The sequence below is a fragment of the Callorhinchus milii genome, unplaced genomic scaffold, assembly GCF_018977255.1.
Source record: "Callorhinchus milii isolate IMCB2004 unplaced genomic scaffold, IMCB_Cmil_1.0 Scaffold1, whole genome shotgun sequence".
NCBI lineage: Eukaryota > Metazoa > Chordata > Chondrichthyes > Chimaeriformes > Callorhinchidae > Callorhinchus > Callorhinchus milii.
In genome coordinates, this window is record NW_024704742.1 from 80,495,545 (window position 1) to 80,639,723 (window position 144,179).

Sequence of the window (144,179 nt, forward strand, 5' to 3'; positions counted from 1 at the left end):
AGGATGTCGTTTGTGACCTTGACCAGAGCAGTTTCTGTACTGTGGGCAGCACGGAAACCCGATTGCAGGGGCTCATGGAGGGAGTGAGAGGAAAGAGTGAAGCTGCGAGGCAACAGCTCTCTCAAGGACGTTGGATAGGAAGATGAGATTTGAGATGGGCCTGTAGCTGGATAGCTGTGACGGATCGAGGGAAGGTTTCTTCAGGGTGGGGGTGATACTGGCTGTTTTGAGTGGGGAAGGAACAGTACCGGATGACAGGGAGAGGTTAATGATTTTGGTGAGTAGTGGGGCAAGGAGATAGAGCAGGGATTTAAGAAGAGGGGTGGGGATGTGGTCGAGGGAGCAGGTGGTGGACTTCATGGAGGTTACCGTGATGAAGACAGAGGAGGGGGTGACAGGTTCAAAGGTGTGGAAGGAGGGATGGGTAAATGTCGGACGGGTAATTATGCGGGGTAGGGATAGGGAGGAGTTGGAGGTTGGGAGGGCAGTGGCTGCTGTGCGGATTCCCTCGATTTTGTACTCGAGTAAGTCCAGCATTTTCTCGCAGTGAGAGGCAGAGGAAAGTATCTGCGAGGCGTGTTGGGAAGAGGAGCCTGTTAGTGGTGGACAACAGGAGGCTGGGATTGCCCTTCGCCTCCAGGATTAATCTGGAATAGAAGGATAATTTGGCTGAGGCGAGAGCAGAGCTGTAGTTCTTGATGAGTCCAACCAGGTTTAGCAGTGGACCATTAGGCCGGATTTGAGCCAAGTGCAGTCGGCAGACCGCACCTGGCCCTTGAGCAAGTGGTGATGGCTGGTGAACCAGGGTGAGGTTCGGGAGTAGGAGGCAGTTCGGGAGGTGAGGGGGGCAAGGATGTCAAGTGTGGTGGAGAGGGTCCTGTGGAGAAGAGTGAGTGCAGCGAATGGGTTGTTGCGAGAGGTGGGTAGAGGAGGAGGAGATCAGAGGACTCCAGGGCAGCGGAGAGAGATTGCGGGGAGATTTTCTTCCACGGGTGGTAGAAGATGGTGGTAGGTTTGGAGACAGTGGGGAGAGGGATATGGGAGTTGAGGGAGATTAAATGGTGGTCAGAGATGGTCTTGTCGGTGATGGTAACAAACACAGACACACAATTGGTTCAAGAAGCGCAGATTTATAAGAATAGTACAAATAATCCTTGCATTTAGTGTAGCTTATTTCACATCAGGAGAATGCTCGTCCCAGGATATAATGTAAAGTGACTGACTGTGCAAACACGGCAGCACATTTGCACACAGCAACGATCCACAAACAGCCATGAAGTGAATGACCAATTTCATTTTGGGGATTCTTGGCCAGGACATCATAAGAAACTTTCCTCTTTTTTCCAATCGTGCCAGGGGATCTTTAATGTCCACCTGAACAGGCTGTCGAGACTTTGGTTTAACATCTCATCTGAAGCACGTCACCTCCAGCAAAGCAGCGCACTTACAGCATTGTGTTAGCCGAGACGATGCAAAATCAAAAACTTGATGTGGGACTTGAACTCACAACCTTTTATCTTAGATGTGAGAGCATCCACAGCCTTCTGGGGTAGAGAATTCCATATATTCACTGAGTAAAGAAGTGTTTCCTCAACTCTGTTCGAAAAGGCTGACCCTTAATCTTAAGACTGAGACCCCTAGTTCCAGATTCTCCTTCCAGAGGAAATAGTCTCACACTGTCTACTCTGTCAAGCCCCATAAGAATCTTATATGTTTCCATAAGATCACCCCTATTTCTTCTATATTCTAGAGAATATAGGCCTAGTTTACTCAACCTGTCCTCATAGGTCAACCCCCTCATCCCAGGAACTAACCTAGTGAATCTACGCTGCACCCCCTCTAAGGCAAATATGTCCTTTCTTAAATAAGGAGACCAAAACTGCACACAATACACTAGTTGCGGTCTCACCAAAGCCCTATAATAATAATAATCCTTGCATTTGATATAGCGCTTTTCACGTCGGGAGGACGTCCCAAAGCGCTTCACAGAACACACTGTAAAGTGAATTGACTGTATATTTGTGGGCGAACGCGGCAGCCAATTGCGCACAGCAATGTCCCACAAGGTTGCAGCAAGACTTCCCTCTCTTGTATTCTAACTTTTTTACAATAAACGCCAACATGCCATTAGCCTTCCTAGTTGCTTGCTGTATCTGCATACTAACTTTTTGTGACTGGTGTACAAGGAAACCCAAATCCCTCTGAACACTAACACTATCTAGTCTCTCCCCTTTTAGAAAATAATCTGCTTTTCTGTTTTTACTACCTAGGTGAATAACTTCACACTTCCCCACATTATATTCCATCTGCCACCTTCTTGCCCACTCACCTAGCCTATCTATATCCTTTTGCAATCTTTTAGTGTCATCCTCAGAGCTTACTCTCCCACCTAGCTTAGTATCATGCGCAAATTTAGATATTTTAAGTTCTATTTCTTCGTCTAGATTATTGATATAGATTGTAAATAGTTGAAGCCCAAGTACTGATCCTTGAGTCACTAGTCACTAGTCACATCCCGCCAATCTGAGAAGAACCCGTTTATTTTTACTCTTTGTTTTCTTCCCGTTAGCCACTCTTCGATCCAGGTTAATATATTGTCTTTAATTCCATGGGCCCTAATCTTGTGTAGCAGCCTTTTACATAGCACCTTGTTGAATGTGTTCTGAAAATCTAAATATACTTCAACTACTGGTTTCCCCCTATCTAACCTGCTAGTTACATCCTCAAAAAACTTGATCCAGAGAATCCAGAGAATTTTGGAAGATAAAAAACAAGCCATCCACTATCTCAGCAGTCACCTCTTTTAAACCCCAGGATGAAGGCCATCAGGTCCAGGGGATTTGTCATTTTTCAATACCAATAGTTTCCCGAGTACTAATTCTTTACTGATGTTAATTTCCCTAGGTTGCTCACTAACATTAGCTTCTTGGTTCCCCTCTATTTTTGGTAAGTTTTCAGTGTCCTCTAATGTGAAGACAGAAGCAAAGTATTTGTTTAATGACTCTGCCATATCTTTATCCCCCATTATAATTCCTCCTGTCTCTGACTGTAAAATCCACATTCACTTTTGCCAGTCTTTTCCTCTTTATGTATTTGTAAAAACTCTTGCAGTCTGTCTTTATGTTCCTAGCTAGTTTGCCCTCATAATCCATTTTCTCCCTCTTAATCAGTTTCTTAGTCTTTCTTTGTTGGTCTCTGAAGCCATCCCAATCCTTGAGTTTACTGCTCTCTTTGGCAGCATTATAGGTCTCTTTTTTATTTTTATACTTTCCGTAACTGCTCTAGTTAGCCACGGTTGAATTATGTACTATATCTTTAAAGGTTTGCCATTGCTGGTCAACTGTAATATCTTTTAATCTAATTCCCCAGTCTATTTTAGCTAAATCCTCTCTCATACCTGCAAAGTTGGCTCTATTTAAATTTAAGACCCTTGCTTCGGACTTAACTACATCACTCTCTAACTTAATGCTAAATTCCATCATGTTAAGGTCACTCTGCCCTAGAGGAGCCTTAACTTCCAGATTGCTGATTAGCCCTATTTCATTACATAAAACAAGATCTAGGATCGCCTGTTCCCTGGTCGATTCCTCAGCGTACTGATCTAGAAAACTATCTCTAATGAATTCTATAAACTCCTCCTCTAACTTACTTTTGCCAATTTGGTTTTCCCAATCTATACGAAGATTAAAATCACCCACTATTAGTGTATTTCCTTTGCTATATGCTTCTCTAATTTCCTGGTTAATACTCTGCGCAATACTGTGACTGTTGTTCGGGATCTCGAAACTACTCCCACTAGTGTTTTCTGCCCCTTGTTATTTCGTAATTTCACACATACTGACTCTACATCCTGAGCCACTCTCAACTGTTTTGATTACACACACAGTCCAAGCTACAGGCCTTTTCGCTCTCTAACTCTCCTGGGTCAGTCTCCTTTCTGGAGCCCCAGAGTGAGTCTTGGGGGCTCGGTCACCTCCTTAACTTGGCACAGGCGTCACCCATCCCTCAAAGCCCCATCGTAGCTGCTCACACTGCCTGCTCTTCAAGTCTGTTACAGTAGACTGGGGGGTAACATTTACAGTGTTTCATAACCCATTATTTGTATTAATTAGCATAAGGATTAGGTGTTCAAAAAACACCTGAATATTGATTCCTGAGCGTAGGTCCATAAGGCATACCCTTTGAAAACAACGTAGCACTCCAACCTTCTGCTCCTATGCCCCCTGATCAGCTACAAGCTTTCTAGTGGAAAAATAAATGACTCTGAGTCAGTCTCCTCATGTAGTACTGTGGGAAAGCCAACCAGCAAAAACTCTAAATAACAAGTATTATCTCAGGATTCCCCACCTGTTATGTGTGCACTGTCCTGGTCTACCTGCACTAGCACAGACAAGATAAATGGAGAATCCTTATATTTCATATAGCACCTTTCACATCAGGAGGAAGCTTTTAAGTGCATCATAGAATATATTGTAAAATGCATTGACTACATTATTTGGGGCAAATATGGCAGCTAATTGTGTTCACAGCAATGTCCCACAAACAGCCATGAAATGAATGAATAATTTTGCTTAGGGGATTGTTAGCATGGACACGTATTAATACGTATTGAACCTTCTGACTTTTCTATTTAGAGCTTTCACAAGACTAATTGGGATGGAATAGTTTATGAACAAACATTAAAAAGTCTTCATCGAAAGTACTCTCACATTGGCTGAAACTCTGCCTTTATGTTTTAACAACACTGCATTTTTCACAGCCGTAGTTCATAACACTCCATTAACTTTGGAGTGCAAACGACTATGAAATAGGCTTTACGAGCTTTCAGAATCTGAACAATTACAGGCCTTTCAAAAGCTTTGGAGTGAGAAACAGTTCACCAAGTTGTACTGCCATCAACTATACTAATCTATTTCATCTCCTGAGTGATCATTGCACAACAAGTTTCATGGGGTAAATGCAAATCTACATATGCACTTATCCAAGTAACCCTGAATCTCTCTCTTGACCAAATTATAAGCAATGTTTACATAAGGACATAGAAATGAATACAATAAGTGGCTCTTCAGGTAATCATAACCATTCCATCAACTGGGTGATATTGTATGGCCTGGTTTGACTTTTTAAGATAATTTCCTGTTTCCCAAGCTCACACCTATCTGATCATCTCTGGGTCAGAAGGTTGTGGATTCAAACCCTTCTTTGGGACTTGAGCTCAGTCTCAGCTGTCACTCCAATTTGGTAATGGGGGAGCATTGCATTGTTGGATAAGATGTTAGATTTAATCACAACTGTTTGTGGGACACTGCTGTGCACAATTGGCTGCCTCGTTTTGCCCACAAATATACGGTCAATTCACTTTACAGTATATTCTGCGAAGCGCTTTGACATGTCTCGAAGGCATGATAAGGTGCTATATCAAATGCAAGAATTATTATTATTCATTTCAATGCTGTTCAAAATTGGCTGAACATTTGCCTGCAGATATATTCAACAGACCTTGCAAAAATTGCCCATGAAGCACTGAGACTTTTTGAAATATTTCAAGAATTATTATTACCTCTGCTAATAGGAATACATATCCTGTCAGGGTTAGTTGCCCATCTTTCTTTCTGTTTCAAACTGCTGTAGGACAAATGAAACACTCACGATAAATAAATTGTGAGCTCCTCCTGGGATCTGTCTATTTACATTTTATAAATTTTCAGCAGCAGTCACAAACTATTTGCACACTGATGAAACCCCTTGTCAATGACATATGACATTACATCTGTGTGGGAGATGGATGCAAAAGTCTTGTGAAATCTGTTCTCTGTGATAAATGGTCCATCTTTCAGACAACTGCAGTCTGATCCTGCACATATGTATGTAGCACAGCACCTTTCCAAAGAGCGTCTCTGTCACCTCCTTTGTAGAATAGCCAACTAGCTGATCTGCGATATCTTCAGTGAATGCCCAATGGAAACAAAGCCGAGGGCAATGAACATCTTCAGTGACACGAGCACGGATAGCAGAGTGTCAATGTACAGCTTTGTGCAGCAGTTGACAAAGCTTCCAACACAGCCTACGCAATGAGTCTGAGCCTCCTCAGGAACTGCACAACTACAATGATCAGGAGGGTAACACAGTTGTTCACTTTCTAGCTAATCCCTAATGCTAACTACCTGAGATACCCACGGACCTCTGTATTCCTAGCCCACTCTGTCTTCCTCAACTGGCACATCAGCAACACTGATTACAATATCCATGATTTTCTTCACAAAGGTATTACTATTAGTCATAATCATTAAATTTGATATCACGCCTTACCGTGTTCTCGAGATGTCTCAAAGTACTTCACAGGATATGCAGGCATGACAGTCAAGGAGAAAAGGAGTGTCACCTGTTCTGACATGCTGATGGCATGGAAATTATATTAGTAAAATGCTGAAAGAACAACAACAACTTGCATTTATATACGTGGGGTTGCACCTCCCTCAATTCCCTCAATTTAGAAAGCACAGACCATTGAATCTTTTGTGAACTAAAGATGGACTACACAGGTACCTTGTTTTTTAGAGTAGGTATTGAGAGTAGCATTTTGATCTTCCTCCATCAGAAATTGTCAATTTGTGAATATTCTGACCTTGATCTGAAATGCCTGCTACCTGCCACCCTCACTGATTCTCTTTCGCCAAAGTTAATTCAGTAATTAACACAGTAACTAACAACAACAGATGGCATTTATATAGCTCCTTTCATGTCTGGAGGATGTCCCAAGGTGTCCAGCAATAAATAATCAAAAATATATATCATAAATATTTAAGAATATATATTAACATAAGAATATATGAAATGCTAGACGAAAAACGACCAAGGTCCATCTAGTTCGCCTTACACCTTCCTGGCGGTCGCATTCACATATGTACTCAACTACGTATGTACTATATCCCATAATGTTATTTCCTAAAGAAAACGATCTCATTTGTGGTTGAAAGAATCAACACTTCCTGCTTCAACTGTCTCGCTAGGGATCCTGTTCCACAGGTTCACAATTCTCTTTCTGAAATAGTGAAATAATATATTAAGCCATATATTTCACTTTGTGGTTTTCACACCAGCAGGACATCTCATAGCACTTTACAGGATTTTTCTTACTATAGAGTGTAATATTTCTGAAATTTATGTGAGCGAGTGCAGCAGCCAATATGCACATAGACATGTCCCACAAACACTCACTGAATGAATGATCAATTTTAGTTGGGGAAGTTATTAGACAGGACACTGGGAGAAACTCTCTTTGTTTTTCTTATAGTGCCAAAGGATCTTTAACATCCACCTGAATGGACAGATGGGCCCTCATCTTAACAATCCAAAGTATGGGACTTCAATAATGCAGCACATCCTCAGCGCTGATTTGGAGTCAGTCCAAACTGTGAGATGAAAATCCTGATGTGGGAATTTGTTACGTCATCTCTCCTCGCAAAGCTCAGTTCATATTCCAATCAATTAATCTTCATTTTCCCCACTCAGCATTTTTTTGACTCCATATTCTGAGAGAATGTAATATTAGTATGAGTTTACCAACTCTTAACTTACTCAAAGTGGAGTCCTGTAGCTCAGTGGTTAGAGCACTCGCTTTGCAAGCGAGAGACCTGAGTTCAATTGCAGGCAGAGGGCGAACCTTGGGCAAGTTTCCTTACTCCACACGCCTAATAATAATCCCTCCAAAAAACAAAAACAATAATAAATTGGTCCTTTTCAATCTACGACTGTTTGTGGGACATTGCTGTGCGCAATTGGCTGCCGCGTTCGCCCACAAATATACAGTCAACTCACTTTACAGTATATTCTCTGAAGCGCTTTGGGACGTCCTCCCGACGTGAAAAGCGCTATATCAAATGCAAGGATTATTATTATTATTATTATTATTAAACTTTTGAAATTCCATCTCTCTTTATTGTTCCATCGTTTTATGCAAGCAAATATTTTCACAAATCAAGTAACATTTTGGGCCCAATTTTTTCAGAGATATGTTATCCTGGCCAAACCGCCTTTCTCTCTCTCCCTCCCACCCGCAGAAATAATCTCACAATAGAAGACTTCTGGTGCAAATTTTAAAAAAATTGCTTTTATAAAGCACCCTTCACCCGGAGCATCTCGGAGCACTTACATGGCTGATGCTTTAGCTAACTATAGTTTTTTTAAAGTACTGAAGACAATCAGTGTCTTCAGAAGATTAAGTGACCAAAAAGCTGGTTCTGCCTTACAACTGACACTTGGCAGTGGGACAAGCAACAAGATTTACAGCACCGATCATTACCTGCAGAAAAGTGCTGAAAGCGAATATTTCTTTTCACTGAATTCTGAAGTTTAGATTTATTCTGCTGAACACAAGTGATAGTCAAAGTGTGTATTTGATAGTTAGAAAACAATACTGTATCAGCACTCTTTCTGGCACACTCACATTATATTTAAAATGTCATACACATTTCATGTTTACTGTGTGGATAATAATGACACATTAATGACTCATTGCTCTCTGGTGAATGCTGCAATCCCCAATTACAGGAAGATTTTAATCTTTCTGGTACATTCCATTTAACAAGGCTTTCTGAAGCTGCAACAAACTTTGTCAGACCAGGAACATCTGCACAACTTTGAGCCAACCAACCACTTCAAACAGGTAAATGATGAAAGTTTGGTGGCTGGGGATGATAGCTAACATGGCATTATGTGTTGGGCAAGAGGGAAACCTAATGAAACCAGGCAGAACAAAATTCAGTTTAAAAATACTATTTTTCAATTCATGTGTGAAAATAGGTCATTCTGGGCATTTTAATAGAAGGTCACAGTGCAAGAAAAAAAATGTAAATGTTGCAAGGTTGGGTTCTGGCCATGGACTTAAATGTTGCTGAATCTTATTCTATTTATTACCAGTTGGAACATTCTTGTTTAAGCGTGGAATCCGTGTTCTCTGTTCTTCACAAAAATATACAGTGGAAAAGGTTTTGCATTGAAATTCTGGCCAGCTCGGCAAATGCTGATAATCTTAGGATGCTTAATTTATAATCATTCATTTTAATATGCATTGTATGTATCGAGTGTCAAAGAAAACTATCTGTAAAAATAAACCATAATTCTCCTTAAAATTACACTTATCCACACAAATGGAACTGAGCTGCTTAAGAAATCAACATGTTGTCAGTGTGCTAAAGCTGGCAAGCTTATTCAAAACTGCACTCGTGGGTATCTGTGGCAGCTGTTGCTATTGAGACTGGAAACAGCATTTAGCTGGTGAAATGAGTTAAAATCACTCGGAGCCGTGCTTAGCTGTGCATTCTGGCATGACAGTCAAGGAGAAATGGAGTGTCATCTGTTCTGACATGCTGATGGTGTGGAAATTACATCAGTAAAACGCTGAAAGAACAATTTGTTCCTGGTGGAAAATATAGATTTGGATATTTGTTCAACTATTCCATGTTACATGGCCATGTTGGAACGAATTCCCTCAATTTAGAAAGCACAGACCTTTGAATCTCTTGTGTCCTAAAGCAGTAACTGAGCAGGTACATTTTATTTTTAGAGTAGGCATTGAGACTAGAATTTTTAGCTTCCTCCAGCAGAGGTTGTCAATTTGTAAATATTCTGACCTTGACTTGAAACGCCTGTCAATTGAAACCCTCACTAATTCTCTTTTGCAAAACGCTCATTCGATAATTTAAAAAATGTAACTGCTGATAAATAATCAAAAATAGCACGTCTTTGAGATGTCTCACAGCACTTCACAGAATATATTGTAAAGTAGATTGACTGTATATTTGTAGGCGAAATATGATACATTTATATATATATCATAAATATGTATTAATATCCCTATATTTGATATAGCACCTTTCACATCAGGAGGATGTCTCATAGCACATATAATTTTTTACTGTCAAGTGTAGTATCTATGTTTTTTTTGTAAGTCAACATGGCAGCCATGTCTCACAAACAGCCATGGAGGGAATGACCAATTTTGTTTGAGAGATTGCTTGCATATCTAAATAAATATATAGTCTATCTGATACATAATAAGGATTATTATTGTTAATAATAATGGAAAAACAAGATAGCTTATACACCAGGCTACATTCTGCACTAGTGATTCCCTCTTGCAGTTTATAATATTAACAGATTTTTGATTCAGTTTGCCTCAATTTAAAAAGCAGACCTTTGAATCTCTTGTGTACTAAAGAGGTACTGAACAGGTACCTTGTCATTCATGCTAGCCATCACGCTCTGCTTTTAAATATGTGAGTACCTATTGTGCTTTACCACACATATTGCATATTAAAATAACAACAACAAGATTACATTTGTATAGCGCCGTTCACATCGGGAGGATGTCCCAAGGCGCTGGACAGAGTACAGCATTTCAGACCCAAGCTGGGTTGTGGGGGTAAGGGAGGGGAAGGGGGTGGCTGATGGCATGTTCGAAGAGGAGGGTCTTGAGGCGGCACTTGAAGGAGGCTAAGGAGGGGGCGAGGCAGAGTGACTGAGGGTTGGAATTCCAGAGGTTGGGGGCAGAGTAGCTGAAGGCTCTCCTGCAAATGGTGGGGCGGGTGGGTCGTGGGACATGGAGCAGACCAGAGGCGGCTGAACGGAGGGAACAGGCGGTTTGGTAGGGGATTAGGTGGTCGCAGAGGTAGTGCTGTGTCAATGAAGCACTGTGTTGTTGGAGGTGTCTACCTTTGGATGAGACATTATGAAACACTGTCAGCTTATTCGGATATTTGTTAAAGATCCCCTGCATTCAAGATTGAAGAGAAGGTGGTTTTCCCAATGTCCCGGCCAACAACCCCTTAGTTAAAATTGGTCACTCACTTCATGGCAGTGCGTAAATTGTTTGCTGTGTAATCCTACAAATATACATTTTAAAGTACCATTTTCTGAAGCGCTTTAAGACATCTCGCTGATGTGATAAGACAGAAGGCTTGAAGCAGAGAGTTCCAGAGTTTCAGAAGTGGTGGAGTCGAAGAGAAAAGAGTTGCGTAAAAGGCTGGAACCATCTGAGCAAAGGAGGGGGATAGTTCTGTTGTCAATCGGTGTGTTCGGAGTTCAGAGAAGTAAGGAGGTGCTAGGTGCTAAGAGAAGGCCTAAGACAGTGCCCATTTCTACGACTTCTTTGATGATAAAGCCAACCCGTTTTAACCCATAGTAATTTGACTTTGTGCTTCTACCTCTTTGCTGTTGTCCTGTCATCATATTTTAACACCAACTTCAACGTAGTGGAACTGCAGCAATTCTAAAGCCATGTAAGCTAACTTAGTTATCAATAAGTGCATAGGTTCTTCTTCCTCCCATTGATTTTTATTAAACGTGATATTTTTAAAATGGGTAAATCATTTAGAAGCCCTGTGTGTTTCCTTCTGTCACTGGTGCAAGCATTTCTCCAACAATTATGGACACTGTGGGACACTGTTGCCTACAACTGACTGCCACGTTTCACCCACAAATATACAGTCAATTCACTTTAGAGTATATTCTGTGAAGCGCTTTGAGACATCTAGCAGACGTGATAAGGATTATTATAATTAGAACCTAATTGCAGCACATCACTGCAGTGTTTGCAGATGCATGAATCATGCAAAGGAGATCCAGCTGGGAAACAAACTCCAAAAAATAATTGCTGCTTTTTTAACCACCCATCGTGTATACATGGCAGCAATGCTGCCCCAATAATGAATCTGATCTTCCAATGACTTTAGTTATAAACTGCAGCAGCTACCTCATGTTAAAAACACCTCAACTCATTTCTGGCTTTCTCCATGATTCAAAAAAAATACTAATCTTTTCATTTAGTGTAAGGCCTTCATGTCAGGAGGATATCTCAAAATGCTTCACAGGATACACTGTGAAGTGTGGCAACTCTATATGTGTGGGAAAATGTTGCAGCCAATTTGCATACAGCAATGTCCCACAAACAGCCATAAAGTGAACAACTAATTTTTATTTGGGGATTATTGGCCAGGATACCGAGAGAAGCTCCCCTTTCTTTTTGATTAGGGCTATGGGATGTTTAATGTCCACCTGATCAGGCAGACAGAACCTTGGTTTAACATCACATCAGAAGATGCTAATTCTATTGATAGAAAAAAGAATATAAATTTTAACTCTAAATCGTATACATTGGGAGAATGGTAAAACTGAGCTTGTTTGAAGCTTGACAGAATATTGACATTTAATAGGAAATCGGAGCTAATATGGTGTAGACATGAAGCTGAATTTATATGAAGTTTTATTGATGGTACGGAAAGGCTGAAAGAAACTGTGAAATACTGTGAGTGAGTTTCAATCACTCCAATACAAAGAAGTTCTCCAGCTTTTTGTAAATCAGTTTGCAGTTCGAAATGTAAACTCTTTTCAGAAAACTTGATCTGTGTGACAGGTAATTTTTATCTGTTTGAAAAGCGCCTTAAAATGTGAGCTGCTGGATTATCTCCTTGAAAGATACCATTCATTCGGCAAGACCAATAAATGCAAACACAAAGCAGCAATTTCTTTTTTAAAAAAAATTTAATTATGTCGAGGAGTTAATTAACTCTTCGTCCATCTGCTGTGGTGTTGATGGAAACGGTGGCATGTTGACATATGACAAATATTGCTGAGGGAAAATTCGGAGGGGAGCACTCAAAATGAATGGGCACAACATTACGATATTCCCATATATTTTACAGTCATATCATGGCAAGCAGAGTTTTAAGATTAACAGTTTAAATCCAGTAAACTGGCCTTTTTACATCCCCATCAGCATTTGCTTTGTCTGATAAGCAGTGTTTTTTTAACACTCAGCATTTTCTTGTTTTTATGACATGAGGACATACGAGGCTTGTTTATATGTAAATTTAAATTCATATTCTGAGCAAATTGACACCACCTGCCAGTGCAAGAATTTGAATTCACGCAGTGCTATTTATTGAAACTGACTCAAAGGCTTATCAATGGGAGACATGGTCACTGAACAACACTTGATTTGAATTTCCAGGTTACTAGAGACACGGTTTTAGAAGGTATTTGAAAGAGGTAATTAAGCAAGCCGATTTAGAAAGAGAGCTTCAATGCGGACAAGAACAGCTTCTGAATATGAAGTAGCGGGGCCTCACATAGCTTGGGTGCTATCTTATGGGCTTCGGGGTCGGGTTCCCAGTCAGTTGTGTGATGCGAATGGCAAATTGTTATGGTTTACACCAGCACTAAACCTTTTTTTCCACTTCAAGGCCAGTTATGGGGAATAATAATAATAATCATCCTTGCATTTGATCTAGCACCTTATCGAGAACAACAACAACTTGCACTTATATAGTACCCTCCATGCAGGGTAGCATCTCAGAGCACTTAACAGAGTGGAGCCTGACTCTGAGCGGGGCGGCAGTGACTGTAAGCACGGTCGAAAAAGAAAGTTTTCAGGTGGGACTTGGAAAAGGGGAGAGATGGGGCAAGGAGGGATTGAAGGAATGTGTTCCAGAGTTTCGGGGCATAGTGGCTAAATGCGCAACCTCCAATGGTGGAGGGGAGGGTGCAAGGGACGAGCAGGAGACCGGTGCCAATAGAGCAGAGGCGCCGAGTGGTGGATTGGGGAGTCAGGAGGTTGGAGAGGTAGGGAGGTGCCAGGGAGCGAAGGGATTTGAACATGAGTGCGGGGAACTTGAAGTTGATCCGATCGGTGATGGGGAGCCAGTGGAGCCTGGCCAGAACTGGTGAGATGGGGGTATGGAGTTGTCTGGGTAAGTATGCTGGCAGCAGAGTTCTGAATGAGTGGGATTTTTTGAATAGTGGAGCTGGGGAGACCAGCGAGGAGTACGTTTGAGTAATCCAGATGGGAGCTGACAAATGCACAAGAGTTTCGGCTGCATTTGGGGTAAGGTATGGTCGAAGGCGGGTAATGTGGTGGAGGTGGAGGAAGGCAGTCCTGGTCAGGGACTGCATGTGGAGAAGGAAAGACAGCTGGGGGTCCAACCAGACACCGAGATTGCGCATTAGTTCAGTGAGTCTGAGGGAGAAGCTGGGGAAGTTTAGGAGTTCAGATCTATAGAAGTGAAGACGTTGACAGGAGCCAAGGAATATGGCTTCTGCCTTGTCCACATTCAGAGAGTGAGAAATAGACTGAGTGAGAAAGACTGAGAGAGAGACAGAGAGAGAAAGAGACTGGGGGAGAGAGAGAGAGAAACTGAGAGAGAAACTGTGATAGTGAGAGACTGAGAGAGAGAGAGGCTGTGTGTGTGAGAGAGAGAGAGAGAGAGAGAGAAGGAGAGAGACTGAGAGAGGGAGACTAAGAGAAAGAGAGACTAAGAGAGACTGAGAGAGAGAGAGACTGAGAGATAGAGACAGAGAGAGGGAAACAGAGAGACTGAGAAAGAGAGAGAGAGAGATGGACAGACTGAGAGTGACTGTGAGAGAAAATATATTAAAGGAATTCTCCCATAGAAGCCTTCCCAAAAGGAGTCCTCCCACAGAAATCCTCCCAGCTGAGTATAGATAAATATGAAATGTTGGTCTGTGTGTCTGTCTGTGTGTCAATCTACATTCCATATTAGATCTTTTGGTTGCAAGCGAAGCTGCAACGGGTACAGCGAGTTTTCAATAAAATGCTTATTTGTGGAATCTCCACCCAATTCCTACAAGGTTTTTTTTCCATCACGTGACCTAGCCATTCAAAGAAGTAAAGTGACATCTGATAAAAATACCAAGAAATAACATGGTTCAGTTATAAGATCAAAGGCCAGCATATCAAACACTTGAAAGTCAAAGGTTCAGCCTGATTTTACTCTTCCTTAATACAACCCTTGAACATTACAGTAATTTCTCATGGTAAAGAAAGACAAATTCACTGAAGACTACTCCATACCGTATCATTTTGAATCAGGATTTTTGGCAAAAATGAATGTGTTGACTTATTTTATAATTTGATAGCAATGCAGTATAGTATTTTCTTTTCTCCCATACTGTCAAAAGAAATTAGACTGAGGATTAATTGAGTCACACAGGGGTGTCTCACAGACCACTGGCTAGAGTCCAATGTTTTTTCCACTCTTTGTTTTGTCAGTGTTATATTCTAACGAATGCAGTGGGTAGACCACATCTAGTATAGCATACTAGTATAGTAAGTGAGTACCAGTGAACACGTACTAGTGTAGCAAGTAAGTACTAGTAAACACATAATAGTGCAGCAAGCAAGGAACGTGCCCGAGACTCAAATGCAGAATCTGATAGAGTATTTAATAAAAGTGTGGCTATTTCCTGTTCCGTGTATCTTATGTTGAATTGTAATACGCTGGACATTGGTGACCTCAAAATGCACGTTAGTAGGAAGAGTTCCAGACCACTGGACGGCACAGGTCACTTTCATGTGACCAAATGTTCATTCTGCAAGGAGAAGGTGATTGATCTTTTATTGAAGAAAGAAGGTAAATTCTGATCATCGCCAGGCAGCCATGTCCATAAAGTTTCCAACAAGAGCCACCAGATAGAAAGGAGGAGGGGTTGCCAGGTTGTGTTTCCTATCCTATGAATACTGCCGCCAATTGTAGCTATTCTACTGTGCCCAGTTAACATTAACTAAAGTATTGTAGAACACGTCAAAAGAAGGAACTTGGCACCTTTCTGATCTGTGAAGCTCATCCACCACGATATGAGATATCAGGGAACCTCAACTCTTCCCTATCTAAAATATGTTTTAGAATTACTAGCAAATCTTTTTTACAATTAACCATTGCAAACACAAATAAACACAAGTAGAAAAACAGAAGTTGCTGGGAACACGGAGCCTGAGACAATTGCTGAGAAAAGAGATGTGGCTGTGAAACTGAAAGGTTATGATGCACCCTCAAAGCCCTGCATGGTCTTGCTTCCCCCTACCTCTATGACTTCCTAACCCCATATCAGCCTGTCTGCTCCTTCCAGACACTGAACTGCTCCAGATCTCCCGCACTTCCTGCTCCACCATTGGCGGTCGGGCATTTAGCATCTCTGCCCCCACACTCTGAAATTCTATCCCACAATGCCTCTGCCTCATTCCCTCTCTTGCCTCCTTCAAGTCCCGTTTAAAGACCTTCCTCTTTGACCATACTTTCGGCCAACCTCCGACCCCCACCACCCTACCCTCCACCCTTCCTGACCCCATCTCCCATCTTAGGTCCAAAATTCCTGATTGTGCAGCGCCCTGAGACATCTTTCTGATGTGAAGTGCACTATGCAAGTGTCATTTATTGTATTTGTTGTATGTTTGGCTGATTTTGTGTTGATTCAAATAAGTGTTTGTTCAAATGACTCAAACATTTGAAAAAAAGTATTCTTTTAAAGTTTCTGACTGTATGTCAGGATTCAATAATCATTTTCATTGAAACTCTGTGAATCTATTTGTTCAACAAATTACTAGCAAATTACAGAGTGCATGAGCAAATTTACAGTCAAATTGGTTTAATCTGAACCACCTTCAATCCCCAGGCAAGCGGTAATTGCAATCATTGAGTTCCCTCACCATTTATTTTGTCTGAGAAAATAAATTGATTCAAACTAATAACATTTTTGTTCAATATTCCAGTCATTTGATCTGATATATTTTTTGTATTGGATTGGGTGGATTTTATCCCCACATTTTTGAGCATTTATAATGAATATTCGTAATGTTATATTTAACCATGATGTGATCCCAGATGTTTGTACTTTATTGTCATAAATTTGCAAAGCCCTGCTCAATTAAATTTGATGGATGCTTACTCGGAATGCAATGCAAAGTTTCATAAATATTTAATAGTTTACAGCAACTTTTGGCCAAAAAGTTTGATCATAACAGTCCCTTAATGTGCAATAGTCCTCAGGTTCCCTTAAGAAACACTGAAAGTAGAAGGACTTGTTATGGCAGAGTGACATTTATTGGGTAATTTAGGTTGATGCATCCCTTGTTAAAAGCTGGCATAAGGCCTGCTGTGCTCACATTGGCCTGATGGCATATTCACGATGTTGATGTATTCCCATGACACAATTGGCCAAAGCATATTACAGCAGGTGGTTTCTCTTTACCTTAAAGAAATTAACATTCTCCAATTGTTCCAGTAGATGCTTTCTGAGTACAGTTGAAGACCACTCAGGGTACACCAGCTCTGGGCTACCATTGCTTTCCACTGTACAATACAATACAAAATTACAAGGATGAGAACCTGAGCGGGGGGGTGGGTTGGTATCAGGGAGGGTGGAAGGCAGAGAGGATAGGAGGGTGGCCAAAGACACGGTCAAATTTGAGGATCTTGAGGCATGCCTTGAAGGAGGCAAGGGAGGGAGCGAGGCAAAGGGAATGTAGGATGGAGTTACAGAGGATGGAGCAGCGAGGCTGAAGGCCCGACCGCGATGGCAATGTGGTAGTAATAATAATCCTTGCATTTGATATAGTCTTTATCACGTCGTTAAAACGTCTAAAGCGCTTCACAGAATATACTGTAAAGTGAATTGACTATACTTTATGGGTGAAAAACGGCTGCCAAATGTTCACAGCAGTGTCCCACAAACAGTCATGGATTGAATCAGCACATTTTTAAAAAATTAATGGATTATTACACCTGGAAAAGTGACCCGTCATCAATTAACAACCGGGTTCCTACTTACTTCTAGGTAAACAGGCATGTGGAGTAAGGAAACTAGCCCAAGATTTCACCCTGCTCGAGAATCAAAACCAGGTCCTCTCGCTTGCGAGGCAAGTACTCTAACAAAATAGCTACAGGACTCCACAGTACTGCACATTACAGAACCATCAGCTTTGTGGTACCATCATACTCTGCTGTAAGAATTGCAGAACACAGACACATCTTCGCTGTGTTATCATCATGCTTGACTGCAAGGATTGCAGAACACAGAACCACCAGCTCTGGATAAAGACACAGAACAACTCTCATGAGTCTCACTATAGTGCTGTCCACTCAGTGACAGTAGAGGTTCCTTTGTGTCATTCCCCTGTCCTTCATCGATCTATTAAACCCCTAACCCACACTGTGACCAAAAGAAAAGAGGGAGCAATTCAGCTGAGAGAACACAACAAAACCCCAAAAGAAACACTTGCAAAAATAAGATCTCTGACTAATAGTGTTCTCACACCTTTAATAAATCAGCAAAGTGTCAATCTGGGAAGGGATAGAGTTTATAGAGCTATGTAAGATGCTAAATAGGGTAGCGGTCGTAAACACATAACAATACTTTGAAATACATAAAGGCAACAGGACAAGAAGGTATAGTTTCAGGGTTCTGAATGTCAATTTCAGTATAGGAATTATCAGGAAGTATTTCTTTAAATAATAATAATAATCCTTGCATTTGATATAGTGGCTTAGCATACCTTGTAGATGTCTCAAAGCACTTCACAGAATATACTGTAAAGTGAATTGGCTGTATGTTTTGTGGGCAAAACGCGGCAGCCAAATGGCACAACAGTGTCCCACAAACAGTCTTGGATTAAGAGTAATTAATATTTAATTAATATATAGAGAGTAATTAACAGCCAGAATACGTTATCAGTGGTTGAAGCTGGTCCTAATTTAAGAAACAACTTTGTTGCTGTAAATTATAAAATAATCATAATAATCAATCAAAGAACTTGTATTTGATACAGAATCTTTCACATGGGGAATATTTCAAAACATTTCACATGATTCACTGTAAAGTGCATTGACTGTATTATGTAGGGGAACACAGCATTTGATTTGCACACAACAATGTCTCCTAAACAGCCATGAGGTGTATGGTGATAGGGTGATATAAGACAATCTACCACCAAACTGTGAAGCATATTGTGTGTCCATATTTGATAAGGGTGGGGAGAGAAAGAGGTTTGTTGTTCTTGAAGGATTCTTATTCCTTGACGGCAGGTGGCACATCACAGGTGGTACAACATAGGGTGAGTGGCAGATGGCTCACACAGCAATGTTTGATGTGATGTTTTCAATAAAAATACTCACAAATTAATCTCTGTCAAATACCTCTTACTTCCCACTGCCTGTCTAGTTCCATAGGCTCCAGTCTTTCCTCCCACTGCTCCGCATGACCACACAATTGTAACTTCATCAATATTGAAATGAACCTTTCTCTCACTCTCAGTGTTTCACAGCATGCAGCACAGAGTGATGATGCTTCCATTAGAAGCTCACACTGTGCAGAATTTCAAAATCTACCAACAATTCAGGATTCACAACTATTCAGCCACTGTGTGCCAAGCTGAGTACAGAAATGTAAGAATTTGCTGTGAAACATTATCTGAAAATAGAATATTGTGCAGCATTTTAGAAAATGTTTTAATTGCACGGTTTGCTACAAGACTATGCAAAATTTCAGTCCTTTGGAATTTAGAGTGGTCACTTGTGAGCAGGGAGTCAGACACATCCATCTGGGGTAGTTACCAGCCAAGACATAGGCAGGGTAGGGAATGCGGCAGGCCAGACAGAGAAGCCTCTTGTCTAGAAAATCTGTGGCTCAGCAGATTGAAACTCTAGTTGGACTGTAATTACTTTTACCCCAGTTTGGCTACTCAAAACCGACTAGTGTTAGGAAGAAGAACAACAAAAAATTACATTTATAGAGCGCCTTTCATGTTGGGAGGATGTCCCAAAGCTCTGTACAGTCAGATGTCAGGGCCCGAGCATGGGCAGGGGTTGTGTAGGGGTGAGGGAAGGCAGAGAGGTGGGAGAGAGACCAAAGGCATGGTCGAAGAGAAGAGTCTTGAGACCGGCCTTGAAGGAGGCAAGGGAGGAAGCGAGGCGAGAGGACCGTGGGATGGAGTTCTAGAGTATGGGGGCAGTGAGGCTGAAAGTCCGGCCACTGATGGTAGGGTGGGTCGGGCGGGAGACATGGAGCAGGCCGGAGCCTGATGAACGGAGGGAGCGGGCAGGTTGGTAGGGAGTCAGCATGTCAGAGAGGTAGGAGGGGGCAAGGCCATGGATGGCCTTAAAGGTGAGGACGAAGATCTTGAACTTGATCCTCTGGGGGATGGGGAACCAGTAGAGTCGGGTGAGGGTGGGAGTGATGGGGTCACGGAGCCTGGGGCATGAGAGTACACGAGCTGCAGAGTTTTGGATGATCTGCAGCTTGTGAAGGGAAGAGTTGGGAAGGCCGATGAGGAGGGAGTTCCTGTAGTCAAGCCTTGAATAGCCTACTTCCCAGTGAAGATGTAGACTATTTTCTGGGGAATACAACTATGTGTGTCAGTGTAAATTGGCAATATTCTTGCCTTTGGATCAGAAGGTTGTGGGTTAAAACACCATGTCAATACTTTCAGTTGACAGTCCAGGATAAGGTTCCGGTAGAGTGTACAGGAAAATGAAATTGTTAGGGGTTTCATTCTTTATCTAGGATATTAAACTAAGATCCTGCCTCCAGTTTCAGATGGATGCTAAAGATCCCATGGCACTACTGGAAAAGTGAAGGAAGGTGGCTGGATCAATAAGATCCAGATAATTTGATCATTCGCTTCATACCTATTAGTGGAATTACGCTTGCAATGTACAATGTACAAATTGACTACATGTTTGCCTTCAAATATGCAATCACTGATAACATTTCCAAGTGAAGTGTTTTGAGATGCATTGATGTTGCAGATGCTATATCAAATTCAAGTACAGTATTATTATTAAGAGTATTTGAGTGCTGGTTTGCATGATAGTGTGCATTGCATTTGCAGTCACCATTGACAGTGTTGACAACCAAACAGCATTCAAATATTTGTACTGCTTCCTTCTGCGATACAATCTTAGCTCAGCAAACACTGCCAATCAACAGAGTGTGTGATAGTATTAGATCCTTTGACATTGTGAGAAGGGCATGAGCAGATTGTAGAGAAGAAAGCAATAAGCTGGACACAAGAATGGCTCATATATTCTGAATCCAGAATCTTTCTAGCCACAAAAATTCTGCAGCATTCTCTGCAATTTTGCTTAAAGAATAACAAAGAGTTGTGGAATGCTCCAACCACTCTTATTGTTATTCACCTTGAGCATGAAGCCAAACTCAAGCTTCCCGTCAAGTCTTAAAATGGAACAGATTTGTGCTACTAATTATTAGATCAAACACTTATTTGTCAGATCTCTTGCTGGTTTACCAGGCATTTTCAGTGAGCGTGGGATGGTAAGTGGGGTCTCTTTGGAGCTGAGCTATCTCCAAGATGATATGCTTGCCAACTGAATCAAGTCATTCCTCAGCAGTGGATTCAGTAATCAGGCTCCTCAACCAGATGGATCTGCAATGCTCAAGGACTCTGCTATTAACAGATCAGCCAGCTTGGCTCATCGGCAGGACTTTCATGGTCAGACTGGTCATTAGGAGCAAGAAATTTTTCTCATTTAGCTCCTGTTAACCCTGCAAGTCAAAGCCCTAATGAATAGGCCAATCCTATCTGGTGAAGCAGCTGGAAGCTTGTCAGCCAGTACTTTCAATGTCAAACTATGCAGATTTAGCTGGTAAAACTGCAGCACTATCCCATAGCACTCTCCGGGGTCCCCAAGCTTTACCTTACCAATTCAGGCCTAATATTTTTCAAAATTAGTTAAGTAGAGTATGTCACTCTGTGGATAGATTGCATATTCCATTCTGGATACAAGAAAATTTCTATGCGTGTGTGGCATTGATATGTGGAACTCTCGATCTGGTTCATATACCCTCATGCATGGTGATGGGTGTGCATGTGTCAGAAACTTGGCTGACGAAAACAATTATTTTGTTGCTAGAGAATTGCACAGAATTTAGACTGAGAGGTGTGTTTACATTGAAAGTAAGTGGTATTTGTCTTCTTGATGGAGCTACATATTTGTGAAGGTATGTGTTCACCTGCAATCTACAGTCACAACACTGTACAATAACAACAACAAGATTATATGTATATAGCGCCTTTCATGTCAGGAGGACGTCCCTAGGCACTGGACAGTGTACAGCATTTCAGACCCGAGCTGGGGTCGGGGGGGGGGGAGAAGGGAGGGGAGGGGAAGGAGGGTGACTAATGGCTAGTCAAAGAGGAGGGTTTTGAGGCAGGACTTGAAGGAGGCTAAGGAGGGGGAGAGGCGAAGTGATTGGGGGATGAAATTCCAGAGGTTGGGGGCAGAGTGGCTGAAGGCTTCCTGCTAATGGTGGGGTGGGTGGGTCGGGGGACATGGAACAGGCCGGAGCTGGCTGAGCGGAGCTAGCAGATGGGTTGGTAGCTGGTTAGGAGATTACAGAGGTAGGGTGGGGCAAGGCCATGGAGGGCTTTGTAGGTGAGGACCAGGATCTTGAACTGGAACCTCTGAAGGATAGGGAGCCAATGGAGTCAGGCAAGAATGGGGGAAATGGGGTCACGGAGTTTGGTGTGGAAGAGGACACGGGCTGCAGAGTTCTGGATTATCTGCAGTTTATGGAGGGAGGAGTTGGGAAGGCCGACAAGCAGGGCATTTGCATAGTCGAGCCTGGAGGTGATGAAGGCATGAACAAGAGTTTCAGCGGCCTGAAGGGTGAGGTAGTGGCAGAGTCGGGCGATGTTACGGAGGTCAGGGTGGGTCATGGCTTGGATGTGGGGAAGAAAAGACAGTTGAGAGACACCAAGACACCTAAGTTCCTGACTGGCTTGATGAGTTCTAGTGTGCAACCATCGAGTTTGATGCTGCCAGAGCCTGAGGTGCAGAGGCGCTGGCGCGAGCAATAAATCATGTGAAGAGCTTTGAGAAATACTCCTGATGTGAAACTCATCACATTAAATAGAAGGCTCAGTCAGTCAGTTATTTCAATCATTTAATGTCTCTCTGTTACCTATGCCAATGCTAGTCAGATACTTGTGAAATTCAGAGGAAAAGGCAACTGAATTCGCCAATTGATAGATGACCGAGAATTGGCAAGGTAAATAACATGGCCAGATGTGGCTCTCAATCTTTAGGACAGTTTGAATCATGTACGTATCTAACACTTTATTTGAGTTGAGTATTTTGTCATCCAGAGTTACAAGCAGATAGTTATTTTATGGCTTTAGCACGTGTAAGTGAGCTACCGCACAGCAAAGGTAACATCCAAGCCAGAGTAAAGAGGCTTTCCATCAATTAACTTGGCAATTTCATCAAATTTCTTAAGCAATATTGGGTTGGTGATTCACCACGATTGATGATTTTATAGCATGGCTCAATTGCTGAGGAACTTGAACTGCAATGCAGAATGTTTTACTAAATGTGTTCACTAACATAATATCACTTTTGAGTGCAGCACTGTAGATTTCCCTTCAGAGTTCACTGCTAATAAAACAAGACGTTGCGTATGATTAGGCTCTGTGCAGTTTTTTTTATTGATGTTGCCTGGTCTAGACAAGCTTTACGTTTATTTTAATAAATAATAATGATAACAGTTAGACATTGGGCAATTAGTAAAAACTGGCATCCTTTTGGGTTTCAAACCATTTTGGAGTGAAATAAAAGATGCCTTAAGTGCTCCCGGTTTTCATATTAATTTGATTATCTTTAAGACTGGCCTCAATGGATACATTCATATTATGTTTAGACTTTGCTGATTGATTTGTTCAATAAACTGATTCAAATTATAAGTGATGGAAACACTTACAGACAACTTGGTTTGTATCTGTTAAATTCACAACTCCCAGGCTTGACTTAATTTCAACCTTACGTTGTCTGTATGAACTAAATCAACAGACTACACAATGATGTTTGTTGTTAATAGAATTTACTTCTAGAAATACCAAGACAGTAGGACAATAAGCCTTGGTCTGGGTTGTGAAGGACAATTTTAGGATTGCCATATGTCTGATACACATTGCCATCCATCATCACACTAAAGAGTTCAAAGTCAGACAGAGAGTTCCACACATATATGCCACATGTATACACCATTTGTCTAAAACATGCACACATTACAGTTAGTTCTGTGAAGCCCTTTGAGACTGCCTCCTGAAGTGAAAGGAGCTATAGCAAATGTAAGCATAATTATTGCTATTTACCTAAGCATGCAAATTTCCCTGTGTCTGCAATGGTGTGAATGCATTTCCTGGAGGGGCATATCCTGCTGACCTAATTCTGGAGAATATTAGGAGCTGGCTAGCAAGGCTTGGTCACCCCAGAGTGTTTGTTGGAAATGTCTATTTCTTGTGCTAATTAACACAAGAAATATTGCAAATAAAACAGGTCACACAAATGTTATGTCATACCATCTTCTGGTTGCTTTATCCATTTCTATAATTGTTGTCTTTTGTGTTAACTTTGTTAACAATATTGAAACAATATAAATAAATATAGCAAATTTCATGTCAGATGAACATTTCAAAGCATTTCACATGATTTACAATAATGTGCAGTGACTGTATAAGCAAAATGCAGCAGTTAATGCGCACACAGTAATGTCTCACAAACAGCCATGAAGTGTATGATCAATTCTATAATAGTGATTGTTGGCCAGGACCCTTGGAGAAAAATAATTTTGAAATAATGCAATGGAATACTTAATGTCCGCCAGATTGGACCTCTGTTTAAAATCTCATTTTAGTAATGGCACTTTGGACAATGCATGACATCCCTAGCACTGCAGTGTCGATCTACACTATGAACTCAAAATCACTGATGTGGGTCTTCAACCCACAACCTTCTTACTCAGGCAAACGTATTACCAACTGAGCCTGGCTGACATCTAAAAAAATATACAAAAAGTACTCAGTGCACCTGAACATTCCATTAGTGCCCAATGCAGGTTTGTTGTGGAAAAATTATCAGAGCCAAATCCTTTTTACTATCTGAGTGTAGAAATCCAATTGTAAACAATTCGACAGCCCTGCAATATCTGACATCTCTGATGAGTCATCTTTATTCTAAATTAGCTTTGGATTCACCCATTGATTTCATGTGATTCCAAATGTTAAGAATTTATTTTGCAGACTAAGATTTGCAATTCAGGTCATTAACTGTCCTCTCTCGTGCTTCAGCTGTAAGAGATTCCTCATTCTGTCACCTTCAATAAAACAAGAGCTGGAGTGATTGACTCTGGAAAAGAGTCGATAGATTTGGGCCAAAGGTGTTAGAGACACGTTTACAAAGACAAATGCTAAATAATGGACATCGGAATAGAAGACACAAAGCCTGCATCAATAATGGATGAGTGAACATTGGTAAAAGTGATAGATGAAAATGTTTCAAATGTAGTTATTGACCATTCACATTAAACAAAGTGTTAAGTCAAGGTAAGACTCTTAAGTATGAAAATGCCTCAAAGCCATTTGCCTGTTATTTGAAGTAGGTTATCTTAAATCAATATAATTCATTATTATGTTCACAATATTTTGTGGAAAAAAGTTGTGCATTTTACTTCCAAAATACCATTGGGATGAAAAACTGTGACTTTATAATAATAAATAATCCTTGCATTTGATATAGGCCTTATCACGTTATTGAGACATCTCGAAGCACTTCAAAGAATATATTGTAAAGTGGATTGACTACTGTATGGACGAAACATTGGCAGTCAATTGTGCACAGCATTTTCCCAAAAACTTATGTAGTGCCCTCCATGCAGGATAACGTCTCAAAGCGTTTAACAGTGGCGCAAACCAGGCATGGAATGAATAATAATAATAATATAATAATAATATGACTATTAGAATGAATGACTATTTTAGGAGATTATTGCCCCCGCTAAAGCGATCTACCACTCGACTAACAACTGGGTTATTATTTACTGCTAGGTAAACAGAGTTTGTGGAGAAAGGAAACTTGCCTACGGTTTCGCCCTGGCTGGGAATAGAACCTGGGTCCTCTTGCTTATGGAGTCCTGTAGCTCAGTGGTTAGAGCACTCGCTTTGCAAGTGAGAGACCTGAGTTCAATTCCAGGCAGAGGGCGAAACCTTGGGCAAGTTTCCTTACTTCACACGCCTAATAATAATCCCTCCAAAACCAAAAACAATAATAAATTGGTCATTTTCAATCTACGACTGTTTGTGGGACATTGCTGTGTGCAATTAGCTGCCGCGTTCTCCCACAAATATACAGTCAATTCACTTTACAGTGTGTTCTGTGAAGCGCTTTGGGACGTCCTCCTGACGTGAAATGCGCTATATTAAATGCAAGGATTAAGTGCACTAACCACTATGCTATGGGACTTTCAATATTATAATTGTTAATAGCAGCATTGAATGTTGCAGTATTCACCCTTATTGATCCATTAAAGAGAAGTCTCATAGGAAAGCAATAACGGCTTTGTTGTCCATTTTCAAAGATTGTGTTTTTTGTGAAGGTCATCATTCAGCTGAAGCTGAAAGAAAACAGTTAGAGCCTAAAGTACAGATAATGTAAATTTATCTTAAATTATTAACATACAATTAAAGAATCTAATGAGAAATTATGTCCACAATATTTTGTGTAAAAATGGTGTGCATTCTACTTCTGCACTTTAAGATTCAAACACTGAACCTTTTTTNCCTAAAGAGGATATGTGCGGAGTAAACTCCAACCAAATCAGAGTGACTATTTCCCTTTAAAAGAGCTGCAAAATATCTGTTGAAGGATGGTACTGAAGGATATATAGATAAGTATTTGGCTTAGATGATTAAACACCATGCAGAATTATTTGCTTCTTGTGCTGCTGGAAATATGGAAATGTCAACTGTCCAAATATGAAAAATGTAGACTGTAATGTTTGATTCATATTCCATAATTTGTTGCCAGATTCCCTTAGGGTCAGTGCAAAAGTTCACAGAGTTTTATCTTTTTGTATGTTTCGCCTGCAGTGATTTATTTTCCGCAAGAGATTAAATAAGTTGGGCTGAGTCCATAAAGGTATACATTGTGCATAGTCTGCTGAAAGGAGCAAGGTTGTTTCTATGTGTTCTTAGGAAAGAAGCCCAAATATCTGTCAAACTGTATATGATGTATTAAGGATTTATCCACCATAACTCACAGTTTCCGGAATCCAATAATACCATGATTCGCCAAAGATACATGAATATATGCAAGCAGCCTGAAAACGTCTTCAGTAAAAAATTAATACTCGACACATATTTTATAAGAAATGTCAGGTTATAATGTCAAGTTAAGTACCTGACAAACAAAGAGATGGACTTCAGGTCTCATGTTGATCTGATATCACTGATGTCTAAAGTTTCTTCACAGACCAAATCCTAGCAAGCTTAATGATGACAATCTCCAAGAATAACAGCATATTCTCAGTTGTTAAAATCATTAGATTTTCGATAAGAACATAATTTTACCTTTCACATGAAAGGTCCCCATATCAACTTCTACAGCAAAATCCACTCTTTCCACAAAATCCACTCTTTCCATATAAAGAACATTTGTTCCGCTGATGTTCATGAGATGCAAATTGATCTGCCAGATGTCAGATCTGTTATTAACGTATGGTAAACAATAAGCTTTATTAAATGCAGCATCTCTTAACCTTCATTCAGGAAATTATTCCACAAATAACAATTTTTGTGACAGAAAATTTGCAGTGACCAAGAAACATGCTGCTGAGAGAACATTCGATAAGAGTTTAGCCAGACAATTGTAAATTTGTGACAGATAATTTTTTTTGCTCAATTCAAATTGGAATAGATATCATTTGGTCCCACTCTCTAATAATTATAATAATTCTTGCATTTGATAAAGCTCTTCATCATGTCATTGAGACATCTCAAAGTGCATCACACGATATAATCTAAAGTGGATTGACTGTGTATTTTGTGGCTGTAATACGGCGATACAGTTGCGCACAGCAATGTCCCACAAACAGCCATCGAGTGAGTGACCAATTTTATTTTGGGGGATTGTTGGCCAGGACACCAGGAGAAACTTCCTTCTCTTTTTGAATAGTACCATGGGATCTTTAACACCCACCTCTGACAATGCAACACAATCCCATTCTCCTTCAACGGCACCTCTGACAATGCAACACATGTCCCGATATGGAGGTTGAACCCACAACTTTCTGACTCAGAGATAAGAAAGCTACCACTACACCAGGGTGACACAAAAAAACTTCTGAGTCAAAAGATTATGGGTTCCAGCCCCACCTCCAGATTTTGAACTTAAAGTCTAGGTTGGCATTTCAGTGCAAAGCCGGGGGAGCGCTGCACTGTTGGAGGTGCAGTCCTTCAGTTCAGACATTAAAATGAGGCGTTGTTGGCTTGTTTAGATGGCTATTAAAGATCCCATGGCATTATTCGAAAAAGAAAGGACATTTTTCCAATGCCTTGGCCAACAATTCCCCCAAATAAAATTCACTAAATGGCTGTTTATGAACATTGCCATGCACAATTTGACTGCCATGATTATCTCCAAAATACATTCACTATACTTTTCATTAAAACACGTTTGAAGCACTTTGAAATGTTTCAATATCATGGTAAAAGTGCCACTTCAAATGTAAGGATTATAACTGGCCATCTTGTATTATATCCTTTTTCAGTCTATTTGGGTAAATGAACAATATCAATTATAATTAATGTATCTGCAGCAAATATATCTGGAGATTAATATATCTGCCAACAAACAATTCACTTAAAACTTATTCTATTTTCCAGAAAAATCTCATGGACAAATTGATTCATTTTATTTCCAGGAATATGGGGCACTGTATTCCCAAATGTGAAAACTTTCCAATTGGTTTGTCATTCAGTACAACAGTTTCTCATCAATCTCTTGATTCTGGGCAACTCTCTTCTTCTCCCCAAGGAAATGTAATTCCTCTCCCTTCTGTCATTTTATTTTGTATTGTGTTTTTTTTCCCTTTTGCATGGAACTGAGTGCAGCTTTATTTTTATTATCAGCCTGATGTTTTTCAATGGTTTTCAGCTGCCGCTGCTTCCACCTCCCACCACACACTGGACTGAAACAAATGAGATTGAAAGATGATAGAAGTGGAAACAATCCTTATTCAGATACGGTATAACATTCTAGTTTGTAAAAGGATATTGCATTTTCTTTATATTGATACGCTCATGTGGCATCTGTGTACAATTAACATTTTTACAATCAATCCCATTTTTCAATCTCATTTAAAAATGTATAGAACTTTATGAAGTACCCTCTGACTCAACTTCTCTCTAGATTGAAGAGCCCCAGCTCTTTAATCGTTACTCAAAGCTCATTCCTTTAACACTTGGGATTATCATCGTTGCTCTCTTCTGCATTGCCTCTCGGGCTATGACAACCCCCATAACTCCATGTAGTATTCGAAGTACGGTCTCGCTGGAACTCTGTGCTGCCTGAGAGTGATGTCTGGGGATCTAAACTCAACCGATTTAAAAGTATAGGCCAACATCCTATTTGCCTTGTTTATTGCTGCCTCATATTGTGTTGACATAGTGAGTAACAAGTGATTTAACATCTCTACATCTCTTTCAGCTTCCCGCTTGACAAGTTCATTCCTACCCATTGTTTCCGATTCTTAAATTGAATATGTAGTACCTTGATTATTATTAGTATTAAGCTACATTTACCAGTTATGAGCCCTTGTGCATATCTAATCAAGCTATCTTCTTTCGACTCCGGGACCACCTGTCCTGACATAATGCCTGTCATGCATCAAATTCTATCTGAGACCCAATTTCCCCCAGTTGAATGTTGATAAGACTAAGGCCCTTCTGATTGTCTTCCATCAGCGCCTCCTGCTCTTGTGCGCTAACAGCATCAGGATTCATGGATGCAGTCTCCACCTCACTGAGACAGTCCAGAACCTTGATGTCTTGTTCGACCCTCAACTGCCTTTTTACCTCCACGTCCATGCCGTGATCCCTTCTGCCTTCTGCCTCCCCCAACCTCAGCAACATTGCCCACCTCCGCCACTACCTCTCCCCGAAGGTGGACATGACCCTCATCCATGTCCTTTCCTAACATTGAGGCTTCCCAATTCTTCCTACTACAAGATAAAGGGCTGTTCAGAACTCTGCATCTTGTATTCAGTATTCATCCATGTTAAATGATTTCTCTGTATTTGGTCATCTTGTATCCTGATACCATTTGGATTCCTGGCTGGAATCCAAGCGGTGCAATCCAACAAGGAAACAAATTGGAGCAGTTCACAAATATTCCTTGTGGATTTGATTCTCATCTGCAGAGAACTGACATTCGAATGAGTTCTCCCAAAGCACATTTGAATGACACTCAGCAATGGTTACTGAGGTGGAAATTGGTCCAGGTAGAGACAATCCACAGAAAAATGGAGGGTACGAATGGACATCGAGTATTCTAAGAAAAAAAAATCCATATTGTATATACCGTATAGAGTGAAAGCAAAAGACAAGATAAATCTCATTACTCGACATCATATTTTATTGTGAAATTATATTGCTTTCTTGAATTTGATATAAACTGTATTGAATTTCTGCCAAAGCATTAAACATCATGCCAGAAGATCTGCTTAACGGTACTGTATGACTAGAAAAGATTTATTAGGAGCTTTACCTTTCAGACTGTTATCTTGCTTCCTTCAGGGCTCAGAGCTTTGCAGATTTTCAACATGAGAAAGACAATGTGATTGAGTTCAATTATATTATTTGTCACTTTAGTTTAAATGGAGCAATAACTTTGGTAACAAAACACAAGCATCTATAGTTTCTTTTTTCCTATGCAAAGTGACAAGACTATATTCACAATAGTTTCAAGCAACTTTTTTTCTTCTATCTGTTTGTCTGTCTATCTGTGTGAGAGGCAGGGAAAGGATGAATATGAAAAATTATTATTGGTTACGAGGAAGCAATTGGAATGTTGCTTGAGCAGCTTCTATTACTCTATCTGAACACTCTTGCGCCCTCCGCACCCCGCCCCCCACCCCACCCGCTTCCCCTGCACATCTTAACATCCTGTGGTGAAAGATGTAACACTTTATTGGCAATGATCATCACGAAAAGTGTCTGTAGCTATCATCAGTTTGGTAGTACACTTACTCCCTCCCCCCACTTCAGCACAGTGGTGTAGTCAGAAGCGGGTTGCATCTCCGAATGGCGCCATCATTGTTCTTCCTATTTCTGATTGAGGCCTTTCATTCATGCTGTACGGATTTCCAGCCCGGCTCATAATCACACAGTCCGTAACAAGAAACATGGCACTCAGGGAACCAAACCAGCAGTGAAACAAACTGGGGGTGGGGGGGTGTGTAATTCTCCAACTTCTCAAAATTTAGACAAGTTTAGGCCAGACTTAAATAATAATCCTTATATTTAATATATCACCTTTCACGTAGGGAGGATGGCTCAAAGTGTTTTATGCTTTGTGGGCGGACTTATCGGTGCTAAGATAATCATCACTAATGTTAGTTATGACATTGAATGTTGCATTTTCTAACACCCTGTCTTTCTTGCTGTGTAAAAAATAAGGATCCTTGCATTAGTTACAGATGGGGTTAAAACTGGATTCACATAAGATCACAAATATTAACCAACAGTTTGACCCCAAAAAGGGCAGACCCACAAAATACTTGTAAATTCATTGTGAATCAAGTTGTGACTTTTTGTATTATATTTACAAACAATGCAAAATACCAAGTGCACTGAGTAAAGTGCCCTGCATAAATGCAAATTGTTATTGATTTTAATGAAGTGTATATGATGGGATACCTTGGTTTGCAAGAACAAATTGGCAAATACCATTAGACACATCTGAAGATTTGAGTTGGCTATACAATCCTATTGTTAGACTAGTATAACTATTGAGGCCCTTTCTGTGGCTTGTTTATACCACACTTTATGTGGTATTGAGATATGATTGAAGTAACCAATTTATATTTTTGACAACAGTTGTTTGTGCAATGCTGTTTGGCTGTGCTTGAGGGAAGTGCATGTGCTAGGGAAGTTGAGACGAAAGATGAAAGAAGGTCACATGTGAAAGCAGGAATCGGAGACCATGAAAATAAATGATTGTGGCGAGCAAGAGGCAGGGATTGCAAAAAGGAATAACAGACAGCAGCTAGAAAAACAAGAGACATGTAATGAGAATGAAAGGTACTGGAAAACAGAGAAGAGACAGTTTATGAAAAGGAACCAAGATTTTACAAAATGACAGAACATACAATATTACTTTGCAGCAAGTAATTCCGGATGTATTTGTTTCAATTTTATTGTATTAGTGGGAGAAATTGTGACAATGTATAGTCATTCTTCCCCTCTCTTCTTAAGTCTGTGATGCATTGATCAAAGCTTCAGCAGAGGCCAGTTAGAAGTTGCCTGTTGTAACTGGTAGACAATGAACCCCTCAATGTGGTGCCAGGTTCAAGAATAATTCCCTGCAAACACATTATAGAACCTGAGCTCACACTTGCAACAACAAAAAATGATCATACCTCCCAGGTAACAAACAGCATGTTTTCAGTTTTAAATCAGCACAAATAAGACATTTCAAACTTATTCCAACCAAATCAACATTTTGGATGATTTGTCCCTGAATATATGTGCCCTTTGGAAAATGGGACAGTTTAACTTTTGGATGCATATTGATTGGTAGCTTATCTCACTTCAGATGCAAAGATTTGTTTTAACCATGTTCTTTAACAGGAAACCCTGTGAATTTCTACAGATCTGTCGAACCAGCGATCTGGTAGTATGGTTGTGTCAGAGCAAAATATTGTCTTTATGTATTGCCAGTTATCAGAGGGAACCGCCATTTGCTTGACTCTGATTACTTAATTTTATTATTAATAATAAGTATTCATTATTATAAATGATTACAAATAATAATTCATTTTTATTTAATGAGGAACTACATTCAGAATTTCAACTTAACTTGTAAAATATATGGGTTTACATACACTTCTTGTTCATAAAATCCAATAAGATATTTGATCCATGTTTGACTGTGACCTAATATTAGCACATTCTTCTTGACATCTTCTTGACATGTTTCATATTTTTATGTGCTTTCAAGTTAGTTTGACTACTCAACAGCATAACATGCTATCTGAATTACTCTTTTGACTTTCCATTTATTTAATTCATATGTATTCATTACACCTACTACATAAATCGGTTTTGTAGTTTTACATCTAAAATGGAGTACAAAGTCTTCTCCAATGCCATCTGTTATTCTTCTGAAATATAGCTTTGTAAAAATATGCCTCACAATGACTCAGACAACCACATTTGTTGTGATATATTGATCAAAGTCTGCTCTTTGTTTCCTGCAATGCTAACACTTTCATTTGATATAATGTCTTACCATGTTAAATGCACTTCATAGCATACAATACAGATTTACATTTACAGAGCCTTTCACGTTGGGAGTTACTTTGAAATGTAGTTATTGCTGTTATGTAGGCAACCATGGTGGCTAATCTAAACCAGTATAAGTGCAATTTCCACATAATCCTCTATGAATGAATTGATTTTAAAGTAATAGCATTTGAAGAAAATAGAGATATTTCATTAAATACATATCTAATTCTGTAGACCCTTGTCTGTCGCAAATATTTCCACATTATTACAGTAAAATTGTTAACTGTTCTTCATTAACACGAAGAGTTTAGAGCAGTGATATTTTCTTATTTAAATTAGAAATTTTCTTATTTAAAAATGTAGCCTTTTCCTACATTTTTAGCACCAGCACAGCATTCAACGAGGTGATGCTGGTAATGCTGGTATTAATAAGCTATGGGCAACTGTTCAAGGAAACATCATAGTAGTTTGGGAAGCAGATAGGATTGAGAACCCGTTAATTGAAGTAATACTTTTATTTCAGGTATTACTCTTTCAATCATAAATATCTGTCTCTTGCAATATATGTGTAGATAGAAGCAATTCTTCTTATCAGAAACTGATAAGCCCACTGTCACAGCCTTGAGAAGCTTTTGCAATACGGGCAGAAAAACTTTGGAACCAAGAAGAGTAATAATGGTGTTGCTTTGCATAGGTTTAATATGTTTGGTAATATACAGTCAAGTAGTTCATAACTTGTTGGATATTCTGAGGGGTGAACAAAGGTTCAAACTATGAACTTCCATAAGTAGACATTTTTTCAGATCTGTTGGAGCTTTGAGAAAACATTTTCACAATAATATAATAATAATCATAATAATAATCCTTGCATTTGATATAGCACTTTTCATGTCTTCTAGATATCTCAAAGCACTTCTTAGAATATACTGTAAAGTGAATTAACTGTATATTTGTTGGCGGAACGCAGGAGACATTTGCACACAGCAGTGTCCCACAAACAGTTGTGGATTGAGTGACCAAATTATTATTGCGTTTTTTTGAGAGATTATTATCCCCGGAAAAGCGATCCGCCAATCAACTAAGAACCGGGTTCCTCCTAAACAGAGACGTTTGAATTAAGGAAACTTGCCCAACATTTCGCCCTGTCGGGAATAAAACCAGGTCTCTCGCTTGCGAGGCAAGTGCTCTAATCACTGAGCTACAGGAGTCACAGGACAATTCCACCCAGAAAGGACCAGAGTGAATACTGTTCTTCAAAATATCAACAACTTGCACTTATGTAGCATTTTTCACACAGGGCAGTGTCTAAGAGCACACAAAACACCTGTTCAAAATATTTGTATATACTAATGGAAATGGGCCTTTTGTTGGAGGCAATAGAAATAACATTTGTCACTTTGGATAAGATTGAGATTTGTTGTCAAAATGCTTGGAGTCACTTGGGTGCCAACAGCATTATCCCACTAACAGCCATGGAGTGAATGATTAATTTTATTGGTATTGAGGTGAAACTAAAATGTAACAATATTTTTTTGAATAATGAAGAATGTTAGCCAGGATACTGGGAAGCACCTTCCTATGTTTACTTTAACATCCACTTTAATTACTGGAAGAAGGATGTGACCTTGCTTTCATGTCTCATCATTTGAATTTTGTTTTCATAAATACATCCATGCAGAAGAATGATTGTTCCATCTAAACTGTATCATTTGTGTATAATTTGTTTCCTTGGAGATGCAGCATGATACAAATGAACCACTGAAATCAGATGTATTGCAAAATGTCATTACTGTTTTCTTTCTATTCATAGTACTTTGCTAAGGTTAAAACATGTACATTGTAGATAGAAGACACTTTTTTTAAAAAAATACAACTTCATATTTCAATCAGCTGCAAAAGAATACGGGTGAAAATTATAACTGACGATAGTCAGCGTGGCCTCAAACTTTGGTCAAAATAGTAAACGTGTTACAAAGATTTGCCCTTTAGTTGCTATTATTGTCAGTAGTTAGTATCAAATTAAATATGGCATGATGTTTACAATGTTTCTGTCAATATATTTACAATATCCAGACTCCAAACATATAATTCTTGACCCAGCTCATGTATCAGTTGAGTCAAACCTAAAATATTTATCTCGGTTGGCAAGTTTAGCAATTTTCTGTCCAAGGTTCTGAAAAGAACTGTGTGGTGCAATGGGAATTCCATCCAGAGAAAATTAGTACTCTGTGATTCATATTGCTTCACAGTGACACTAACAGTGTTCACTTTTCTGACTCCAGGTATTCATTTATGTATTCAAATATATCAACAGGGTTCATTCGGAATACCATTCTTTCAGGATTAAGTTGATCATTGAACAGCTATCTATTTTTGAGCAAGACATTCCATCACTTCAGGGTTTAATGCAGCGGAATGATCAATTTGGTTTGATGCAAAGCCATTTTTCCTTCATCCCATAATATTTCATGGGCTTGTGCAGTACCAGGTATGGGCGCAGTGTAATACAATGTACTATTCCAAATGTTGAAGAAAGATAGGAACACATTTTCTTCTGAAGATTCAGAATATATTTATTTACCAAGCACCATATGTCAAACCAGAGCTAATCTGATATTAAACTTTTCTAAATCTTGAAAGCCCTTTCCACTGGGTACCATTTAAAAGACTTCTATCATATATTCTGTAATTAAGTTTTTTTTAACTAGCAGGATGTTTTACTTATTTATGGACTGCAGTTCACAGACACATGAGTATTCAAAGATTGTTAAGCAGTCTTAAATAGATAACATTCAAAACATTTAAGAGCATTTACTACCTTGGTTACTATGGAGAGGGATAACTTCATATCCACTCATCAGTTTTACTGTAATAATGGCATGCACAAGGCACGCAATAATATTTAGACTTAGCCGAATGGCCTGTTTCCGTGCTCTATGGTTTATCATGTAGAGATACAGGAACCCTCAATGTCTGCATTGATACATTAGTGCTTCATTTTTGTGCTGGATGTGGTTCAGTTCATTGAACTGGTTCTTGTTAAGTCTGTATTCTTCTAGTTCATCCTTGGAAAGGAAAGAAATACAAACAAGTATCGTACTATTTTCATTGGCAACATCAGAAGTAATATGTATGTCTAGGTATTGCCTATCAGTTAGCATACAGTTTAATATACTATTTTGCCCATAACATACAGTCAATCCAATTCACAATGTATTCTGTGAAGCACTTTGAGACTTCTCAATAACATGATAAGGGGCTATATCAAATGCAAGGATTACCATTATTATTATTGTTATAATGAATTGCATTAATACAACACTTTCTTGCATTTATATAACATCTTTCATGTGGATAATGCCTAAAGATAAACTATTTCCTCTGGTAGGAGAATCCAGAACAATGGGGCATAGTCTTAAAATTAGAGCTAGGCCATTCAGGAGTGAAATTACAAGGCAGTGTTTCACCCAAATGGAAGTGGAAATCTGTAACTCTCTCCCTCAAAAGGCTTTGGATGCTGGATCCATTCATATTTTCAAGATGGAGGTAGACAGATATTTGTTAGGTCAGGGTTTTAAGTGGCAAGGGTGGGTAACTGGACTTGAAGTACAGGTTAGCCATGATCTTATAGAATGGCGGAACAGGCTCGAGGGGCTGAATAGGAGGTGGTGGTAGAGGGAAGGAAGTGACCAATTTGCAGTCAAAGAGGTAGGTTTTAATGTGGGATTTAAAAATAGATAAAGAAAGAGCCAGAGAGCTAGAGGCAGGGAGTTCCAGAGGTAGATGATGTGACAACTGAAGGCTTGGCCACCAATGCTGGCACAAAGAGGGCGGGTAAAGTTCTTTATTAATAAATAGCAATATTGTGATTATTTAAAATATTATGAAGATATGGTTGATTCTCACTTGCATTGAGGTTTAATTTTGTTTTGCACCAAATCTTCCAGCCTATAGAGTTGTAGAGTTTACAGCTTAGCTTGTACTATCTTCTTCCTTGCATCTGAGAGAATCTTCAACTATTTTAGATCCTGTCTTACTTTCTTCATGACCTGACAAGTATACAAGTCTTCTCTTTCGTCCCTTTCTCCATATCATTCAACTTTCTCTGCATCTCCTATCAGATTTTGTTTATGCAGATTGCCTTCATTTACTAAAATCTCCTATACGGTTTCACTCCTGACATATACATTTCAGAAATAATACCATTTCAGAATTTTACCAATATCCTGGCTCAAGTGTCCAATGCAATCAAGGTCACATCCTTTAATAAATCATTTTTGTACAACTTTGTTGATATTTTTGCACCAACTCTGTGGATATATTTCTCACAAGATCACTTATAGGGGCCAAGTGCACAATTTTCTGTGTATTTGGGTGTTTTAACAATAATTCAGGGATTCAATTTCAAATTCAATTATTTGGGTGCTTTTATTTCCATTCAATTGCTTCAGGCCACTACTAAAATTTTGTATCATAATAATCTAAAAATCAAAAGTGTATTTTGATATACACTCTTATCACATTTCCCTACCAGAGGAAATAGTTTCTCTTAAACGTCTTAAAGTGCTTCACAGGATGTACTGTAAAGTGATGTAACTGATTTTTGTGATGAACATGGCAGCCAATTTGCACACAGCAATATCCCACAAACAGCTATGGAGTGAATGACTTACTTTATTTGGGGGATTGTTAGCAATACCATCAGGAGAAACACCCTGTCTTTTTAAATGGTGTCATGGGATCTTTAACGTCAACCTGAATGGCACCTCAGCATGGCAGCAAGACATTTTTTTGTTGATGGGTTTTAAGAGCACAACTTGGCATTAAATTACTGTATTAATATTTTATGCAAAATTCTAAAATGGGTCACTAACATAACAGTTCAGATCCTTTGCATATTTAGCACAGCTATTTCCTATAATGTGAATAAATCATAGCATGAATATTGTATGCAATATGTTAAAAGATACTAGTTTAAGTAACTACTTAAATTATTTAACTGATTTGTTCATTTGGACTTTGCATCAATTCACTTTGCTAATCAGGATTCAAATTTTAGCATCTTTGAAGTTTATTTCTTCATAGCAAACCCTTACCATGTTTGTGTGATTGCCTCCTTGTAGGTTTTTTTAACTGATAAACTAGTGGACTTTATTTGTGGGCTTGATGGTGGAAAGTCCTGAGCATATAAGGTAAACAGAACAGGAAAAGCAGCATAGAAACGTAAAGTGGCAGGCTAGGGTTGTATTTTCCTCTCGAATGCTGTGTATCAGCGGCTAGAAACCACTCTTCCCGCCATGCCTCGCAGATTCTTTATTTTGACTATCACTGTGAGAAAATGCTGGACTTCATTGAGTCCAAAATCAAGGGAATCCGCACAGCTGCCACTGTCCTCCCAACTTCCACCCCCTCCCTACCCCCACCCCACACTCCGACAATTACCCATCCCTCCTTCCACACTTTGAACCTGTCAACCCCTCCTCTGACTTCACCACCATATCCTCCATGAAGCCCACCACCTGCTCGCTGGACCCCACCCCTCTCCTTAAATCTCAGCTCCACCTCCTTGCCCCACTACTCGCCGACATCATTAACCTCTCCCTGTCATATGGCACTGTTCCTTCCCCCCTCAAAACAGCCATTATCATCCCCACCTTGAAGAAACCTTACCTTGACCCATCTCAGCTATCCAGCTACCGGTCCATCTCTAACCTCCTTTTCCTTACCAAGGTCATTGACAGAGCCGTTCTCTCCCAGCTTCGCTCTTTCCTCTCCTCCCGCTCCCGCCATGAGGCCTTCCAATCGGGTTTCCGTGCTGCCCACAGCACGGAAACTGCTCTGGTCAAGGTCACAAACGACATCCTGACTATGTGTGAGCAGGGATCCCTCTGCCTCCTCGCCCTCCTCGACTTCTCCGCTGCCTTTAACACGGTGGACCAGTCAATCCTTCTCCACCACCTCTCCTCCCACCTCAACCTTCAAGGTTCTGTCCTTGACTGGTTCAGGTCCTACCTTTCACACCGCCTCCGCTTTGTCACGGCAAACGGCTTCTCCTCCAGCCCCCGCACTGTCTCGTGCGGTGTTCCTCAGGGCTCTGTCCTCAGTTCCCTCCTCTTCACCCTCATGCTCCCCCCTTGGTGACATCATCCGCAGACATTGGATAAATTTCCACGTCTACAGATGATTTCCAACTCTATCTCTCTGCCTCCACCCTGAACTCCAGGACTACTGGCATCCTGACCGACTGTCTGTCCGACATCAAGTCCTGGATGAGGGACAACTTTCTCCAATTCAACGTCAGCAAGACCGAGGCCCTCCTGATTGGCTCACGCCAGCGCCTCCGCACCTCAGGCGCTGGCAGCATCAGCCTCCATAGCTGCACATTGAACCACACTGAGCCAGTCAGGAACCTGGGTATCTTGTTTGACCCTGAACTGTCCTTTCTCCCCTACATCTGCGCCATGACCGGCACTGCCTACCACCACCTCCGCAATATTGCCAGACTCCGCCACTGCCTCACCGCTCAGGAGATCAAAACCCTCACCCATGCATTCATCAACTCAAGGCTTGATTATGGGAACTCCCTCATCGGCCTTCCCAACCCTTCTCTTCACAAGCTGCAGATCATCCAAATCTCTGCAGCTCGTATACTCTCGCGCACCAGGCACCTCAACCCCATCACTCCCACTCTCTCCCGACTCCACTGGCTCCCCATCCCCCAGAGGATCGAGTTCAGGATTCTCATCCTCACTTTCAAAGCCATCCATGGCCATGCTCCCTGCTACCTCTCTGACCTGCTGACTCCCTACCAACCTGCCCGCTCCCTCCATTCAACGGGCTCCGGCCTGCTCCATGTTTCCCACCTTACCCGCCCTACTATCGGTGGCCGGGCATTCAGTCTCTCTTCCCACTCTTCAGGGGGACAGGGTGGGGCTGGGGAGGTGGGACACTGTGAGGCAAGCCTCTGTTAACTGAACATGGGTGTGGAGAGGAGAGAGGTATGAGGAAATCCGAGCGATAGGGAAATGCAAGTGCATGAATGAATTTGTACAAGAGGTTGAGGACTTTGATGTTAATCTGTTTGGAGATAGGGAGCCAGAGGAGCCTGGCAGCAGTCACTGCTGTTTAACATGTATAATTTCCATACCCTTGATTCTCCTGATATTGATCGTGTAATTAATATACTTAATTTCCCAATAGCAAAAAAACATTTACATTGATATGGCATAATCATAATGAACAGCACAGCCATTGCTCCCGAATTTAAATACTTCTGTAAATTATTACTTATTCATGTGCGGATGATATATGTCAGAATTGTCACTGAACATTCATCTCAAAAGATGAGAGGATTTAAGTCCAGTTCTACTTGTTCCTTCATAGTAGTTCAGGTGTTTATCATTCAGAAAAAGTGCTACAAAGTTGTCAAATGATAGGTTTCTCACCTCTGAGTCAGAAGGTTATGGGTTCAAGCTCTAAACTGGGAACTCACAGTCCAGGCTGGTGATCCAAATAATGCTCCATTGTGCTTCAGAAGAATCCTTCAAACAAGGTCTCATCTACCTGATCAGGCAGACATCAAAGATCTGATTTTCTTTGGTCAGCCGGGTGTCTGACACATACGGAAATACATCACCACACTTAAGGGTATCCAAACCAAACTGAGAATTCCATGCATCCCACCTACACATTGGATTCCAGAGGTGTTTATTGGAATGCGCACTCTCTCCCTGGAGGCAAGAATCCTCCTGCCCTATTTCCAGAGAGTATTAGGCATTGGTTGGCAAGAGCAAAACCTGGCGCTACTGCTGGACTCAAACCAGCTAAAACATCATAGCTTGCCATTGAGAGCATTGCCTGGCAAGCTTTCTCACTGCTTGTCCAGGTAGGATGACCCTACTCATTTGGGCTTTAGCTTTGTGATTTAATGAGAGCTGAGTAGGTCTGCTCTTTCAAGTCCTGTCAATAAGCAAGCCTGGCTGTGCTATCATCAGATCCCATAACACTATTTAAAGAGAAGGGACTTTGTCCAGATGTCCTGGCCAACCATCCCCAAAATAAAATTGACCTTTCACTTCATGGTTGTTTGTGGGATATTCCTGTGTGAAACTTGGCAGCCGTGTTTGCTTACAAATTATACAGTCACTGCACTTAAAAATAAATCATATGAAGCTCTTTGAGATGTTAATGACATTTGGGGCTGTATAAAATACAAGGATTATTATTTATTATTACTCCAGAGTAGCAATAATGCTCCCAAGTGGATTTTACTCCCAAACAGTTTACACCTGAACATTACTAACAAAAAAAACATGATCTGAGTCCTGAATCCTGAGGAGTCCTGTAGCTCAGTGGTTAGAGCACTCGCTTTGCAAGTGAGAGACCTGAGTTCAATTCCAGGCACAGGGCGAAACCTTGGGCAAGTTTCCTTACTCCACACGCCTAATAATAATCCCTCCAAAAAAACAATAATAAATTGGTCATTTTCAATCCACGACTGTTTGTGGGACATTGCTGTGCGCAATTGGCTGCCGCGTTCGCCCACAAATATACAGTCAATTCACTTTACAGTATATTCTGTGAAGCGCTTTGGGACGTCTAGAAGATGTGAAAAGCGCTATATCAAATGCAAGGATTATTATTATTATCTCATATGGGACAGATTCACCCTGCTTTGTTAATGTCCCATTTGTCTTTTTGGATTCTTTCTTTTTATGATTTACATTGTATACTTATCCACCTTTTCTTACACCTCTTTTACAGTGCTATTAGTCATTTTACAGTTAAAGTATACAATCAATTCACTTTACAGTATATTCTGTGAAGCACTTTGGGACATCTTGAAGAAGTGATAAGGCACTATATTACATACAATGATTATTATTACTATCTTTCCCCTTCATACCCTTGTCAGCTCCCCACTTTCAGCTCATGTGCCCAGCCAACAGTGTGAAGCACTTTCACACATATTTAATATTTTTCTTCTGCTTTTCCTCCTTCTGCTTCTCATTCTCCTTCTCTCAGATTACCTCTGTTACTATACTTTCATTTGGTGCCCCATTCATTTGCATATATTGTACCTCTGGCTGTCTTCTGTGATTGGAATCTGAAGTGCTTACATTATGAACAGCACCAATTTGACCAGGATGTCAGTATTATGTTCTGCAGATCCTGAAGCTAGCCTTCAACTGCATTCGTCCTTCATTGATTGACTGCCTGATTTATCACCGGATATACAGACTTTACGTCAGTGCACTTTGTGGTGCTTAGTTAACAAACGTCCATTCACAAAATAAGGCCATTTCTATGTTGCTTAGGTTGAACATAATGATTACTCCACTGAGATCCATAAAAATTGATTATAGAAAACTTTGTATCAAATATAAGGTTGGATCAAGTGTATGAGACCGTGCCCCCACATGTGTGCCAAAGAACATGTTGTAACAACACATCTTATATTTCCTTCACAATAATAATAATAATAATCTTTGCATTTGATATAGCGCTTTTCACGTCAGGAGGACGTCCCAAAGCGCTTCACAGAAAACACTGTAAAGTGAATTGACTATATTTGTGGGCGAACGCGGCAGCCAATTGCGCACAGCAATGTCCCACAAACAGTCGTAGATTGAAATTGACCAATTTATTATTGTTTTTGGTTTTTGGAGGGATTATTATCAGGCTCTGTGTGGAGTAAGGAAAGTTGCCCAAGGTTTCGCCCTCGGCCTGGAATTGAACTCAGTTCTCTCGCTTCCAAAGCGAGTGCTCTAACCACTGAGCTACAGGACTCCACAATATGAAGAGACTTTCAGTGTTTAAAAAGAGCCAAACACATCAAGGGCACCAATAAACGCAAATCTTTAGAAATTTGAGTGATTTATTTGACTAATGTTTTGAGGTCCAAGGAACAGACAGGACATTCACTGCTACATTTTATAGGAATATAAGGAAACAGGAGTAGGCCATTCAGCCCCTTAAGCTTGTTCCATCATTCTATTAGATTACAGCTGATCTATACCTCAACTCCAATTAACTGGCCTTTGCCCCGTATCCCTTGATACCCTTACCTAACAAGAATCTATCCACCTCAGCCTTGAAAATTTGAATGGATTCAGCATCTACAGACTTTTGGGGAGGAGAGTTCCAGGTTTACATTAAGCTTTGTGTGAAAAAATGCTTGCTGGTTTCCCTCCTAAATGGCCTAGCTCTAATTTTAAGATTATGCCCCTATCTTAATAATAATAATCCTTGCATTTGATATAGCGCTTTTCACGTCTTCTAGACGTCCCAAAGCGCTTCACAGAATATACTGTAAAGTGAATTTACTGTATATTTGTGGGCGAATATATACATCTTCTGGATTACCCACCAGAGAAAATAGTTTCTCTATATCTACCCTATTGAATCCCTTTGTTATTTTAAACACCTTCATCAGATCACTCCTCAACCTTCTAAATTCAAGGGAATACAGACCAAGTTTATGCAACCTGTCCTAGCTTAACCCTTTAAGCCCTGATATCATTCTGGTGAATCTGAACTGAACCCCCGCCAGAGCCAATATATCCTTCCTGAAGTCCGGTTCCCAAAACTGAACGCAGTACTCCAGGTGGGGTCTGACCAGGGTTCTATAGCAAGGCTTTGACCAAGGCATTCATCAAATCTAGACTCCAACTCCCTGCTTGTCAGCCTTCCCAACTCTTGGCTACAAAAGTTGCAGATCATCCAGAACTCTGCAACTCGTGTCCTCCCTCGCACCAGGCTCTGTGACCCTATCATTCCACCCTCACCTGGTTCTATTGGCTCCCCGTCCCTCAGAGAACAGAGTTCAAAATCGTGGTCCTCATCTTCAAGGCCCTCTATGGCCTTACCCCTTCCTACCTCTGTGACCTGCTAACCTCATTTCAACCTGTCCATTCCCTCCGCTCAGCAGGAAATGAACCTGCTACACGTCCCCCACCCAGCCCGCCCCACCATCGGTGGTCAGGCCTTCAGCCTCTCTGCCCCACCCTTTGGAACTTCATTCAACATTTGCCTCACTCACTCCTTCCTTTACCTCTTTCAAAGCACATCTCAAGACCCTCCTCTTTCACCGAGCCTTCAGCAACCCTCCTACTCTTCATCCTCCCTTATCACCAACAACTAAGAACATGAACTCCAATCTTCAAGTGAATAAGATGCAATAGTGTAATTAGAAGCTTCTGTCCTCAATAAATACTATTCTCATGGATTTCAGAATGACTTTCAAGAATCCATCTGATTTGAAATTGAAAACTTTGAATTTCACAACTTCAAAACTAATGTAATAATGATTGTATTTGATCTCGTACCTTATCACATCAAAACTTCTTAAAGTACTTCACAGGATTTACTCTCATGTATAATGACTCCATTTACATTGCTGTGTGCAAACTAGCTGCTGTGTTTCACCCACAAAATACACAAAATTTTTAGTATATCCTGTGAAGTGTTTGGAAATACCTCAACGATATGATAAGGCACAATATCAAATGGAAGAATTATTCTTTTTAGGCAAATATGATGACCAATTTGCACACAGTCATGTTTCACAAACAACCAGGAGATGAATGACAATTTTATAGAGTACCGGGAAAGCTTTTTCTTTATGAGTAATGCTGCGCGACTGACAAATGAACATGGTTTAACATCTCATCTGTAGGATGGTGCCTCCAATACAGCACTCCACTGAAGTGTTCACGTGTAAGATCAAAGACCCAACATGGGCTTGAAACCACAACATTCTGACTCAGAGGTATCAATTAATCCAGGTTGCCATTTGAATTTAGTCTTTATAAACCTGATCAGAAGGTGGTTTAGCTGATTATCGACACAATAGTCTAACAAGATTGAATAATGCACTTAATTTTTGGTGCATTGAGCTTCTAAGCAAGAAATAAACAAAATGTCAATTTACCAATGAACGAACACTAACTGGAATTGTTAAACCACCGAAAATAGAAGTCTGGACGTGAGATTCAAGTTGATATTTGAATTATAGCATTCTTATGAAACTGACTTAATTATTTCCCTAAATCAGTTAGTCAGGTTATTTTGTTGATTATTTTGCAGCTTTCACCATTTAGAGATTGTTTCAACAACTTTTGAAAGATGAGAGCCACTGTGAGAAAGCTGAGAGCTGATCCGAACAGTGAACCTAAAAGGATAATGAAGCGAAAGACAATATGAAAGATAAAAGCATATAGCAGTATTAAGCAATATAGCAGTCAGTATGAAATTAATATTATAATATAGCCTCACTAATGTTTGAAATGCTCTCTGGTCCAGTCCCTAGATTTCCATTCCAAACACTATTTTGCACATGAATTACACCGAATTATGATTTGAACCATTGGTCACCATGAGTTTGCAGTGATATAAAGGTCACTCATACTAGGCAATGTTCATTGGAGAGAAAGGTAACTGATTCTAACCAACAATTAATACATTTAATGCCTCATTTCTTGAGGGATAATAAGCCCTCAAGAAAAAGAAAACAATAATAAATTGTCACTTCAATCCACGATTATATGTGGGACACTGTTGTGCGCAATTGGCTTCCGCGTTCGCCCACAAATATACAGTCAATTCACTTTGCAGTATATTCTGTGAAGTGCTTTAGGACGTCTAGAAGATGTGAAAAGCGCTATATCAAATGCAAGGATTATTATTATTATTACTGCCTGTGCGCAATTGACTGTTATGTTTCGTCCACAAATATACAGTCAATTCACTTTACAGTATATTCTGTGAAGCGCTTTGAGACGTCTAGAAGATGTGAAAAGCACTATATCAAATGCAGTGATTATTATTATTATTTTCAATTATTATGTTGAGAAATTGTATTTCCTCATTTGATTTACCTTTTACTACCAGCTCACAACACCTTGATATATACACCTTTGTTAACTGAAGTCATGATTACCAGGAGTCTATGGAACAGATCAAGCAATTCACACTAAAGCTGTTACTGCATTTCATGAAGATAGAGAGAGCCTTGAGTGTGTTCGACATGGGAAGTCTTTCAGGAACTGCCAAATCAAATAATGCTGAGTTAGAGAAATACCATGCATTTGCAAAGTATGGCAGGCTCATCACAGAAGAACACAGCATCTTCAGAGAAATCTAATGCAACTGCTCATGCTTTTCAATCTCCTGGACTTGTTGAAGCAAGTTTCATAGATCGTAACATGAAGGTCAAAATTAGATTCTGAGATTTCACTGATTTGCTTGCCCTTTTGTATGATCCTGAAGACTGGTCACTGAGTCAATGTGAATGGATTTCCTTCACATGCAAGCATGAATCATCTGTGATGCAGGCATGAGAGGCAATGCTCCTGTGCACCATGATACTTATTATATAGTTTTACACTTATGTGTAATCAATCATCCATCATTAACACTATCACCAGCCTGCCAATATCAATCGTTTGGATTGACCTGTTATGTGCTGATTGGAAGTTGAGCTTTCATTTGAGACATTAGCGAGAGACCTCACACTGGTAATAAAGTGAAGAGGCAAATTGAAGACAATGCAGACTTTATCAACCAAAGACAGCTAATCTATTCATGAATCAATAGCAAATTCTGAGGTGTAGTAATGATAAGCCTTGTGTTTGCTATGATGACTAGACCCTCTAAATGTCTCAAAGCGCTTCATGGAGAATTGCTGTCAAATGTAAAGATTTATCTTTACAGATTTGTATTTGTCACCAAATCATCCAAATTCCACACAGCAGTGTCAAACAATCAGACATGTGGAGAATTGTCAATTTACTTGTTTGCTAGGTATCAATGTAAAACACCAGTGTAAAACAATAATGGAACAAAATTATATAGCATTACTTTAAGCATCAAATTTGATTAAAACAGTGCGATAAAAGTTGGTTACTGACAATAAAATTGTGTGAACAAATGAAAATTGACTTGTTCAGCAGAATCTTCAGGAAAATGTGGATGGAAATTAGTTGAAAGTCTGGTTCATGGTTTTAGTGGTTTTATAAAAACTGCAGATTTATCAGAACATTGGTAGATACTAAATGTTATCAAATTAATCCATATCTGAAGAAGGCAATGTTGTCATACAATATGAAGTCGAAATTCTGGTAGCCAAATGTTCAAAGAGTTAATGTTAGCTTGCAGGGGAGTTTATTAGCATGGTGCAGTAACACTTAAATATTTCTGGGAAGAATACATCTAAACTGGAGACTTGTAGTGAGGCGTAGAACAGTCAATCACAACCCAAGCATAAGGTAGTCCCTCGGCAACCTATTTGGAGAGTAATACATGGTCCCGTCACCCAGTTATCACACTATATGAGGCTGGACACAGAGTGATTGCTATCACCCAGGAACAAATGCTGAAATATAATTTAGACAAACACTTTTACCTTCAGAAGCAATCCTAGCAGGTTACATCTCCTTTTTCCTGTGTATTGCATTACTGAAACATTGCCAGCCTTGTCAATCTTCTGTACGGTTTCTCTGAATGGTACATGATAGTTTGGAAAACTTATGCAAAATACATGGAGTCAATTTAACTTTATCATTAGTTCCACAGTAACAAACTTTTAAAGGGACAATTTTGGCAGCTGTCATTGATTTCTAGAAAGACAACTCTTAGCAGATAGATGGAACTTACATAATGCATGTAAAAAAATCATGTAAGATATATATGAAAAATGTTTTACCTCTTAAAAAGGAAGTTCAATCTGCAAGACTGTTTCAAAGCTACAAAACCAATGACTAATAATAATATAATAAGAAGAACTTGAATTTAAATAGCACCCATCACACAAGGTAAGAGTGCTTAAAGAAACTTGCTGCAAGGTGATAATAAATTGTTGGTCAATTTAAAAAGAATAAACAATTCCATTACTAACACTGCTCACGTCACTTACACAGCTTAGCTAAATGCATGGATGATACCACAAATCCACTGGCGAGTGAATCGGTAACCCAAGGACACTGATTTCAAATAATTGTTAAAAGAAACAAGAGTGGAGGTGAGGAGAACATTTTTCATACAGCGAGTTGTTCAGATTTGGAATGCATTGCCTGAAAGGGTGGTGGAAGCTGATTCAATAACCACTTTTAAGAGAGAAGTAGATAATTGTTTGAGGGGACAAGTTTGCAGGGCTGTGGGGAAAAAGCGGGGAGTGGGATTGATTTGGATAGCACTTTTCAAAGAGCCGGCACAGACACGATGGGTCGAATGGCCTCCTTTGTGCTGTATAATTCTATGATTCTAAATGCATAGAAACCTGCCTCAAAAAAGTCACAAATATTTCAAGAATGAAGGTAAAGGTAGCCTTTTGACAATCAGTACCAAACAAGTTCTTTAAAGGCAGAGTTTTATTTTTGCGTGAACACTGAGGGAAAATCATTTAAATGCCACAACTCTTACACCAAAATCATAAAGTGGAGTCCTGTAGCTCAGTGGTTAGAGCACTCGCTTTGCAAGCGAGAGACCTGGGTTCAATTCCAGGCAGAGGGCGAAACCTTGGGCAAGTTTCCTTACTCCACACAGAGCCTAATAATAATCCCTCCAAAACCAAAAACAATAATACATTGGTCATTTTCAATCCACGACTGTTTGTGGGACATTGCTGTGCGCAATTGGCTGCCGCGTTCGCCCACAAATATACAGTCAATTCACTGTACAGTGTGTTCTGTGAAGCGCTTTGGGACGTCCTCCCGACGTGAAAAGCGCTATATCAAATGCAAGGATTATTATTATTATTATTATAAAGCAATGTCCATGTATTTCTGAAGTTGTTGATCTGTGAAGCCGATAGTAACTAAATTACACATGCCATGATCAGTGAATCACTCAAGTTAATTTACATTCTTAACCAGCTTAAATTGTAGCTGCATTTAAAATGATGGGGGATGATTGTTGCTGTGTACCACTGGCAAGAAGGCAGCGATATACGTCAGCCTCCTCCATACTGCCTGGAGAACCTACCTGCTGCTCCCCTGCACCTTTGACAGAAGCCTGCCCATTCGAGTGTTATCGATGAAGGTAGTCATATGGTCATCTGCTCCTGGTTCCTGGGGGCGTGCTTTCATTTGAGCATTAGGCAATGCCGCAGGAGTAGTTGAGAGGAACGGAACAGTTCCAATCACCATAAGCCTGGTAGATGGACTGAGAGCTGGGGTGGGTGGGTTGGAGGGGGGAGTATAGAATCAGTAGAAGTGAAGTTTTTTGGGGGCACGGAGAAAGTAGACAGATGCAGAATCTACACACTTACAAATACACAGTCACTGCACCTTACAGTAAACCCTGTGAAGTGCTTTGAGATATTTAATGATAAGGTGCTATATCAAATGTAAGTATAATTTTTATGTTATTATTATTATCTTTTGAAGCACTAATAGAGGATCAATGCCTTCCTTATACATCACAATAATAGAGCATTTGGTTTCTTATTGCTTCTAATCAATGCAACAATGCTCAGTCCAATTTATTTACGGTCTGAATCAATATACGGTGGACGTGGTCAAAATCGATATTCTGCTTGCTGACAAAACCACCCTCTGCAAAGTGATCATCTCACCAATCTGAAAGACAAGTGCAATTGAATTACCGATATACACAGATAGCGGGCAGACAAATGCTGTTATTTTGAGTGCTGAGAAGATCGACCCATAAATTCTATTGATATAAATTGGCCATTATCATTACCCCTCCCATACACACACACGCAAACTCTCTTCCTTTTCAAAGATTCAACTCCTTAGTTTGTAATTACATTTTCCGTGCCAAACAAGTGGAGCAGGTGACTGAGAAATTTGATTTAATTTAATTTAGAGTCTGTTCCTTGCAGACAGGCACTGTCACAGTCAGTACCTTCTCTGTCATTGATGCACAATGGCATCTGCGGTGCAGACTTAATGATTGTGAAGTAGGCACTCTGAACTTTTGATTGATAGTCAATAGCTGACTCCCAGGAAATAATTCAGTCAGTGTATATGCACGTTTCAGAAAAGCAAAAGTATATCTGTCCCATTATGATGGTTGCAAATTCTGTGGAAGGATTAAACTTACTGCATCTAGCAAATGCAAATAAGGCAATTAATGGTGAAGGCAAATGAAAGTAAGTATAATGAATTTTGGACAAGTTGAATTTCAAAGACAAAAGGAGCTTGAATGCGAGAATAGATATAATGATTGAATATGCAGAGATGGATTTCACAGAAAATCAATTCAGTAGAGGCTGGTTTTCATTCTTGTTTCGGTTTCTTTCTCGTTTTTTAAAAGTTAGTACTTGAGTTAAATTGAGCAATTGCAGTGTCAGACAAGAGAATAATTCTTGCATTTGATGTAACACCTTATGACATTGTCATGTGCTACCGTGCCTCAGCACATTTGCTACTGAGTTAGAAAGTTGTGGATTCAAGCCCCAAATTGGGTATTTTGAATCAGACTGAATTTCAATATTTTGCTGGGGAAGTGTTGCAACCGGTCGATTTCATGCTTCAGATGAAACTTTAAACCAAGGTCCTGTTTGCCTGTTTGGCAGGACATTAAAGATCCCCTGGGGTGCTGACAAACAATCCCCAAAATAAAATGAATCATTTATTTTGTGGCTGTTTGTGGGCACTACTGTATGCAAATTGGCTGCTGTATTTGCTGCAAATACATGGTCGTTACTATTTAGAGTCATTCCTGTGAAGCCCTTTGAAATGTTTTGATAGAGTATGTTGCTGCATCTAATGTAAGAATTATTATTAGAGAACAGTTTATTTGAATAACAGGAACAGTCCTTTGCCCTAATATAGAGGAAACAAAATCAATGCTGTGCTATCTCTAGTTTCTCTGACACATGAACCTATTCTGTCAAAAATAGTTTGACTTGGGATCCAAACTTGCTTTCACAATGATTAAAATAGCACCAGGAGAAAGTGCTAACCTCCCAAAACAGAGTGTAGCTATGATTTTCTTTCTTTTCTTGGGCAAGGGGCTTGCTTCATAAATAATATTAAAATTAATAATAAATGTAATGTGGAATTTTTCAGTTACAGTACAGACTATTTTACAGCCTTCATTCATTGTGCATAATATTTCTTAAGATGCATTCCACATATTGATTTTTTTCTCCCCACGTGAATGTAGGCATGTTGAGGTCAGCTCTTTCTGATCCACTGAAGGTTTGATTAATAATAGAGAATTATGGCTTTTTCATTATCTTAACAATCACAATGAATCACATCAAGTTGAATTGTTTTTGGTCATTGGGGTTTTTTGGTTAAGGGCAGAATCACAATGAAAACACTCTGCAGCTGCCTGCAAAAATGACCATGACAAAAACTGTATTTCTTCTAAGCAATGCCCTGTACCTCAAACATAGTGAACGGTAGCAATAAGTTCTTGTGTCTGAGTTGAGGCTCTGGGATCCATTTGGGATTCCCTGGAGAAAATGCTGTTTTCACAGGAGCTTTAGCCAGTGGCCACATATGTAGTATGCACCTAGAGCTCTTTCTAGATGATTGTTATCACAAGATTTGGAGTTTGGCTGTCTGAGATTATAAAAAGAAATGTTCTAATTGAAAATCTTCACAAGCTCATCCTTTAACAGTAATGTGCAATCCTCTATTGCACATTACTGTTAAAGGCATCAATACCACTTAGCTGAATGTAACATTGTTTGTGCCTCAAATGTAATGGAGTCCTGTAGCGTAATGGTTAGCACTCTCGCCTCACAAAAGAGAGGACCCGGATTTGATTCCCGGGCGGGGCACAACCTAAAGTTTCCTTACTCCCTGCCTCAGTTTACCTAGCAGTAAGTAGAAAACCTAATTGATAGTTGATTGCCGTATCACTTTCCAGGAGTAACAATCCCTCCCAAAAAATGTTGGTCACTCAATCCATGATGGTTTGTAGTACACTGCTGTGTACAATTGGCTGTTGTGTTGTGGCCAAAAAAAACACAGTCACTACACTTTACAATATATTCTGTGAAGCACTTTTAGACATTTTAACGATGTGATAAGGCATTATACCAAATGCAAGGATTATTATTATAATTATTTGCTAGCAGATGCCCACTATCTTTAGACAAACTGTTATTGCATTGATCATGTAACCATTTTGAAAATGAAATGAAATTTAAATAGTTGTCACCTGTACTACCATTTACCAAAGTTGTTTGTTGTACATTTGATGAAATTAATTGAATTCATCATTTCGGACCAAATGATACACTGATACCACAATTGCAAAATTGGATTTGTGTCACAGTGCCAGTGACTTATTTATTGACCCCCCTAAATTATTGGTTTACTTATTTCCTCTCCCCTCCCACAGTAAATAAGACAGACTTTCTGCAATGGGCCTGGATGAAGGGGTGAGAATAAAGTCATAATTGTTATTGCAGTGAGTAAAATGTCATGACATTTAATTTCATTACTTTCATTACAGTCAATTCACTTTACCGTATATTCTGTGAAGTGCTTTGAGATGTCTCAAAGATGTAATGAGGCACTATATCAAATGCAAGAATTATTTTTTTTGTGACATCTCAGGCTCTTTTGGGATAGGCACATTCATATATTGTCATAGCAGGGGCACACTCCCTCCAATTGTTTTGGGTATTAAGAACATATTATAGGATCTGAACTTGGCTCAGTTTGTAGAACTCTCACCTCTGAGTCAGAAACTGCTCGGTCTCCAACCGATCGATTGTTGGTAGGTGCCATCTTGCACATACTTAATAAAAACAAGAGTAAGGAGCAATATTTACAACAGTTTAAATATTAACATTTATATTTTATTTGAAAAGGCATGAAGTATTTTGTACATATGACTTCAGTTTCAATTTGACTCAATAATGACATATTTCTATCACTCCTTTCGCTTGTCGTTGTGATTATGTATGTGAGCGCCACCTAGAGGTGATCAACTGGTTGGAGACCCCTGGACTATGCTGATGCTTCATTGAATTGTCATGGTCAAAAGAGTTATAGACAAGTAGGGAGAATATAGGCACCAATAATGATAATCGTTACATTTGATATGACTCCTTTTATGTTTTGGAGAATGTCTTAAAGTACTTAAAATGGAGTGACTGTAACTTTGGATGAATGTGGCAGCCAATTTGCAAGCAGAAATGTCACACAAACAGCCGAAGGTGAATGACCAGTTTTATTAGGAGTGGGGGTTGGCCAGACCAATCATATGATAGAAACATAGTTCCACACGGAAAGAGATCAACAGTATTTAATGTTTGCAAAGCTTCTTCATCTCAGCAGAGGATTGTATTAAAATATTGATAAGGGATCACAATCCTGAGAAGGAAACATAAAATCATAAAGAAGATGTCAGAGAGTGATGATAAAGACAGCAAAGCAGGCACCAGTTCAATGGGTCATATGGTACAAACAAATACAAGAAAGAAAATGAGATTGTTTCTAAAACCTGAGAGAAATTAGTGAGGAAATAATCATTGGTTGAACATTTTTTAGATATTATTGACCTGAGGACTGGAAGGAGCTAATATAATATGAATATACTAAATGGATAATGAGAACTTAAATGGGAAATTATGGTCCAATTAGGGTAATGTGAATAATAAGACTCAAGAGGTTTATGAAACAGTAGCAATTTACATCAGAACCACTTGCAGGGTTTAGAATCAACAGTCATGACTCACAAGACAGGATATAGTTTATTTGGATTTTGTAAATGTTTACTGGTGATGCTTTTAAACAACATGCATTTAAATAGTACCCTTCAGAAGGGGTACCATTTCAGAGTGCTAAAGAAAACTGAGGCTCAAAGAATGAATTTGAAATGAGTTACTTAGATTGAAAACTAGATTAAAAAGGTTAGACTTCTTTTAACATCAAAGCCAGGCACTGATAGGATTCAAAATGCAGGGTTACTGCTTCAGTTCTACAATTGTCAAAATAGTCTACAGTGAAAACCATAATTCTTCCTGATATCAGACTAACATAACATGTAACTGTGTAACATAAGTTTCATAAAGCACTTTAACTGTCTTCTGTGTTATCTTTAAACACGCTTAAAAGCAACTTGGTAATTAACTGGTTTATGTGACTATATTTTAACTTGGGGCATCGACAGAATGCAAAACGAGGAAAGGTTTGTGTAAATCACTGGTGGCTTTATTACTACTCATGAGCTCGGAAATTGCCTCTATTCTTGGAATTGAGTTGTTTAACCATACAATTTTTTAAAAGTCCTTTACAAAACAACAACAACTTGCATTTATATTGCACCCTCCACGCAGGGTAGTGTCTCAGAGCGCTTAACAGTGGCGGAACCTGACTCCGAGCCAGGGGGGGAGAGATGGCCCTAAGCATGGTCGAAAAGGAAGGTTTTCAGGAGCGACTTAACAAAGGCAAGAGAGGGGGCAAGGTGGAGGGATTGAGGGAAAGTGTTTCAGAGTTTCGGGGCATAGTGGCTGAAAATACGACCTACATTGGTGGAGCAGTGGACTGCAGGGACAAGAGGGAAGCCTATGCCAGGCGAGTGGAGGTGCCAGATGGTGGATTGGGAAGTGAGGAGGTCGGAGAGGTAGGGAGATGCCAGGGAGTGAAAGGATTTGAACACCAGTGTGAAGATCTTGAAGTCGATCCATTCAGTGATGGGGAGCCAGTGGAGCCTGGCCAGTACTGGTGAGATGGGGGTACAGAGGTTGGTTCGGGTCAGTATGCGGGTGGCAGAGTTCTGAATGAGCTGGATTATTTGAAAAGTGGAGCTTGGAAGATGGGTGAGGAGTGCATTCGAATAATCCAGGTGGGAGGTAACAAACACATTCATGAGGATTTTGGCTGCATTTGGGGTAAGGTACGGTCAGAGGTGGGCAATGTGGTGGAGTTGGAAGAAGGTGGTCCTAGTCAAGGACCAGATGTGAGGAAGGAAGGACAGCTGGGAGTCGAATCAGATACACTGGTTTGGTGAGTCTGAGTGAGAGTCCAGGGAGGTTGTGGAGTTCAAATCCGCAGGAGTAAAGATGTTGACAGGAGCCAAGGAGTATGGCTTCCGTCTTGTCCACAATCAGCTGCAGGAAATTTGCACTCTTCCAGGCACTGATATCTGCCAGAAAAAACTGTTAGAACATCGACGGATCTGGAGGAGACAAAGTACACCTGTGTGTCATCTGCATATATGTGAAAGTTTACCCCATGTCTGCAAATGACATCGTCAAGAGGGAGCTTATAAATGAAGAAAACATGAAGGCCAAGGATAGAGCCCTGGGGTGCCCCGCAGGTGATCGGGCGAGGGAGGGAGGAGAAACCAATTTGCTGAGATGAAGTGGAGGAAGTTGGTTAAGTACCGCTTGAACCATGCAAGTGCAGTCTCACTAAGATGGATGAGGCAGGAGAGGCAGTGGAGGAGAATATAGAGTTTGACTGTGTTCGAAAGAGATCCAAGAGGACGAGGCAGAGGGAGCCCTGGTCACAGATAGAGAGGATGTTTTTTCTGACTTTGACTTTACCATTTGAATCCCTACCTCTATAGCAAGACAATGGGACTGTGAAGTTGCTGCCAACCTGCTGGAATCCTTTTCTATGGACACGTCTAAGCAACAACAAATTGGATTTATATAGCGTCTTTCACATCAGAAGTACCTCCCAAGGCGATGGACAGTTAAGACTTTGTAACTAAGAGCCCCTACCCTCCACCTCTTTTGATTCCAACCCCAAGGTGGAGGGTAGGAGGGATGGGAGGGTAGCCAACGACACGGTCAAAGAGGAAGGTCTTGAGGTGGGCCTTTAAGGAGGCAAGAGAATGTGCAGACGGAGGGATTCTGGAATGTAATTCCAGAGGGTGGTGACAGGAAAGCTGAATGCCAGCGCCAGCCGAACGGAGGTAATGGACAAGTTGGTATGGTGTTAGTAGTTCACAGAGGGCTTTAAAAGTGAGGATGAGGATTTTAAACTCCATTCTTTGAGGGATGGAGAGCCATTGGAGCCATGCGAGGATGGGGTGATTGGCTCATGGAGCTTGGCATGGGAGAAGACATGAGCTACAGAGTTCTAAATAATCTGCGTCTTGTGGACAGAAGAGTTGGAAATAATGGTGAGCAGAGAAGCATTGTAGTGGAGCCTGGATGTGATGAATGCTTGAACGAAGGGGTCTTGGCGGTCTGAGGGTAGAGGCAGTGGTGGCGGCAGGCAATGTTGCGGAGGTGAGAGAAGGCAGAATGGGTCATATCATGGATGTGCGGTTTAAAGGACAGTTGAGTGTTGAACAGGACACCAAGGTTCCAGACTGGCTTTGTGAGGTGGAGAGTGCATCCGTGAATGGTAATGTTATAATTAATGTTATAATTAAGAAATAGGGGACCAAGGACAGAGCTACGTGGAATGCCACACATGATGGTACGAGGGCAGGTTGCACTGATGGGAACTCTTTTCATTCCCACTATTACTCTGGGTAAGCACCTTAATTTCTTCACGGGAGTTTGTCCTGGGATTACTTCTGTATCTTGTATATATTAATGACCTGGATTCACACACCCAGTATCAGTGTCATTTACATTTGCAAATGATACCAAATTGGGGGAAATGTGGAATCAGAGAAGGCAGCAAAGGTTTTACAAAGGGAGCTCGATATGGTATGCAAATAAGCTGATAGCTGGCAAATGCAGATAAATGTAAATACTCCAAAAGAACAAAATTACATTTGTATAGCAGCTTTCACATTGGGAGGACGCTCAAGGCACTGGACAGTCAGTGTTTCAGACCAGAGCTGGGGGTAGGGATTGGAGAGGGTGGAGGGCAGGGGGGGAAGTAGGGTGATCAAAAGCACGGTCGGAGAGGAGGGTTTTGAGATGCGTTTTGAAGGAGGCAAGGGAGGGGGCGAGGCAGAGGGACTGTGGGATGGAGTTCCAGAGGATGTTGACAGAGGGGCTAAAGGCCTGCCTGCCAATGGTGGGGCGGGCGAGGCGGAGGACTTGAAGCAGGCAAGAGCCCGCTGAGCGGAGGGAGCAGGCAGGGTGGTAGGGGCTAGGAGGTCACAGAGGTAGGTGGGAGCAAGGCCATGGAGGGCTTTGAAGGTGAGGACCAGGATCTTGAACTGTATCTTCTGTGTGATGGGAAGCCAGTGGAGTCAGGCGAGGATGGGGGTTATAGGGTCACGGAGCCTGGTGCGGGAGAGGACATGGGGTGCATAGTTGTGGATGATCTGCAGCCTATGGCGAGAGGAGTTGGGGAGACCAACAAGCAGAGAGCTTGGGTAGTCAAACCTGAATGTTATGAATGCGTGTATGAGGTTTAGGGTGCCCTGCAGTGTGAGACAGTGGCAGAGCTGGGCCATATTGCGCAGACAGTGAAGACTTCTTTTACTACATATAAGAAGTAAGAATAGGAAACACATGGATGGGATAGAAGCCAAAAGAGATCTGCAGATGGTAGTTGACTCATTGCTCACTATGTCAAGCGTGAGGTAGCAAATAACAAGGCAAACAAGATGCTATACTATATTACTAAATCAATTGCGTTTAGATCTCCAGATGCCATGCTCAGGTTGTAGAGAGTTCTGGTCTGTCAAATCTAGAGTATTTATATAGTTTTCATCAGAACTGTTCAGCACAGCAAAGACATAAGGGAACTGTCTTGACCCTAAAGACAATGTAGAGGAGAGTGATGAAGGTGAACTCCGGTTAGAGGAATGAGACATGAACAATGATCAGACAAAATAGGACTTTCAGTCTTGAGAGAAGACCATGACCTTGTAGAGTTGTATAACCTTTTAATGGAACTGAGAAAGTGAACCATGAACAATACTTTAGGATGTACAGCAAGAGCAGAACAAGAGGTGTAAAGTACAATTTCAAGACAGATAACAGGAGGCTTTTCTTTACGTAGACAGAAATTAATGACTGGAACAATGTGTCAGGGAGGTAGGTTGAGGTCAGGACAATGGAACCAATACTAAATACAGCTTGATTCTGTGATGGGAAGATAGTAAGATGAGTATTGTGGAAGGATGAGATCAAATTGGGCAAAGGGCCTTTTTCATCCAACTCCATTTCAGTACAATTCTGACATAATTCTGACAATTTGCATTTATTTTGTGCCCTTCGCACAGTATTGTTTCTCGGAATGCTGCAGATCAGCATCAATTCCTTTACTCTACACAAAGTCTCCACATGGATGCACAGTGCAAAATGTGGAAAATTATAATAGCAAATTTGAAAAATTAGAAAATAAGAGAAAGAGAAAGATTAATAGAGTGTCCCTTGACATCCTATTAAAAGCCTATTAATAGATTGTAAAGCTGCAATTTGAATTCATGAAGTCTTTCATAAAAATTATAGTTTCAAATTAATTCCTTAAATGAAGTCATTTATCAAAATATAACTCCCTTTGTTTTCTATTATCCTTCTGAATATTCAATCTTGAGGATGCATAGGAAAACTCTTAACGGAATTCCGTAAAGAATGAAATAACAGTAATAATCCTTGCATTTGATAAATAGTGTCCTTCACATTGGGAGGATGTCTCCAAGCACTTCACAGGATTTACTGTAAGGTGTAGTGACTGTGCACATTGAGAACGATCATGGCAGCCAATTTGGGCACAACAACATCCCACAAGCATGATGTAATCTACAAGAAAAGTCTGGCCCTAATCTGCTAGGATAATAAAATGAGAATCAACTAATTCCAAACTTATAGTTCAAGCTCTGGTTCATAATAATCCTAGAGTTTCAGCAGCAGAGCTTACACAGAGATGAATGGAAATGATACAGTGTGTGAGGATTCATTCGAACAAAATGAATAGATAAATAGATTAATATTAGAAACCTGGAACTGAAGTCAAGGATAAAATAAGATCATTAAATAAAGCTTACCATAAAATTTGTGGAGAGAATATTTTAAAAAGATTATTGATTTACTGAGATTTTTTTAACACAAAGAAGATGCATGGTCAGTGAAGCACAGGTGGGTTTGCATAACATGAATTCAACTGGAAAAATATATAAAGCATGGAAAAATATATAAGGCTAAATGCTGACCACTGGAATTCTAAATTTAAGGTTAATTGCATCGGAGTGGAGTGTTTATGTTATACTACTACTTTGCTGCCTCCCCCCCATTCATCCTTGTTTGGTGTCCCACCCACATATATTTGTGAAGTGCTCTGAGACTTTATCCAAATGAGTGTAAGCGGTTGTCTCTGGAACTCTCTGCCCGAATCCCTCCACCTTGCCCCTTCCTTGTCCACTTTCAAATCACACCTTAAGTCCTTCCTCTTTGTCTATGGTCACCACTGTTAAGCTCTCCGAGACCCTGAATGAAGGGCGCAATAAAAATGCAAGTTTCCTTACTTAAATCCCATTAGAAATCACCATATATTAAATCCCAACTTTATTCTGTATTTTGATCAATAATAGAATGCAGTCACTCAAATGAGGTAAACAATTCATACACTAAAAATAACCCATTTGGGGAACTGTTTAAAGGGTAATAATTGTGTTGGAAAGCTTCCTGTTGCTTATGATGCCAATGGAGTGCTTTGACTAAAGGCTTTCATGGTTCCTCAGGGTTTCTCGAAGATTAGAATCCAATTCTAGGGTTAGATACACAGAAGAGTCAAAATCAAAGCTAAGATTCTCCTCTGTAACCTTTAACAATGTGGTGTGTTGTGTGAAAGATAAGATAGTTCTTTCATTCAACAGGCACAGATTACTTATATCACCTGACTTCCAAATACTTGGAGGCTGTGAATGTATTTCTTTCTGAAAGTTTCTTCATAGACAAGTTCTTGAAGTCATTGTTTCAAAATCTGATTTGGTGTCAGAGCAGCCGTCCAGGTGCAACATGTATTGTGGCATTTAAGATAAAGTGCAAAAATAGGCAAACTACCAATGTTTTCCAGGAAAGAATGCCATCACTCTGCCATACCACGGAATACCTTATTATAATTGTCCACTTAGTCCAGTATCCCAGTAACATGGATATAAGTGAGGTCTGAAAAAACAGATCAGGTCACCAATACTTCCATTTTTAGTGTGGAGAGCTAATCGACACAGCTCTTCCTGTCAGTGCAGATCTACATTAGACCTCTTTTTATAATTGAGGCAGTGTTACGTGGGGTGTTATAACGGGGTTCTATTGTAATTGGTAGGAAACTGGTATTTTTTATAATAATAATAATACTGCTACTACTAATAATAATAATCCTTGCATTTGATATAGTGCTTTTCATGTCTTCTAGACGTCTCAAAACGCTTCACAGAATATACTGTAAAGTGAATTGACTGTATTTTTGTGGGCGAAATGGGGCAGCCAATTGCGCACAGCAGTTTCCCACAAACAGTCGTGGATTGAAGTGACCAATTTATTATTTTTTTCTTGAGGAATTATTAATCTGATACATTAGTCATACTGCACCTAATATTTATACGTTATATAACAATGTTTAATTTGTTTGAAAAATCTGGGAATCACACACACACAAATGCACACCCACACTCATAAAATGCAATCTTCAGCAAAACAGAAGGATCAATATTTTTGCAAAATTGTAGAACAATTTTATGGTTTTACAATAAAACCATACCTTAATTGGTATTGCCTGCCCCAAACATGCTCACAATTATGACAATAAATTGGACTTTAAAAACGTTTATGTTTAGGACCCCAGAATAATACGAGGATAGGATATGGCAGAATAATAAAATGGATATTTTGCTGGTTTTAACACTGGAGAAGGAGCATTATGATAGTAGAGATTGAAGGGGAGAGACTTATAGGAATTAATATGAACAGGACAATTGTACAAGGTAAACATTGGATGAGAAAACAAAAAATTTCCAGACCTGACAGCTTCTATACCCATGTTCATAACAAAGTAGGTCAGGAAATTAGAAATGTGTTCGTTGAAACCTTTCAAAGCTCTCTGACGTCTGTAATACAGGAAAATTGCAGGACAAAGTAAATAACCAGACAAATAAGTCTTAACATCAGAGATGGATTCCAAGTGTTTGAGAAAGTGCATGGTGTTGGTGTGGGGGGGTCACAAGGGGTTCCTGTTCAAAATAGTATGTGCAAACCCTAAACTGCATGACAACAAATTAAGATAAAGATACAGGAAAGATTTTTAAAAATTTTCTAGCAGATTATTTATTTATTTGATTAACTGCATTAAAATCTAGCAACTCTTTCACAAACTAACAATCTTAATGTGTGCACATTCATGTTTCCTACTTTTTATTTTTGTTTATTTTTGTCGTTCTATGGTTCTATTTCTAAGATTTTTTAGGAATTGATGGATCTGGTGTTTATGGTATTCAAATGGAAACCTGCTCCATAAGATTTTTAATAACAATCCTTGCATTTGATATAGTGCCTTATCACTTCATTGAAACATCTCAAAGTGCTTCACAGAATATATTGTAAAGTGGATTGACTGTATTTGGGGGTCAAAATGCAGCAGCCAATTGCGCACAGCAGTCGCACAAACAGTCGTGGATTTAGTTGATTTGATGAGTTGATGCCTGTAAAATATACAGAAGGTCCCTACGGGCTATTGAATAATTTGTTGTAGTTGCTAAGCTCTGTAATTTGCAATGGCTCGTTTATGCTTCAACAGGCTAGAAGCTCCACTCCTTCATTTATGCAACTTTTATCACATACTGATGCTTTGTGTCGCTTGCCTTCTGAAATAACATGCATTGTTTACTCTTTAATGCACTGATCTCTCGTTAAGTTGATGACGTGACAGCAGGTTGTTACATGCTCAAAGAGTGCATAAATAATATAATGACTATAATATAATAAATAATAGTGACTTTATTTACTTTCAGAATTGTAGTAAAAGACCCTGGCATTGCACCAACCCTTACCCAGATTGACGTTCTTTGGATGAGACATTCAACCAAGGTCCCGTCTGCTTGATCAGGTGGACATTTAAAAGATTCAGGTGCACCATTCGAAACGGATACAGAGATTTTCCTGGTTAATAAATAAAAATAAATTGATCATTCATTTATTAATACACAGTCAATTCATTCTAAAATATATTCTGTGAAGAGCTTTGAGACATTTCAACGACATGATGAGGCGCTATCTCAACGGATTATTATTATTATTTCATGATTGTCTGTGGGACATGTCTGTGTGCAAATTGGCTGTTGCACTTGCCTACAAATACACAGTCACTACATTTGACAGAAATTTCTCTGGAGTGCTTTTGAGACATCTCAACGTCTCGAAAGTAAAGATTATTATTATAATTCTTTTGAAGCTCTTTGAAACGTTTTGATGACATGATAAGGCATTATACCAAAGCAAGGATTATTATTTTCATACTTTAGATACTTTCTCTGTATTTATACATGCAATGTGTCTATATGTAGATCGGTTGAAAGCAGATGAGCAGAGTCTTGCTGACCTCTTCCAAGTTGTTGTTTGCATAGAGATGAGCTGATCAGAATCAGTTTTACAATCCTGCAACTTCACCTATTCCCCAACACAGCAATGTTAAAGTGACAGACAGCACTGTTACATGATAGACAGCACTTGCTCATTATAGCGCCCAACTCCAATCGATGCAGATGGTGGCAGGATTGTCTGGGTTTGGAATTTACTATTACTGTAATTTAAGATTAGTGATACATTTACACTGGCTTTGATGTGTGCTTTTAAAGGGCTGTCCCTATAAGTGAACACCATGAAAGTCCCTACACTTGGTTGCAGGCAAGATATCACTATTTAAAAGGGATCCCTTATCACACATTCAAATTCCCCCATGGCCTCGTCGCAACCTACCTCTGCCACCCACTGCAACTCTACCACCTCCACCACTTCCTCTGCTCAGTTAATACTATGCTGCTTCATGTCCCCTACCTGCCTGCCACGCCATCACTTGGCGAACTTTCACCCATTCTGCTGCCAGGAACCCCATCCTGGATACCCTCCATCTCACCTTAAGACCTTTCTTTTTGACTTGTTTTTGGTCACCTCTTCCTACTCTCCTCCCCTTCTTCAGCTCCCCCATCCCCAGCTCAGGCTCCCAGTCAGCTCTGTTGGCGCATTTGAAATGTCCTCCCAAGAAGAAAGGTCCTATATAGGTGCAACATTGTTGCTATTGTAAATTATATCATTATGAGGAATGAGGTGATCATAAATTTGTAGCAAAACCCTATTTTAAAATTCAAATAAAAAAAAACATTTTTTTATATATATGTTTCCTTCTGTTTGCTGTGTTTAAAATGGAATGAGTAAGGTCAGAGAATCTACAAGGTTTGCCACTCTCTACAATTGGCTGCCATGTATCGCCCACAAAATATACAGTCAATTTACTTTACAGTATATTCTATGAGACACTTTGAGACGTCCGACGACATAATAAAGTGCTATATCAAATGCAAGGATTATTAACGTTAAAAGGAGCGAATTTGCCCACCAGCAGCAGAGGCTGAATATATTATAAGCGGAGCACTAATGTGTAATTCTTCTCCGGGAATATCAAAAAACAAGCTTTGAAATAATTCACTCTATATAGATATGGTTCAAATCATCAACATGACTAATTATAGAGAACCAGTAGAGTCGTGACTTCAGCAATAGAGAAACCCAGCAACTATGGCAACGGCCCTAAGCAGTAGCTGAGGTTTCTTTCAGAACAGCTGACCCTGAGAAAGATTGTCTGAATCATTCTCCTGTACTGAGAAATGATTAGTAGAAATGGGCTTAATGATAAAATGATACGTCTGAGTGATTTGATTCACGTGTCCAACCATTCCTGCCACACTCAGTGTACTTGACAGATAGACAACTCTCCATTTCTTTACTTTTGCCAGAGAAAGGGGAGGGAGAGAGAGGGAGAGAGAGATTGGGGCTTAAATCATTCAGTGACAGTAAATGTCTCAGTGAATGTTTTTCTCTCAGAGCATGCTTTATTCCGCAGCATATGTTATGAATCAGTACAAAGCCAGGCTTCCAAAACATTTTCAACCTTGCATGGGCATCATGTGTTGTAGTAAATAGCCAGTGACAGGCAACCACAGATTTGCACAGTACTGGTAACACTGCATATACTGGCAAGGCATCCAACAACAACAACAACAACATTACATTTATAGAGTGCCTTTCACGCTTAGATACTTAGAACCCCGTAACAGTGCAATCGGTGCCTGTGTTGTCGACAAGCCTACTGCTGGGTTAGTAGATACACTGAAGAAATGAAATAGAGAAATAAACAAAAAAAAGTTTGGCTCACTGTGTTGAGGAAGCAAATGGTAAGGGTAGTTACGTTATATTTAGGTCTAGTGAATCGCTGGAAATTAGAAAACAGAAACATTCATAGCACCAGCACTCTTGTAACTGTTAAATGCCTTTTTATTGAACAGAAAAAGTTATCGTCCTTTGTTTTTCATAGATTCATACATAGTAGTGTGTAACAAGCTGCTTATGATGAGGGGGTTGCTAATGCTTATGATTATGTTACCACCAGGGCAAAAGTGTATTTTCCCCAGATTCCTTCTCAAGTAACAGGAACTGTGCAGCACAATCAATTTGTGAATTCAGAGCCTTACTTAATATGGTTCAAATGCACGACAACTGGAAAGTCCTGGGTGCAGCCCACCATCAAATCCAAAATAATCCTTACAACATTAGATATAGCATCTTGCACAATAGGAGAATATCTTAAAGCACTTCACAGATTTACTGTGAAGTATACCGCTCGTTTGTGGGAAATTGCTGTGCACATTTGACTATCATGTAGATAAATGTGCACAGCAATTTCCCATAAACACCAATCAAGTGAATAACTAATATTATTTGGGATATTTATTTATTTTCATATTCTGGAAGTGATATGGCATCTTCTCTATTATTCTTTCTTCTAATTTTTAAAAAAATACATTTTAAAAATATTATATATAAAAATAAATTTAAAAATACAACATAGTCCAAAGTTGAGTTATCTACAAGGCCAAGAATGTATTTTAAAAATATTTTTTGTATTTTTAGAATGTATTGTTCTATAATTACGGAGAGTTGCCCATAGAATGATACAGCACAATAACATTTGGCTCAACTAGATTTTACTCCGTATGAGCCTCCAGTGTCCTCCGTATCCTCTCTCCCAAACACATATATTCCCTTCCTCCTTATGTATGCATTGAGTTTCCTCTTAAATACATGGTTATACAGTGACCAAAAATCATCAACTTACCCGCACCTTACCCCCATCTCAGTCACCCATCTTAAACCCCCGCCTTACCTCCTGCCTATCCCCCACCTTACACATCCTTCTTGCACCGCGGCCCTGCCCGCGCCTTAGCCCCACCTTACCCCCCCGCCTTATGCCTCCGCCTTACCCCATTTTAACCCCCATCTTAAACCCCTGCCTTACCCCCTCACTTTACCCCCTGCCTTAATCCCACCTTGCACACTCACCTTATATCCCACCATACCAACTGCCTTATCTCCCCACCTAAAGCCCCACCTTACCCCCCACCTTACACACCGTCCTTACCCCCCACCATACCCCCTGCCTCACACATACAAGTTTTTGCAACTTTGGTTAGATTGTGAGGTGGAGCTGACTGGAGCTAGTTTCTTCAGTTTAGGTCTCGAAATTTTCTGTAGATCAATTACTGTTATATTAAAACTGCTGTGTTGTTGTAGTAATTATAATAGATTTAGGTTAAGTTGATTTTTTGGCTTATCTGGGTTTTTACCAATTATTGGGTAAGTCAGTCACAAAGGATTATTTTATTCTTCCATTGAAAACAGTGGAGCTGAGATGTAAATGCATCCCCACCTGCTTGGCTGTGAGGAGTCAAAAGATCAATGTCTTGTAATTTTGCACTACCCCCACACACACACAGGTTACACAACAGCTTGTCACAATTTAGGACATCCAGTATTCATATGCCTCAAGATGTTACATCTCAGAGACTATGTCACATAAATGGAGAAATTTTGGCTCAGTTGCTTGAAGAGAGAAGCAGAGAGCACTATCACGCAGGTTACTTCAAATAATTTGTGATACCGTTCAAACTTTTAAAAGTTTCTCCTCCAATATAAAATATATTCCCAGTCTCTTCCCCTCATCCATATTGTTTCCTGACTGAAAGGGTTGGCAGATGAAGCCTAGTAGAGAAGAACATTAAATGGTATGGGAAATGATCCAGATAGACTCGTTATCTTAGGTGATTCATGCAGAGAATAACAGCAGTGTTGACTTGATAAGATGCTGTCCCACGTGAAGGATGCTGTATAAATGCCTGTTGTTGTTGATGATGGGCTAAAGAGTCTGTTTCTGTAATGCAACATTCTGTGATTCTATGACTCGTCTCCAAGGCTAGTGCTGCTTCTTATCAGTGAAGTGGGTTCCCATCTAATGCCTTGGGACGTCCTCCCAGCGTGAAAGGCACTATACAAATGTAATTTTGTATTTTGTATTGTGTCAACACTCTGTCAGAGACAAGTCCACGCTCCATACTGCTTCTCAGAGCACAGCCCAAGATCAAAAGCTCACTATGCAAAGAGTTATGGCTCCAAATGGAGCTCCATGGAATGTCAATGTGTTGTATTATCTCCCAAGAGTGTCTTCCCTTTAATATATGTTGTTAATTTCATTGAAAGTATCGCAGATTTATAGCAAAGTATGCAGAAATTAACATGATGAAATCATTGGTGGTAAGAACTTTAGCGAAGCGTAACAAAAGGAAAATTTACTTTCCAAGAGATTTGTATCAATATTGTGGAGCTCCTCTAGATCATTCATTCAGCAAATGGAAACATATTGAAAGCCTTAGCTAACAGGAATAAATAGCACAACTCTAAATGGAGTTCAAGTAAATGCACAACAGAGGAAATGTTCAGATCTGAAAGAAGAGAGGAATTTGCATATTGCCTCGTGATATTTAAATATTTAAAAATTCAGATTGCTCAGGACAATGTCCTCCAGAATATTGGGAAGATTTGATGTACACAGATCACTGCACTGTTACTGATAATGGAAATGCAATCATCCACTGAACAGCTAACTCAACAGCTAACTTTATTTTACTCAGTACCTTTAGTTTCATTTTCATTTCATTACAAAAGCTAGTAACAGCACCTGAAGACAATGTCTCCTTTGATCATGTACTAAAATTAGTAGAATTTGGGTAAAGACGAGTGAGTGAGCGAGAACATTGACCCATAAATCTCCATCAGGTCATGGTAAACCAAGCTTGTAGCTGAAGTAACTAAGTGGGGGGTGAATACTGTATAATAATAATAATCTTTGTGCTTGATATCATCAAGACATCTCATAGAGCTTCACAGGATATACTGCAAAGTGAAGTTGCTGTGTGTGTTTTGTAGATGAACGCAGCAACTGATTTGCACACTGCAATGTCCTAAAAACGGCCATGGAGCCAGTTTTATTTGATGGATTGTTGGCTAGGATACCCCAGAGAAACTCCTTTCTCTTTCCAAATGTTCTATGGGATTTTTAATGTCCACCTGGTCAGGAAATCAGGACCTTGGTTTAATGTCGGACCCAAAGGATGGCACCTCAACAATACAGCACACACCCAGGACAGCATTTCAATGTCAGCAGAGACTATATGGGTTCCAAGTCCCAATGTGGGGCTTGAATTCACAATGTTTTGACTCAGAGGCAAGTATGCTACCAACTGAGCCAGGATGACATAGGATGGAAGATATTAATTAAAATTCACTTAACAAGATGTATTCAATAATATATTCCCATTTGATATAAACATCCATGGTAGCAAAGACAAAGGCCAGTTATAAGGTTGCATGAAGTAGTTGTGGTCTTTCTAAGTGTATCTGCAGAATTAGCTTTGGTTGATAGTTACAGTGTCCTGCTGTTTATTATGGCACTGCGGGATATTTACATGTGAGATGATTCACTGTGTTTTGAAAAACATAAGATGTGCATATTTGTCGCTGTTACCTCTGACTGTCTGCTTGTTCTCAATCTAATGTTTTCCCACACCAACATTTTTACTGGCCGCACAGTGTGCATTGCAAGCACGCTCCCAAGAGTGTGATCCCAAGAGAATACTCCATTAAGCAATGAAAGACCAACGTGAACATGCACAGTGGTTTGGAGGAAAGGGAGAATATATCACTTTGCCAATGTGGGGTTATAAAGAGGACAGGATTGATAGATGAACCTTTGGAGCGATTGGCTTTCCCAGCAATTTACAAGGTAACCAGCGAAGAATCCAGGCACAAATACGAGATAGTATTTTAACATTCTCTCAGTAATAACAGCTGCAAACCTGCAGAGTCCTGATAAAGAACAAAATATGTTGTGCTTTATCTTGGACATTCTACCTGAGTCCAGATTTCTGTAAACTATAGATAAAACCAGACAATTTGCAAATATTTTGTGCTCTACTTGAAACTCATTCACTCAACAAATCGATCCAAATCTGAATAGGAAAGATTTTGTACAATTGTACATTTTCAACAAGAAAACCATTAGAAGATATTGCCTGCAGGTAACATTTAGCAAGATTAAGCAAGTTAATGTACTAAAATGTTTGGAAAATGAATACATGGGGAAAATTTCATATGAAGATAAGATTTTTTAAATTTGATATAATATCCTTAGGTCAGGATTCTATACAATTAGATTGTGTAGAAAATGGTTCAGTAAATTGTAAATTTGTATAATGCCAACCTTCTAATTGATATTTGAGATTTTTGTTTCCGCAAAGGAATATTTGTGGTGCAACAAAAGTCTCATAAGTACCCAAGACCATTAAGCTTCAAATCTGCTGCTTGCCATTCATGTTACTTGTATTACGTACAAAATTACCACAGTGTGTAACCAAATGCAGTGCAGTTATTGTAAATGAGGCACTGTTTAAAATCTCATGGTCATTAAATGCATGAACTTCAGATTTTTTTTCTATTACTGCCTCATGAATTTTTACACTGTTGGGGTTGAAGAACAATGTCACCACAATAGATACTGAGATTTATTAGCATATCTGTCATATTTTTATTCAAATATATGTTTATCCAGTTAGAATATACACAATAACCACTTCTTTAACTTTTGACTGTTCGCAGGATTAATATTTTGCAGAACAGCCACATCCGTTTAACTTTTAAGCTACCAAACATTGGCAAATGACAAGGCTGCCTTGTAGATACAGCCAGTATAGATAGATCTTTGATGCATCTGAGAACATGTTGTGAATGTTCTGGGATGCTATTCTGCATGCAGGGCACTATATAAATGCAACTTGTTGTTGTTGTTGTTGGAAAGGACAAGCTGTCAAGAAAGAGAATACTTGCCTGAGACCTGAAGAAGAAGAAGAAGAAGAAGAAGAAGAAGAAGAAGAAGAAGAAGAAGAAGAAGAAGAAGAAGAAGAAGAAGAAGAAGAAGAAGAACATTTGTATGGATGGATGAAATGTCAATTGTGACTTTGAGAAAGGCTGTTTCTGTGCAGTACGTAATCCCGATTGAGGTTTGTAGTGGGAGTGGCGGGAGAGGAAGGAGCGAAGCTGGGAAGCAAAGACTCATTCCAGAACCTTGGAAAGGAAAGGGAGGTTGGAGATGGGGCAGTTAATTTGAGAGCTGTGATGGGTGCAGGGAAGTTTTTTTGAGGATAGGAATGATGGCTGTTTTTAAGGGTGGGAACAGTGTCATTGGGCAAGGAGAAATTAATGATATCTGTGAGTAGGGTAGTCAGGAGGTGGAGCTGGGAGGTAAGGAGAGAGATAGCGATGGAATTGAGCAAGCAGGTGATGGATTTCATATCGGGCATAATGGCGGAGAGAGAAGAGGGAGAGACAGGTTCAAAGGTATGGAGGGATGGATGGGTAGAGGCCGGAGTGTGAGAGGTAGATGGGGAGGGTGTAGCAGTTGGAAGGGCAGAGACAGCTGAGTGGATCTCCCTCGATTTTGGTCTCAAGGAAGTCCAGCATCTCCTCGCAGTTGGAGTTGGAGGAGAGGTTGAGCGAAGCATGAGAGGGTGTGTGGAGGAGCCGGTTGGTGGTGGAGAAAAAGAGCCTGCGATTTTCCTTCGCCTCCAAGATTATCTTAGTGTTGGCAATTTAGCAGAGGCGAGGGCAGAGTAGTCAGTTTTAATGTGGTCCACCCAGATTTGCCAATGGATTTAAGTTAGATTTGAGCCAGGGTGTGTTCGGATCTGTTCTCTATGGACTGAATGATGAACTAATTGTTACTGATACTCAGCTAGCTAATTTAATTATCGGTTGGGGTCTGTCCTTGGTCCTCTCACCTTCAACATGCACATGCTGCTTCTTCATGACATCATCCACAGGCATGAGGTCAACTTCCACATATATGCACATGATGCACAACTCCATTTCTCTGCCTTCACTTTCAACTCCAGGACCACAGCTGTCCTGACGGAAGATCTGTTAGACATCAATTCCTGAACAATTATCTAATGTCATCTTCCCACTCTTACTACACTGGGATGAGCTAGGAGGAATAATAGTAATGATAACTAAGAGCTGTACAGCCTTGAAAAGACATTTCTCAGAATAATTATTATAGATGTATAAATAATTGCAAATGGAATTAGGATAGGAAACGTAGGGCGATTCTTCCAGTGGGACAAGAGGATTTGGTTTCAGAGATGTGAAGTGCAAATTTAGGATAAATACTAGGAAGCACTTATTGACACAGATGGTAATTAATGTCTGAAGTGGGTTACCAAAGATAATGATAGAAGCCTGGAGGTTGAATCAAGAAAAACAGTTGATGGTGTAATAGGCAACAGGAGGGTGCATTTTCTTTCAAGCAGGGATCAAATTGGCCACAATGCCTTCTTCATCTGTACCTCTCTTGACATTTTGTGAGTAACAGCCTTCAAAGGAGAATTTGTAAATAAGAAGAATATTTCCAGTGAATGATATTCCTCGCATTCACAGCTGTACAACAGAAAAGATAATGGAATAATTACGGACCTGGTGGTGGATCCTTTGCATTTTTCTTATATTGAAGTGTCATTCAAGTCAAACACCACAGCTATTTTGCACACAGCAATGTCCCATAAAGAACCATGAAGTGAAAGACCAATTTTATTTGTAGGATTATCAGCAAGGACACTGGGAGATATGCCTTTTTCTTTTCCTATAATACAGAGCTCCTCCAGGCAACACCTCCTATAATCTACCATTCCGCCAGCTTTTGCACTGGCATATCAGCCTTGACTATCAACTCAAGTCCTGATGTAGTACTTGAATGCACAACATCTGCATGACCCAGAGGTGAGATTGTTACCCATTGAGCCAAGGAGATGCATGCTTGCATAGTTGAGGCGTTCAGAGTGTGGAAGCATTAAGCTTTACATCTAAGAATTGGATCTTGTATAATCCATTCAAGGAATTAATAAAGAATTTACCAATGAAAAGTGTGCCAAAGACAGTGAAAGTATTTGTTGTATTCTCTCTTTCAAATCCCAACTGGTGCTGCTTTGGGCATCAGTCAAGCCTCAGCTGAACCAGTAGAGATTCAACCTGTATTTGTTTCATCTTCTCTACAGGTTGAACTGAGAAGCAGAGAAGTATTCTGTCATGTTGCTGTTGTGCCCAGTATCATGAATATCGTCAACTGTTAATATGTTCCATCTGTGCACCTGCAGTGAAAGAGGACGGATCCAGGACCAGGAAATGATTCAATTCAGTGAATGTGCAGGTTATGCAAAATGGCCTCAGTATCATCTGAGACACTTGTACCAACTTGCCAGCATCTGACAATAATTCCTTTTTTAAGTTTTATTCAGCCCTCTCCTACTGGTTTGTGAGCACTGTTCTGCACAGTGGCCTATTACGAGGTAGATAACTTATCCACCGCAAACTTGCTTTGTGTCTGTTGTGAGTATTGATAACCCCATCTTCTCCATGAGGGACCAAGGTTGCAGTCTGACGAATTGGATCATTAGTGTTGGTTCAAAACTCCAAAGCACTGAACATTTGAACAATGTGTTGGAGAATATGAGGTTACATGATTGGTAACAGAGTGCCTTTTTGGAGAAAAATATGTATTCTGTTTAGATTTCATCTAGGGATGATAGCAGTTTATTCCAAAGATTTATATTGCTCGATCTTTGGCTGGCTGCCATATTCGGCACAACATGGCAACCACTCACAGATACAAAATGAAGAAAAATGATCTAAGGGAGAACCAAGTTGTTGAGCATATATTGCTTTGCCATCCATATTGCCAATGGATGGTTTGTCTTAAACAACATTGGGCTTATTGGCATGTGATAGATAAGATGAATTACATGGTCCATGCATGTCTGAGATACTTAGCTTTATATCCTGAGAGATTGTAATTCTGCTACTGACACACACGCTGCCAATTTGTTTACACAAAGCAATTATTCTCAAACCTATCTCCGAGATTGCAGCTTTTCCCCTCCAATTATATGAGCCACACACATAAAAACACTGTAGGAGTATTTTTGGAAAGGGTAATAGGGCAGAGTTCTCACACAAACATTGTTTTCACACAGCTCAATTAAGCAATAAAGTAGAACAACCAAACAGACAACAGAATACTTGCAGCACATGTAACTAAAAAACAAATATGGGAAAGACTTGTACATTGTTCAAAAGAAACACAAAGTTAAGTTGATTGATGGATTGATGGAATGATCGATTGATTGATTGGCTCATTCACCTGTGCGCAAATTAATTTCCATGTTCGCCTACACCATCATTACACTTTACACTAAAATCTTGTGAAGTGTTTTGTAATGTCTCATCACTGTGATGAGGCTTTATATTAAATGCACGGATGATTGATCGATCAATTGATCGATTGAGTGATTGATCGATCGATTCATTCATCATTCATTTGTGTGCTTAGAATAATGTACTGATATAATGCAAAAGATGATTGGTTACAAATGTTGCAGTATGCACTAACATTGATGAAACTCATTTGTTTTATGTCTCAAATGTCTCAATATACATCATAGTTACTAACTAGATTCCAGAAGTCTATCTTTATTCGTGATGCCCAATTTTTGCAGATCCAGTTAGGAAATCATAATTTGTTGCCATTTTATTTTGAGTTTTATGACAGTAAAGATGTGCTCTACTGCTTAACTTGCACACATAACAGACATTGTCCAGAAATTGCATATTAATCGGAGAGGTTTCTTTACTTCCACGTGCAGAGAATTTGCATAAATATGTATGCATTAAAATGAAGCTGCTTGCTATTAAAATGAATCAGCAAAATCTCGGGAGATATTTTCAAGCTGCCAGAGAGAGTCACTTCAGGCTGATTTTAGACATGGGAAAATAAGGCACACTTTGGTGTATAGAAAATTATCCCAGAGGAGGCCAAGATGCCAAGTCAACAATACAATGCAACAAATAATCCCAGTGATAATAGTGAGAATGATACTCTGACTCCCTGTGGTATACACCAGGAGTATTGATGCAAAAAGCACTTCAGGGGATATTCTGTAAAGTGTAGTCTGTGTGTATTCATGGGCCAACATGGCAGCCAGGTGCATTTGACGACATCCCATAATCAGCCATGGAGTATGTGTTGGTCAGGGCAAGTATAATACAACACAAAATTACATTTGTAAAGTACATTTCAAGTCCCAAGGCGCTGAACAGTCAGGGATTAGGACCCAAGCGGGGCGGGGGTGTGGGGAGGTTGGTATCAGGGAGGGCGGAGGGCAGAGAGGGTAGGAGGGTGTCTGAAGGTACAATCAAATAGGCGGGTCTTGAAGCGTGCCTTGAAGGAGGCAATTGAGGGAGCGAATCAAAGGGAATTTGGGATGGAATTCCAGAAGTTGGAGCAGAGAGACTGAAGGTCTGACTGCTGATGGTGGAGCAGGCTCATTTCCTACTGAGTGAAGGAAGCAGACAGGATAAGGGGTTACAGGTCATAGAGGTAGGAGGAGGCAAGGTCATCGATGGCCTGGAAGGTGAGTATGAGAATTTTGAACTTGATCCTCTGAGCCAGTGGAGCCAGGCGAAGGTGGGTGTGATAGGGTCACGGAGCCTGGCACGGGGGAGGACATGAGGTGCAGAGTTCTGGATGATCTGCAGCTTGTGGAAGGAAGAGTTGGGAAGCCAACAAGCAGGGCATTGGCATAATTGAGCTGGGATGTAATGAAGGCATGTAAGGGTTTGGGCGGCCTGAGGGGTGAGGCAGTAGCGGAATCGGGCAATGTGGCAGAAGTGGGGGAAGGCAGAATGGGTCATGGCATGGATGTGGGGTAGAAAGGACAGTTGAAGTTCGAACAAGACGCCAAGGTTTCTGACTGGCTTGGTGAGGTGGAGCATGCTTCCATGGATGCTGATGCTGCCAGTGCCTGAGGTGTGGATGCACTCGTGCGAGCCAATCAGCAGAGCCTTGGTCTGGCTGACATTCAATTGTAGAAAGTTGGCTCCCATCCAGTACTTGATGTCTGACAGGCAGTCTGTCAGGACATCAGTGTTCCTGGGGTCGAGGGTGGAGGCAGAGAGATAGAGTTGGATGTATCTTTATCTCACATGAAACCATATACATACTCTACAAATCCTGCAGGCTAGAATAGCTACAAAGCTCACTACCAATGCTCTCAAACTACATTCATTTCACTCTCAATCTATAGTAGCCATGGTGACATATTCTAATTAAAGCATAATACTGCCTATTCCCTATTAGTGTGGAAATATATATGTCTGAGTCTGTAAGCATTATACTTTTCAGTATTCACAATCAGTCTCTGACTCAGTAAAAAAATGACATGTTAAGCAAAGAATGCAAGATGTTTTGCTTCCTCTGTTCTAGGGTTCCCAACACCTTAGTGACAGACCTTACAGAGCTGTTAGTTCTACTTTGGCGAACTCCCTGGTTAATTCCATTCTGATCACCTCTTTATTCCAGTTATGCAACACTCTGTCGTGATATGATCTAAACTCAGTCGAGTCAGAGAAGAATTTCTGTGGATCTGTGTGACACAGATCTGCATTCAATCCTTTGCAAATCCATATTGCAACTCATGCATTTTCAGATAACCTACTTTCTTCATGCAAGCTTCTGGGACAACATGTTTATAATTTTTTTATTTATTGTGCAACAGAATGTGGTTATTGCATGTAACTCAAGCTAAATACAATTATAAAAGCACATTTCTGAATCATGATGACACTATGGGGAATGTCACATAACAGGAACAGTATTCCTATAGAAAAGGAAAGTGCATTAATCTTAACAAATTAATGCATCCAACTGAAGTTGTTTTCTATCAGTTGACTGTACATCTCTTTAGTCAATTGCAGGACATCACTGCCCTGCAGCAAACTATTTAAGTTCCTGCTGCTCAATTTTCATGACAGAATATGTGGTTCATTAGTTTGCAGTTGCAGTCCCCTCTGTATTCAAAGATAAAGCACTTTACAGCAAATTGCTAATATTTTATGCAATTTTATTGGGGTCTACAAAACACTACTACAGCGATCAGAGGCAATCTTATGTTTCCTTCAGGAATCCCAAAGCAGATTCAAAGACCAAGTTTGTGAATTTAATGTTAATTAAATTTGATTGTTAATTCTGTTCTGTTAGTTCATGGCTTCTGTATGTGCGATTTTCTCTCACAAGTTTTCTTGAGTACAGTACTAACCCATATTCAGTCCCTCAACAACAATCCTTTTAGACAGTCATCTTGTGTTTAAAACACTGGCATATATAAACTCTTAATAATGAAAAAGTGAATTTAATAATGAATCGCATGTGAATTTAGCTGCACTCAATATAATAATATGACTGTGGTGTTATCTTTTATCTGCATGTTTGAGTGTAGCACACTTATTGATCAATAAACAGTAGTATTTTTTTAAAAAATCCTTGCATTTAATATAGTGCCTTATCACATTGATGAAACATTTCAAAGCGCTTCACAGAATATACTGTAAAGTGAATTGACTATATTTTCTGGGCAAAAGGATCTGATGAGATGAAATATGCCAGACATGATGTATTAATTGACACAGATGAGCTAATTTAAGGCACAATGAAATTTGCGACCTTCTGATCATAACCGCATCAAATGATTCCCTTGTGCTGGCGATGGTCCACACATTGGACTTCCAACTCATGGATTGCAGCATTGAATTGCCAGTTAGTTGGATTGTGATTGAACTAAAAGCAAAATCACAATGAAGCATCTCGCGAACAAGAAACCCAATACCACAATCTTCAAGCGCAATGTGCACCATGGACAGTTTCTCAATGTGACCTTTCAGAAGTATGTTGAAAGAGAAAGGGATAGCCACAGCATCCAGGGATGAGTCAATATGTAATTATTATAATGACACCAATTTTAATCCACATGTTAATTGAACTGCAATATAAATTTACATAGCCCCTTTGTGTAGAAAAAATATCTCAAAGTGCTTCTTAGAGACAGAACAGGAGCACCAACAGGTTGGAAAATAAGGAGGAAAGTAGAAGATGGTGGAAGGCACAGTTAAAAGTAGTTTTCTAGTTGTGACAGAGGATGTAAGGCGAAGGGATTCAGGGGCAAAATGGCTGAGAGCTCTCCCAGCTATGGTGGGGTGGAAGGAGAGGAGGACTTGAACTGGGATGGAGTTAGCAGAGCAAAGAGAGAGGGTGGGAGAGTATTATGATAAATGTTAATTAACACATCATCAATTTTCACCTGACAATGCAATGTGTGGGGACTTAACCTCATCAACCATTGCATAGTGTGGAAGGAATTTATGAAGTGAAAAGAGAATGCTGCCGTAGCTTCAGTAGACAATTGTACATAATTTGACACGGTGCTTTGCTGTGCACAATGTCACTGTGATCTACCCCAGGAGCTTGAAAGGACCCCACAGCCAAAACAAATGTCAGGGCTGATGTGACTTCTAATTTGCTTGCAACATTGATGGTGAAATTGGCAGAAATACTGTCCAACTACTGAATAATTGAATCACGTATCTTTGTGCTGTAGAATGTTGCAAATAAGTAGTTAATTGTAAAATGGAAGTGAGCTGTGTGACAATAGTTGTAATAATCCTCACTTTTGATATAGCGCCTTTCAGGTTGGAAGGATGTCGCAAAGTGCTTCATAGATTATACAGTAAAGTGGAGCAACTGTGTATTTTGTTGGTGAACAGACAGTGTGCCAGTATTATTAATAGCACCAAAAGAACAGATCCTTCCCTCTCCTCAGCTGCCTTCTCCCCCCTCCTTTCCCACAAGATCATTGTGATATATAATCCAAATACTTTGAGATGATACTCTGCGTAAGGGGGGCTGTACACATATGTGTTGTTGTTGTTGTATTTCCTTGAGCAAGGAACCAGAATCAGGAATGTTTCAAGCTGGAAGAAGCTAGTGAGACTTTTTTTTCAAAAACACACATCCACTTATACATTTGCCTCAGGCAATCCTAAGAGCAGCCAGGGAAAAGCTCAGATCTACACAAATGTGACCTTCATAGTTACGAGTACTTTCAGCTCCAACAAGATAATCATGGCAAACCTTTTTGCTCCAGCAATGTCCCACAAACAGCTATGAGGTGAATGACCAATGCATCTGACGGACCACTGCAAAAAAAATTGGGGTTTGGCCTGTCACTCTTTCCTTCATGGAGAAGACTTAAAATAAACTTGTATCCTGCACATTTTTTAGCCCCAGCATGAAAGATTTGGATCTCACATTGTGGGGTTTCAATGTCACTTTACTGGGTATAGACAGAATTGATTTAACATCCTGTAACATGACACTTTAGACTAAATGTCCACAACTGTTTTGGAAACAAAATTATTGTCCACTGACATGAAATATTTAAATAAAGAAAAACTACATTTAATATGATATCCATCACTGGTAATAATTATCTCATGGACAAAAATATCTTTCATGTCAGAAGAACATCCCGAAGCACTTCACAGGTACACTGAACCCATTCTCATGAAGCAACACAGAAACAAATAAACTATGGTTCCGTGCAACTCCTGTGACCAGTGATAACTATCTACTACTTTTGAACACATTTTCTCTCCATGTGTTAATTGTCACTCGTCAAAAAATGCATAAGACTCGCCCCCCCCCCCACACCCCTCCCCCACCCCATCCCATTGATCCAGTTGATGTCCAATTGCAACGACTGGTAAGCTGATTTCTGGGAAAAGAACCACATGACATTAAACAGCATCAACAACAGGGCACATACACTCAAAAGAAACACTGTCTGCTAGGAAGCTTATGAGATGTATGTGATCCCTGTCACTGGGATTTAATATGCAGTGATACTAACGGGACTTTTTTTTAAAAAGAATTGGTCTGCCCAGTGTCTGATCAATCCAAAAATCCACTACCATACTTAAGACTATCAAAGCAAACGGAGAATTCCACATATGTATGCCACCTATGCATGGAAATGTCCCTATGTCTGAAACAGTATGTGCACTTTCTCCCTGGAGAGATGTACCCTGCTTACCCAAGTCTGGCGAATATTAGGCGCAGGTTGGTAAGGGCTGCAGTTTGGGTATCTCAGGGTATTGCTGGACTTTAACCAGCAAAAAACACATAGCTTGTCTATGAAGGCACTGTCTGTAAAGTTTCCTGTGGCTTGTCCGGCTACGACCATCCAATTTAAGTTTTATATTGCAGAATTAACATGAACTGAGTGGGAAGTGGGCTTTCTTCATCCCAGCCTCTCTTTTAATCTCATGAAGTGACTTTTTGGCCTTCTTAATAAAGATTTCTGTTGGGAATCAGCAGAAATGGTTAGATTTTACTCTTGGTAACAATAAAATAATAATCCTTGTATTACATTGAGTGTCTTTTATGTTGGAAGGACATCTCAAAGCGCTTCTCAGGATTTATTGGAAAGTGTAGTCGTTTATAAACAAAACAACTTACTGTTTGAAACCATCCCCAAGGTAAGTCAAAAGTGTTGAATTTGCATCAACTTAGTTGAAAAGATTGTAGATTGTTACACTGGCATTGAGAGAACAGCACAGTTTGAATCCCACTCTCATAGGGTCAAGCATAATGGTGGAAATCTGTCTGCCTGCAGGCTGTACCAATATACGAGTGAAGAGAAATTGTCGAAAAGGATTTGCTGTCAATTTGAAAACAAAATACTGTGCAGTAGAAACAAGCAGAATTATAATAAGCAAGGAAGAGAATCGAAACAACACTTTCCTTTTCAGTTGATGCTCTGTACCAGTCCGCAGTGCCCAGAAACTGTACCACTGTAGAAATTGAACCTATGCTGTGATTTCACAATGTTAAAAATTCAGTGACATTGGATCTCTGGCACACAATCTTAATTAGATCTTGTTGCAGTGCCAGTGACACTTAATCGTTCTACATGGTAGGAACAATTTACAATTTTACCCAGCGAGAAGCCTTTACATTGAGCCAGCATTAGAAACATAACAGGGCATCAAAACATACTTTTTTTTTTAACCATGTGTCGAGTCCTGTTTCAATTCCGCATAATTAACATAGTCTTGCAAACTGCAAAGGATATCATTTTGGATGCTTACAAACCACACAAATTTCCCCTATTGCATCTTCTTCAACTCTTCACTAATTTTAATTGGGTTGTTTTGAACTCGGCTAATCTTAATTTCAAGTGCCCCCCATAGACTAGGAAATCAGTTTCCTGCAAGGAAGGAATATTCATAATAATATATATGTTTTCATCTTTTAAAGATGAAAAGGAAGCATTCTGAAAGGGAAAGCTGAATATGAACTGTAAGGTGAGGAGTAGCATTTCCAATTAGATTCCTAAACCCAGCTCTCTGTGTGAATTCAATGCAGCTGTGGAAAAAGTGCAAAGAGCACAAAAAGTACTTTGCGTACTACAACAACAACAACAACAAGATTCCATTTATAAAGCGCCTTTCACGTCAGGAGGACGTCCCAAGGCGCTGCACAGTTGGGGGTCATGACCCGAGCAGGGGGGAAATGGTCAGGGTGAGGGGAGGGAAGGGAGGGAGCGAGGAGGGGGGAAATGGTCAGGGTGAGGGGAGGGAAGGGAGGGAGTGAGGAGGGGGAAGAGAGTCGAGAGGGGAGCTGAAGGCTCGGTCAAAGAGAAAGGTTTTGAGATCGGCCTTGAAGGAGGAAAGGGAGGAGGCGGCGAAGGCACTGGGGGATAGAGTTCCAGAGCCTCGGGGCTGAGAGGCTGAAGGCCCGACCACCGATGGTAGGGCGGTTGGGGCGGGGGACGTGGAGCAGACAGGAGCCGGAGGAACGGAGGGTACGGGCAGGTAGGTAGGGGGATAGTAGGTCGGAGAGGTAGGAGGGAGCGAGGCCGTGAATGGCCTTGTAGGTGAGGATGAGGATCTTGAAATCAATCCTCTGGGGGATGGGGAGCCAGTGGAGGCGAGCGAGGGTGGGAGTGATGTGGTCCGAAGCCTGGTGCGGGACAGTACACGAGCTGCAGAGTTCTGAATGACCTGCAGCTTGTGGAGGGAGGTGGCGGGAAGGCCGGCGAGGAGAGAGTTCCCATAGTCCAGCCTTGAGGTGACAAAGGCGTGAACCAGGGTTTCAGCAGCGTGAGGGGTGAGGTAATGCCGTAGTCTGGCGATGTTCCGGAGGTGATGGAAGGCGGTGCCAGTTGTGGTGCAGATGTGAGGGAGAAAGGACAGCTCAGGGTCGAACAAAACGCCGAGGTTCCTGACTGGCTTTGAGAGGTGGAGAGTGCAGCCTTGGATGCTGATGGTGTCGGCGCCTGAGGTGCGGAGGCGCTGACATGAGCCAATCAGGAGGGCCTCGGTTTTTCGCACGTTGAGCTGAAGAAAGTTGTCTCTCGTCCAGGACTCGATGTCGGACAGGCAGCTGTCAGAACATCGGTGGTCGTGGAGTTGAGAGTAGAGGAGGAAAGGTAGAGTTGGGTGTCATCCGCATACATGTGGAAGTTAACTCCATGTCTGCGGATGATGTCACCGAGGGGGAGCATATAGAGGGTGAAGAGGAGGGGACCGAGGACAGAGCCCTGAGGGACCCCACATGAGACAGTACGGGGGGTGGAGGAGAAACCATTCGTCGAGACAAAGTGAAGACGGTGAGAAAGGTACGACCTAAACCATTCAAGGACAGTTACTAGTGTAACAAAGGCAGTCTAATCCCTTCAGTAATATTAATAATTAGTCTACTTGGCTCACAAGAGAGAGGAACCGGGTTCGATTCCTGGAAGGGTGAAACCTTTGGCAAGTTTCCTTATTCCACACGCCACTATTTACCTAACAGTAAGTAGGAACCCAGTCATCAGTCGATTGGCGTATCACTTTCTGGGGATAACAATCCCTCAAAAAAAATTTGGTTATTCGAACTACGACGGTTTGTGGGACATTGCTGTGTGCAATTGACTAGCGCGTTTCACTTACAAATACACAGTCAATCCACTTTACAATATATCCTGTGAAGAGCTTTGAAATGTCTCAACGATGTAATAAGGCGCAATATCAAATGCAAGGATTCTTAAATGCAATAATTATTATCGACATCTGAATGCAAACTGCTCTTTCTTTTTGAATTATAAGCAATGTATATCTAATCCAACCTTCCCATGCCTCAGCAACATTCATTATTTGGAATTGAACACTTATTGATATAATGTTATGTTGATCAGTGAACAAACTGGACCTTTCTCTTTAATTTCTCCCAATGTAAAGTGCACTGTACTTAAATTCAAATTAAAAATCTTCATCTAGTGCTAATATTCTTCCAATATTAATGTTAATATTTGTCTAATCAGAAATCCATGTGACATTCAGATGCATTAGGATGGATTAGAAATAGAATCTCTTCATCTTTTACAATCTTTTGCACCCTGAGTGATGTTTATTTATTTTTAAAGACATAAACATTCACTGTGGACAAGCTGGAAACCACTGAATCCTACCTGGATATCCCATTATAAAATGCTTCTTTGACCTAACTTTGTGATTTATGAAAGTGTAACAGTTTCCATTACAAGGAAAACATTATGAAATCACTGTGTGGAATATGATTTTTCACTCCATAGAATCAGATTTTTTCACAACTGCTTTAATACAATAATCACTTTGAATCTGATAATAATTTCAATCAATAATTAGAGATGAACATTCCTTCCCCCTCCTCCTCCCATTTTTATGTTTTTTTGGGATCTTTAGCCACTTTTCTAAATTGTTCAGTTGTTATCTTGGACACCTGTAAGTGGTAATAGCAATAGGTTCATTTTTATGAACTCTGAAGACAACAATTAAATGCTATTTCACAGGATAACGGTTCAGGCAAGCCAATGTTCCTTTTTTTTNGCTGCATAAAAAAGTCATTCTCCATGATTGGAAGCATTGGTAGCCATCAGGCCCCAAATGGATTTGAAGATTTTCATTCTCCCAATTGGACAGAATATTACGATACAAAGGATAACAACAAATTATATTTATGCAGCATCTCTCACGTTTGGGGAACATCTCAAAGAACTTGACATTGCTGGCTGGATATCCAAGCTAGAGGTAGGAATCCAAGAGGGTGGAAATGGTGTGAAAGATAACCAAAAGTATGGACAAAGTAGTATATCCTGGAGGCAGGCTTTGAATGTGCAGAGGCAGGGGACAGATCAGAGGTACTCCATCATCAAGATCCAGAGAGAATGGTACTATTGTTCAGATAAAAATAGATATAATAGATTAAATTGATTGTTATCCTGTGAAAAAGTAGTCAAAAGTTGCCACCAGTTCATAAAAACATATTAAATTAGGTGTGCTCATCCTATATGGCTGTTCAAGATATTATCCAAGCTATTTTCAGAAATGATGACAGAGCAGATTATTGTGTTGAAATCCATGGGGAGCGGAGGTGTTCAACTACAACTCATTGATAATCAGCAACTGAAACTCCAGCAGTGCTTCTTAACAAAATCAATATCAACAAGTTGTCCTTCTATAGCAGTTTTTATAAAGGAAAATCTCTCAAAGAACTTCACAGAGGACCACAGTGGGCAGTGTGGGAGCGAGGCAACAGGAAGGAGGTAACAGTCTTAGCAGGGACTCTTAGCAGGGTTTTGAAAGCAAAGAGGATGGGTTTGAGTCAATAGGATATGGGGAGAGTGATCCAGACAGCAGGAGGGAGTGGATGGAGTAAGAGGGCCATAGCAGATCACAAAGGCAGTGTGGGACAAGGACAAGGGCATGGGGGCATTTGAAAGTTAGACTAAAGATCTTAAAGTGCATTCAATGGAGAATAAGCAGCCAGTGAAGCTTGGTGATTCAGTATCACATTGAATCATTTGTGAAATATTTAATTTTTCACCCTTATATCTGCTGTTGAAAAAAAATAGATTTTGTTTAACATTACGTAATAATGAAATGGATGTACTGAACCAAAGGTACATAAATAGACTGTTCATTGTGAAATAGAACAGCTTCATAAGGCCTCTGTTCTCACTTATTCCACTTCAGTTCAAGCAGTCTTTTGATAACTATTCTCCCTGATGCTCTTGAGCTCTTTATTTATAATAATAATAATCCTTGCATTTGATAAAGGGTCTTTCATTTCAGGAGGATGTCTAAAAACCCATCGCAGGATTTGATTGTCTTTTTGTAGGTGAACGCAGCAGCCAATTTGCACACAGTAATGTTCGACAAACAGAAATTAAGTGAATAATCAATTTTATCTGAGGAATTGCTGGCCAGGACACCTGGAGAAACTCTCTGCTCATTTTCTGTATCTTGTGCATCCACCTAAACAGACAGATGAGACCTCAATTTGACATCTCATGCGAAGGACGGCACCTCCAGCGATATGGCACCTCTGGCGATATGGCACCTCCAGCGATATGGCATACTCTCAGCATTATATTGGAATGTCAGCCTAGACAATGATTTCAAAGTCCAATCTTTGAACCTACAACCTTCTGACTCAGAGGCGAGAGTGCTACCAACAGAGCCAAGCTGACACATAGCCTGGTCTATCAGATAAATTATATTTCTTATCCTAAAATAGTGGAGAAAATCTACACAGTCGACTTGATAAAACAGGTGGTTGATTGATTCTCAGCTGAATGTAAGAACAACTCCTGAAGATATCCACAAATCAAGTGGAACCCCTCTTCATTGAGCTTTCAACATTCACCACTCAGAGTATTGTATAGCTTCCAATGTCCCCAGTGCTTAGTTTGGTCAATTGGGGTAGCTGAAACACATTCAGTCTATGAGGCTCAGCTATGCAGATTTAACCAATTTAACATCATGCGGAAAATTATCTGGCACCATGCCAGAACCTATTCTTTCAAACCTCAATGTGCAAGTAAATAGAAAAAGGCGACTGAGTTATGGTTCACATTTTATATGCTGTGGGTTAATGCATTATGTACAAGATTTCTATATAATTTACATGTCATTAAATTTGCTGAGTAAAATATAATGCTGAGAGCCTCAGGGATCCGTGTTCAGGCTGATGCTATTTACACCGTATATAGATGCTTTGAGAAGTGGAGACTGAAACCAAGCTACAATATATGCATTTGCTGATGATACCAAACTGGGTTCCAAGCTGCAAATAATCATGGGAATCAGTAAACCAGATATAGATGGAAATTGGAAAGGTTAGGGAGGTGGAGTGCAAACCATGTGCAAAATGTAATTTAAAGGGATTGAAAATATGGCTTTCGCAAAACAAAAGTCACTGCGTTCATTGGGACTTTTGCTTTGTAACTTAAATCTGATCATAAATATTAGGTTTGAAGAAAAAAAATCCTCAAGGTCAGCACAGGCCATTTTGTGGTCAAAGTTTTACTTCCCCATCTCTTGTTGGACATTTCAGACTTTTTCCTGGCTGGGAAATGACACAAAAGCAAACACCATCTTAAGTTGCAATCCCCCATAGCGTAAGTACAGTGGTGGTATCCTGTCTCCCAGTGGATTAACTTCATGGTCCCTACCTACAAATCTCTTCACACCCTAGCACCTCCCTATCTATTCTATACTGGCATGCTGATGCATAATATTAAAATTGGAGCTAGGCCAGTTAGGACTGAAACTAGCAAGAATTGTTTTCACACAGTTGTGAGTTGTGGAAATCTGCAGTTCTCTCCTCCAAAAGGCTGTGGATGCTTCGTTAATTGAAATTTTCAAGACTGGGGTCGATAAGAATTTGTTAGGTAAGGTTATCAAGGGAATTGGAAAAAAATGAATGTAAATAGAGTTAAGGTACAAATCAGCCATGATCTACTAGAATGGTGGAACAGACTTAAGGAGTTGAAAGGGTTACTCTCGTTCCTATGACACTCCGGTGCAGTGTTGGAGATGTGCGGCATTATAGGAAATGCCATCCTTTGGATGAGATATTAAACTGAGGTCCCATCTGCTTGTTCAGGTAAATATTAAAGATCTCTTGGGACTATTTGAAAATAAAAAGGAATTTCTCCTTATGTCCTGGCCAAAAATTCCCCAAATAAAATTAATCATTCATTTCATGGCAGTTGTGAGACATTGCTGTGCACAAATTAGGTACCACATTTCATTACAAAATATAAGGTCACTGCTTTTTAAATTATACCTTGTGTGAAGTACTTTAGGACATCCTCACAGTGTTAAAGGCGTTGTATCAAATGTAAGGATATTTATCATTGATTATTGTCAGTCTCTTGTCTCCTCCGCTATCCTTACTGCAGCTCGCAGCATGTCCCTTACCTTCTCCACACCACGAACAATGGCAGAGCCTCCAGATCCTATGCCCCTAACCTCTGGAACTCCCTCCCTCTACCCCACTGCAAACCCCTCATTATCTGTCTGTAAATCCCACCTAAAAACTTACCTCTTCAACTTTGCCTATGGTTGTCTTACCCTCCCTCCCCTTGCTTAGCATCCAACACTGTCCCTGAGAAACCCTCTAAGTTATTAATCATACATGAAGGTCACTACATAAAGGCAACTTGTTGTTGTTCTGAATGTTCACTTCAAAGTTCAGCTTTTGAACCAATTGACACCATTTCAACATTGCACAACTGAAAACAGAGTAAATTGTAATTTATTTTGCTGTTTCTTTAAAACTAATGTTCCTTCTTAGTTTGAAATCCAGCTCTGAGAATAGAGCAGATCTACATTGGGTTAAATATTAAGAAGGCGGTGACAACAGTGGTGTTGTTGAGAGTAGCATCAAAACTATGCTGATTGACAGGTAAGTCAACCCTGGTGAACATTAAGGATTGGGAAGAAATTTGCAACATTTTGTTATAAATCATAATAATTAAAATGATTAATCCCAAAATGAGTTGAAGATGATTTTTATCTTGGCTTACAGCAAGATAAAACTGATGGATTTTAATTGAAAATCTTGAAGAAAGCCCTTTGGCCCATTTGGTCTCATCCTTCCAGACCCTACCAACCTCTCTTTATGGTACAAAGCGATTTCTTGAATAGCGGTTTATCTGAATGCATAAAATCTGAGAAATTATCTGTACCTTCAAAAAGATGACTTTACTGTACCAATGTGAGATAAAACATTTATCGGAATGATTCTCAAGTGTGTTGTAAAGTGATATGATTAGGAGATTATGATTAATGTTTATCACATTCATGAGTACATAGGAATATGGGAAACAGGAACAAGTGAAGATAGTTCAGCCCAATGAGTATGTTTCACCAGTTTGTAAGATTTCGGCAGATCTTTTCATCCCACCATTTAGCCGTACCCTTTAATATCTCTACTACTCAGGTATCTGTCTGCATCTCTTTTAAACATTCTGATTGATTTCCCTTCTATTTGTTTTTGGACAGAGAATTCCATATCTTCACAACCCTCTGAGTATATTAACATAAAGGAATAAGGTTACTCTGTCGGTGAGGTTGGCTGAAATCTCAACTTCAGTAAAGACTGAAGAGAGAAAAAAGTCTTTCAAACTCTGCATCACCCCAGCTCTTGCCATGCTCCACTGACTCTATTGCAGAACAGATCAATTCCCAGATCCTCATAGTTAATTACAAATCAATTCATGCCTTGGTACCTCCCTACCTCTCTGACCTACTTGCAGTCCATTCCACTACCTACCCCCTTCGTTCACCTGGCTCCAGCTTTCTGCATGTTCCTTGTCCTCTCTCTCTACCATGCTTTTCACCCACTATACACCAATACTCTGACACTCTCTGCCTCAATCACCCTATCATACACCTCCTTACAACTCATCAGATTCCATCTGAACAACTTCCTCTTTGACTGTGCTTATAGGCACCTCCCCTCTGCCCCCAGCTCAGCATCAAGCTTTGCCACTGTTAAGCTACTCACATGAAGGCACTGTATAATAATAATAATCCTTGCATTTGATGTACCATCCTATCACGTCTTCGAGACGTCTCAAAAAATATAAATTATATTGTTGCTGTTATTGAATAAAGGACTTTTTTTATTGATAACCCAAAGATTAATCTATTCTAAGTTTGATCCTAATGAAACAAACTCGGCTGAATACAAAAAGCACTCCAAAATCAATTTAAATGCTTTAAATAAATGGATAATACTTAATACCAATGGGTAGGAAACTGACTGCAGATAATAGAATTTCAGTGTTTTAATGGCTTCAGGAATCTAAAGACAAGTGGTACACATCAATGTTTTAACAAGCAGTAAGAATGCTTTTAAAATTCTTATATCTTCATAGCAGAGTGAAACTAGTTTCAAAGCCAAGGTTAAGTCACCCTGAAGCTGACTAGCAAAAGTCTGACCATTCTAAGTGATAAATATATGACTGTGTGGCTAACACTGAAGACAATGTATTAAAATGTTGGTAAGTAACAATAACAAATTACATTTTATAGCACATTTCACATGGGGAGGATATCCCAAGGCGCTGTACCCGAACAAGGGGTTGGGATCAGGAAGGGTAGAGGACAGGAAGAGTAGGGATAGGAGGGTAACCAAAGGAGCAATCAAAGAGCAGGGTCTTGAGAGATGGTTTGAAGAAGGCAAGGGCGATACCAAGGTGAAGGGACTGTGGGTCCAAAGAGTAGGGCAGAGAGGTTGAATGCCGAACTGCCGATGGAGAGGGTCGGGTGGGGGACATGGAGCAGGCCAGAGACCTCCTGAGTGGAGGGAGCGGATAGATCAATGTGGAGGTTGATGTGCTTAAAGCACCACACGCTCAGCTGCAAAACCATAACTACTTATACAGTACTACAAAAGTGTGTCAACCTGGCACAATGGTAGCACTCTACTCAGAAGGTTGTGGGTTCAAGACATGGAATCACATAGTGTAAATCGATAATCCAATGTAGTGCTCAGGGAATATTGCATTGTCCGAAGTACCGTCCTATGGATGAGACGTTACACCGTTGTCCCATCTGCCTGATCAGGTGGATGTTAGCGATCTCGTGGCACAACAGTATTTGAAAAGAGAAGGGTCTCCCAATGCCCAAACCAACAATCCCTCAAATAAAAAAATTGCTCACTCACTTGGTGACTGTTTGTGTGACATTTCACCCACAAATATACCGTCAATTCACTTTACAGCATATTCTGTGAAGCGCTTTGAGACGTCGAGAAGACGTGATATCCAATGCAAGTATTATTATTTATTATTATTAATGCTTTCCTCATTTGGCTGCCAAGTTTTGTACACAAAATGTAATCATTCCACTTTACAGTATATCCTGTGAAGCGCTTTGAGACATCTCAAAAATGTGAGAAGGTGCTATATCAAATGCAAAGATTATTATTATTCTCTGAAATATTAAGAAGAGCCTTTTTATACTAGAAAAGATACATTATTGTGAAAAAATATCAAAATATCTGCCTCTGTGTCAGTCTATCACATGCAGAGAGCCACCCTTTTCTAATATGTGCATTGCTGGAACGTCTTAACTGCTTTTCTACCTCTCTGTACAGTCAATCAGTTGCACATGGATCCAACCCAATCTCAACAGGGCTCCTGAACCTTGTTATAACTACTTTTCTGTGCAGTCAAACCATGCATATAAGGATCCAAGCCATCATTCCCTGGAGCTACCAATAGTTGAGTTATACCTTTCTTTAACTTTCTCACTCAAAGTTAATTCAGCCCAAATAAAATAATGGTAAGCAAGCTTGCTCAATCTCATCAGTTTTATCATGAATTTTAGTGATACAACTTATCACATGTCTTTTCTAGCCACTTATTTTTAACTAGCTGTTCCCGTTGCAGCTATGCTTTCAACCAAAGGATTCAATATGGAACATAGATTGACACACAGACATAAACACATTTCATCTTTATCTAAAGTCCTGTGGGAAGACTCCTTTTGGGAGGACTCAGTGGGAGGACTCGGCGCTTTAAAAATGTAATTTTGTTGTTGTTTTTGTGGCTTAGCTTCATCTGTGTTCTTTATTTTGTTCCTGCTGCCTGGCTACATGCAGGCTCTGTGATGCAGGATGCCATAACGTCATGGTCAGCGAATGCCGCCACGAGGTGTAACTACAGTGTGTGCATACATACGTAGGTGCTCTGTGAAAACACGATGCTACAGTGCCACTTTAACTCGGCGGCCACCAAGTGTAGCTGCAATGAGAAATACAAAACTGAAAATAACGCATGAATGATAGGCGATATCCAAAAACAAATATGCCCATGTCACTCCTAGTTGCAAATACATATATCATGTCTCTACGTCAATCGGTTATTGAGATCCTTCTTGAAGCGCAGACAGACATTGTCATTTTATTAATATAGAAAGATTATAATTCTACTAGTTTTATCCAAAAATAGCTTCCCCAGAGTCCATATAGCATTCACTTCCAATCATACAAACAATAAACTCAGACTGCCTGGATTTCACAATAGAAAACCAGGATATATATATTATTTCCAATTTCTTCCTTGTGAAGCGAAACATCCATAATCTCTCAGGCTGTAACATTTTTCAATTCCAATTCTTTAATTCCATAGAATTGAATTTTCACCTGCATCAAACTCTGCCTTCCCATCATTCCAATCTTCGCTCGGCTCCACTGACTCCCTCTCACCGATAGGGCTCTTACCCACTACTCTGCGTGCAGGGTATTGTTGTAAACTAGTAAAACACCACATGCAGTCCAGAACAAAAAATATCTAGTAAAATTTATGAAGGTAACCAAAGGAATTTTATAGTTTACCTGATGTTTGGAATGTATTTTCAGAATATCACAGTTCGAAAGTCTGGGAAACTTGTATCCACAACTCTTAAAAGTGATAGGACTGAAATTAGTCCTATTTTAAATGATCCATTTTTGTATTCTTCAGGATGGAAAAACGGTGGAGAGCTGGAACTCCTGGCTGAGATTTGCTTTTCGTATAATAATGAAAATAATAATAATAACCCTCACATTTGATATAACACCTTATCATGTCGTTGAGACATCTCAAAGTGCTTCACAGAATATACTGTAAAATGAATCGACTGTAATTCTGGGGCAAAACACAGCAGCCAATTGCCCACAGCAATGTCCCACAAACAGTAGTGGATTGAATGACCATATTTTTTATCCTTGTGTCCTGAACCACGGACACTGACGCTAGTTGTATCACCCCCAACTGCTGTGATTGAGTAGCTCAGCGCAGTTTGTAATTCAAATCTGTCACTTTCTGACTTTCTTGTCTAGCCTAGCGCTGCAGAGGGTGATGTTTTAGGAGCAGTTAATCCTTCAGTGTGAATGTCATCATGCACATCAAGCACACTGACCTTCAGCATCTGTCAGGACAGTAGCTGTTTGCAGACCTTGCAACCAAAACTGAACAAAATCACTTCTTTGAGCTTCAAGGCATTTATTATGTTTTATTCAAAAAAATGGATTCGTCAAAATGATTGGAAGGCTGCCATCTCTTCAAAAGAATTGAGTTAATAATCAGAATCTGCTCATACTTGTGATTTATTACATCTTCCGAATTAATTATATTGCTGCTTCGGAATTACTTCCAGAAATCTATTATTCTCCATGTAACATACAGGGAAGGTGAGGCTTTCCTGTAATGTGGTGTGAATACCCAATAAGGCCAGCAATATTCTAAAATCATGATGCAATGTACCTACAGTTCCCGGTCCTAATCTTGGTTAAAGCCTTTGTCCTACATTTCATGACACTAATTTCAATTTTAAATCACACTGGAAAGTCACCATATCAATGAAATTGGTGTTACAAGCAGCAAGTTCTTTGTTTTCATTGATGCCATGTTTAGTATAGATAAGCTGTACCTGTTGAAGCTTTGCTTGTATCCAAAGGATCCAATATGGAAGGTAGATTGTCACACAGACAGACATTTCATCTATATCTACACTTATCTGGGAGGATTCCTGTGGGAGGACTCCTTTTGGGAGGACTCAATGGAAGGACTCGGGGCTTTAAAATTTAATTTTGTTGTTGTTGCCTCGACTTTTTTTTATTTCATGCTGTGTTCTTTATTTTGTTCCCATGTGTGTGCTCTGTGATGCAGGATGCCTAGCGCTATGGCCAGCCAGCACAGCCACCAGGTGTAACTGCACTGCATGTGTACATACGTAGGTGCTCTGTGACACATGATGCCACAGCGCAACTTCGACTTGGCGGCACCTGGTGTAACTGCTGCAAAAAATGCAAAACTGAAAATAACTCATGAATGATAGGAGATACCAAAAACAAATATGTCCATGTCATTCGCAGTTGCAAAACCTTTCCGATGAAGTATAAATCATGTCTCTACGTCAATCGGTTATTGAAATACTTCTTGAAGCGCAGACAGACATTGTTATTTTCTTAGTACATAGAAGGTAGAAGAAGGAGATAAATAAATATATATAGAAGATAGATTATAAGTGGTAACAGATACCTACAAATAAATGTTAGATAATACAATCTTGGTGTTCAGATATATTTTAAGCTTGACAGTTGATGACCTTTGGGTAAACTTGTAGTTCAGAACCTGTTATTCTCTATATACTGTATTATCTTTGCACATTTACCTATGTTTTACATATATACCTTTAAACATATTTTCTTTGCTTTGTTACTCTCTGAGTTTATGCTCAAGAGCAATAAATATGTAAGCAAATCCAGAATCATGTGCTCCAATGATAAGAAACTGTTGGGTCCCAATTTTTCTCATTATAATAATAATAATCCTTGCATTTTGATATAGCGCTTTTTCACATTTTCTAGAATTCCCAAAGCGCTTCACAGAGTATACTGTAAAGTGAGTTGACTGTATAATTGTGGGCAAAACGCGGCAGCCGATTGTACACAGCAGTGTCCCACAAACAGTCGTGGATTGAAGTGACCAATTTTATTGCTTTTTTTTTCTTGAGGGATTATTATTAAACATGTGGAGTAAGGAAACTTCCCCTCTTTGTCTTTGCTGTAAGACCATTATCTTAAGATTTGAGTTCATATTGTCTAAGTTGACACTCTGATGCAGTGCTTGGGGATGCTGCATTATTTGAGGTGCCATCCTTCGAATGAGATGTTAAACCGAGATCCTGTCAGGTGGACACGAAATATCCCATGACACTATTCAAAAAGACAAGGTAATTTCTCTGTGTCCCTGCAAACAATTCCCCAGAAAAACTGTTAATTCACCGAATGGCTGTTTGTGGGACATTTCTGTCACAAAGAATATCTACAAATAGCCAGTGACTCCACATTAATCCTATGAATCAATTTGAAACATCCCTGATATGAAAGGCACTAACTATATCAGATAGAAAGATTATTATTTTATTAACAATGTGCCTACAATTTGTTTTCAGCTGAGCAAACCCAGGTAAAAATGAATTTAGTGCAGTGTCAAATTTGGATTTGGACATCTTTGTCCCTTTCAGATTTATGAAAAAAATAGAGGGAGAACATTTTACAGTTTTTTTTTAAATTTTGTGGATTATGCTTGTAAGCGGTGACATTGTTAGTAATTGTGTGTTGTTTGCATATTTTGCAGACTTCAGGAATTGGCTCATAACAGGTCATTTGGTTGTCACATACTTTTAGCATGTTATGGCACATTATACCTGTATTTTCACTGCCAACTTCATGTTACCTCTCTGTGCCCTCTAATTTTCATTGAATTCCAGCAGAATTTCCTCTAACAGATGGTTAGTATCCTCATAGATATGTTTTCTGAGAGAAGTTAGGTTTGGAAATAAATTCTTGAATTTTGAATTTTACCTTTGCAAAATACAAAATGAAAATCAGAATGTCTCAATAAATTAGATTATTCACCTTGATCTTGGTCATGCTCATTTGTGATCTAATTCAGTAACCATTTTTCACAAGCGTAGATTAAGTGCCCAATTTTAATTGTATGTGAACTTGTGCGGGAGAAATATTTTTTTTGAAGGATTGGCAACTATTTGCATTTTTCTTATTTTGTATTTTTAGAAACGGAAAGGTAACCTCATGTATATCATTTTCGTCTGTAAGACTTAGCATTAATCATTCTTCATTGCTTTAATCACCCCCTTGTTGCTTCCAATCCCCAGTGAACTCATTTTAAATACACGGCTTGTCTAATCTGCTGCAAGTGTCAGGGGACATTCTAAACAAAACCTCCATTAGCATGAAAACTCGGATTTGATAAGAATCAATTGCATTTTGATTAACCAATTTCATTATTTCAATTTGTCTGTTCTTTCCCACTGGAATAGCAGCAGGTTCCCATTGTAAATTGTCTGGTGGGTGATCTCAGAACCAGAGACAAAATCTTAGTAATTTTATTTGCCTTCATCCCCCTCTTTGTGCTACAACTTTTCATTCTGGTTTGTGAAAGGGTAGAAATGCTCAAAGGAATGCTAAATACAGATGATTAATTTGTTAGTGCAAACTCTTGACATTGCAACCTTTTGTATTCTTGTTTTTATTACCTTTGTAAAAAAAAGTATCTCTTCTGACAATATCCTCGGTTTTGACAGACAATATCCTTGCCTGACTCTCCCTGTACATTATTTGTCAAGTGCTTTGGGATGCCCATTCTGCATGACAGGAACAAAGCTCTTGTTGTCTACACTTTCACTAAAAAATAATGAACACTGGAATATCAGACCAACTGTGTCTCTAGTCATTTGTTGGAAAAGCACATGCTGTCATTCACAAGAGAGGTCCTGTGAAATACCATTTAAAGGGAATCTTCACAAAGAGAGTTTTAGGCTGGGAGCTTGAGTGCTTGTCTTTAGGATAGTCAAGGCTGATAATCAGGACAGGCATTCACCCAATTGAGTTTCTGAGATGAGATGTTGCTTCAACTTTTTTAACCAAATATATTCATATTAAGTTTTTGGATATCTGTGTTTCATTTTGTTAATCGGAGTAATCACACCAACACAACAAATGAAAGGTTTTGGGCATAACTATTGTAACAATAATGATAATAATCCTTGAATTTGGTATAGTGCCTTTATAGACAAATACAGCCACCCAATTGCACACAGCATTGCTCCACAAACAGCCATGAAATGATTTTGCTTGGAGGATTGTTGGAACTCACTTCTTTTTTCGAGCATTGCCATGGGATCCTGAACATCCACCTGATCAGGCAGACAGAGCCTCGGTTTAACGTCTCATCCAAAGGACCATATTTAGGACAGAGTAATGCAAGCAGATTATCAATTTACATTCACCTCCACAACAAATCTGGAAGACACCTCAGACTGTTAGATGTTTAATGCTAATGCCCGTCAGCTGAGGCCTGTCACTGTCTTTGGAAGTTAGATCTTGAAATGAATCAACTGACTATTTTCCTGTCTTTTCACAAATTGCTCCAACAAACCCTTTGAGCACTTTCAGCTTTCAAAGTATGATCATCTTTTCTTTGACAAGGACGTGGTGAAGCGTGATTTTCGGTTATCGTTGACAAAAAAATTATACATGATAAATGTACAGAAACCTAAAAGGCTTATTTACTGATGTTTTTAGAATGAACAAAATACTGTCTCAACATAATGCCTTTAATTATAAATTAATGACCATTCCTTGGAAAAATAAAACATTTTGGAACTTGCTGCTGGAAACTGATATTGAAGCAAACGTGTCAACTTGTTTAATAATAATAATAATAATCCTTGCATTTGATATAGCACCTTATCATGTCTTCAAGATGCCTTAAAGTACTTCACAGAATATACTGTAAAGTGAATTGACTATATATTTTGTGGGTGAAACTTGGCAGCCAATTACGCACAGCAGTATCCCACAAAGTCATGGATTGAGTGACCAATATATTTTTATTTATTTTGAACCAATTATTACCTCTGGAAAAGTGATCCACCAATCGACTAACAACTGGGTTCCTATTTATTGCTAGGTAAATAGAGGCATGCGGAGTAAGGAAACTTGCCCAACGTTCCGCCCTGCCTCGAATCAAACCCAGGTCTTCTTGCTGGAGAGGCGAGTGCTCTAACCACTGAGCTACAGGATTCCACAAGTCTTGTTGCTTAGTGTATTTTTAACAGGAAACTTGGTGCATGCATGAAGGAGAAGGGAATAGCAGGGTAGAGGAGAGGGGACAAGGAGATGTGTAGGCTTATGTTTAATGTATATACAGGCACAGACTAGTCTTGGTACTGAATCATTCTTTGTAGTTCTAGATAATTACTTCAAAGACCAAATAGATAAAGAGGTCAGTGAGATGTAAAGAGATTAGATAAACCAAGTCATTTACACTTCCTACTTCACTTAACATTTATGTCTGTATTGAACAGAACATTTAAGTAATTGGTTCTGCTATTTTACTTCCTGTATTTTGTTATTGAAAGTGTATTTTGGGATGAATTGGTTGGCCCCTTCATGGCGAGGGACCTCAACGCTTTACTGCTTTTAACATTCAGCATCGCCATCAAAGACTCCTGTGTCAGCTGCATTGTAAGCCACATACAGAACAGAGTTCCCTCTTCTCTGCTTGAATACCGTGCTTATTTCCAATCTTACTAGAGTGAAACACAGAATTTCCCAGCAGTCGTTCCCAGATCCATCTGAATAAACTTGCTAATTCGGTACCAACAAGCATCAATTTATGGACAGAGTTTATTTTATTGTGTTGCATATTTGTAAAAACTGAACAAACATAAAATATTTAATCTAAAACTCTTACAACGAGCATTAGACATTCCTCCCATCAGTATGGATTTAAACCCAGTTCCCAGAGGTGAAAGAAAGTTTGTCACATATTTAGTCTTTTAGTCACCTATTTCTTAATAAGGGACTATTTTAATTGATATCTCAGTTTGAATGTAAAGAAATTATTTCCAACTCAATAGTAAAGGCAATATTACCAGTGCTATTTATAGAACCATGTATGTACAGCAAAAGATTTTAATTGTTTTGTGGTACCCTATGATAAAATTGACCCTTACTTAATTCCTGTTGTGGGACATTGCTGTATGCAAATTGGCTGCCAGATTTGCCTACAAGTACAGTCAATACACATTACAAGTACACCATCACTACACTTTACAGTAAATCCTGTGAAGCACTTTGCGACTTCTCAACAATGTAATGAGGCTTTTTATTAAATGCAAGTATTATTATTACATTATATTCCTTACAAATATTACCCTTTCCATATACAAAAGACAAGCAAATGGTAACATGATCTTTATATCCATTTTTTTTCACCAGGTAAAGCATGATTAATAGAATTATCCAACCAAGTCATCTGTTCATCTGATGGTGGTGGATTGCCAAGTTTTCATAGATCTGGATTGGTGCATTGCCTAAGTACAGTGGTAAATGGCAAATCAAAATGAAAATTAAATTGAATTACTTTCAAGTAGGAGGCAGCACATCAAGGTTGATAGGTGAATCATCACAGAGAGATTGTCCATTCGAATTAGTTCCTTTGCATAGGTAAAGTACCTAGTAATACTAGATCTTGTGGTGTATCATTGCTAAGTTATGGGGAACACCATCCAGTAGGACAGAAATTCAGGGATGACACCTACAGCTGAGCTGAATCACTGACTTCCTGAAGTGCTATGGAGCATGGAGCGAACCAATTTCACATTGACCACATAAAATAATCAAAGTCAAATAAAAATGTGTTTTGCTAAAGCCCTGTGAATGAGCTAATTTGTCTCTGTACCAGTTTGCTCACTGATCTAACTATTAATAACAAAGTTAACGTTTCCTTGTATGTTTCAATATCTGGCAGAATCTTCCAGAGGAGTGCTTCTATTTTTACTAAGTTTCAGAAGTTCTAAAGTTGTGATTGGGTCATGCTCAATTTTGTTCACATGTGTGTTTTTCAGAGGCCCATGATATAGTTGTACATATAGGATTAGAATACATGATATTTTGCTTGGGCGAGAGGATACACAGACAGTTTGGTTGAAATGGTCTTGGAGATAGGCAATTGTGGAATCCATGTGGTATTAAACTTTTGGGGCAGTGTTATTAATTCTGATTACTCTCTTTTTGCTAAGCTTTAGAGTACTGACTATGATTAGTACCCTATGATTAGGTTGGAATATTTAATGCTGGGAATGGCAAAAATCATGTGGAGAATATTAAAGGCAATTATAATGTTTTAATACATTTGTAGATTATATTGCAAGTTGTATTCCCATTCATTTGAGCCACAAACTTCAGAGTTGCAGAACTTAACTTGTAACCTGAGGGCTTTTGCAACACAAAATCCTTTCATTACTGCTTTATGCAAGGAAGGTCAGGAAGAACAAGGCCAACTCATATTTAGTTTGATAACTGCTTCCTATCTTTTACCTGTCCTTTGATGACCTAGACACTATAAAGCTGACTGTTCGTGGACCGCATATGAATGCCACTAGTTCAATCTTCAAACAAGAAGATTTTAAAGTTTATGGAAATGTGTCCAATGTACTGAGCTTCTCAAGAAAGCCTGTTTTGTTGTTGAGGATAGGGTGTTCACACACATATATAGCCCACATCATCCCCACTCATAATAAATGAAAGAAACAAAAAATAACAAGCAATTCACAATCTATTTAATTCACTTTGCCATATCAGTAGACATTCAAAGGATGGCTTTAGAGCTAGATTTCTTCTTCAACATATTATGATCCTAGTGCAACCCACTTAATATGGAAATTCCCATGTTTGGAATGGAATGCACACTCACTTCCTGAAGGCACACATCCACTTACCTAATATATGTTGAGCACTGCTTTAGTTTAATCAGCTAAAACCGCATACCTTGTCATTGAAAGCACTGGTCTGGCAATCTTCCTGTTAATTGTCCAGCAAGAAACACCCAACTTATTAGATCTTTGGTTTGCAGGGTTAACAGGAGTTGAGTGGGAAACATCCTTGACCTCATTGACTAATTTTTCCCTCCAACTCCTACTGACGTACCTAGGTGGCTGGTTGTCATCAGCAGTGTCCTGGATTACTGATGATCCATTGGCTATGGACTCACACCCATTAATGAGAATTATTTAAGGATTTTACTCTGATAAAGTGGAAATGTTTGCAACTGAAAAAAGGCCTACAGATTTTTGGTATGTATTTTAACAAATTCCATACTTTTCAGTTATTTTGTTGGAATGTTTAGCTTTACATTTGCTAAATACCTTCTTAATCCATACTATTCCTGTGATCTTCTTACGTCTTTCCTGATTGAAACTCATCCTTTCGGTATTCTTTATAATTCATATACTTTTAAAAAAACTCAGCCGTTGTACATGTTAAGAATGTAAAGTGGTATTGATTAATTTAGGTGCCATCTTTTATGCCACAAAGCCAAAGCTGGAGTAATAAGCTTCTGCCTTGCTCAAACTTAAGCAATCTGAATTTTTATTTCACAATTTGATACTGTGAGACTATAATATTTTATGGTAATTATATGAGTTGAAAGAAAAGTACAGAATGTGAGTGTTTTAATTAAATATGCTCAGGAATATTTTTTTCCCCAACACATACTTCTACTTTTTGTTTTATTTGAAGAATTGGGTATTTGTGATAATAGGAGAAAAAGCCTGGAGCTATTGAATTGAAGAGTCTTGTACTTTACAGACTAAGTAAATCCCTTGATCAATATAATGAACACATACAAGACATAACAATGCTTTATGAGATAAACATCGTCTCTGGATATCGCACATTTACATTTCAAAGATAAGTGACAGATGGTTCATTTTGCTGAGACAACAACATGAGTGCATTTTATTGGTTTAATGTGCACACAGACAATTAACCCCAAATTTCAATTTGTCATAGTTCGATCATCAACTTATGCCATTCATTACAACTGCCTATATCAGATATTTTACTTTTGATTTACAATGCAATATTTGCATTTGTTTAATTTCTTAGCTCAGTGGCTTTGTGACAACTACAGATGCTGAATGCATCACTGCATAGAATTCTGTAATTAAATGCCAGATTCAAAGGTGGAAGCAAGGCTGACTAATTAACAAGTCAAACATTTAGAATTAACATACTGTAGCCATAATTAACCTGACAAAATAAATGATTACCCAACTCCTGTCATCAACACAAAATAATAGATTTAAGATGTGGGACTTCACATTACTTCACATGAATTTGTCTGGACCAAATTGCACAATGACTGAACTCAAACCTTAACTGGACCATCTTTAACTATCGGTGATAAACTGCCATTTAAGTTCTGGTCAGCTGCGCATCTGACACATGTTTAACCAATCTCCTTGCTTAAGAGTATCCAAACCAAACTGGCAGTTCCACACATACAACCTATGTATGGAAATTCCTGAAATTCTAAAATAAATACGCACTATCTCCCTGGATACATTCTGCTTACATAATCCTGGAGAGTATTAGGCACAGAGTAGCAAGAGCCAGGGCTTGGGGACCCCAAAGTGTATGTTGGGGTACTGCTGGAGTTTGACCAGCTAAAATCTCAAAGCTTACCATTCAAAGCACTGACTGGTGAGCTTCCCGCTGCTGGTCCAGCGAGGACGACCACACCCATTAGAGCTTTGCCTTGGCATCTTGTTTGATCCTCAACTATCCTTCCTAACCCACATCCATCCCATGATCCTCTCTGCCTTACCCCACCTCCGCAACATCGCCCGGCTCCACCACTGTCTTACACCGCAGACCTCCGAAAACCTCATTCACACATTCATAACATCCAGGCTTGACTATGCAAACTCCATGCTTGTCGTCCATCCCAACACCTCCCATCATAGGCTACAGATCATCCAGAAGACTGCAGCCCATGTCTTCTCCCGCACCAGGCTCCATGCCCTATCACCCCCATCCTCGCCCAACTCCACTGGCTTCCCATCACACAGAGGATACAGTTCAAGATCCTGGTCCTCACCTTCAAAGCCTTCCATGGTTTTACTCTCCCTACCTCTGCGACCTCCTAACCCCCTACCAACCTGCTCGCTTCCTCCACTCAGCGGGTTCCGGCCTGCTTCAGTCCCCCACTTCGCTTGCCCACCATTGGTTTATACTCTGGAATGTAAATATAACATTTTAATACCTGAATGAAAGTCCAAATCATCTCAGTTTGTATGTGTACTTCTTTCACATAAAATGTAGCTTTCTAAATTAGATGTATTTAAAACTTTGTATTTCAATCTATTTATAAAAACAAAAGAAATCATGGAAAAAAACAGACTATTTAGAACAATACTATAAGATTCAGTGCTATACAATATCTATAGTCTGCACAAATTGTATACAATATATAAAATAAATATATTTTCTCATTTTCTTTTGGGGCAATTAAGGTAAATTAATACTGCTTCCCTACGAGATTATATAGGTCAGACAGAGTCCATACTAAAGTAAATTGCACATGCTCGGTTCAAGAAGCACAGAATAGTCTTTATATTTAATTTAGCGCTTTTCACGTCAGGAGAAGGTTTCAAGTGCTTCACAGGATGTATTGTAAACTGTGTATTTTATGGCCAAACACTATATATGTTGCATCCAATAGGTGCAGACGATATATACTATGTTGTATTGATTATTATAAGCATTATACAAGCCCATAATTGTATTATCTATATCAAATAGTATAAGGATTATGCAGGCCATTACCTATTCTATGTGATGTAAATTATCAGAGTTATTAAGACCTGGATAATCTTCTTCCTTAATCAGATTTTTCTTTGAATGCCATGTTCAGCAGTTTGAGTCTCTTATAGTTTAGATCTCTTAGAACATGCCACTCTTCTTAAAACCTTTTTGAATGTACTAATGTCTATTTGAAATAGGGCAGCCAAAATTTTGCACGTTGTACTAGATATGGCCTCACCGGTGATCCATATAGACACAGAATGCTTTGTTTGAGATTTGTCTCTAAATGTCTTTGAGATGTTATTTAGTATTTGATTCATTTTGGGAGTACCAGCATTATATTGACCAGAAATTTTCAATTAATGATTAATCATCACAATCAAATAATTTTCAATGTGTGGATACCTATTAATGTTGCTCTCATTGTTCATATTTTATGTGCATAACCTCATATTTATTAATATTATTAACCATCTGCCAATCTTTCCCACCTGTGTCACAAGTTGATAACCCTGTTGTCAAGTTGAGAGACCTGGGTTCGATTCCCAGCAGGGTGAAACCTTGGGCAAGTTTCCTCACTCCACACACCTGATAATAATCCCTCAAGAAAATAAAACAATAATAATTTGGTCACTTCAAACCACGACTGTTTGTGAGACACTGCTGTGTGCAATTGGTTGCCGCATTTCGCCCAAAATATAGTCAATTCACTTTACAGTCTATTCAGTGAAGCGCTTTGAGACGCCTAGAATATGTGAAAAGCACTATATCAAATGCAAGGATTATTATTATTAACCCTTTGAATGTTATCAGCTCTTATTCCCAGATCCCCTCCTGATCTGTCCCTTTCTTTCTCTGGATTACTTTCCTCATTTCAACACCTCACTAACTACCTTGCATCTAACCTTTGCACTAATCTTTCAGAGTCCTGTAGTGCACTTGCCTCACAAGCAAGAGGACTTGGGTTTGATTCCCAGGTAGGGCGAAATCTTAGACAAGTTTCCTTACTCCACAAGCCTCTATGTACTTAGCAGTAAGTAGGAACCCCGTTATTAATCAAATAGAGGATCTCTTTTCTGATGGTAATAATCCTTTCAAATAAATAAATACATAAATAATTTGGTCACTTAATCCACAACTGTTTGTGGGACACCGGTGTGTGCAATTGGCTCTTGCAATCGCCCGCAATATTAACAGTCACCACACTTTACAATATATTCTGTGAAGCACTTTGACATGTCTCAAAGATATGATTAGGCATTATATCAAATGCTTTTATTATTAAAATTTCCATTATCTTCTGCCCTACCAATCTATTAATGTCTTTCTTGCTAACATCTCCTCTTGCCTATCTTCCCCAAGCCTCTGCTCTGAGCACTTCCTCATCATGGCTGACTGAACCTCCATTTCATCTGTTTGTCCCATGTCTGATCATTTCTTTGCCCCTACCCCCATCTCCCTCGACCACATAATCCATATAATTCTCTCCAGTCACACACACTCAGCCATCCCCTTGACCACATCTTCACCTGAGGTCTCTCTCTCTCTCTCTCTTTCTTTCACCTAGTTCTCTATCTCTGACAAAGTGATCTCACCTAGTTCTTCATTTCTCTCAATTCTCATATCCCATCCTTGCAACCAAGCCCTCCACTATCCTGTACCTTCCTTGAAGAAAAATATGGCCTTTCAAATGTTCTCAAGTCATTTGCCCATAAAGTCACTGTACTTTACAATCTCTCCTGTCAAAAGGTTTGAGCCATCCACCTAACGTGAAAGGACTATAACCAAATGTAAGGATTATTATTATTAAGTCCTCTGAACTGTTCTACTTCTGGCCCTCCACTTACCATGGCTTCAATGCATTTATTAAGTATAATAGATGTGTTGAATTTCCCATAAATTCCATAAACTGTAACTTGCTAGAAATTCCTGATCTGTCCAATTTTATCTAGTTTGTACTTTCCCAGACTGCAAACAATATATTTTTAGTAATTGGGCAGGCTGCCCGAAGCCTCTAAGCCAATTGTTAAATGCTAATGTGGATTCTGGATTCTTTAGCCAGATCACCCTTGGAAAAGTAATATAAAGTAGTTAAAATCCAGAGCCCAATAAAGGAGTACAATTTACAAAACAAATTAACATTGCTTTCATCTCAGGATCAAGCAGTAGTATTAATAATAATAATAAATAATGATAATAATAATCCTTACATTTGGTATTTCACCTTTCACATCAGTAGGACATCCAAAACCTTGTGAGGGATAAACCACTTACCTGGCGAGGTGTGCCACCTACTGGTTTTCTTGAAAGTCTACCAATAAATAAGTTAAGAAACACTTAAGGTAATGCTGTAAAGTTTACCCCCAAACAGTACAGATCTTTAAAAAGTAAAGTTAATTAAAAGCATCATTGATACCCATATATTTTTTGGTCATTTTATTTAAAAACGATCTTGTGTCCTCTTTGACTGCAGTTTTGGTAGTCTTTCTCTTCAGTTCCCATTCCACCACTTTTGGCTTAGGAGCCCAGCCAGCAGTGTCAAGCATGTTAAGACATCCTCCAGGTGTGAAAAGGGGCAATATAAATGTAAATCATATTGTATTGGGAAAGACCGCTTTTTTTCTCCGTGTATTATTGAATTACAGATGTAAATATAGGAAACATCTGCGAGCGATAGCAGTTTAAACTGACTAAATGCTGAAGCACTTGTTTTAGTAGTCTCCCCATGTTTCAGCCATTTACAATACAGCACCAGCTTGGCAGTGTGTGATCACTAAATAACATTCTGTAAGTTCCCAGCATCCACTTGTAAAATTCCTGGTAAATCACCATTTAAATCTCTCACATATGCACGGAAGATCATTCATGATGGACCTGGGTAGGGCATCATAATGCTGTTGAGTGTGACTTTATTCTGAAAGTGTACAGTTAGCATATATTGTCCATTTTGAACCTAACACTCACTGTGGTTAATCTCAGGAGTTTAATTATAGAAATTCACATAATAAATCTTAAATGTTATCATCTAACTTTATCAAAAGTTGAGAGGATCTCAGCTCTTTGTTCAGTTGCCTAATAAATCTTCTCCCTAAAAAGGCAGATCAGTAACCTTAAGTGGAAGAAACATTTAGCAACCTTCACTCAATTTCTAGCTCCTCCAACTGTGGTGTAATACAGACAGAACTAAATTATTATTTTAAACTATGAATATCCTCAGTCAACCATGATATTGGTGAAACTGTTCAAGATTCAGAACACTTCTTCTGGTGAGGCATTGTTGTTGCTTCCCTCAAGTGTTCAATTTGCAGTCAAAATTGTACTCTTTACAATTACATTCCCACCAATTATTTTAATGGAAGTCAGAGAAACAAGATTTTGCTCAATGATGTGTTTGGCCTTCTGGATAGGTTAGAGTCATTCCCAATTGGCTTATCAGATCTATTGATCCTTCCAGTTCCCTCTGCCTGTCTAGGAAACCATTAGTTTTCCAAATCAGTTAAGAAACACTTAGATAAAGCTATTTATACTTCAAGACACCTATTACTCTAGATATCTGAAGGCTGGTTTGGTCAGTGTCTGACCATTTTCACAATATTTTTATCAATCCAGAGTCTTAAAACTGAAGGTGCATCATAGAAGGTGAAGTTGGTGATCTTCCATATTGATTTGATAATTGTCAGATGTGTTATGGCGACTGTTGAGAAACATCATATTATTCCTAAAGACAATTGGTATACTTGGCCTTCTACTGCTACGACGTTTGACCAAGAAACAGAGCAGTATACAAATGGCCATTTCCTTCTTCTAAAACTCCAAATGTAATTTTGCCATATATTCTGCCTTTTGAATAAATAATAATCCTTGTATTTGATATTGTACCTTATCTCATCACTGAGACATTTCAAAGTGCTTCACGGGATATAATGTGAAGTGGTATGACTTAGTATTTTGTGATGACATTTTATGGATATCCACTGAGATTCCAACTCCTGATATACTGCAACATCAGAAATAATTCTTTGGAGACTCCCCTCTTTCCACATTCAAGTAGCAATTCTTCTTCTTTCAGTTCTGTTGCTTGTTGTCAATGAAATTAAATTAATTCCAACTTCAAAACACATCTCCAGAGTTTTTAGGGTTTCAAATGCCCTCTCAATCAATGTTGAAAAATACAAAAGTAGCATGATGTACAACAATCACCAGAACTTATTCTTAATTTCATCTGGAGGTAAACTTTTTCTCCCCTTCTAGAACATACTTACAGATCAAGTTCCTTTTGTTACACAAAGTGCTCCGGGACACTACCCCGAGTGAAGGGTCTATATAAATGCAAGTTGTTGTTGTTGTTATATGGAATCCTGCAAGATCTTGCACGCATTGGGCCCAACACAATTAAAAAGTACCAAGAGATCCACAATAAAGTGTCTGCTAGCCACACCTACTACTCCCACACTCGTTCTCGAAGCTATTTCTGACTGATTCTTTAGGAGAGTTGTGGTTCCAAGGCTTCCATTTGGGAAAGGGTGGCTCTACATCATATTCGAGAAATTACCCAGTTTCAAGTTGATCGATTTGTCTCAGAATGCAATATTCAGCATCCTGATTTTCTAATTTATTTTTATCACCAGATGACCTCTGAGAAATAATGTTGTTACCTTTTGTTTAATAAATTTCCTCTTTTTATCTCTATTTGTCATGTTTTTATCAGTCATGTAGTTAAATTCAATCTGAAGGGACCAGAGAATGCTCTCATTTGTTCACTTTAGCAATATAATTGCCTTGATTTCATGTGCTGATTTTCCATTGACAAACATGCTTTACCACCTTAAAAATGATCATATAAAGGACTGCATAAGTCACTTTTGCAGACACTGCTGAAAAGAGAGAACAAATATCATAAGGCATGCTGTAGTAGAATGATGACACAGAAATCTCCACCAACAGAAAAATAGAACAACAAGTCATGTTTTAATTTCAATAGTTGATAATTATCAATTTAACCAATGGGCAGATGTTTGCTATTCCAGAGGAAGGTTAATATATAGGAATGAGATTCCACAGTGCAAATGTAGATTCTCCACATTATTTTACCTGTGCTTGTGAAACAATTTGACATCTCATGCAAAGGATGGCACCTCCAAAAATGGACTGCTACTCCAGCACAGCAGTGACAGTGTTAGCCTAGCATAGCGTATGAGTTTGAGGTCCCAAGATGGGGCTTCACACTAACAGCCAGAAATGCTACTTTTTTTTGGTCAGCTGGATGTCTGATACAAATGAAAACCCATCACCACACTTAAGAATATCCAAATCAAGCTGGGATTTCCATGGATCCCATCAACACATGGAAATCCCAGGGATTGACTGTTGGAATGGAATGCACACTTTCACTGGAGGTATGCTTCATTTGAGAGATCCAAGCATCGCACCTACACATGGAAATTCCCATGTTTACAATGGAATTTACAATTTCTCCCTGGAACATATGCAGCTTCCTTACCTAACTCTGGAAAGGACTAGGCATAGGCTGGCCAGAGCCAAGGCTTGGGGATCCCAGAGTGCGCGTTGGGATAATACTGGAGTCTAACCAGCTAAACAAAAAGCATACTTTGCCATTAAACACATCCTCCTGATGTGAGACGTCTAATAAATGTAATAGTGAATGTAATAATTTCCTCCTGTTGTTCAGCCAGGAACACTCTAGCCGAGCCAAGCCGAATGACATCTAATGTTTGAGTGATGTGGAGCACAAAGATCAATTTATACTTCTGTTAGATTGGTGGGAGGAAGGGGTGCTTGTTGCAGTTCAGTTTAAAAATAACTAAACACAGATATTGTATGGAGTCCATGCACCTACACACAACTAATATGCAACACGCTAAAATGATAACTCCTGGTATATCATGGTCCTAGATTCAAGATCTTGCAGAGTTTACAAAAGGGCCGTTATTTCTTAACTTTATCATTGATTTTCCACAGATTTTCTTCGGTACTGCAGAAAATCAGCCTTCAAATTGTAGCTGAATTTAAGACTGTTTTCCAAAATTCCACATTCCTTATATTTTAAGATTTGGTTACATAAAATCTCTTTGAAATGCACAACAAATTGTACTGTTGTTTCAGTGGACAATCAAGCCAGCTGCTGTTGTGATTATCTCCATCTTCTGAATGTGAAACTAATTGTCAGATTCTCAAGAGTATTGCAGAAAAACATAAATATAGCTGGATGATTCAGTGTAAAAATCCACTCAAAAACCTAATCTACCATTTCCTTGCAAGGAATATCGACCATGACAGCATCTGTTGTTGATGTCTTTACAGCAGGCAGATGGTATTTTATAAGAGTTTCACTGGAAATGGAAATAAAAGTCCCAGTCTTGTTATGTGTGAAGCACTCTCAACTCTGACTCAGAAGGTTGTAGATTTAAGCCCTAAATTGGGACTTTGAGCTCACAGTCTAGGCTAACGTTAAAGATCCCATAACAATATTCTTAAAGAGAAGGGAGTTTCTGCCTGGATAGCAATTCTGCAGATGAAAAAAAAAGGTCATTCAGTTTATGGGTGAAGGGCATTGTTGTGCGCAAACTGACTACTGTGTTTACCTACACATATCCAGTGACTATTTGAAAAAGAAGCGCTTTGAATCATTTTGATGTGGTAAGGTGCTATATCAAATGCAAGGATTAGCATTATAATCAATCAGATGTGTGACCTGGCTTGATGGATCTCAACATTGAGAGTTTCACTGGGGTAGTGGTGGAAGGTGGAGTGTGTCCATTATAGCTGAGTACATGGATAATTAACACTTACAATATTTTACATTTAAACTGCAAGTTAGATTCCAATGTCAGCATTGGGGTCAAGAGTTTCATTCAGGGAAAGAGCTTGATTTGACTGAAGGAAAATTGGTTTTGTACCAATACCAATGGTTGCGTATGTGAACCTTCACCTCCCCCCACACCAACTTCAGTGCAACAGTTGGGCCCCAAACCATCATTGGACTTGTCGGTCTGCTTAATTCAATAGAAACACAGAGTGAGGGCAGCATCTCATGAATTCACATTCCAAAGTTTAACCAGCAAACCAGTCAAAGTCATACTGAAGGGTTACACTTACAACTAAATATTGACCAAATAGAGGATCATGTAATATATAATGAAAAATTAACTATGTAATTAATTGTTTCTGTCATATAATAATTATCCCCACTGAAAATTAGCATATCACAACATTTTCAGCCAAAAGCATCTAGCACTGCATGCATGCTCTTGTTCTCTTATGGGTTCAAATGAAGTACCCAAGCCCCAACACTAAATTGTCAATACCCTGTTCCAAATCTGGATTTTACTGAATTGGCCTAATGCTAAATACAGTTTCTATCCCCATTCTTGGAGCATAGCTCATTGTTTTTGATTTTCTCTTTTTTTTTGTACTGAACAGTAGAACCAAAGGACTCGGCCTATGATTGAAAGGGGTGAATTCAAAACAAATCTGCAGAAACACTACTTCAAAGAGCAAATAGTAAATGTATGAAATAGGCTCCCTATGGAGACAGTGGAAGCAAAAAGTGTTGATTCTTTCACGAACAATTTAGATATATTTCTGCTAAGAATTAATATTATGGGATGCAGTAAATAGTTTGTGAAATGACATGAGCATGCGATCGCCGAATGATGGAAGGTGAACTGGATGGACCTTGGTCTTCTTTTGTCCAGCAATTTTTATGTTCTTATGTTCCTGAGTTCCTTCTGGTGTTGACATAAAATACTTGTAATCTAATGTGAACTGAATTCAAGATCCTCATCCTCACCTACAAGGCCATTCACGGCCTTGCTCCCTCCTACCTCTCTGACCTACTATCCCCCTTGTTACCTGCCCGTATCCTCCGTTCCTCTTGCTCCAGTCTGCTCCACATCCCCCACGCCAAACGCCCTACCATCGGTGGCCGGGCCTTCAGCCTCTCAGCCCCTAGGCTTTGGAACTCTATCCCCCAGTGCCTTCGCCGCCTCCTACCTTTCCTCCTTCAAGACCGGTCTCAAGACCTTTCTCTTTGACCGTGCCTTCAGCTCCCCTCTCGACTCTCTACCCCTCCTCGCTCCTTCCCTTCCCTCCCCTCACCCTGACCATTTCACCCCTGCTAGGGTCCTGACCCAACTGTCCAGCGCCTTTGGACGCCCTCCCGATGTGAAAAGCGCTCTATAAATGGAATCTTGTTGTTGTTGTTGTTGTGTGTTCTGACTTCAATCGCTTGGTGATTTTTGATTCCTTTGCCAATTTTTGTGCCTGTTCTCCAATTTTCAGGGTTTTGGACATATATCAGATTATTAAGTTTTAAGAGTACAATTGTGCAACAATACTGGTATTGTTTATATAGCTGCTTCTGTTTTCTGCCAGCATGTGAATTTAACCAAGTCTGTAAGTAATGACTGTCCATACGCAGGTGATTTCTAATTTTAATGTATAACTCACAACTATCCTCCATAGGGAAATTAGTTCAAGTTCAAGCCTGTTTATTTACAGAGCTGTAATCCACAGAGTATCACGGTATCTCTCTATACAGCACCAATCAAAATGAAATGCTGAGACGTTTCTATTTGTTTTGCTAAATTAGTCTTCTGATCAATACAGAGCTCAAGTTAGCTCTGAAGGAGACATAAAACACACTGCCTACACTTTCACCATGTGTTTGAACTTTATAAAAGCTCATAAAGAAATATAACTCATATTTAATGACTGCTTGCACATTTTCTCACAGCACAAAGAGCTGCAAGAGTAAGCAAATAAATTCTAAAACTGGCGGTGCCTGAGGTCTAACTTGTGGTATGGCTTAATAGGGTTCTTATCAACTCTTACGAACTCTGCTTTGGAAGTAGATCAAATCAGAGAAGAGTTCCTGAAGACCAATGTGATGCATATCTGCCAATGGGAATGAGTTGGCATTTATATTTTGATATATTCCTTGTTGAGTAGAGGTTGCACATGCTACTCTTGCCTACTCCAGAAAATACAGGTAGGGTTTGGCAAAATCTATGGTGTACATTGATTTACGACTAGAATTGCAACCAAATAATACCACTTGTCAATGTGAGGCATTCGTAGCCTTGTCCGAATACAATACAAATTCACGTTAATATACTGTAGCGCTTTTCACATTGGGAGGACACCCCAATGTGCTTCACAAAGTTACCTCAGTGTCAGAAAGACCCGATTTATTTCTGCTCCAGGAAGAGATGTTGATCATTCAGATGATCATCAAATGTAACCATTTCGACAAAAGGCATGGCATTGGAATGTGGTACCATTTTCAGTGATTACTTTCAATGATGCCTTTACTTTTGGGAAGTATGAAATGTGGTTAAAGTATTGCTGCCTTTGCAGCTATTGGGTGAGATACCTGGCAAAATAATGCTTCTATTATCTCTTTTGTGCATAATAATGCTTCTATTATCTACCATTATGTACCCTGTGATGCCTGCAAAATCCTACTGGCAAAAGCCGTTGCATCAGTGACCTTCATCGTCACTCATATGTAATATTAATTGTGGATGTCTTTGTGTACCAGGTGGCACATCACTCCCTGGTGATGCTATGGCTCCTTAGACACTTTGGTGTGTCACTGTTCATTGTGGTGCAACCATTGCCTCTTGGTAGGCACGAGCCTTTGATGCTCTCTTTGCTCCAGGAATTTCCTCTTCTCCGATCATGTGTGGCCATCAATGAGCACCTCCAGTGTTGTACGTCAGAAGTATTCTGCAGTCTTTCCAGCTCATGTGTCTCATTCTGAATTAATTCCAATCCTAACTAATTCTCTTTATTCTCAGTAACACCTGGTGTAATCTGACATGAAACATTCACTTTTCAATGAGACTTCTCAACTTCTCGTTAATTTCTTCCTCATGATCATTTCATCTCTATACATTTTACTTATGATTTGTGAAGGGGAGTAATTTCTGCAGGCTTACTTCCAATATTGTTATGATCAGATGCCCTGACCCATTTACACGTAACTATATTTTTGTGCACATTAGTGAACAGAGGAATTTTGGGCCTAAATTTAGTACCTCAGTACCATAGGCTTGAACCCTGAATGTAGATGCCAAATTCTGTTTAATACCAAGGTTCAGCACTGTTTCTGTGAAATAACATGAGCATCCGTGTGGATCATTGCAGTCCACACCTGAGGTGAGAAGGTCCAAGCAGCAGAGCCTCCATCTTCTTGACATTCAACCGAACAATGTTAGCGCTCATCCAGGACTTCATCTTTGACAGGCAATTGGGTCAGAACAGTATTAGGCCTGGAGTAGACGACACAGGCAGAGAGGTGGAGGCAGAAAGGATATTGTGCGAGCTCATGTGCAAGTAGACCATATGGCTGCGGATGACGCCACCAAGCGGTTGCATATTGATGGTGAAAAGATGACAACTGAGGATAAAGCCCTTAGGAAACTGCATATGACTGTGCAGGGGCAGAAGGAGAATCTATTTGAAGAGGCAAAGTCAAGATCTTTGAACTACCTGGAGTGAAATCCCGTGGCGGAGCAGGTTGCAATGGGTGGAGGAGGCGGCAATGGGTTATTAGTGGTATCACCTTCCCATCGCTCTCCTTGCTGCCTCATAACCTGGGCAATAGAAAAGTGTGGCCGCACCTTTTCCACGGAATTACACAGTCTCTCTATCTGTCTGTGTATGTGTCTCTCTCTGTACCTGTGAGTGTGTGGCTCTCTCTCTGTCTGTGTATGTATGTCTCTCTCTGTGTCTGTGAATCTGCATCTCTATGTTTGTGCCTCTCTCTCTCGGTACATGTGCAGTGCTGGGCCCTGAGAGCTCCTGTAGCCTCGATGGTGGTCCCTCCTTCCCCTCCCCCACTCCCCAATAAAGACCATCCAGTTTTTCTTAAAGAAGCAATTAATATTTTGGCACAATCTAATATGTGTTACTTCAACATGTTTAGTTTTTATCAATAAAGTGAAAAAATGTATGTACCCAGTAAAATGTAGCTCAATAGTACCAATCACTCCCTGCCAATCTCTGCAAAATGTGTAAAAAAAATTCCCCCGCAAACCCCCGCATTTTTGGGCAATTATATCCGCACGTTTCTATTGGCCCAGCTTATAACTCCCCCTTCTCACTCTCTGCGCTGCCTCTCTCAGTTTCTCCTTCCTTCCAAAATCTTGGAGTCAATATTGTGTAAATCTGTGGGAAAAAAACAAGATAACATAATTTCATTGTATAAATTGCAAAGATTTAATAAAAAGGGATATCAGTGTTTTACTGTTACGGTGATTTTCTCTATCATGTATGGGGGTAAAGCCAATGTATAGGACAGGGATTAAAGGACTGCGAAGCTCATGTGGATTATAAACACTAGCACAGATTAGGTGGGCCAAATGGTTTGTTTCTGTGCTGCATCACTTATCCCTATCACTCTTCATTCGAGTGGTGAACAGCATTACTGTGCCATAGTACACAAATAATCATATTTGTATCTGTCTATGTTGGTATTACTCACTCAGGGTTTATTATATTGATATGTTTCTTGTTTAGATTAGAAGTAGATATTTATATAAATGGAATTCTACATGTTCTAATGTTTATTTTCATCAGGGTATGTACATTCTCACTGGTCTCTCTATTTTGTCTTTTTCTCCTCTGTGCCTGTTGCTTAATCTCGGAACTTATTTACCTGAAGCGATGTTAGAATCACATAGCAATATAATATATAGTAATAATCCTTGCATTTGATATAGAGCTTTTCACATCTTCTAGATGTCTTAAAGCGCTTGACGAAATTTACTGTAAAGTGAATTGACTGTATATTTGTGGGTGAAATGCGGCAGCCAATTGCGCACAGCAGTGTCCCACAAACAGTCGTGGATTGAAGCGACCAATTTATTATTGTTTTTTTTCTTGAAGGATTATTAATGCATAGTATAGATAGATTCAACAAGAAGCTAGATACACATATGAGGGAGAAGCAAATAATAATAATAATCCTTACATTTGATATAGCGCCTTGGGACGTCTCAAAACACTTCACAGAATATACTGTAAACTAAATTGACTGTATAGTTTGGGGGCACTATAAAAGAGTAAGGGAGGGAGTAAGGAATGCGTGGAGAGTCGTTGAGTATAAATACCAGAGCGGACTGGTTTCTGTGCCTTGCAATCTATGTAAATCATAGTGTCAATTTTATGGTCACCCTTAATTGGGGTTCCTTCTGGTAGCTGGAAATACATGATACACGTCAATTGGGTCCCAGGGTACCCCAGTCTGAAAACAGATCAAGCTGGAGCACACAATTTGGTTTCACTTACATACAGATTTCCTAATTATGAAATATTGCAAAATCAAGGTAATTTGATAGGAATTAACTGTTCAATTTCCTGACAGAGTGGTATTAGTTCCAGCAATAGTCAGTCATACATGGTGCTCTTTTATTCAGTCTTCTCTCATTGATATAGTTATGGTTGTGGTAACTCAACGCATGTCAGTTGTAATGGAGAAATGCTACGGCTGCAGCAGTTTAACCTTATGTACATTCAAGATAATGTCAGGTAAACAAGGTTCATACGCAAAAATGCTGCTGGGTAGCAGTGAATGCAGAACTCATCAGTATTAATGGCTAGTGTCTAAACTTGCATCAATGAAATATGCACACACATTTTATCTGTCATATTCTGACAGATACTTAAAGAAAAAACTTCAACCTTAATGGCTATAATTTGTTGGTGCAGACTGGGCCTGAACTGAATGTGACCTACATCACAGATAGAGCACACCTTATAATGATTCAGAATTTGCAGCAGAGCTTAAATCAATTGGATCAGCCTCCTAACAATTAACCTAATTGAGGTTTTCAGTTCTTCCCCTTATAAGATTTAACCACCATGTTATATCTGCATGGTGTTTCCCAATAGCCATTTCAACCATCCAAAGCAGCTTTGCAGGAGATGTCAGCTTGGTTCATTTGGAAGCACTTGCCTCTGAGTAGGAAGGTTGAAGCCCCACATCAAGATTTTTAAATCATGTACTCTAGGCTGATCCTTCAATGTGATTCTGGGGGAATTGTACTTTCAGATGTGCCATCATTCAGATGAAAAATTGCTGTTGCAAACTGGCACCCATACTTGTTTACAAAATGCACAACAACAAATTACATTTGTATCGCACCTTTCGAGTCAGGAGCCTGTCCCAAACTGTTGTGCATAGCTGCTTCACTTTACAATAAATCCTGTGGGGCACTTCGAGGTATTTGATGATGTCATATTGTGCTACTGTATTTCAAATGCAAATGGAAAATGGGAAAACCATAGAGAAAAAGGCACAAGTGCCAGAAAAAGCTCCTCAGGATGTAAAATCTGTTTTGTGTAAATTGCCAGAGTACCAACCTTGATGAGATTGTGAAAAATGCTTCTAGTAGCCACAGCTTGAAAACAAGCATACGTACCGAGAGTGGTATAAATGGTTCAGTTACCATAACTGAGAATGTTTAATAACAAGATTGCCAAGTTTGAAAGGTGTTACTGAAAGAGCCAACAACATCATGCCATACCAATCCAATCTGCTTTGAACCAGAATCTTAGTAATAATATCTCAAATGGCAGGAAGCACAAAATACAGTCAATGCACTTCACAGTATACCCCGTGAAGTGCTTTGAGACTTCCCTCCTGACGCGAAAGACGCTGTACCAAATGTAACAATTATTATTCATTTATTGCTTGACCATGAGCTCTCACTATATAAACAAAAAGGAAACGCAAAACTTGGTGCATTCATTTTCAGTGACAGTTCACATGAGATGTAACCATGGTAATGTCTTTGCTCGGACTGCCAGAATGCTTCTGGGGCTTCAATGATATTGAGCAAGAGGAGGTATCCTTTGGCACAGCAAAACTGGATATGCAATAAAAAATCTGTGGTGGTTCACATTACATATATTCCCATCATGATATATGAGAAGCGAAAGAAAACAAATCTAACTATCAAAGCCATTTGAAAAGTGCAGACACTCTATCACTGCATATTCTTCGATAGTAAAGCACCAAGTGATAACAACTGCCCCTCATTATTCAGGATTGTGGCTCTTTGTCTCAGGAAACAAAATAAGAGCACAGGACATCATTTAGAGTACATAAGCATCCTTGTAATGGACTTGTGACTCACATCTCCAGAGACAGGTGGAGAGTATTGGGCACCAGCTGACAAGGGACAAAGCTTGGGAGTGTGCATTAGGGTACTGTCAGTGTCTAGCCAGCTAAAACAATAACAATGACAAAATTACATTTGTAAAGCACCTTTCACATCGCGTGGATATCCCACGGCTCTGATCAGTCGGGGATCAGGACCTGAGTGTGGGGGGACAAGGTTGGGATGAGGAAGGGCAGAGAGGTAAGAGGGTGGCTGAAGTCATGGTTCAAAAGAAGGTCTTGAGTCGTGCCCTGAAGAAGTAAAGAGAGGGAGCAACCAAAGGGATTGTAGGATGGAGTTGCAAAAGTGGGGGCAGAGAGGCTGAAAGCTCAGCCGCCGATGGCAGGGTGGGTCGGGTGGGAGACATGGAGCAGGCTGGAGCCTTCTGAATTGAGGGAGCGGACAGGCTGATAGGGGGTTAGCAGGTCATAGAGGTAGGAGGGGGCAAGAATGTGGAGGGCCTTGAAAGTGAGGAAGAAGATTTTGAATTCTATCTTCTGACGGAGGGGAATTAGTGGAGCTGGGAGAGTGTGGGGGTGATAGCATTACAGAACCTGGTTCGGGAGAGGGCACGAGCTGCAGAGTTCTGGATGATCTGCAACTTGTGCAGCGAAGAGTTGGGGAGGCTGACAAGGAGGGAGTTTCTATAGTCAAGTCTTGAGGTGATGAATGCGTGTATGAGGGTTTTGGTAGCCTGAGGGGTAAGGCAGTGGCAGTGTCTGGCAATGTTGTGGATATGGGGATATGCACGGATATGGGGGAGAAATGACAGTTGAGGGTTGAACAAAATGCCCAGGTTCCTGACTGGCTTGGTTAGGTGGAGTGTGCAACCTTGGATGCTGATGCTGCCAGTGCCTGAGGTGCCGAAGCGCAGGAGTGAGCAAATCAGGAGGGCTTCAGTCTTGCTGACATTCAGCTGTAGAAAGTTGGTCGTCAGTTATCCAGGAGTTGAGGATGGAGGCAGACAGATAAAGTTTGGTGTCTTTTACGTATGTGTGGAAGTTAAACCATGTCTGCAGATGATGCCATCAATGGGGAGCATGTAGAGGTTGAAGAGGAGGGAACTGAGGACAAAGCCCTGAGGAATGGCGCACGAGACTGTGAGGGGATGGAAGAGAAACCATTGGCAGAGACAAATTGGAGACAGTGCGAGAGGTAAGACCTGAACCATTCAAGCAGTGGAGGAAGATGGAGTGGTCCACTGTATCGAAGGCAGCAGAGATGTCGAGGAGGACAAGGAGGCAGAGGGTGCCCTGGTCACACCTGGACAGGATGTCATTTGTGACTTTGATTAGAGCAGTTTGAGCAGCAGGGAAACCCGATTGGAAGGGCTCGTGAAGGGAGTGGTAAGAGAGGAAGAAGCAAAGCTGGGAAGAAATGACTTTCAAGGACCTTGAAAGGAAAGGGAGGTTGTCGATGGGCCAGTAGTTAGAAAGCAGGGATGAGTCTAGGGAAGGTTTTTTTAGGATGGGGGTGATTTTAGCTGTTTTTAGGGTGACGGGAACGGTTTCAAATGGTATAGAGAGATTAATGGTGTCAGAGAGTAAAAGGGTGAGGAGGTAGAGCTGTGGGACAAGGAGAGGGGTGGGGATGGGGTCAAGGGAGCAGGTGGTGTGTTTCATGCTGGATATGGTGGTGGTGAGAGAGAATGGGGGAGACACATTTGAAGATGTGGAGGGAGGGATGGGTAGGGTTCGGAGTGTGGGGGAGATAGGGAGGAGTGGCGATTGGGAGGGAGGAGGCAGCTGAATGGATCACCTCGATTTTCCACTCTTGCTTAGACTGTTGGATCAATTTTTAAGATTGGTGCATAATTTGTGGAAAATATTTAAAAGTCAGGTTTGATTTTGGAAGCTGTTGTTTCACAATTCTTCTTCACTGTGGAAGAATCTTCCATATTTCTATATATGGAGTCACTATCACTACAGACTCTTTGATAGTGAAGTAGCAAGCCTCTCATTATTACAGAAATATTTTTCCATAATTCTGTGCTATCCTAAATTTCAAGACAAAATGGACTTCCAGGTTAACACTAGGTAGATTTTCAGGCTTAAGATTCACACATATACTGTATTTCATATGAATGTTATACATGTGGTGATGTTGAGTATTGCAACTTGTTTATTCCACTTGTGAATGACATTTGTTTAAAATCATTTACAACTCAGTTACTTATGGATTATGCAGATCTCCTTGGCTCATGCTATTAACCTACTGTGCTGCACTTAAACTGGAGAGAAATTATCCATAAAGATTTACACAATGGATTGCCACCATGTGTCTGCTAGCTCTTTTAAAGAACAATCTGTTCAGATTCATTTACCTCCTTTCCTATAACTCTGCAGTTTACTCCTTTTTAGATATCTATCTAGTTCCCTTTTGAAAGCTGGGATGGAAGCTTCCTGCTCACCAGGAAGCTCCAGGGTGTTCTTGGTACCTGCCATCTATCTAGTGCTTGTCAGATATCAAATGAGCAACTAGTGACCATCCTCCTTGTGTCTCCTTGGAGTTGAATGGTCTCTAATGTGACATGCTTGGTCACGGAATGTTAGGATCAAGTCAACCCTCTGTTGTGATGGTCTCAGTGGTCCCTTTCCTGAGCCGGTACTTCAGGGTACTGCTGATGACAGGCCAGTATCCTTCTCATTGCTAGGACTTGGGGCAGAGGTGTGTCCTACTCAGTTTCTATCAACACTGGAAGCCAAAGCTCTAATGGGTATGGTGGACTGAGCTGGTGAAATTTTCAGACAATGCGTTCAATGGCATGCTATGCAATTCTGCGTATTTTTTAAAAAATCTCCTTACGTCCCCATTTACTCATTTGCTACCTCTCTTAAATCGATGCCCTCTAGTCACTGATTCACTGACAGTGGAATCATTTCCCCCTATTCCCCCTATTATAAACGCATTATAATTTTAAAGACCTCTATCAGTTCACCCCTCAATCTGCTTTGATCCAGCAAAAGAAGTTCCTCCAGGCTGTGCTCATAGGCCAAACCACTCATCCCCATTATTATCCAAGTAAATATCTTCTATACCCCCTCTGTGGCTTTGACTTCCTTCCTAAAGTGGGATGACCAAAACTGGATACAATAATCTAACTGTGGGCTAACTAACAATTTATAAAGGTTTAACATAATTTGTTTGGATTACATTCTATATCTCTGTTTATAAAGCCTAGGATTCTATTTGCTTTCTTGATAATTTTATCCACCAGCCTTCCCACCTTGAAGGATTTATGTACATTAACTCCAAGGTGGGTCCCTCTGCTCTTCCACTCCTTTTAAAATGTTAGCACCTAACATGTAATGGTTTTCCTTATTCTTACTCCCAAAATGTAAAACCTCACTTAAAAGAATATGGGAGAGGGGAATTGGAGAATTAGGCTCATATGGAGTATAATCTCTAGTATGGACTACTTGGGCTAAATGGCCTATTTCTATAAACAGGCCATCTATAATAATAATAAATTTACATTTGATACGATATAGTATCGTATCACAATGTTGATACGTCTCAAACTGCTTCATAGAGTATACTGTAAAGTGAATTGACTGTATTTTGTGGGCGAAGTGCAGCAGCCAATTGCGCACAGCAATGTCCCACAAATGGTCATAATTTATAATTAATAAACTAAGTAATTGTATGAATTTAAGAACTTCATAAGCAATCTCAATTTCCATCCCTGTTATTTTCCTATTGGTGTTAATGTGGCAGTCTCCATGCTCAGTCTCAATCAATGGAAACACAGCATGTCAGTCATGCTGACCCTCACATTTCAACTGGTTTCAAGAATGTGACTAATTTCTCTATCACTCATTCTCTCTGAAAAGAAACACAGTTTTGTAACTCTAAAGGGGTCTGAATACCTGCACTCACCAAATCCTACACCAGATAATATGCTTAGGTCGGCAATCATAATGGATCCCATCTTCAGAATAGCCTTTGTTTTCAGCCTCAATAATAGCGGTTATTCATTCAAGATACATTTTGCACTTCGAGCAGCTGACTCACTCCATTAAATGCTGTGTGTTACTGCGGTATTTTGACAAGTATATCAGCACTTGAAGGGTTCCTGAGATCTCTATTCTTATCAGTGGTATTTGAGGCTTTAAATCATGCTGTGTGAAGCCTGTCTTCACAACTGTGGTCTGCTCAGATCAACAGTCTGCTACATACATATCTGAAGATATGCTTCCAAAGAAAAGCCATCAACATCTCTTAGATTAAATCATATAAATTATTCTGTTTGAAAGCAATAAATAAGTGGGTGTGGAGAAAGGAAGCGTTCATTGCTTTGGGAGATACCTGTAGTTAAAATAAGAAGCCTTTTTTCAATCTATTTCCAGCATCCACAAATATAATTATTTCTCATTTTAAGGACATTTTTTGCTGATATTAAGTAACTAGGTTTAGAAATTCCATCAGTTGATAAAGTGACCAATTTCACCAATGCACAGTTACAATATGTTAAATTATTAGCCTGGCTGACACCTTTTGTTCTGCCTGCGCAGCTCATGCCCTGCTCCACTCGACATTGTTCACAAGAATGTAAAATTTGTGACTTTTGCTATAGAATTGTGACATTCTGTCATAGAATTTACTATGAAATGTCACAGGTTTACCACCTACATCTTAATAATAATCCTTGCATTTGTTATTGTGCCTTTCTCATCAGCAAGATGTCCCAAACCGCTTCACAGGATTTTACTGTAAAGTGCAGTGACTGTGTGATTTGTTGGCAAATGCAGTAGTCAAATTGCACACAGCAATGTCCCATAAACAGCCATGGTGTGAATGATTAATTTAATTTGGGGGATTGTTGGGCAGGACAACTGGGAGAAACTCCTTTCTACTTTTGAATAATGCCATGGGATATTTGATATCCAACTGAATAAGTAGATAGGACCTTAGTTTAACATTCATCTGAAGGATGGCACCTCCAACAATATAGCGCATCCACAGAAGTGCAATGGAACGTCAGTTTAGACTACATGAGGTCCAAATTGTGGCTTGAACCAACAAGCTTCTGACTTATAGGTGAGAGTGCTAGTGACTGAGCGAAGCTAACACATTGAGCATGTCCCCCAACAGTGGTCAGGGATATCTGTCGCCACTCTCTGGAACTACATTACTGAGTCCTTTCACCTCAACTGTTCCACTGCTGCCTCCAAGATCCATCTGAAGTACTTTCTCTGCATCTTCAGCCATCATCTGCCCCACACCACCTCCCCAAACCCTTTGCTCCAACCCTCCTAAATCCAAACACAGCTCAACTGTCCAGAGACTTGGGCATCCTCCAGACATGAAAGGCATTATATAAATGTAATTTATTGCTGTAGCAATTGGAATTCCTTACACTAATCCATTGAAATGTGTTATTTTTGACATGTTCACTGTAATGATATAAGCACCTTAAATGCTATGTCCAGCCCTTACCGACAAATGTATTTTTTTCAGTCAACCAGTTAATGTTTCACCAATGGAAAGCTCAGCATCAGTAGCACAGTAGAATTTTCCAATCAGAATCATAGGAACTTACAGATTTTCAACACAGAAGGAGGCTACTCATTCCATTAAGTCTATGCCATTGCTCTCCTTGCCCCTATACTCACTGACATTGTAAACCTCTCCCTGTCCTCTGGTACTGTTCCCACCCCATTAAAAACCAGTGTCATCACTCCTATACTTAAAAATCCCTCCCTCGACCCTTCTCTACTCCCTAACTACTGCCCCATCTCCAATCTCCCCTTCCTCTCCAAGGTCCTGGAACGAGTTGTTGCTTCTCAGCTTCGCTCCTTCCTCTCCCACCACGCCCTTCTCGAACCCCTCCAATCAGGCGTCCGTGACGCCCACAGCACAGAAACAGCCCTGGTCAAAGTGACAAATTACATTCTGTCCATCTGTGACCATGGCTCCCTCTGCCTCCTCACCCTACTTGACCTCTCTGCTGCTTTTGACACCGTTGACCACTCTATCCTCATCCACCACCTCTCTTCTCACCTCAACCTCCACGGCACTGTCCTTCACTAGTTCAGATCATTCCTCTCACACAGCCTGCATTCCGTCTCCACAAATGGCTTCTTTTCTAGCCCCCAGACTGTCTCGAGTGGCACTCCTCAGGGCTCTGTCCTTGGTCCCATCCTCTTCAACATCTACATGCTCCCTCTTGGTGACATCATCCGTAGACATGGGGTCAATTTCCACGTATATGTGGATGACACTCAATTCTACCTCTCTGTCTCCACCCTTGACTCCAGGACCACTGCTGTCCTGACAGAATTTCTGTCAGACATCAAGTCCTGGATGAGAGCTAACTTTCTTCAGTTGAAAGTCAACAAGACCAAGGTTCTCTTGATTGGCTCCCGTCAGCGCCTCCTCACCTCAGATGCTGATAGCATCACCATCCATGGCTGCACACTCTACATTGCTAAGCCAGTCTGGAACCTTGGGGTCTTGTTTGGTCCTCAACTTTCCTTTCTACCCCACATCTGTGCCATGACCCGCTCTGCCTTCCCCCACCTCCACAACATCACCCGGCTCCGCCAATGTCTCACATCACAGGCCACCAAAACCCTCTTACATGCTTTCATTATATCAAGGCTCGACTATGCAAACTCATTGCTTGTCGGCCTCCCCAACTCCTCCCTCCACAGGCTGCAGATCATCCAGAACTCTGCAGCCCGTATCCTCTCCCGCACTAAGCTCTGCGACCCTATCACCCCCATCCTTGTCCAACTCCACTGGCTTCCCAGCATACAGAAGATATAGTTCAAGTTCCTGGTCCTCACCTTCAAAGCCCTCCACAGTCTTGCTCCCCCTTACCTGTGCGACGTCCTAACCCCCTTCTATCCTGTTCACTCCCTCCGCTCAGCGGGCTCCGGCCTGCTTCACGTCCTCCTCCTCGCTTGCCCCACTATTGTGGGCAGGTCTTCTGCCACTCTGCCCCCACCCTCTGGAACTCCATTCCACAGTCCCTCCTCCTCGTCCCCTCCCTTGCCACCTTCAAGAGCCATCTCAAGTCCCTCCTCTTCGACCATGCTTTCAATCTCCCTGCTTCTCCCCCTGCCCTCCACCCTCTCCCATGCCGATCCCCAGCTCGGGTCTGTAACTCTGTCTGTCCAGCGCCTTAAGACGTCCTCTCGACATGAAAGGCGTTTTACAAATGTAATTATGTTGTTGTTATTTTTGTTGCCATTGCTCCGTGTGCTATTATTATAAGTAAACATAACAACATACAACCTGTTAGACAAAAGAAGGCCAAGATCCATCCAGTTTTCCTTTCACCATCCTGCCAGTCTTATGCACATGTCATGTCCCAAACTACTGTATACCAAGATATTCTTTCCTAAAATAAATCTATCTAATTTGCTTTTGAAAGAAGTTATAATCCTTTAGCTAGTTAAACTTCAGGAATACCCCAAGCACACTCTGAGGTCCACAAACTTTGGCTCTTAACAACCTGTGGCTAATCCTCTGGAATTAGGTAGGTGCATCCTTCTGGGGAGTGCAAAATTTATATGTGGAACTCCCAGTCTGGTTTATAATATAATAAGTTTCCCTGCATTTGAAAAAGCACCTTATCATGTCTTCGAGACATCTCAAAGAGCTTCATAGAATATACTGTAAAGTGAATTGACTGTATATTTTGTGGGTGAAAGGCGGCAGCCAATTGTGCACAGCAGTGTCTCACAAACAGTCGTGAATTTAGTGACCAATTTATTATTATTATCTTTTTTGGAAGGATTTATTACCCCTGGAAAAGCAATGCGCCAATCGACTAACAACCGGGTTCCTACTTGCTGCTAGGTAAACAGAGGTATTTGAAGTAAGGAAACTTGCATAACGTTTCGTCCTGCTGGGAATCGAACCCAGGCCTCTCGCTTGCAAGATGAGTGCTCTGACCACTCTGAAACACAGTCCAGCATGAATGGTCCTATATAAATGCAAATATAAAAATTGATAAATGTAAGTTGTTGTTGTTGACCCTTAAGCGTGGTGATGGATTTCATCATGTATCAGACACCACTGATCAAAAATAAAATCAAGCTTATAATTTTTAAGGGCCTTACATTTTGTTCATCATTTTTGTCCCTTTTTCCCAACTATTCTACACCTATTCTGAATAAATTTCCATTTGTTTTGACCTATCCTAACCTATTTCTCTGTAACAACTGTTTGTCACCTTTCTTTCAGCATACACCATACATTTTGAAAGGTGAAGCAGCTTTTTTAAATCGTTATTTTGATTGGCAAATAAAACAGATTTATAGGCCATTTTTATATGAAAGCAACAAAAAACAATCATTCACTGAAGATTGATGCAACCAGGTCGAACTTTGAATCATTAATTAAATCAGAAGGAGCTATGAATTCTGCTGTAGAAATCCTGTGCTAAATAAGTAAACACATCTACAGCAGTTTAAGAGTTAACTTTGCATTAAGATCACCATAACAAAGCTAATCTTGAATTGCATGACTGTGATGGACACACATTCACTCTGTTTGGCAGCAATTCCCTATGAAGTGCTTTTTCTGATGCTATATCAAATGCTAATCATTATATTAAATGATTCTTCTGTGCGCTGTATGTAATCTTTGTGTACGTAGGCATTATTTTTAGAAAAATGGCCTGGCCAGGGAATTCACAATTCCCTGGATCCGTGGCTCCTGTGGGACTAAAGAGGCAAAATTATGTTTGAAAATATAACATCATGTTGAATCTTGCTAACAACTAATGCAAATTGCTTGAAGTGTAAGTTTCTGCATTGAAAGAGTTACCCAGGGACATATACTAGAATCAATGATGATTCCACCCACCTCATAGCCCCATCTCCCTTCAGGCACTCGAGCAAAAAGCACCTGACACTCTCTCCTTAGCAGTAATTGGTTGTTTCAGGATGAGTGGTCCCACAGTGGCTGTCTAAGCTGGTGATTGAACACTATCTCCATCTGAAGTTCTTTCATAGAAAAAATATACTTAAATGTTTTCGGCATCAATCCAAGTCCTTTTTATCTAGGCCACTCCATTCAGCAGTTGATTTGCCTGCTCCTGTGCTTTCCGCTGTGCCTATTAATGAGAAAAGCTGCATTGCCTTGCTCCAGACAAAAAAACGGATGAAAATTAAATGCAACATTTAAGGGAGCATCCGAATCCATTTAAAATAGCTAAAAATCCTCTTAATGTAATACGTTCTACTCATAATAGCTGCTTTCAATTTCTAGCCATGTTACTATGATTACGATATTTTGCTTTAAATTGTGAAACAAAACTGTAAACTGTATATTGTAATATCACCTTGGGTCACTACACAGAAAGGATTAGCTGATCAATAAGCAACAATAATGTTTATATTTGATGTAGCGTTTTTCACGTTGGAAGGACATCCTGAAGCACTTCACAGGATAAACTGTAAAGTGGAGTGACTGTGTGTTTTATGAACGAATATGGCAACCAATTTGTGCACAACAATGCCCGTTTGTGCACAGCAAACCTTGATGTAAACAATTAATTTTTAATGACGATGCAAGAGATGTTGTGTATGCTCAGAAGGAACAATGTATTTTGAAGTTCTCAGTTAACATGTACACCCAAGGTAAATTCCGATTTTTTTTAACAGATTGTTATGTGATAATTATGATGGGTTGAATGTGCTATGAATTGTCACTTTTTTCACCCTCACTATATTTTGCTTCTAAATGTTGCGGTCTCTGCGAATGAAAAACGTGGATAGACTTGGGCTTATCTGTCGTATAATGACTGAATTGCTGCCTTAACACTTGTGTGTTTGAACTGAACATTTGAGTATGGTACAGGAGAGCTATTGACACATACGGAACTGGACCAATTGTAGTGCCTTCAGGAGAGTGGAAGAGAAAATTAGGGAGATGAGGAAGTAGATGAAATATGGAATGAAGAAAGGTCTTTCAACCCACTCTGATACGCTTCAGAATAATAAAAGTCAACATACCTTTGCAAAAGAATGATTAAAGCTTTTCCAATAGGATTAACTTGGAACCTTGGGTCTTACCTTTGTAAGAACATAGAACATGACAGTCCAGACAAGTCCAGACACTAAAGGTACTTGGAATGGTAATAGTATCTGTTAACCATATTCCAAATCATATTTAATGTTGCAATGGCATTTTATGCCACCCTCCCTTGCAAGGAGCACTGCAAGACCAATTTAAGCAGCAAGCAGCCCCAATTATTGTAAGTCACAATGATAATCTGAATGTTAAAGTAATATGCCACAAGCAAAACTAGTCACCACTTGAACAGACATCACCACTAACTGGTGGACTACAGCTGACCGCAAAACAAATTCATTAAGCCTGGGATACATTTATAAAATATTATAATGACTCAACAGAACTGCTAAGCTATCAAGAACTGAAGGGAATCATGTGGAGACATTCTCAATGACTGGGCAGAATCATATAAAAGTACCAGATATAATATACAGAATTTTGGATAGGTATAGGTATTGCAATAATTTATTCCAGTATTTCACAATTATTCCAGATAAGCAGTTTGAGTGTCTTCTGAATGTCTTCTCAATGTCAGAGATTCCATTTCGGCCATTTACTCACTCAATCTTCATTTTTCTTTCTCATCAGAATTATCTTGCATTCCCAATAAACGAAAAAGCATTTTAATAACATTTCAGGTAAGCCTGAAATGATTTTACAAAGCTATTAGGATGTCAACAATACAAAGTAATGGACATGAAATTGACAGGATGCTACAACAAGGAAATTACTTTGTAGATCTAAAGCGGAGCTATTACGAAAGTAAGAGCGTAGAATGTATTTTTAGAGGACACATAACAGAGAGCCTTGAGTTGATTCATATGTCAAAATTGAGTGTTCTGGTAACTTGTAAGTGATGAAGTCACAAATGAGTTATGGTCAATGGCACAACTAGAATATGAATCATATCATTTTTCTCTTCATCATGCATTTTCTTTGCGTCCCATTGTAGCTCAATAATTTCCCAAAGAAAGAAAATGATGGGAGCAGTGATATGGATATGGATCACATCACCAGACAAATAATAATCATCATAATAATAATCTTTGCTTATCATGTCATTGTGACCTCTCAAAACGTTTCATAGGATTTTACTGTGAAATTTAGTGACCTCTGTGTATTTGTAGGAGAATGTGACAGCTAAACTGCGCATAGCAATGTTCCACAAACAGCATGAAGTGAGTGACCATATTTATATGGGGGATTGCTGGTCAGGATACCAGGAAAAACTCCCTTCTATTATTAGAATAATGCCATGGGCTCTTTAACAGCCACCTGAACATGGTTCAACAGTTCACCTGAAGAACAGGCATTTTATTAAGCTTTTTGATCAACCACTGGCCATCCTCTTGGGAGGAGGGTGGAGTGGAAGGTGCTGAACTGGCTCCAAGGTGATGTGCTTGGCAACACAATATCATAATTGAGTTAATCCTCTGTGATCGTCTCTTTCAGGGAAAGAAATAAGGGGGGACAACATTTCTGGTTTGTATCCAGTGATTCCTCCTGGAGATACATGTGTGTGGGCAGCAGGTCAAGGAATAATCTGTCGGTATTGTGTTAGCTTTACAGCCCAGCAGCCTTCAACCACTCTGTCAAGCTCACATGTGAAAAATGATAATTTGGATGAAGTATGAGGAAGCCAGCAGAGTGTGTATGACCATTTCCCTGCATCATTCACTTCTTTCAAGAAAGTGTAATATCAGAAGGAATAGAAAATGTAAGTGATTAGAACTAGGGGGGTGATGTGATGATTTGTCTCCAAAATACACAGTCACTACCTACACTTTGCAATAAATGCTATGAAACGCTTTTGAGATTTCTGTCTGACGTGAAAAACCCCTATATCAGATGCAAGGATTACAATAATAGGCCTGGCTAGAGCTTCTCCGCCTTAAGAAAATAGATCTAAGAGGGAACCTTAAAGAAGTTTATACAATTTTAAATGGGTTTCAAAAACAAAACCAGAACAATACTTTAGGATACACCAATGTAGTAGAACAAGAAAACATAGGACCGTTATATGGACTCAGAAGGTAATAAATTCACCCACAAAATATACTGTCAATTCATTTTACAGTATATTCTTTGAAATGTCTCAGCGATGTGAATAGGCACGATATCAAATACAAGGATTATCATTATACTGACAGGAACAGGTTAACCAGGAAAAGTGGTTGAATCCAGGACACTGGACTCATTTTAAAAAACAGGTTGATGCTGTGATGGGAGAATGGTAGGGTGGGCATTCTGGAAGGTTGAGATGAATTGGGCCAAAGAGTCTTCTTTATTCAAACCAATCTTGTGATTTTGTGAATTAATACATTTTCAGGAATCAAGTAGTTAACCACATAAGAGAATAGCTGAAAGCCAAAAAATCAATATAGTACCAAAATTGCTTTCTGTATTACCTACACTCTAGGTTCAAGTCAATTTTTCAGCAATTAACAACTTATTTGAAACTCTTTACAGATGGATGTCATATGAGGCATATGACTCACTAATGAATCTTTCAGAACTCAGTAGAGAAAGAATCTGAGCAGGTTAGCAGTCTATGCATACTGTATATTGTAAAACACAACACAACAAAGCACAAGTGGGCTTAAAGAACCAGATAAAGCAACTGGTTATGAGACATTTATTTTCACCAACTCATTGTGAGTCATTAATAATGCGAAAGCACAAAATGTGAGGATATGCAGTGGCATTTCATAAAATGCTAAACAAAGCTTGATATGACACAGCAAAATAGAGACATTCATCAGTCCACATATGTACATCCATCTCTATCCAGCTTTATAAAATAATTGCATACCATAACCATTCTTGTAGACCATTTGAAAAAGATATTCTGTGATTTTGTGCAACACTTGTTACAGTATTAGTAGTAACTTGTTTTGTAGCTAAAACAGATTTTCAATAATAGTTATAGTAATAATCCTTACATTTGATTTAATACCTTTCATGTCAGGGGGACGTCTCAAAGAGCTTCACAGGATTCATTGAAAAGTGTTGTGACTATTTTATTTAGTAGCAAATGTGCAGCCAATTTGCACTGGGCAATGTCCCACAAACTGCCATGAAGTGAATGAACAATATTATTTAGGGCATTGTTGGATAGAACATCTGGAGAAACTTCTCTTTTCAAATAGTGACATGGGATCTTTAACATCCACCTGAACAGGCTTCCTAAGGATAGCAAATCTTTGATGAAGCACCTTTTCAAGCTGCAACTTGCATTCAGCTTTTGCCATTAATACCAGGTTATGCCATACTCAAACAAAAGCACAGAACGATGTATAGGGTAGAATATACAAAATACAGCAAATCAGGACACAATTCAGCCAATGAATTTGAGTAGTTAGCTCCTGTGTAAAACGGGATTCAAAGACAAAAGGAAATTAATTCAAGATTGTGACTAAAGGAGCAAAAGAAGAGGTTTGGAAGAACATCTTCTTCCAGTGGATTGTCAGAATATGGCAGTGGTTTATTAAGTGTGGCTGTTAAAGTTGAAGAGAGCTTTTAAAAGATAATTGGACAAACACATGCAGAGAAAGGATATTGGAAGGTTTAAGACAAAAGCAGGGAATTGGATTAGGACAGATATGCTAGTGTTGTGGTTTAAATCAATATTATAACTAAACATATTTTTAAGGTTCAGTTAGTGCTAATGCTGATTGTAGATGGCCAGGCATGATTCTTTTCTCTGATTTCTTTTCTGCCCAACACTGCACTGGAGTATCAGCTTAACTGGGGGTTTGAAGTCCTGAAGTGGGACTTAGAGTTACACATTCAAATTTGGTACTGCTGTAAATATACTGCTGCGTTTCGCCCATAAAATATAGTCAATTCACTTTAGAGCATATTCTGAGAAACACTTTGACACATCTCGAAGACACGATGAGGTGTTATATCAAATGCAAGGATTATTATTATATTTAGATATTATTTGATTGGTTTCCGTAATGGAAATTGCAAAATAAAATTGCAATCTAACTCAACCTCAAACACTCAATGAAGAGCACCTTGATTGTTTTTCTTGCAGAAAAGCAACATGGATTGCTCTTGTTACAGAAAAGCAACTTCTCCCCTCCCACAATCCCATGAGGGAGTTTCATCCTTAGAGTGAAACAGCAGGTTAGTCAAACAAAACTATCATTTCATTAAAAGACGGTGCTTAAATTCAACCAGGGGAAAGAACACATTTGGTGGGCTTTTGTTCAACTGTCCCAAGAGGAAGTAAATTGAAATGACTTTAGGCATATCTGACAGAATGCTCTGTAGTAAAAGGGGCTCATCCTTCTCTGGAATTGATCCAATTTATTTTACAGACATGCAAGCAGCATTTACTGCCTTTCAGAACTTTGTGCCTCCAGGTACAAACTCCATAGAGGCTATCATTTACCCCGGCTAGATGGAAACGCATTGTAAATAAAACACACTCATGAGAGTGAGAGAGAAAGGGAAACAGGAATGTCACTATCGTTTTTATGTTTTAAAAAGAATGAGGAATTACTTGGAGGCAATAGGTGTTTTCAGATGAACAGAATTCAGGTTAATTCAGGTAAATGGTTATTCTGTGTTGAGCATAGCTGTAAGTTTCGAAGATTAAATGGTACAATAATTCTACCTGAGGTTTACACAAGGAGTTTCAAAAGTCCAATAGCATTTCTAGCTGTACAGTGCGCAGTGGATTTCATTTGTTACTTATGGATTTCATCAATTGTAGCAATTGATCATTGGATCCTGGTGGAGCAGTAGGTTAGATACTGGATTTTTATTTCTGGCCACAGGTTTGAATTTAGCCGAGACTGTTAATCTCCTCTGTCTTATTGGTAGTACGGATTTAATATGAACAAATTTTGAGGCAGTCTTAATGCACTTTCTATAGATGTGGATTCACACCATTAAACCCCATTAGTTTAGCACGAGATTGGGAATCTTGCTAAGAGGAGCCAAAGGAAATGGGAAAAAGAGGGACCAAAGGGTGGAATCAGACATCAGAGCTTCTAGCTGGTTGGATTCATAGTAAAACTCCTCTACCTGATCCCTGAGGCTAGGTTAAGATAGAAGAGTTTTATAAATAATAATTATAATAATAGTTTTACTGTGAACCTAACCAACAATAAGCTCTGACAGCTGACATGGGAGCTCTTGATGTTTACAATGGTGTCCAGAATGGGAGATTGTTCATTTTCCTGCCACTAGCAGGCAAAATAATCAACAAAGCCAAGTGTTCAAGTAAATTTATCAAGATACTATTAACCTTTCTTGCAACACCAATACGAGAAGAATAGGGAGTATCCCCAGGTGATCTGAACAAATAAACATATTTGCCAACAAGTAGCAGATCCATTTTAAGGCAGATGAATGCATGTTAATGCATTGTGGAAAAAGGAGATAGTAAACATGTATCCATTAACTCCGAAGAAGGAACAAGATGGAGGTAAGCATATTACTCATGCCTTGAAGTTTTCAGACAATGTGATGCTTCTGTTAACAAAACAAATGAAATATTAGGTTACAACTTTAGGACATTTAACTATAATTCAAATACTTAATTCCTAATCTTGTGTGGGTCACTAACAAAGCCAAATTTGGAAAACTGTACAGTTTGTTATCTTATCTTCAGAAGGATGTTGTTGACACATTTGGACATTTCTCCCAGCAAATGATTAGACCAGAGGTCCATAGCTCTTTGGCTCTTTAATACAATAATAAACCATACCATAACCAGCAATAAAATAATAATCATAATACTTACATTTGATATAGCACCTTTCATATTGGGGGGATATTTCAAAGCACCTCAAAGGATGTATTGTAAAGTGTACTGACTCTATATTTTATAGGGAAATATGGCAGCCAATTTGCACAAGAAATGTCCCACATATAGCCACAGTGAATGACAAATTTTATTTTGGGGATTGTCAGTCAAGACAACAGGAGAAGTTCCCTTCTTGTTTTGAATAGTGCCATAGGATCTTTTATGTCCACCTGACCAGACATAGGCAGGTCCTCAGTTTTATGTCTTGTCCAAAGAATGATAAAACAATTTGTGATAAGCAATCATTCAGTTAAATAGTTGCACTGAAGAATATAGGGGATAAGGAAATTCCAGACTTTCAATTGCATCAGAATAAGTGAAGAGGGTGGGAAAACAATAGAGAACATTGCCCAAACTGATTAGAAATTAATGCTGAATTTAAAATGAATGGCTACTGAGCAAGTGAAGATAGAGCTCCTGAACCAGCTAGCAGAAGAGTCCATTACTAGGGATTTAGAGATGATAATCTTCATATTGTGAAGATAGAGTGGGAGTTCACTTCACCCAACGATTCCATGACTGAGCTTTGGCAGATGTTTTAGAGGATCAAAGGTTTTGGACAATGTGAACAAAGCGATCCTGGAAGTGGTCTCTCTGACATGACATGTCATGAACATATAGTAAGTGCAGGCACTGACATCAATTGCTGACAGCCTGTGTCCTATTCTGACCACAATCCATGACCCTATCACTCTCATCCTCGCCCAACTCCACTAACTTCCCATCACACAGAGGATACAGTTCAAGATCCTGGTCTTCACCTTCAAAGCTCTCAACGGCCTCGCTCCCCACTACTTCTGTGACCGCCTAATACCCTACCAACCCGCCCACTCCCGCCACTCAGCGGACTCTGGCCTGCTTCACGTGTATCACCTCACCCGCCTCACCATTGGCAGGCAGGCCTTCATCCACTTTGCCCCCACCTCCTGGAACTCCATCCTGCAATCCCAATCCCGACCCCCTGCTCGGGTCCAAAACACTGACTGTCCAGTGCCTTGGAACATCCTCCCAGGGTGAAAGGCGCTATACAAATGTAATTTTGTTGTTGTTGTGATATGCTTGGATGAACTAGGCAGCTTTCGATCTAAGGTTCCCAAAGCTTTCCACTCTATTGTAGACTAATCCCTGCATAAATAATTGCTATCAACATCTCCATTATTGTTGCATGTGACTACCAGGACGGTGGAAGGCGGACTAAATGGACCTTGGTCTTTTTTCATCTAGCAATTCGTATCTTCCTATGTTCCACTGCAAGAGAAGATTACAACCATGAGCAAAGAGTACCAAAAGGAGCACTAGCAACTGCAAACTACTAACAAGTGTGGAAGGACAATGAGGCTGTAGATGTCAATAGATGAATGCCATGAGCAAGCATGAGTGGTAGAGTCTCTTAAATAATAATAATCCTTGCGTTTGATATAGCGCTTTTCACATCTTCTAGACGTCTCAAAGCACTTTACAGAATATATTGTAAAGTGAATTGACCGTATTATTTGTGGGCGAAATGCGGCAGGCAATTGCGCGCAGCAGTGTCCCACAAATAGTCGTGGATTGAGAATGACCAATTTATTATTGTTTTGTTTTGGAGGGATTATTATTATTATTCTATGGACTATTTTACAATTATACTGAACACGAGAGGAATTTAGAAGATTGAGAACCACTATTTGTTTTTAAATAAAACACAGGTGACAAAAGCTGAAGATACAGTGAAGGAGCTTTCATGTCACTTACAGACCGGTATTCAACAGCAAGGCCAGGTGACAATAGGAAAAGATCCATTGATCAAGTGGAAACATTACAGTCATGAGCAAACAAGTAGAAAAATAAATCTTAGAATCACAGGAAGACGGTATAGCTCAAAATGAGGCGCTGCATGAGGTGTTGAAAAAATCTGATGAACTGATGAAAAAAAAAGCTGGATGTGTCACAGTCACTAATTGAATATTAAAGGCTTTATAGTTTGAGACAGAGTTTGATGAGTGACTCAATTAGGCTGACCCACCCTGCCACACTCTCATGGTGCCATATTCATTTTTTTGAGCGTTAGCCTCTGGCAAGGTCAAAAGCACACAGCTAGACGGTAGCCAAACAGAAGCTGTTTCCAGACACTTCCCCGGGGCTACTTTAACAAGCACAACTAGGTGATAATTGCTGCATGAGCTTCTCAGCCATATAAATAAATGGCAATTTCAATAATGGGAAATGGCAGCATTAAGATAGAATTCAGCAGACCTGCACTTACCCAGGCTGCTGCAGAGAGGGAGCAGAAATAGACAGTCCTCCAAGGCACATTGCTCTGACAGTGGGTGTCAATGACCTCCAGACACAACATTTTTGTGGCCACTGGCAGCATTGTGCAGACAAAGGTAGTAGGGCAGGTTAGCAGTAAGTGCCGCAGTTCATGCTGCAGTGGCTCCAGGATATCCTCAAGTCAGGTGGGCCAAGCAGAAGCTTTCAAGTCCCACCTGAAAACTTTCCCTCTTCACCCGTGCTTACGGCCATCTTCCCACTCTCCCTGGCTTAGAGTCAGGCTCTGCCACTGTTAAGCGCTCTGAGATGCTAGCCTGCATGGAGGGCGCTATATAAGTGCAAGTTGGTGTTGTTGCTGTTGGGCTTTTGAGGAGTTGAAGGCAAATGTGCAGATTCAAAGGTGCCCATGTCCTGCAATGGGCCATTAATGATGGTGCAAACTACAGTGAATAGTGCATTACAGATATAAGATGTCAACTTGGCTCAGTGGTAGAACTTCCACCTCTGAGTCAGAAGGTTGTGGGTTCAAACCCCACATTGGGACTTGGACACTCCAACGCAGTGCTGGTAGTATGTTACATTTTCAGAAGTACTGTCCTTCGGATGAGATGTTAAATTGAGGTCCCGATAGTGGGATGTCACTTCTGGGCCTCATTTTCAAATCCGCCAGGGTAGGGAAAGTATAGTGTCAATTTTACTATTCTTCTGCTACCTTGTGCTACATCCCTCCCGGTCTCTGATGCCTAAGCCATGATTGCCATGCCTTTGCTTTGCCCCACCCTGTGCTGTCTCCCAAAGCCCACAGGCTGATGATGCCCAACTGATTGCTCGCTCCTGGTCTCTGTATGCACATTTTGGCTGCCGACCAACCCGAGCTGCTCCCCCTGACAATGTTCCTGTTCCTATCCCCCACTATCCACTACTCCCATTCTGTCCTTTTCTCCCACCGCCCTACTCACCTTCTCTATCTTCTGGAACTGACCTAATGCTCACTCTCTCTGCACCAACCGCCTCCGAAAGGCAAACACTTCTTCCCCTTTCCTCATTCATACCCTCCCCAACTCTCCCACTGCTCAAACTCCTTGGTCATTTCTCCCCCACGAACCCAAATCCTCTCTATACCACTCTCTTCTCCATTGTGGCGTTGGGTTGGCCCTCATCTCCCAAGCTTCCCTTGGTCTTTACCCCTATTCCTCTAGCTGTTTCTCCTTCTTTGAAAACCTCAAACTCTACTAGGAAAACTGAGAATGATTATCTTAATAAATTGTTTGATTGGTTTCAGATTGTGCAAGACAGCAACATTCCTGTGAGTGGCCTAATGATTCAAAGAAAAGCATTGGAATTTGTCTCGCTGTTGGGGAGTTCTTTTAAAGCTAGTAATGGTTGGAAAGTTTGCGCAAGTGATTCAGCATAGTTTTAAAAAACCCTCCCTTCAAAACCATATGCAATTCATCTGAAGAAATTGCTACCTGGAAGAATCTTGTGTCTGATATTTGTGCTGATTACCATCCCGAAAATGTGTAGAACCTAGATGAGACCTGGTTGTTTTTTCGTGCTGTGCCTGTTGAGTATCTGTCACGGCTGTTCATCAAGACTAAAGGTGGTAAATGTCAAAAGAGTGACTTATTGTTCTGCTCTGTTCAAATTCAAGAGTCCTGTAGTCCTGTCCTGCGGAGGCTTGTAGCTCAGTGGTTAGAGCACTCGCCTTGCAAGCGAGACACCTGGATTCAATTTCAGGCACAGGGCAAAACCTTGGGCAAGTTTCCTTACTCCACACGTCTAATAATAATCCCTCAATAAAACAATAATAAATTGTTCATTTTCAATCCATGACTGTTTGTGGAACACTGCTGTGCGCAATTGGCTGCCGCGGTTCGCCCAAAATTCTACAGTCAATTCACTTTACAATCTATTCTGTGAAGCGCTTTGAGATGTCGAGAAAACGTGAAAAGTGCTATATCAAATGCAAGGATTATTCTTATTATATTACTATCCCTCTTCTCTCTCCCTCAAAATCCTCCTAGTTTACCGGACCCCCAACCTCCTGGCTCCTTCCTCACCGATATCTCCTCTCTCCTTTCATTCCTGTCACTCTGCACTGAACACCTGCTCATAATGGGTGATTTCAACCTCCACCTAAACTCCCCTTGCACCACCTCCTCGGATTTCACTGTCCTCCTTTCCTCCCTAAACCTCACCCTCTACATCAACTTGCCAACCCACAACCGTGACTACTCCCTCGACCTCATCGTCATACATGGCCTTGACATTTCTGACTTGTCTATCATGGACAAGGCCATCTCGGAACACTTCCTCATCTCACTCTCCTCCTGCATTCCCCTTCCCTCTTCCAAGCCCTCCAACATTTTTTTCCTCCCCTGGTAAAAGCTTCCCCTGAGTCCCTCATAATTCCCCTTTCTTCCTCGGTCCTCTTCTCCCTCTGGCTCGCCACCCACAGTGATCCTGATGCAGCCATCTAGCTGATAAATGACCGTCCCTCCACAACCACCTCCCTTGACCAGGACCACATTCTTCCACCTCTGCCACATTGCCCGCCTCTGACCGTACCTTACCCCAAATGCAGCCAAAATCCTCGTGCATGCGTTTGCACCTCCCACGTGGATTACTAAAACTCCTCGCCGGTCGCCCCAGCTCCACTATTCAAAAGATCCAGCTTATTCAGAACGCTACCGCCTGCATTACTGACCCAGACCAAACTCCGTACCCACATCTCACCAGTTCTGGCCAGGCTCCACTGGCTCCCCATCACCAAACGAATCGACTTCAAGATCCTCACTCTTGTGTTCAAATCCCTATATTCTCTGGCATCTCCCTACCTCTCCAATCTCCTCATTCCCCATTCCACCACCTGGCACTTCCGCTCGACTGGCACCGGCCTCCTGTTCATCCCTCACAACCCCTGCCCCACCATCAGAGGTAGCTCTTTCAGCTACTATGCCCCGAAACTCTGGTACACTCTCCCTCAATCCCTCCGCCTTGACCCCGGTAACATCAAAATTAGATTTGTATAGGGTCTTTCACGTCGGGAGGATGTCTCAAGGCGCTGGATGGTCAGTGTTTTGGACCCGAGCTGGTGGTCGGGATTGGGGAGGTTGGGGGGGGAAGCATGGTCAGAGAGGAGGGTCTTGAGAGTCCTGTAGCTCAGTGGTTAGAGCACTCGCTTTGCAAGTGAGAGACCTGAGTTCAATTCCAGGCAGGGCGAAACCTTGGGCAAGTTTCCTTACTCCACACGCCTAATAATAATCCCTCCAAAAAACAAAAACAATAATTAAATTGGTCATTTTCAATCTACGACTGTTTGTGGACATTGCTGTGCGCAATTGGCTGCCTCGTTCGCCCACAAATATACAGTCAATTCACTTTACAGTGTGTTCTGTGAAGCGCTTTGGGACGTCCTCCTGACGTGAAAAGCGCTATATCAAATGCAAGGATTATTATTATTATTATTATTGAGAAGCAGTGAAACTTCAACTAACTTGATTTTGCAATTCAGGAAAGAGAGATGGTCACCGCAACTCATTTGTTCCGATACAAAATCAGTTATTTAGTCTTCTCCAGCAATGGATACATCTGCATATTAATGCCTTAGCCAACAATTTTCCAGATAAAATCAGCCATTCATTTCACGGCTGGTTGTGGGACATTGTTGTATGCAAATTGACTGATGCATCAATGTACAAAATATGCAGTCACTACACTTTACAGTAAATCCTGTGAAGCGCTATGAGAGCTTTTGGTGATGTGATAAGGCGCTAAATTTAAAGTAAGGATTAAGATTATTATTAATAATAATAAACACTGTAAAAAAGATAGCATTCATCTATATATGCAGCTATCTTTACTCTGATAAATAAAGCATTGCACACAGCTTATTCGTGCCGTTAAACATAAAAGGCATAAAATAGGATAATATTGTGCCATGGATCATCCCATACAGGGAACGATCAAGTGCATTAAAAGCATTGCCCAAATTGACAGCTTTTGCACAAGCATATCGCACTTTAATGTTTACTCCCTGAAATGTACTGTAAAATAATATGGAAATTGCTCGGATAATTTACATAAATATTAAAATGTAGAATTAGCAAATACTGTATGCAGGAGAAACCCTGGAATATTAAAATAACATTTAAAAAAATGTTAATATTAAAAGACACCGACTTATTGAACCTCCTGCTGTAAGCAAGATAATTCATTATAACTCCCGCAGAGTATATTCTGCTCAAATGGAAATTTTAAAGGTACCATGTCTTCCTGATAAAATGTTTGCAAACCATTTTTCCTTGTTTTGTGAGCAGAATTGTTATATAAGTCACATCAAAATAGTGGTGGGTCACCTTTACAACAATTCTAATTCTCTTTTGACTCTTCTGCGCAACTTAGAAGCCAGATTCGATCCCCAGTTATCCTTCATCCCCCACATTCTGACCTGCACTGTTTTCTTCCACCTCCCCCACATTGCCAGTCTCTGACAATACCTCACTCCACAAGATGCCGAAACCCTAGTCCATGCCTTTGTCATCTCTTGGCAGGACTACTCTAACACCCTCCTCGCCGGTATCCCCTCACTCTAGTGTTTAATCTCCTCCATTCCTTGCATCCCTCCCCCCACCTTCCCTATCTCTCTCACCTCCTCTCTTCCCTACAGCAGTACCTGCTGTCTCTGGTCTACTGGGTCCGGCTTTCTCCGTGTCCCCTGAATCTTCCGCTCCACCATCAGTGGCTATGCCTTCAGCCACTACGCTCTGAAACTTTGAACTCCCTCTCTCAACCCCTTCAGCTCATCCCCTCCTTCCCAATCTTCAGATCGCGCATGAAGACCTTCCTTTTCTATCGTGCCTACGGTCACCTTCGCCTCCCCTGGCTCAGCCTTGGGCTCCACCATTGTTAAATGCGCTGAGATACCGCCCATCGTGGAGGGTGCTATCAATTAAAAATGTTGTTGTTGGGCGCTGTCTTACCACACAAGTTTCTCATGAAGGATGTGAGATGGAGTTCCAAAGGGTGAGGGTAGAGAGGCTAAAGGCACAATCATCGATGGATACATGTGGGAGTTGATTCCATGTCTGTAGATGATGTCACCAAGAGGGAACATGTACATGTTGAAGAGGAGAGGACCAAGGACAGAGCCTTGAGGAACATCGCACGAGCAAGTGCTGGAGCTGGAGGAGAATCCATTTGTGAAGACAAAGTGGAGACATTGTGAATGGTAGGATTTGAACCATTCAAGGACAGAACCATGAAGATTGAGATGAGAGGAGATGTGGAGAAGGATAGAGTAGTCAAGAGTGTCAAAGGCAGCAGAGAGGTCAAGGAGGATGAGGAGACAGAGGGAGCCCTGGTTACAGTTGGTCAAAATGTAACTTGTCACTTTAACCAAGGGTGTTTTTGTGCTGTGGGCAGCACGGCAATCCAAGTGGAGGGGTTCGTAGAGGGAGTGTTGGGAGAGGAAGGAGTAAAGCTGGGAAGCAATGACTCGTTCCAGAACCTTGGAAAGGAAAGGGAGGTTGAAAATGGGGCGGTAATTTGATATCAGGGATGAGTCCAGGGAAGATTTTTGAGGATAGGAGTGATGATGGCTTTTTTTAAGGGAGTGGGAATAGTGCCAGTGGACAAGGAGAGGTTGATGATATCTGTGAGTAGAGGGGCAAAGGGGTGGAGCTGGGAGGTAAGGAGAGAGATGGCGATGGAGTCAAGGGATCAGGTGGTGGGTATCTTATGGGCCATAATGGTAGTGAGAGAGGAGGGGCAGACAAGTTTGAAGGTGTGGAGGGAGGGATGGGTATGGGTCGGAGTGTGAGGGGGAGATGGGGAAGTTGTAGCAATTGGAAGGGCAGAAGCAGCTGAGCGGATCACCTCGATATTGGTCTCGAGGAAGTCCAGAATCTCCTTGCAGTTGGATTTGGAAGGATTCCAGAGAATTTTATTCAAATCCATCACTAAATCTATTGACTAAATATTTGCTGATGCAGGCCAAAGTGTGAGACAAAAATAAAAGTAGAAAAAGTTAACCAGCATTGCCAATAGGGACAATTGATTTGGGCTGTTTCAGGTTTTATCTTTGGAGATTTAAACTGTGGTTTATTCATGAAACTAATATCAAAGGTGAAGATCTGGCTGCTGATACTGTAAAATAGTGCACACAAGACTCCCCCAATAACCACAAAATATTGAATAAGTTCCTCAGTTATAGGTTTCTCCATTACAAGAAAAAATAATATGCATCAAAGGATTGCAGGGTGTTGTGTTCTAATCGTTTCATCTCACATAGCCTACAGCAATGGACACTAACTCACCTGCAAATTAATTACCAGAAATCAGACCACTGCAGTGAACCACAAGAGGAAATAGACATGTAACCTTGTTTTAGATATAAGAGTCTTCCCCTGGGATATACTTTCCCCTGGAATATAGATTTAAGCAAGCAGATTTTCACCAGTATGAAGAGTTTAGTTTTAATGTTTCTCTGTTCATCTGGAATCATCTGCAGACTTGGTCTCTGAGGGGTTGAGGACATGTCAACACATCCTTATCTCATTGATGAGACAATGCAGGACTGGTCAAGCATGAAAATATTTTAGGATTACAATGAAGCTGTCTAGACATGTCATGAATAGCCCTTCAGTTCTATAGCAAATGTAAGTATTATTATTATAAACATAACTGACTGTTTCAGGTTGAAGTAAAGTTTATAGTCTGGTTCACTTGCTTGCTATTGTTGAATTTGTTTGCTCTGAGAAGGATAGTTGATTTTCTTTCCGTGGCCTATTATTGATCTATGCCAGATATGCCAATGTTCACTGAATTTTTATGAGTGATGTTAGCCAGAATTCCACCTTTGATCTCTTATCTCTGCTGGAACGTTGATGTCAGACAGATCAGAATACTGGTAGGATTCCCCATTCACAACTTGGGTGCAAGCAGAGACGTAGAATTGGGTGTCATCTGCAGACATGTGAAAGTTAACTCCACACCTGTGAATGTCAAGTGGGCACCAGCCTGCTTCACATCTCCCATCTCACCCACCCCACCATCACAGTCAGACTCTTAGAGTATCTGCTCACACTCCCTGAAACTTCATTGCAGTTTCTCTTCAGCTTACCCCATCCTGCTCCTCTTCATCGCCACCTTAAGACCTGCTTCGATCGTGCTTTTGACCATCTTCCACTCCATCCCCTCGGCCACCATCCCCATCCCCAGCTCGGATGCAACTTCTGGACTGTCCAGCACCTTTAGAAATCCTCCCGACATGAAAGGTGCAAATTTGTATTGTACTGTACCATTGTTCCAGCCATTCCACATCCCAACAACACTCTGTATAAAGAAAATCTCCAAACTTCTCACTTTGTTCTTTTTCTAATTATTTTAAACTAGCTGTATTTGTTGCAGCTACACTTGCAACCAAAGGATCCAATATGAAATGTAGAGTGGACACACAGACAGAAATTTCATCTTTGTCTACACACATCTGGGAGGACTCCTGTGGGAGGACACATTTTGGTCATGCTGTTCTTTGAGTGGGCAATTCATTTTGGTGTGCTGTTGCAGTCCTTTCAGCATTGAAGTGTAGCTGCACTGTTCTTTGTTCTTCAGTTTCATTTAATGGGCCTTCTCTCTTTTGTCTAGCATTTTTACTTATCCTTGAAAGGTTTGATTTTCGCTTCAGTATCTTTATAATGATGAATATAAATGTATAACTTACAATCACTGGAACGTCCTCCCGACATGAAAGGGGCTTTAAAAATGTGATTTTGTTGTTGTTGCCGCGGATTAGCTTTGTTTGTGTTCTTTATTTTGTTCCCACCGCCACTTGGCTACGTGCATGCTCTGTGACGCACTTTGTCACAGCACCACAGTCAGCCAATGCAGCCACCAGGTGTAACTGTTCAATGCCACAATGCCACTTTGACTCAGCGGCCAGCAGGTGTAACTGCAGGTGTAACTGCAGCGAACAACGCAAAACTGAAATACATTGTAGGTTATAACTCATAAACGATAGGAGATGCCCAGAAACAAATATTTCCATATTACTCCCAGATGCAAGACGTTTCCGAGAAGTTATAAATCATGTCTCTATATCAATCAGTTATTGAGATGCTTCTTGAAGCGCAGACAGACAGACAGACATTGTCATTTTATTAGTATAGATGTATGCTCTCCAGTACTGACTTTCCAAACAGTGCAAAAAATTTTCACCTTTTTTTAAATCAAAGCTTCTCATAATTTTAGTAATCTCTCTCAGGTAAACTCTTAAACTTCTCTGTTGTAGAGAAAGCAGCTCCAGGCTCTGCAATATTTCCTCAAGGGTAAAACCTCTGAACTCTGGAATCATCCTAATGAATCTTCTCTGCACCTTTCTATAATAATAATAATAATTCTTGCACTTGATAACAATAATAGTCCTTGTATTTGGTATAGCACTTTATCATGTCTTGGAAACATCTCAAAGTGCTTCAGAGAGTATATTGTAAAGTGAATTGACTGTATAGTTTGTGGGCGAAAAGCCTCAGCCAATTGCACACACCAGTGTTCCACAAACTGTTGTGGATTAAAGTGACCAATTTATTATTAGTAGTAGTAGTTTTTTTTGAAGGAAATATAACCCCCAGAAATGCGATCCACCAGTCGACTAACAACCGGGTTCCTACTTACTGCTAAGTAATCAGAGGTGTGTGGAGTAAGGAAACTTGCCCAACGTTCTCCCCCTGGGAGTCAAACCCAGATCTCTCACTTGTGAGGTGAGTGCTCTAACCTCTAAGCTACAGGACTCCACAATATAGCACTTTACCAGGTCATTGAGACATCTCAAAGCACTTCACAGAATAATTCTGAAACATTAATTGACTGTGTATTTTGTGGACAAAACATGCCAGCCAATTACACACAGCAATATGTCACAAACAATCATGATAATTATTATAGATATAATTATCTATGGCCTTGATAACCTCCCTATTTGCAGTACCGGATTTTCAACCCGCTTTCAACTTCAGTTGATGAACCGTGGGTTTCTTACACCAATATCCTTTGACATCTGATACTGTGATTCAGATCAATTTAACTAATGGGATGAAAGTCTTCACTTCTTCTTAGCTTCAAAGGAACCTGAATAAGTTTGTGCAGTCTCACACTTTCTGAGTGGGAAAAAAGATAGCCATTAAGATAACCCAATCTCACTCGCTCTACTCCATCTCACTGGGTTCTCAATAACAATTTAGAATAAATCCTACTGTGGTGCACAGTGTCACTTTGCATTAATCAACTTAAATACACACATAGTCATCTCAAAAACAGAAAACTATGAGCATTTAGAAAAAATTCTAATCTGAATAAATTTAAAAATATTTTTAATTTGTATTTTCTTTAATATTCTCTATTCAATCAATCAAATTATCTTTGAAAGCTTCATCGCTTTTGTTCTCTTCCTATTTGCATGTTTGCTTATGTCACTCCCCCCCTCCCCCCTTTCATGCTTACTGATTTCCATCCCATTTCTCTGATGAATATTGTTGCAGGGAAAAAGCTGGGTTGCTAAGTACATCAATGAAAAGGGATGTCAGGAAGGAAACAACATCTAAAGCCATCCCATCGTAAAGAAAAATCATCTTGTATCCAGTCTCCTCAGCATTTCCTATCTCAGTGAGTTATCCTAATTAACTGTCTTTTTTTAACCTAGCAGATTTATACTGATCACATTTTTTATAATCCTTTTGTACTTTACATATTCTATTTCATTCTCATTTTATTTATTACAGCCATATATTTCAAGAAATATTTTATGTTTTGCACCAGTCTGTCATTCATAATTCATTCAGGTTCTGTCTCACAATTCCCGGCAGGGCAAAACCTTGGGCAAGTTTCCTTACTCCACACAGAGCCTAATAATAATCCCTCCAAAACCAAAAACAATAATAAATTGGTCATTTTCAATCTACTATTGTTTGTGGGACATTGCTGTGCGCAATTGGCTGCTGCGTTCGCCCACAAATACACAGTCAATTTCACTTTACAGTGTGTTCTGTGAAGCGCTTTGGGACGTCCTCCCGATGTGAAAAGCGCTATATCAAATGCAAGGATTATTATTATTATTATTATTTTGCATCTATCCAGCTCTCATTTACATTCATATTTTCAGCAAATTATATTTCTATCATTAATTTTCACATTTTTCCCTCAGTTTAATACATTTGAGATGCGCGGTAAAAAATAATAGTAAACTTTGTATTTGATATGGTTCCTTATCACCTTGTTCAGACATGTCAAAACAGGTTTTTACTGTGAAATGTAGTGACTGTGTGCTTGTAGGTGAACACAGCAGCCAATATGTGCATACCAATATCCCACAAACAGTCATGGAATGAATGGCCAATTTTATGGGGAATTGTTGTGCAGGCCACTGGGAGAAACTTCCTTCTCTTCAAATAGTGGCATGGGATCTTTAACATCCACCTGAACAGATTATTCTCAACTATATTAATACAATAAAGAGAATATGTTGGAGTGTAAATGGAAGGAAATATTGAAAGGTTACATCTTAGAGTCATGCAACTTCTCCCAGCTGAGCACTTCTATGTGCAGCAAGGAGGAACTTCCAGTAGAAATAATGAGGTGAATAGGCAAACTCAATCTCTTTTATTGATAGCTCATACAATCAGGGCATAAGGATCCAATTGTTTCATTGTATCTGTACCTTCTCCCCTTCCCAATACCTTTTCCCCTTTCATATTTTTAATTTTGAAATATTTATCCCATTTAAAAGTTAGTAATGACAAGCTATGATGTTTTAGTTGGTTAGACTCCAGCATTACCCTAACGCACAAGTTTAATAATCT